This window comes from Pezoporus wallicus, unplaced genomic scaffold (assembly GCF_028554395.1).
Source record: "Pezoporus wallicus isolate ANWC-B61680 ecotype Strahan unplaced genomic scaffold, APGP_CSIRO_Pwel_v1 contig_4238, whole genome shotgun sequence".
In the NCBI taxonomy this organism is placed as follows: domain Eukaryota; kingdom Metazoa; phylum Chordata; class Aves; order Psittaciformes; family Psittacidae; genus Pezoporus; species Pezoporus wallicus.
This window is the reverse complement of record NW_026637932.1, coordinates 145043-270465: the sequence shown is the minus strand read 5'-3', so window position 1 is coordinate 270465 and position 125423 is coordinate 145043. Positions and strand designations below refer to the sequence as shown.

The window sequence follows — 125423 nt, the reverse complement described above, 5'->3', positions numbered from 1 at the left end:
TTGGCATCAAGTTCAATTTTATTCGGTGACTGTAACAGAGATCAACCTTGTTTGATCCCTCACTTTTACTTCAGGGAAATTAATTCCAAACGATGCAGCTGGATTGAAGAACTGAGAATTTAAATTTATCTTCTCTGCCGGGTGAAGGAGGATGCATATTTATAACATGAATAGCAAACTCTCTACATCCTGGCTTCCCATATTTTATTACTTGGTACCAGTAGCAAAACTGTGCTCTCAGCAACAACATTTCTAGAGGATTTTGTTTTGGTTTGTTTGTTTGGTTTTTTTTAACTCTCATATACAAGATTTAATAGTACAATCACAGACAAAGGATAATTCTCCTGCTTTTATAAATTATGTAATTGTTACCTTGAATTGTGTCGTGTCATAATTTTGTGAAAAAGAAATGCATATTCTATTCCCTGTAGTTTCTATCTGTTCTTCCTGGCTTGTCCAAAGAGTGTCCAGGCTCTTCAAGTACAGTTGTAGTACAGTTTTTTTTCTTTTTCTGTATATCAGGTATTGATACAGACCTCCTTTCTAAGTCTTTTTGAAAGGTACTAATGAAAAAAGACAACAATGAAAATTGACGACATTGATGTCACCTCATTCAGCCTGAAATATCAAGGCTGACTTGTTTAAGGCTTTGGACAACCTCTCCTACCAGAGAAATGTTTCTTCCTGTGGGCTGCATCAGTTTCCTCTGGGTTATCCTGATAGGCTCTTCCACTCAATCCCAGAGAGCCACCACCTTTGCTTGCCCATTAGATTGAGCAATATAGAGCAATAGAGTGTATATTCAGAGACTCCTATGTCAAGCTAAGTAACTCCCTGATTTTGCTTCTCTTTCATAAATGTTTTTTTCATTCATCCCCTGTGATTCGGAGAAAACTCAAGGAACAAACTTGCCAACAAAGTTTTCAAGTTGACAAGCAGGTATTCTTTATTGCGGCACCAGGAGACACGGGGGATAGCTCCTCCTAACGTGTGTCTCTCAATTGCCACACAAGCCTAGTCCCTGTTTAGACATACAATGAGCATCCTACTGTTACCTTTGTTACCTGCCCTACAAACACAGCTTCTGGAAATGTCCCAGAAATTTGCCTAGTAACAGGAAATAAGGAAACAACAGTCCTGCAGCTTAGGTGGGAACATAGAAAGAACTCAGAAAACACCTTCCTTCTCATCCATCTATACTTGTATGTTCTTTCCCACAATGACTCCCATGTTTGACAGGACAGTTATGCCTTGAGCATCTCCTGGACATGGCAGTTCTGCACTGGTCCCCTACCCACGGGTGGTGATAAACGAATCTGGCAGTTAGAGGGCATAATTCCTACAAGAAAGTTTAGCTGCCTGGAAACAGAAGAAAGCCATCACCCTGGTATGCGGTAAAAGTTGGTAGAAAAGATTGTGTTTACCACCAGCTCCTTCAGCATATTCCCTTTGCGTTCATCCTAAATTTGGCAATGCAACATTCTCTCCTGTCCTGACTCACCATAATAGTAACAACTTCAGAGACAAAGTTGTTACTACTGATTGGAATACTTTCTGCCACCTTCCCTCTCTTGGTAGATACATGGGGAAAAATGTATCGTTATTTTAAGGCCTTTTGACACTGGGCTTCTACAAGACATTCTGGCATTCTGAGCAGCTGACCCCAATCATCCTTTTTATTTCTGCTTACAGGGCAGAAGTTTTGGTCAGAACTACAAAACATTTAAAAAGTCTATGAAATTGATAGAACATTAAAATGACATGTTTCCAGGGTGTCTTTTTATTACTGTGCTCTGTCAGCTATGGCCATGCCCACTGTGTTATAGAACTGTTCAACAGATCTGCCTGGATGATGATGATGCTTTTTCAAAAAGCACTTTGGATTTAGAATAATAACCACAATCTGCTACAAGACAAATGTTGATGAAAAGAGGATGCCAGCAACAGAAAATGTGACAGAGCTGGAATTTCTAACAGCAAAGCTGTGTGCAGCAGTGTTATTCACACTTCGAAATGCAATCTCTCTCAGATAACACTGCCTTCTGATACGCAATATGGGCCTGATCCAAAGCCTATTTAAGCCAGTGGACTGATTCCCAATGACTTTAATGGGCTTTGGATTACACCCTAATTGCACTAATGCTCCCTTTACTAAAGCCCTTAGTTATAATGAAGCTCAAAAATGCTGTGTTTGTTTTTCCCTCATTTCCAGGTGTTAATATTTTCTCTCTTTCCATCTAAGTAAAGCCTCAATTATAAGACAGGAGAGGAAAAAGCCCAAATCTTTCACCCACTGCAGTGATCTGCTGTACCTAGATAGCTAATGCTCAGTGCTGAGTCACAGTGAACAAGATGATGATCACCATGTAAAGGCAGTTAATAAAAGCAAAAGCTCAGTGGCATTTCAAGCCTGATTTGGCAATAAATGTCTCCATGCATGAACAGCCCACTCTAGTGAGAGAACTGATAGTACCTGTGAAATGGGAAACTATGGGACCAGAGTTCAGCAGGAGGGAAGGTCTTAAAAGAATCAGTGAGGCAATTTCTCTTTTGCAGTAAAAACATAAAGAAAACAACTCATAGTTCATAGGGACATTGACAGTTTCTTTTCTCTAAAGAACTTTTCTCTAAAAAGTACAAACATCAAAAAACCTGCCCAGGTATTCCTTTTTTCAGCAGGCCTTGCAAATGCTAGAGTAAACTGACATTCCCCTCTCTGGTGGGCAGCTCCCACGGGGAAATGACTATCCTTTTGCTATAAACAAAAAGTAGATACAATGTCCTGTGCCTATTCCCATGATGTATAGCAGAATTTTTGACAAAATGCCAACATTTACATCAGTAAATTCTCATCTTATTTGACAACTAAAAATCATCTTCCCACTAGTCCCTGGCTGCCTTAGCTTCTTTAGTAAGATGGGATAATCCTGTGACAGCTACTTGCTAACTAAATGTATTGACAGAAACTGCCCATAAATTAATTAACCACTTAAGCAAATTAAACAGATGGAAAACAGGGAATCAGCTATGAGGGAGGGATAGATGGACAGTGAGACACACACACATGCACACTGCTGAATATAGCATTCCCTTGCTCTCCCTATAGTCAACATCTTTTTAAACAGAGACTATAGAGGAGCCTAAGTTTTGTTCTTTCAACAAATGCTGTGGTCCAGCTGAAATGAATGGACAGAATCAAGTGAAAATGAATGGACTGTAACTAAGAATGTTATAGATTTAACAGCAAACTAAAAATTAGAGGAAAAGTATAGGTCCAGGAATATTGAAAACTGAAAAATATTCCATTTACTTTTTTCTTTCAGATAAGAAAAAGAAACCAATTCTTTTACCCCAAGCAAAATATTCTGTCCAGCCCCTTACAGTTTATTTAATCCATTTTCATTTTAGTCTGTTTCAAATTAAAAATTAATTTAAAAATAAAGATGCTGAAAGGTTTACTTGAAAATGTCAAAGGGAAAGCTTTTGTCATTTCCAAAATGGAAATTTTCAGTTTCAAAAGGCATCAATCATAGAATAGAATCATAAAAATAGGGCTGGAAAGGACCTTAAGATCATCTAGTTCCAACCCCCCTGCCATGAGCAGGGACACCTCACACTAAACCACGTCGCCTAAGGCTCTGTCCAACCTGGCCTTGAGCACCACCAGGGATGGAGCATTCACAACCTCCCTGGGCAAAAAGCCCAGGTCAAAGTAAAATGTTTCCTTTTCTTTTTTTTTTTTCCTGAAAATACTTCCATAAGTCAGCCTGGATTTGCAAGTAGATTCTATCCTCCCGCTCAAGAAAGGTATTGAGTTTAGGTTGGTTGGGTGGGCACTTTTTTAGCAAATTAATTATTCACAACGTTTGGTTTTTTTTCCCAACTCCGTATTTGATTCCATGTGTGTGATTTTTGGTGTAGAAAATGATATTTTACTTCAGTAAAAAATACACTATCACAAGATAGAAAACTTGAGCTGAAAAAGACAATAGGTGAGGTTGGCTAACAAAATGATTTGAATATTAATGTACAAGCAGAAAATATCTTACTTATACTGACAGAAAACTAAATCTGCAGCAAGTTTGAATTTTTATCTCTCAGTAGTTCAAAAGGTATGTGTATCCTGAGCCCTGTTTGCACCCCATAGATTATATACCATTTTAATATGTCTGTGCACAAAAGAAAAACAGAAGTTCCAGAATCTGGAAAATATTGGAAAAATAAATAATAATAAAGAATCTCCTTAAAGTACTTTTAATTAATCAAAATTCACTTCAAATTAAAAAATTTCATGAAGATTTATATCTTCAAAATCTTTATGGGACAAAAAATAGCAGTAAAGCATGTTTCTGCATGACTGTGAATACTGATGTCATTTTGTTATTGATGGAAGATTCCATATCTGATTCTAAGTCCTATATAGTATTTTGGGAGTTCTACTTACCTAAACTATGCACATCTCAGTGAAATGTTCTTCAGGCTGTAAAATTTCTCATATAACTCACCTTGATCCCTTAAATTCATATTATTTATCTATGTGTGCATACCACACCCTTTACAGCCCTAATACTTCAAACATTAAGACAACCATGCAGCATTTATTCATTTTAGCTGTCTCTCTAGTATATGATAGAGGACAGGAATTAAATTGTGAGCCTTCGCCTAAAAAAAGGCTTCAAGACAACCTAGAGTGCAATTTTTATTACAACCACAATAATTTTCAAATGTTTCCACCAAAAAAAGTTATTAAAACTAAGTTACCATGGAAATACTTGTTTACAGTCCTGGGTCTAAATATTCACTGCTTTAGTTGTCTTCTGCTTCGCCTATACTTTATCGTCGGGTTTTTTCTGACAGCCATTTTCTTGCTTTCCCTCCCATGACCTACAGCATTTCATTGTCACTTGTGCTTATATAAAATGCACCAGTGGTGTCATTTTTGCAGCCAGGTATGGCTCCTGGGTGGATAATTTACACAAGTTACTCATTTGCCTCTGCTTGGCCTGCCAGCTTTTCTCTTTAAATGCTGTTGTATCAGTGGAAGCTATGGCGAATAATCAAAGGCTTTCTGGTTTACAGATAACTGATATCACAAAACTACTATTTGATTTTGAAAGCCTAAATGTATTTAGCTTAGTTAACATTGATAAGCTGTATTTCCAGTAACACTGAAATGAGTAAAGGGCCCAAGGTGAATCATACACTGTTAGTATGTGTTTTGTTTGATCTTGTTCATAGGTGTATTAGTTTCTTCTGAAGTTTGAGTGTAATTTATTTGTCAGGTTGAATGGCCAGAGAGGAAGTTGTTCATTGACCTGAAGAAGTGTATGGTGTCTTCATGACGATGAAGAACATAAAAGTGTATCCTTCTTGGGAAATATTAGAGTTGATAGGGAGTGTTTGAAGAAGAATGTGTCAAAGAGACTGACAGCAACATGGACAAAAGGAGGAAGGGAAATAGAAGATGAGAGGCTGAATTTGTTCTCTTTGGGATGTCACATTTAGGAATTTTAACAAAGAAAAGGTCGTTATCTGGGCAGCATAACTTCCTTAACCCTGCTTTTATCTCTTCTTGTCCTTTTACGTAACTTAAAAAATGGGTCTTTCACACAGAACGGTGGAGGAAGTGGAGAAAACGTGATGGACGCAGGAGAAAATCCCACTGGCACACATCTTTTCAGTGCTTCTCATGTGCAGGATTTGGCAATATCTTTCTTGCACACTAGGTTCAGTGCTCTTTGGAGGCTGGCTGTCTCCCTCTCCCTCTTAAGTTGGAAACTATTTGTTTTAATCTTTAAATGTTCTCCCTTTTTTTGCTAGTTGTTGCACTTGTCAAGAACTCTGTTAATTCTTTCCACAATGTCTTTGATCTGAGTCTACTCCTTTGCTAATCCATCTCTAATCAAAGAGAAATTCCACCCTTCATTCATAATCCAATTGTAATACTATACATTCAGCCAAATATTTACTATATTGTATGAAGTCCATACAGGTTTGCTGTTTGTTTTTTTTTCCATGTATGGGGTTATTAGATTGTACATCTCAGCAGTGCAAGCTGTGAAAGGCAAATAAGCGCTGAAGTTACCTAATATTCTTTTGGCATTTGATTTATTATTTCTCTTCTTGGCCTCATTCTTAACCCTACCCACCTTAAACCTTTAGATTTGTTAATCTAGTCTAACCCAAACCCTCACCTCTTGCCTCACTTGAGTCTGGTGAATCTCTTCTGGCTTAGTACAAAGGAAACAACTCACATCAGAGAGACAAAGGATAGGGTCTTTCCTGTAGTGGGGATTTTGGCCATTGGAATAATAAAAAAAAAGGTAATAAGTTAAGGAGTTATGGGGCAAAGAGCAGGTCTGCAAAGAAAAGCTTCAGAGCAGTAATGATGAACTGTATATTAGACTCAGATTCTATTAAATTTCACAACCCACTTTTCCAGTCCTTGATTAGCTGTGGGTCAGTTCTGTAATTTTGTCAACCTGCTATTCATCTCTACAACAAAACAGTGTTTTTTCCCTGTGACTGTTATGATTAGGCCATTTTTATGGATCAAAGTATGCAATTGTAAAAAAATCCATGATTGTAACAGTAAGCTTTAATGCAAAAGTAATAATGTTATATACGTGATGAGCTGCCCGGCTCAACACAGAAGAAAAGGCCCAGTGAATGTAAGAGACAAGGGACTTACCTTCATCAAAGCAAGAGATGAATGAAGGGTCTCCTCTACATACAGCTCCAGTAGGTTGGTTGGTTTAGCAAAATAGTGGTTTTTGCTTAACTCAGACTTTCTACAATGGTCTATGTTGACAGATACCAGGTGTAAAAGACACATGAAGGAATGTAAAGTGTGTACTCACACGAGTATGCACTTCTGAATTTGTGAATTTTGCTGGGCTTAAGGACTGTAAAACCCAAGAGAATGTGATTCAAAAGAAAAGCTGTTTCCTTTACAGCTTTCATTTGCAAATATTTAATAACAACTATCTAGTAAATATTTACTAAAGAAAATAACAAGGAAAAGTCTTCTCTGAAGTTTTCGGTGGCAAATTTAGAGACTACTAAACTATTAAAATGTGAAACAAGGGGATTTCAGCCTTGATTTAAATGCAAATCTCAACCCAGTCTTAACTGGGGAGTCATTAGCAAAATCTGCTATAAAAGAAACCATTCAGTGTATTTACAGTGCTCAGTTTTCCTGTCATCCTTCCTCCATCAGTGTACCATTTACCAGGAAGGAGCGCTTTCTTCTTGATAAGGCACTGAATAAAAGATGAGACTGGCCAAAATCCTATCCTATCATTTATACAGGTTTTATGTGAAACTTTCCTGTTTCTCCTGATATCTTTTTAACTGTTATATATGTCTGATAGCATAATTCATGCTGGCAAGTATGCAGTGTTTATAGCTACTGTGTACCTTTAGAATTGCCAATATTTATGCAAACAGTAATACACTTTTTTTGTGTGTGTGTGTGAAACGCAAGCTGGTTTTGCTACAGCATGCTAGCAGTTCAGAAATGCTCATGAGAGTCAGAGGCTTACCTCTTTCTTTTGTCTGAGGTTTTGGCTACAGATTGTCTCAGGGCAGTATTTCAATGGTTTGCTGAATATTTAAATTCAGCTCCACAGTGGTGAGGAATCCAGGAATTTTAGTTTCTGCTCCAGGTAAACAAGATGTGTGAGAATTCCCCTGACTTTCAGAATTGCACTTAGAGATGGTTTTCTCTCATCTTAGCTGATCAATGAAGTGCAAACTCTTCTGATTGTCTGCAAGTTTCCATTTATAAAATGGTCCATCATACCACTTCTGGGGGTCTTGACTATTTGCTACAGGTCAGTCCAGTTGTAAATCCAGCTTGCATGAAGGCAAGATTTTAAACATAGATTTTTCCGTTTAATGCTCAATCAATTTCATATGACAGTCTAATGGACTCTACTATAGTTTTTAGTGGATATAGAGGAGCAGCTTCAAGGACTGTTCATGAAAGAAAAAAGAATACTTTAATGTTAGGAGAGAAAGGGACTTGATCAGCAAGCTACACGTTCCAGCCCTGATCTGATGTACACGAATGCTCAAAGGTCTTCCATGAAAGTGGTTTTATGGCTTAATTATCTCTTATAAGGAGCTAAATATGACATCAAAGCAGGATGGTCCCAGGAAGACAGGTGTAAGTACTTAACCTTGCTCTCAGTTTAATTCCTGGGATTCAGCTCTCATGGGCACAGAAATACCATTCATTGAAAACATGGAGATGAGGTAACTCAGCCTCTTTGTCTGCTGAGTTGAGGTTTGAATCAGAGTTAAGTTTTCAGAAGAAACACCAGTATTAGTATCTATCTGTCATATAATACATATATATATGCATATATGTAAAGGAAAGAGAATGAAAGGGGTGTGTCGTTATTTCAGTGTTATTGAGAATAGCTGTCAGTACAGTTAAATAGAATAGTTAAATAAGGTAAACATTTGTGTTCCTCACACATTGCCTGCACTGGAATGCAGATTTTGGCTTCTTTTATAGTTAGGTTCATTATTTGAACATATTTATTCATTTTTAATCAGTGTACTTCATTTTAATATAGCTTTGTACTTTCCCCCTATGCCAACACTTTATACTTTATTTAAAAGTGAATGATAGAAGTGAATATCTGATTATGGAAACCCACTGCAAAACACTGCCTGCCTACTCATTGTAAAAACAAATCAAACATCCAAACATGATTTTTAATACAAGTTTAAGATCAAAGGACGAAGTGGCTGTGTTCTTTGGAAAACAGCAAAGAATCCTTATTTTAATGTGTTTGAATAGGGTGGGTGGGACTAGCAAATTACATTACAGTCCCTGGGTAATGCAACAAGAAAAATAAGCAATAAAATGCAGCTTATTTGAACTCACTGCTACAGTGAATAGTTGAGTTTGCTTTAAAAATCTCTGTCCTTTTCACTGTACTGTCATTAAAGACAAAAATTGCTTGACACCTGCTCACATCTTATGACCTTTGTTTTTTATACAAGGATGCTCTTTCTCTGATGCCAACCTTAGTTTTTGCAAGGGACCAACACACAGCTCTGTTTTAGCTATATCATATTTAAGCTGTTGTATGCAGGAGACTGCCTATACAGTGAGTAAGCAGATAATAGGTACTAGTTTCCTAAGGGCCCCTGAATTGATTTAGGGTGTGGATTTTGATCTGTAGAACTCCAGCGAGTTTGAAATATCTCTAGTGGGATGCATGATCCACCACAGCCATTGCTGTGTCAGTAGCAGTGCACCATCTGCTTCCCCAGAAGTTTCTAGTGGGCTAGGCTTCAGAAGACCAGCCTGAGGAAGGTGAAGTACCCACAGGATCAAAAATAGCCTCAGTTGTTAATCTTGTTAACATGCAAGCAGGAAATCTGGAGAAAGGACAGAAGGTAGGGTAATGTCTTCAGAGAGATAAACATATCAGGGGTTAGACTCATGATAGGAAAGGAAATCATGTTGCTGTAGGCAGAGTTCTGCTGGGAGATGGAAGTAAATCACTGAATTATTCCTGATGGTTGCTTGTGCTAAGACCCAAGGCTCTTTATGCATTGTAGAGACAATAGATCCAAATAATCGCCAAATAGATCTAAATAATCTGTTGGGTTGAGGGGGGAGGAGGTGGGTGGAAAGGAAAGAAAGGCATGTCAGAGTTTCATGGCATTCCTATAGCTTTTAGTGAAAATATTAAAACTTATTGATCATATAAAATTTCACCCACATATGCAAGATAAAAATATGCTGCAAAAACACTGGGCCATAAAAATAAATAAATAAATAGAAGTCAGTAAAACTGCACTTGATAAAAAATGAACTAAAGCCAGAAAAATCTAACTTGACTCAGATCCAAAGTACTTCTTTTCTTTGGATTTGGCTCCTAATTGAAGATGAAAATAGATGCTAGAAATGTCAATTAAACACATTTTTCAATCTGTTTTTTATAATCTCTATCTCTTTATACATGGACAGACTTCTGCTTTTCAAATCATTGCTAGTCCTTATTTTTATTTAGTTAGGGAAGGTATTATGTTTATTCCATGGATCATGACTCAGTGTGTATGTGGTTAGTATGTTCCTATAAGCCTGTTTCTCATGTCATTTCCAAGCATTTAATAATTTCACTTAAAATAAGGGACTTTGTAATTATTATCTGTATTTCCACAATTGCTAGTACAAATTATTACTACCTCTGCTTTATAAATACAGATTATAGAGTTAGACCATGTAACATCTGCTATTCAGGCTCGTAAGAAGAGGAAAACCTGAGAAAGTTATACCTGAGAGAATTCAAAAATTTCATTTACTTTTCCACTGTTTATTCTGTTTATTTCCAGTTCTCTTGTACTAAACAATATGACTTGAATAGTCTGGTTTATAGTTTACTTTCCTGTTATATGTGTCTTGTGAGAAAGTTTTCCCAGAATTTTCTCAGGAATCTTTACACCAAAACCTTCAAATATTTATACAAATTGCTCTTTTTTTTTTTGGTGTTTTTGTTGGAGTTTTTTTTCTGGTGTTAAGACTCCTGCAAAATGTCAGTCAGGAACTATATTTGATCTTTTTATTCACCTACCTACCATTGGTAGAATGGTTTGAAAGGTTTGCTGTGCAACATTTTTACAATCTGGCAGCTGGTTGTGTAAAGACACGTCTGAATTTGGCACTTACCTGCCATTAGATGAGAACCATGTATGGTCTGGGGTGCCAAAGGGAAGGGAGGAGAGGCTGCAGCTCCTTCCTTCCATCACTCCTGTGGGCAAAATGTATTGCAGAGCCATGCAGAGATCCACTACAATATGTTGTAGCTCTGGGAAAAATTGGCCTGGACCCTCAGACTATTATTTTCAACTTGACTATTCACAGCTGGAATAGCTGTGGGTTTGTTATTTGTAAAACATCCATGAATTTCACCACAGGCCTTTCTAGCAATACTGAAGCATCTGTGAATCAAACTGCTCCCCAGCTGTTCATTCACTACCTGCCGACTCCTCCAGCACTGCAGCCCTATTAATGGTTACACCGCACTCCTGGTGAGCTCCTGCCACAAGGCTCCACTCTTACTGCAGCTACAGACGTGAATTCCCAATAAGACGAGGGGTGTTATTTCTTTCTGTAAAAAGTTCTTGCCAATGGTTGGAGCCCTTGCCAATGTTTACTGTCAGCTATTGATATTTAGATTTCAACTATGTTTTGGTCTAGTCTTTGCAAACCAGTCAGAAACACTCAAAGTGATTTTCTACCTAAGGGAAAAAAAGAAGAAAAAAAAAGTATTTCCATTAGGAAGGGAAAAAATGAACAGAGGCTGTGGAGAATATACTGAATATCCAACGAATGTTGTTCAGAGCTTATCTTCAAAAGAACAAATCAGCTCAGAAGTCCTTAATAAATGGCCTTATCAATAAACCTCAGAAACTGTAATTTCTTTTTACAATAAGGATGTATTTAAGGTTTTATTTAAAAGCTTTTCGTGATAGCTAAATCATCGTAATCAGCTACTTGTTTTTAAGAAACACATCACACTTGCAGATTGGTGAAAAATGTTTGAACCTTTATTTAGTTGGTTCTTTGTTAGATGAGGGCACTGGAAAAAGAGATCAGAAACTAACCAGTGTCTGCACACTTGGAGAGAATTTCTTGGCTTTTCAAGAATACATAGTGTTATTTTTAAGCTGCTAACACATGATGTCTGAAGACTGTGATGCTCAGCTAGGAATTCAGAGGCTTAGGAGCTTTCCCAGGTTTCATCTGAGTCCAAATCTTATTGCAAAATGTCCATGGTTTTTTTATGCTTCATACAGAAAAACACAGGGAAGTTTTTTTATTTTAGAAAGCTTAAACAGAGTTAGTCTGTGCAGTGGATCAGGAAAATTATGGTCTTCTATGGGATGGAGAAGTTCTAGTGCTTCCATACATGGAAGCAGAAACTGACAATTATATGATGAGAACTGCTGTGCCTGAAATATAATGGGTTCTTTAAGGGAAGTTTTACATTTGACCATGATGCAGTCATGATTGTCTTTATTCTCAAGAGATCTGCAGATCTTTTTCAAGGAAGAAGCTCACACCCTATATACTAATTCATAATTTAAGCTATTTTAGACTTCTCAGGTGGCAGGGAAAGTGTAAAAGCAATTAGTTGATTGAAAGAAGGGAGAACTGGGAGAACTGCTTTTTTTTTTTTTTTTTAAATCTTGATTTCTAGCAAGATAATTTTGTCATGGGAGGTAGCAGCATCCCTTTGCTTTTCATTTGCCTACCTGAGCAGGAGGGGATGCTGAGATGATTATATCTATATATATATATCTTGTCTGATAGAGCCTTTGAAGAGAGCCATCTAGCTCTACTGACATGCACCCTCTGGCAGATGTGGTTGCCTGGAATCTGAAGCAAAATGGGATTAATACATGCCCAAACACTTCACAGGGACTTACTTACCTGGGAAATATCTTTTAGTTCTGTTTTACAGAGAAACTGAGCCACTGATATGAAGCATTATAATTCCCTGTACTAAGGTGTGAGACTTTTTTTGTTTGTATGATACCAAATCATAGCTCTGTTTTAGCTCTGTTTTACAGAGAAACTGAGCCACTGATATGAAGTGTTATAATTCCTTGTACTGAGGTGTGAGACTTTTTTTGTTTGTATGATACCAAATCTATTATTATTATCATGACAAAGACAATTTTTGCTAATGTTTATTCTGGGGGCATAAATTCATAAAAATACTGTGCCAATCATTTTATTTTGGGCAGTAGTCTTCAAGTTCTTATTTAGGGAACTCCATACAGTTTTCTTATGTTATATTAAATGTGTTCTTTACTTCTTGAGATACATCCCCAGGTGCTTTCTCTATGAACATTTGAAAGCTTCAGGAAGTACCATTGCTCATTAAAAAAGGAAAATCCTGTGCATCACTCTTTTGGAACTCTGTTCCCAGTGATAACATACAACCCAAGAAGAGATTTCAGTACTTAAAATTCAGAAAGAAAGAACTGACCAGCTGTGCAAAATCTGCCATGGTTTGCTTTCAGTTTCAATTTACAAAACAACAACAAACGACCTCATTCAATGCTTAACATTTTATTCTAGTTTTGCTGTAATCTGTCTTTGGTATTAGGATACTTAGTTCGACCATATCATCTAACAGTGAAGTAGATCTATTTATTTACTTTGAAGTGGTCATCTATTTCCTTTTCTTTTGCATTCTTCAGGTCTACGTTCTGACCTTCCACAGCTAAAGGTGCTGGAAGGTTTAGGTTACTTTCTCTGAGAATGTTTCTATACCAGTTTTTGTATCAGAGGCAATACAGAGAATTCAAATCACTTTTATTTCAAAGGTTTTTAGCAAGCTGAAATATTACAGACATATGACAACACTTGGCATTAATGTATTTTTTTCTCCCTCTGTAATATTTCTACCGTACTGACGTAAATGAAAATATACTGTGAACAAGGGAAGATATTTTTTCTTCCCATTGTCTTGCAATGCACTTTGATGTATAGATTTACTAGAGAAAAGGAGAATGGAATAGCTAAGTGGTAGCCATGCAGATTTCATCCATGGCTGCCTGGCATTCCAGCTCTGATACTGCACATCCCAAACTGCATCCCAAACCCATCCACAAACTGCTGCTGGACCAGCACTGATTGCTGCAACAGTCCTCACATACACCAAAGGCTCAGCTAACAGTTATGACTATGCTCAGCTGCGTTTCTGCAGTTCTTGTCTTAAGATTATATCTTGAAAAGTTTTTTGGGTTTGGGTTTTTTTTTCAATGAATTAGCGAGCATTTCTATTCACTCAATTTAGAAGCTGAAGATTAAGAGGAACATCATAGTGCAGGTAATATTAGACAGAACCAATGGATATTAAGCCATTATTTGCACATTAGCAAGTTTTCCCTAGGTAGGTTTTATCATTTCAAGACATTTTGTTTTGTGGTGGTGTGTTGTTGTTTTTTTTTTTTCTCTAATCACCTCTAAAATTATGAACACTCAAAGAATAAAACATCCTGAATAGCAAAGCAGCTTGAAATATTCATAACTAAGAATGCAACTGGTAATACTCATAAACAAAGTTGTTTGGAGACCCCTTTATTAATTTTTAATTTATTTTCAGTCAATTCCTTATTACTTCCAAATTCCTGTAGGGGATTCTGTTAATTAGTCATGTGTAAAATATTCATTAAAAACAGCTTCCTATTTTCTTCTTTTATTGCAAATTTACATTTCTAATCTTATAACCAAAATAAATGCCATTGGGTAGAGAAACCACATTAATTTTGATCAACCCCTTGAATTAGAAACCCAGAGAAGAAAAGATATGGTAATAAAACCATAGTTACATTGTGATTCCAACTCGCTAGAAACAGGTACACATGTATCAAACTGCTGTCTCCTTGATATATAAACAACAGGATTTTTAGATAATTTTACAAATTGCTTTTAGGGAAGGAAAACAAACAAACAAACAAAACCAACAAGCAAAGAGAAAATCAGTCTTCACTGGTACTTACCATGGGCATTTACCATGCATTTGATAGGTCTAGGTATAGAAAAAAGATACTACTTTTGAAATCTGGCCCAAAAATTGAGGCAAAAATGGTTCCAAAGTAATTGACATTAAGTTTTTCTTCATTCTCACTTTTTATCTAATGATTAAATAGAGGAAATGTACTCCAGTGATTTAGTTGGATGACTGAGTCTCAGAGGTCTGAATTCAATTTTACTTCTGATATATAGTCACTTCCTGGCAACTCACTTAATCCCTCTGGACCTCAAGTTCTCTTCATGTAAACCCTGACTCATATTTCTGGCCTTGTGAATTCTTTGGTCTTTTCTCAACTTTAAATATGTGATGAGGCCAGTGGAAAGGATTTATTAATATTGGTAGAAATTAAACATGCACAAATGTTTCTCGGGTTAGAATCTTTGGATTGCCTATTCTAATGGGTAGGAAAAGAGGTATTTCTGGTTTTCTACTGTATCAGGAAATGTGGAACATCACCATGTTTTGGACCATAATCTTTTGATATTATGCTTATATTGTGTTATTCCATTTATGGTACAATATTGTGTCTCTTCTATGGAGGTAAGGCTAAAGCAGTGTTTCTTCTTTTTCTTATCTGTTTTGGTATTTATCAGCATAAGCATAGAGGGAAAGCTCTGACAAAACTTTAGGCATCCATAAAAGTTCTGTGTGCAGAATAGAAGCCAAGCTCATAGCCTGGCAAAGATCTCCCTAAAATCACAGGCTGTTCTTTTCTCTCAATAGGACACATCTCCCACTGATGTCAGGCATATGGTTAATTTGCCATATATTGCCAAAGTAAAGCCATCTTGGTTTCTTTCTCTTGTTTTCTGCATAACAGATACTCTATAATAAAATGTTTTTCATTTTCCTAGAGAAAAGGCACTGGAAAAGCAGGAGAAATACTCTGGATATGGTAGGTACTGCTGAGTAGCAATTTTTGAGAAATGGAATAATATTGGCCAAAACCACAGTTTTTAATCTTTTTGCACTAAATACAGAGAGGTTGATGTATTTCCTGCCAGGCAGAGGAGACTGTAAGAAGGAAAAACACATCATGTTAAAGGAATGGCAATACAAAATTTTGTATATTCAAAGGAAAAATCAAGACAACACTGGACCACGAAAAGTGGTGTTCCAGTTCCAGCAGATCTAGACTGGAACCAGAGCAAATGATTTCATATTGAGGCAAATTAACATAACTTTGCTCCTGCCAGTATTTCTGGTTTTGAAAGTTTTTTCCCCAAATAAAAATTATCCAGTTGCAAGAATGCAGGGCTGGTTCATAGTATTCATACAATGATCAGCATCTCATATGAGCTGTTATTTGCTCCTCTGGGGGTACCCTCAACAGCAGGAAGTTGACCAGCATGGGAAACAATCAGAACACAGCCCAGAAGGCTGTTTCTTACCTCATGAGAAGCATCTGAATGCCACCGCAGCAGTAACAATGTCAGGATACTACAGGAGGCACTGTTGAAACTTCTCCCTGCACAAGGGCAAATTAATTACTTCACTCTCCAAGTAGTAATGCACTTTGTTCTTCTCTAATTCCCAGCCTGGACATTATAGTGGAGGGTAAAGGATGAGACTATGTGGAATGGTGTGATTGGCAAGCAAAGCAGAGCTTTTGTGGGTCTGTTATGGAGAAGGAAAGCTCAGTTCCATCTCAGCTAGGGAAATCTACTTTTCATGTTAGATTTCCATTTCATGTACCACTTCTCCCTTTGTGATGTCATTACCAAAAAAATTCACTTGGACATCAAATGCGTAGTTTGTGGTATTCTAAATATAACTGGGACAATTTAGAATTGCTTTGAAACTTCTCTCTGGATTAGGAACCTTGTTGACCTGAATTCTCCCACTTAGTATCTGCAAGTCTGTCACGCTCCAGAAAGCCGTGAGAAAATGCAGGCGCTCTTACTTGGTAGTGTTTTGTACTCAGCTAAAGCAGGTACACATTACTATGCAATAAGCATAGCTTATGTCCCCCATATATTCATCCCAGGAGAAAAATTACTTTTCAATAGCTTTTTTATACATATTCTTCTCCTACTTTACTGCTTTCCTCCCATCACTATCTTTGTAGTCATTCAGTCATTTTCTAAATAACTCTTAAAAAAATGGATTTATAAATTGTGACTCACAACCTCTTCCATTCCTTGACATAAGAGGTCATAACTGCTGCTTCATCAAGACCCAGAATTCTCCTTGGACACATTTAATGTATATAACATCACCTCTACATTAGCTCTAAGGAAATAATTATATATCGCTGCTCCTAATTCCAGGAACAGATTTGATCAAGATCAAATTAATCACTGCCTTAAAATCATTAGAGATCATGTAGTACAGTGCTGGCTGAGCCTGAACCATGACTCAGCCAGATAATACTTTATCTGAAAACTAATCACCATCTACCATATCGTCATCTTGAGCCAGCAATTCATCTCCATTATCTCAGTGGCTCCTCTGATTGCAACTAGATCAAAACATCTTGCTGAAGTCCAGATTAATTTTACCTCATCCTTTTTTGCCCAATTTAGTATGTGGAAAAAGTCGATCAGTAGTGTTAGCCTGAGTTCAGTAAACCCAGACTGACTCCAATGAGATGCTTTCCACTCCATCAGTTCTCACAAATTAATTCCTCTGTGATCCTTTCAAGTTCTTCACCTGGAACAAAAGCCAAGTTAAAAGTTTACATGTCCTGGTCACTCATCCTTTCCTCACAATTTAAACGTAAGCACTAAATCTTGTTCAACATTTGTGTGGTGGAGCCTGGGGAGTCTGGTCTGCAGAATATGTCAGATGCCCCTGCTAATGTCCCTGCTAGTTCCTTGTCCCCAAGGAGCACAGCCCTTCAGATCCTGATTTCTTTGTATCTTTCTTAAGTATATGTTTACATTCTTTTTACTAAAGATCAGTTTTACATTTTGGTTTTTTGGATTTTGCTTCCAATATACCTTTACTCCTTATTTTTTCCTATTAAAAGTATGTAAAAATGTATTTACACAGGAATTTTGCCACGCCTAAGTCCTTGATGGTTGTTCCCCTTTCTGTTACTCAGAAATCTTCTTAGTCTTTTGTTTTTCTTTCCCCTGAACATGTTTGAAATTTCTGTCATTTTTTTAAATTTTTTTTTTGTTACTGCCACACACAGAAGTTCATTACATTTTAAAGCATCTTTGGACTCCTTCAGTTCTTGACTGTTAGCCTGTATTTCAGGTGCATTAGGGGCATTTTTAATCACATTCACTCTCTCTAAAGATATCTTATGCAAATTTGTGCTCAGTATATTTCTGTTTCTCTTCTGAAGAAAAAGGATTTTCATGTTTTAGTTGAAATTCTTCAGATACAAAATCCACTATACTAAAACATTAGATGATGAAAAGTGTAACTTCAAATCAGAGCAGTTTTAACAGGGAACTTCCATAGGTCTCAATGAAATAATTAAGGGAACCATGAAATTTATTATTCTCATGGCAAACTTACAAAGTGCATCTCTTTTGAGGTACGAATTTATACAGGAACTGAGATAATTTCCAAGTAGGTTTATATCTGATTGTTTTGCCCTGTTAATCCAGTCAAGACAGTACAGGAACAAGTTGGTAGGGTTAAGTGCAGAAAAGGCTGCTTTAAATCTCTGAATAGAGTTTGGTGAAGATTTTCTATTTCTAATGTTTCCCACATATTGCTGATTCCTCTTACCTACCTCTTTATTTATTATTGATTTCATGCTAGTGTACTAGGAGGATAATTGTGCTAGGAATTGTATACAAAATACATGTTAATTTTTTTCAAGTATATTGTGCTTATGCTGTAGGCTATAATTGTTTTGGAAGATTGCACTGAATTAGGCAGAGTACTTAGATTCAAAATGAGACAATATTGTGCCCTCTAGGACTCCCAAGATATATATTTAGATCCTGCCTTGACAATGGCTTCCTACATAACCTTGGCATGTCCTCTCATCTCTCTGTTCTTCAAGTTCCCAGCTACCCAGCCAAGGCAGAAATACCCCCCATCTTTCATCTTTTGGAGGTAGATTGTAGCATGCTTATGTGTTTTGCTTGATTTTTCTCCTGAACAGTCACCTTGATTTTAGTGTGATAATTCCAGTGCATGAAAACTTTGTCAAAGGCATTTTCTTTTTCTAACACTGGTGCTTATCAGCTGTTTAAGAGGTATATAAAGCTTTAACCAATATAATTTTAATGCTATATAAATTACGCTGTATTCAAGAAAAGACTAAACATTTTTCAAACTAGTACTTCCTAATAACAAAGCTGGAATTGAATGACATTATGCTCTGAAATTAAAACTATCTGATCATTTTCTTATACTTTGTACCAAAGGCATAAATTTTGATCTTTTCCCCCATAACCTTAATTCCCTTCATTTAGCCCATAAGGTCACTGCCCAGTTGTTTTCTTTCAAAAGTGTATTTCTCTGTTATGAGAAGATATGTCATTTTTATCTGAAGTGCTTAATATACCTTATTGTAAAAACTTTCCCCAAAGAATCAATTTTCAGCCCTAAAGGTTATTTCACTTTAGTGTGCAATATACCACAATTTCTGCTGTGTTTGATCCATTTGAGCTGTGGAGTTGGTAAGATTATACATGGTTTATACTGCATAGATTTTTAATGTTTCACACATTAGGTTTTAAAAATTGCCTTCATATTCCCTATATTGATTTTTGTGGGCCCCAGCGTACAACACCCGCTGAGTGGCTTTGCCAAAGTCTCCTGATGAAAGGATGATATAGGAATCCTCAGCAGGGGCAAAGACAACCATGGATTAAAAAAGAATAGCATTCATTTGACCATTTTTTTTTAGTCTCATTGTAGGTTTTTTTTTTCTCTCTTTTTTTTTTTCTTTTTATGATGGCGTGCACAGTGTAACTGCCTAAGGGCATGCTTATTATAGACTGTATTTTAAAGCTGATTAAAAATAAATTCTCCATGTCTGTCTGAAACTTATTCCACAGAGAATCTTGTTTCATATTGGACGAGTAAAAGGATCTGTTGCTTAGTTAACTAGGTTCACCTTTTACCTCAGCACACATTTAAAAATCTCATATCGAATTTCCATTACACTTCATTTATTATCCAGTCTTCCTACTTTCATCAGAGAAAGCATTATAATGACTGTGACTTTGAGAAGTTTTATAACTAATGTGTGTGCTTGTGTGTATATATTTATACATATTATTATATTTTATTTATACTCTATATAAAAATTAGGCTATCAAGTCTGAAAGAAAAATCTTGGTATCATAATAAGCAGACTTGTCTTTGCAATCATTCTGCAGCACACAGGACTTGGCAAATCATCAGATGGCAGGCTGAAGAGGTAAAGCACAGAATCTGCAAATTCTGGCCATGCACGTGGGAATAGGTTCCGGGCTTTCCAAGAATTGTGGTGAAAATGAAACTTGGCAGGATCCATGCAGAAATTCATTTCATCTGTTTTCATTTTGCACTGTCTGTCATCTAGTTTTTGATCACTAAATGAAAAGGAGAAATGAAATTCTGCCATATGCATTCTATAAATTTCAATTTAGCTATCAGGTGTCACACCTGCCACAATTTTACTTTTGCTGTGTTTCAGACAACAGACATAATCATTTGTTTGTGTTACTGACGTTGGTTTGGGAAAGTTTATTTATGGTAGTATTTGCAGTAAATCTGCTCATTTCCATCCATTGCTGTATAAACCTACCACTTGAAATAGAGACAGTTATGTCAGCTTGTATAGGAAACATATTGTATAATGTTAATTATACGGTAATATTTATACTCTCTGCTTCTCTAGTGAAATGCTCTGAAAGTGACTGCTGTGATGTTTTGAACAAAGTCACATTATACGTTTCAGGCCCAGTTTCTCCTAGAACAGGGAGGCATCATTTACAGTTTACATTTCTCGTTTGTCTCTCCCCACCAAGAATGCTTTGCCCTGCAAGGGCTGCCCACCACCTCCCCATGGGACTCTTTGTCCCTGATCATAAAGTGTTCTTTTGGGTGTCGAGGATGGGATGTTGGATGCGTGACCATTCAGAAATTTCCTGTTGCATTTGCTTTGGCCATGAAACGGTTGCTATGGACTGCCCCTCATCACCTACCCTTGGGTGCCAGAGCCCCACCACAGCTTTGGGATTTGGTCCTCAAGACATTGCACACACCCACCCCACACCCACAAAGCCTCAATGCACCTGCATGGTAACAAGTCACTCACTTTTCACTTAATGCCTCCAGAACTAACTGTTCATACTCTCAGGAGGAGAACATTGTGCTGGTTAAATTTATGCTGTTAGTAGGCAGAAGGATTAATGGTAGCCAATTATCTCTCCATGATCTGTCAAATGTATTTATGGTGGCATTTATTCACCGGTTGTGGATTTTTTTCTGGAAAAAATATAAAAATAAACTTTAAAAAATCATAAATAAATGAATCTTGTCAAGTATCAGGAGAATGGTAGAAGTGGGTCAAATCTTGTTGGAAAATGCTGATTGGGTGGCAATGAATTTTTACTTGGTTCCATTTCAATTTCTCTGAATTGTTTATGTCAAGAAAAGATGGATAGAAATTTAAATAAAAAGTGAAACAGAAGTTAAAATTATTTTCTCTAATTCAATTTCTTCATTTTTCAGAATTTTAAACTGAAAGGATTGTTCTATGAAGATTTTTTAAAAGTAGACCTTTTCAGGCACTTCATGCTTTCTTGTTTTGACTCAGGCTTTTTGGAACTTTTTCAAGCTTTTTGGAATTGCTGGAAAATCAGAAAAGCTTCATGTGGTTATACACAGAGTAGAAATATAACCCTGTTAATTTACCTTTTTTATTTCCTTTTTTCATATGCTTTTGTTTAAAGATGAAATCTTTGAGCCGTAATGTGAGAGCAGGTATGCAACAGGAAATGCAAGCATAATCTATTAAATATTATGCCAATAATAAAACACAAGTCATATAACAGTCATGTTAATGAAAAAGCATGATGCCATACATTTTGCTATATACTTGAGTTTTGTTAGTTTGGATTACAGGATCACGAAGTCTTTGTTTTTTTTTGTTTGGGATGGTTTTGTTGAGGTTTTTTTTTGCGGGGGGGGAGGGAAGTAAGAGGGAAGATTAACAAAAGAATTCCAGTTCATCTTTAATTTACACCTTAGTCTTTAATGACACTTCATTGCAGGCTTTTATACTTGCCGTTGCATAGGTAAGGACTTTACAGGCTTTCCATTAATTACAGTAATTTTGAAAAGTTCTGATTCATGCTTTGATAAATTTTGGTCTGGGGTTTGAGAAAAATATAATTCACTTTGAGGAAATAAGGGAGAGCATTCATAGGGTGAAAGTGAACATCTGTAGAGTGACTTAGTGGATAAATGATTTTTGAAACTAACCCATCTGAGTTATAATGAGAAAGCAGCTGTGGGGGAAGTTGTCATATTGCATACCAATAAGCATTGTGCAGATGGGCCAGCAGTCTCCTTGCACACATACACTCATACACTCTGTCATATCCATCCAAAGGTGAGTGTATCACTCAGTACGTGATTCATAAATTTGTTAGCTTCTTGGAGCAGGAAATTTGGAAAAATATCATCATATCAGTGCTAACAGTTATTTGGCAATTAAACTGAAACAACAGTTAGCCTAAGGTAGAATTTTGTTTTCTTTCTTTCTCTTTGATTTTCTGGTATTTCACAAGCTTATGTATAATACATTTTATTGTAATTTCTTTCATGCAACAATGGCAATCCTCTGTACTTCAATGATATTCAGTTGCTGCCAGCCCCAGCTCTTGCTGTGGTACACCTCTGTTGCCTCAAGAGTTCAGCTAGTGATGGTAGTGCCGGTGCCCATTGCTTGGCATATTCCAGCTCACCTTATGAATCAGACTTTTTTGTGTGCCTTTCATAGGAAATCCACTGAAGTGTAAAAATATACAGTGTCTTATACCTGCATTTCTAAGGAAGCTGAAGTACCATATACTTATTAATAAAACTGTTGAGAGTCAAGTATATCAGAGCATGTATCTCCTGGTTTTTTAGAAACTGACAGATTTGATCAATTAAATTCCAATGCTCTATTCATAGCTCAGGTTTTTTATGGTACAAAGATTTGCATTCCAATTAGCGCCTGCAAAGAAAGTTTTTGTGTTAACCTGATCAGTAATATTTCCCCCTCCTCAGTGTCTATCTTATCCCATTGAGACTGCAGCGATGTGTCAGGAAGAGCATCTCTGTTACCTTCTGATTGAACAAAATTCTCTTAGGCTTCCTTTGAAATCTTGAGGGCTTGTCACTTGAGGTGTTATTTTTTTAAGCATGAACAAATCTTGTCAGCCAAAGTGAGAAATCAGCTGTATTTTATCAGCACTTTGGGATCAAACTTCACATTCAGTATTCAGCACTGGGTGCTGTATGTGAGACAAAACTAGAGGTTACCGTCTGCTTTAGACAGAACACCTCTGGTGGCAGGGGTATCAGTTTATTACTGTTTGCAGATGATACTTTAAAAAAAAACAACTCAGATGATACTTCCATTTGTGTGATATATCAAGTGCTTAATACCTTGCAACACTTATTTATGTAGGAGCATTATGTTGAATTAAGTACAGCTTCTTTGGCTTAAAGTGCCTTGAATCCGTATGCAACTTTTAAAAGAGAATTAATTGGCATCATAGGTCTTTTGTAATTAATCCTCCTTAAGGCTGAGGTAATGCTGCTTTGCAGCAGGTCTATCACTTACCCAGTTACACACTGATTGCTGCACTCCCTAGTCTTCCATCTGGACATCTGTAGAGCTCTGGGACTTAAAGAGCTGCATTCTCAATCCCATCTGGAGAAGTCTCACAAAGGCAGACATCTACAAGATGCTGTTGCAGTAAATAATGGTAATTCCTGCTCCTACACCCCATGCCAAGTCAAAGGAAAAATGTTCTGTGATAGTGACTGAAGACAGTTACCATAAAGGGGGAAAAAAAATGTAATTTCTGAGTTTGTTCTGTGGAGCTTGTAAAAGCCAGGGATGGAAGCTGGTTCCCAAGACTGACCTGTGTGTCACTGCTGTAGTGCAGAGCGAGTATCGGAACTGAAAAGCTGTGTAGTATCCACAAATCAGAATGTATAGCTATCAGCATTGGTAGGCTACTGTTTGAACTAGGAATGCTTCTTAAGAAATGTTAATCACTTTTAGAACAGTCTGTGTACTGTGGGTGCAACATGAGATGAGTGGCAGTCATAAAGAAGAAGCTTGGTTTAGCATGTTTATTTCAAGACAGGTTCTATCTGTAGAATTGTCCTTCTAACCATGTCGTCTTCTATTTCTGAGACGTTCTTCTGTTTATTCTATTTCTTCTTATTTCTCACCCAGTGAAAGCAGTAGATTTGCATAATACCTGTAGGGAACATCCAAACCACCCGGTACATTCCTTGCTTGTTGCTGCTGCTTTTCAAGCTTTTCCTTCTTTGGTATTGTAGGCAACAAGCATATCCCACTGCTTAAATTCTGGGGAGAAAAAGGGTTTCCCATGGATATTCTGTCCCTTCAAATGAACACTAATCAGCTTAGTAGGACTATCACCTTCTCCAGCATAAAATTCTTCAGTGCTGCCTTTCCTCCCAAGATTGTATCCTAGCAGGCATTCACAGCTCGCCAAGTAAAACAGCAATGTTGCACTTTTTGAAAGCAGAGAAATGCCTCCAAGGGGAAAATAAACACAAAACAAACAAACCCAAACCACACACTGCTTTTTACTTCATCCTCCAGATTTCCTTCTCCTGAAACCCAAATGCTACTCCTCCAAGCTACAAAGCCAAATCCATCTGACTGTATGAACGCCAATACAAGATATTATCCTTTTTATACTGAAGACTGCTGTAAGTGAGCAATGTGTCTTCCAGGCTGCTCTCACGGCAGTTTAGAAATGGAGCTGGCAAAACACAGCTGAGTTATGGGAGAAGCATCATGGCAGTTTAACAGCGAGTCTCAGGCCTCCTTCCAATTCTAGGAGGCATCTCATAAAGCACAGTTAGAAAAATCACAGAGCTGACATGCAAAAGTTTGCACTGGGTTCCTTGCCAAAATTGCCAACTATGAAGTCAAACAAACAGAATCTGTAAATGAAATGGTTAACATGGGAATTTCTGTAAATCGGCTTTAGGAAGTGGCGTGGAAGCCCTTGCTTCCTAGAACTGACCTCTTTTCCTCATTTTAAAATCCCATGTAGACAAGCCTAATATGCTAATAAAATATCAAGATACCTTGAAGTTTAGAAGACTTGATTTTTATCCAGAATAGCTTAAATCAGCTTCTTTGGCCTTTCATACCTTACATCAGAGAGCAAGAAATATTAAACATTTCTTATTTCATGCAGCATCTTGAGCACACATAAATATATATTTTTAAGACATGCTTAAAACATCTCTTTCTTATGATGTAGACCAGTGTGAGAACCCTGAGGAAAGAATAAATTACAAACTTGCATAACAACCACGTGTCAGTTTAAAAACCATGCAATAGCTCGGCATGAAGGGAAGAGTTAAGGGATTATATGTGGAAGCAGTAACTCTCAAATTTGTATTATTCTAGGTTTAAGTCCCACCATTATCATTATTTTTAATGGTGTTTTTATATACTGTTGAATAATAGTTTGTCCACATCCTGGCTTTTATCAAAAGAACTGCTTGTGCAGCACTTGTGCTGGCAATAATGTCTAATACAGTTATGGTCACTTAATTAAACAATTTGGAAGTTTACTTTAGATGACATTTAAAATTGAAGTTTCAAGTACTTTATTCTATCATGTTCTCTCTCGGTATTGTTCAGTAAAATGCTGTATTCAAGGAAATCCATGAAATTACAATTCAAAAGCTGTGATAAGAATGGATTAGTTCTGTACCATTTTTAGCTCTCATTACAATTTTTGTTGCAAGACTAAGTCTACAGATTGAGTATGAAGTATATCAGGCTTTAAATTCAGCGATAAGTCATTGTTAGGACAGAGAATTTTGTGATAACACAGGCAGAAGATTAATCCACTCTGATGACAGCCTTGCAAGTCTATGAAGAACAGAACACAGAACAAGATTTATCCATCGCATTGACAAGGACGGTAAGGAGAATGGGAAATGGAACAAAATGAGTCCATTTGCATGACAACCCAAGACTATAATCATATGGTTCCACTCAAATTCTACAGTAATGGACTATAAAGAAAAAAGCATAAACAAGGCACATAATTTAAACTATATTGTACTCATCAACCTTTTCCAGTGTCTGTAGAAAACATAATCAGGGAAGAAAAATTAATTTCAGTCTGGTAAATTACACTTTAAATGCAGAGGGGATACAACAGAATTGTTCAAGCAAAGTTATTCATGTGGCTTTCATAAGTTTGAATAAATTCATTCTGTTCTGTATTCACAAAGATGAGACTATCAAACTAGATCCTCAGCCTGAATAAAGCAGCACAGTTCCTCTGACTCCAGTGAGCTCAAAATCTTCTCAAAATCTCCAAGGAAACTCTCTTCTTGATAGGGAGGCTTTGAAAATACTGAAATAAAAGATAATTTGAGATACCTAGGGGAGAATTTTAAAGAATGGAGATTGCCAAACAGTGTGAAAGATGGAATAGGAAACGTACATGTGCATCTTCCACATCCCTGCAGTTCCCTGAAACTCGCTGGAAAAGTGTGGAACTTCTCACATACATCCATTTGTGTGCCCAGATGTTTCTAGGATCATGGCTGTAAGGCTGTAGGGAAGGGATTTGTGAGCTGGAGTCTGACATACCATCATTTGAATTAAAGCAACAGTGATTTGTGCTAGGATTATAAGATATATACTATATCATCCATATACTATAAATCTATAGTTGTTTTATCCTTTAAGCAATTAAAACAATGCGAGCTAAGGCATAGCATCAAGTAAATATGATGTCATTATTGGAAAGCTCTTAGAAGCTTTGTCTAAAGGTCAAAATCAGAATTACATTACTTAGTCATGAACCTTTGCACTTTCTCATCTGAACAATGGAATCTCATTTTAATTTCCTTTCACTTTAAATACAGGCATTTCTGTGAAGGAAGTTGCATATGAATATCTGCACGTCTCCTTTCTTGCAGCCTTATGAAAAAGAGCTATATCATATGATATAATCAACACTCACTATGCCACATACATATAGCACCAGTTATTTTAAAAATATTTTAAAAAGTTAATCTGAAAACATCTGAATTAGTAAGTGAAGACTTTAGTGTACCAGTTGAAGCAGTACATGAATAAACTCTTTGTGTTTCAGTTCCTTTAAAGAACAAGTCCTACAGCCATGCATAAGCAAGATTTCCACTAATTTTAGCTTGCTAGCAGGAATTTACTTGGGAAGTGCCTGCAATACCTAGGTGTTCAAACACTTAACTACATATGACTGAGGCAAATACGTATTTCTTGCTCCTTTTTGAGCATTGCAGACTATATTCCATTCTGGTTTCATCATTATAATGTGCAGAACAGACCTTAAAACAATTTAGGCTAATCACCAAAAGGCCAATGTTCCTGTGAGTGTGTGTGTGAGAACTTTGAGATTGTGTTCATCTGGAACTTAATGTGGAGTGTAGATGTGAATTTACTGAGGCAGCCAAAGAAGCTCTTGTCCTTATATGCTCACTTAACATAGTATCAATTCTACTTAAAAATAATAATGAATAAAAGATGGAAGCAATCAAATTAAGCTCCTCAACAGACACCTCCATTCTACATCTTCTTAGCATACAGAAGTCAGATCAATTTACTCTCTGCTTGTGCAAAGCTTCTCATGCATTGTGTCACAGTATTGCAAATTCCCTGCCTCATTCACAGGCTTTGCTTCTCTGTTTTCTCTTCCTAGAATCTTTTTGGATCTCAGAGATAACCTTGATCTAGGTTAGCGCTGCTGTGCAATGTGTAACAGAAGTGGTAACAGACTGGATGGCTTCTTAACCGCTATTATAAAATACCTCATCCTTTTATGATCTTGATTTATGACATATCTCATGATGTTTTAGAAACACACAAGGTAATGTTTAAAAAGAAGCTGTGCCTCATGTAACCAGTGCAATCTCTGCTGTATGGGTGAAGGAGACTCTTCTTGAAACGGCTAAGGTCAGCAGGGCCCTGCAAAGTTCACTTACCTTCCTGGGGCTTCATCTGGGTATGTAGCTGCAGAGGAGAGCAGGGATGTTGTGGCTGGCAGCCTCTTAGCAGGAGTTGCAAATGGCTCAATTGACCAACACCAGGTAACACCTGTACAACTAAACCTGTTGGGAGTCCATAATCCCCTGCCAGATGGGACTGAACCAGAATGCCAGGATACATGCAACAGCCAATCCACAAGCCAAAACAGTTGGAAGTATGGGATTGGTCAGGAGCCAGTGCAGATGGCAATGGAGGGCTGGTCAGGACTGCAAGTCTTTGCTTGGCATTGGATGGGTGCTGATACAGATGGAGAATGGGATGTGTCAAAAATGCAGTTCTCTCTACTTGTCTTTATAGAATCTATGCATGAGAAAGGGAGACGTCTTCCAAAATATACTCTTAGCTTCTGGGACTCAGTCCCCTCTCTAGAGGTATCCCCTCTACACCTGAAATTAGAGATTTGACTAGAAACATTCAGCTTAAATTTTGTTTGAAGGAATTATTTGTATACAGGAATAAAATGTGGATTTTTTTTTTGATGCATTTGCACTAATAAATCTTTAGTACTCAATTGTTTGCAGAAAGTGAACAAGGACTAGTCACGAATGCTGTCAAAATGGAATTTGCTTTTAACTTCAAATGAATATTCATGAATAATTTCCTCTACTATTTGCTCACCACTCATATTTAATGATATGGGAAATGGGATGAATAACAAGGTGCTGAAATTTGCTGACAATACACAATTATTTAAGTTAATATAAAACATGGAGCAAAGTAAGGAATTTCAGGAGGAGTTAATAAAACTAGAGTGACTGAATAACAGGATACCAGATGAAGTTCAATGCAGACAAGTACAAGATAATAAACATTGGAAGAAATATTGATGGGGTATGAATTAGCTCTGACCTCTCTGGGTTAGGATAGACATACTGTCCAACAGCAGTGAGGAAGGAAAAATGCCCATGCATCACAGAGTGATGATACAGTTGTTTTTAATGCCAGTGTTTTGTTTTGACTTACAGCACTCTTGGCAGTTCATAGGATGAACTTTCCACTCTAAGTCCTAAATGGTTGTCCAATATTTTCCTCTTCTGAGTATTATTTTGTCCCTCATCACAGTCCTCAAGCATTTTTCCTTCTGAAAGGGTTCTCAGATAGGAAATTCACAAATTCCTGAGGTGTCACCTTAAGAAAAGAGGAAGGAATGCAGCGGAGGCAATGGGGAGTGGTGAGGAAGAAAGAGGTCGAAGGGCTAAGAGGGCTCTGGATATGGCAAGACAGTGAGAAGTGGGGCAAAGCACAAAAGCAGCATAGGGGCGGTGCTTTTAGGAGCTGTTAACCAGGACGTTCATAACTGTGAGGGAGTAAGAGTATGGAAAAGAGCATCTTCTATTACAGCATTGCATACCTCATCTGACCCCAGTGCTCTCCATCCCTGTGGCCACATTTAGATGGTCACACCTCCTCTTCCACTCCCTTTTGGCCTGCCTCTCTGCGAGATATAAACCCACAGCAGCTGGAGCTTCCTGGGAAGTGTATGACCAAATCCTGAGATCCTCACTTAGGATCTAATCATTCCTCAACAGACATGGAACTTAATTCAATAAGGGCACAAACCTTATAATCTGACCATTTTACAGCCTCTTACCCAAGGTAAAATCTAGGATGGTTTTGTGGCATACTGGCCTGCTGGAATATTGCCTGGAGTGTTGCGAGGGTAAAAATCTAGACAGGTTAGGACAGTGACTTGCCACTACTTCAAGTCAAAGAGTTTATGATAGATGAACAAGGAGTGTCAGAACTCCTCTCCCATGTGAGTTAAACAGAGTTAGTTTTTGTCTTCTAAGAGCTTGTCTGGTTATCTGACAGTTAGCATATTAGCACTGCAATGTAAGAGCCCTTCTCTTCTAATGCTCTAGTATAAAATGAGTGTGGATTAAAACAACTGATAATCTGGCATTTCATTGGTGTAATTATTCATGAGTTTCACTCTATCCTGCAGAGATGTGACTACCATTACAAGTACCATAACATGAGCAGTCCCAGGAGAACATAAACAAAATTGGAAATGGAATTACTTTATTCCTTTTAGCTGTGAGGACCTTTATACTCAGCCTGTACATCTCTTCTGTGTTATAGCAGATGTGGAAACAGAGCGCAATTTCAGGGCAGCTAATCTGGCTTTCAGAAACATTGCATTCACTTTAAATTCCCTCATTTCATGACTTCATCCAAGGTAAAGCAAAGAGCAGAAAGAAACTAGCTCTGAGCACTGAAATGTGCAATTTCTTTCAGATGGACATAGCTACGCAGATTTAGTAGGATGTGTGCATGCATATGTTTACGTGTGATTGTGTGTTTATTGCTTCAGAATTGCCTAGAGTTACATCATCCCAGGAGATATATTCAGCCCTGTATGTTCAGATGGAATATGATGTTTGCACATAAAATGATAAGCATTCATGAAGCACTCAGACAGGAAGGTGAGGTGAGGCAGTTATAAAACAGATGCTAACAATACTTTTGAGCTAGAGTCCTCTGAGGTAGGCTGCTGTATGGTAGACTAGTCTGTGTTCAGAAAATGTTTTCCCTGGATTTTTTTTATTTGAAAATAATTGTAACCAACCATGTAAATTCATTATTTTGAGCTGACATTTAAGTACATTTTCAATTGCATCCAGACTTTATTGACTAGAAAAAAAACAACCCTGTAATTGCTCTAGTGACTAGGATAAATGAAATATTTCTGAAGTAGTATAAAGACCATCTAAATTCCTGAAGTGATAGGATTTGGTATGGAATCCATAAATGGATTTAATATTAAAAAAAAATAGAAAGCATCAGAGAAAAAGCTTTATCCAAGACATTTGTGCATCCTCAGTCTGTTTTATATCCCATTTTCCTTTTGGCAGCAAAGCTGGTGGTTCAAATGAAGAGTCATTTATCAAAAAAAGCAAAGGCTGAAAGGGAAGGTCATGATCATCTTATTATTATTCATATCAAATATATATAAGCCCAATTCAGTAACTGATACATATATGTGCTTATGTGATAGAGATAAATTAAGTGTATGCATGTGCATGCGGCTGTTCTGCATGCACAAAATGGATTATGTTGAGCACAATGTTGATGGGTTAGATACCAGAGTCTGAGGGTGCTGAATATATGTGGTACCCAGTGACAAGGAAACTGAAGATCTATGAACCCTACAGGAGCACTCAGGGTCTCTCAGTCTGATGCACACTCTTACCACCCCCTCTCAGTATGATCCATAGTGGTCTGAAAGTGGGGTCTGCAACCTCTGGCAGATAGATTTATAAGATGACAATCAGATGACATCCTTTGGCTCTTCTTAAGTATCTACTGGCATACTTACCTGCTAATTTGAGAAAGAAATACAGATCCTTACATACCACACTTGTTTTTCCCTGGTGTAATATAAAACTACAAATGTAGACAGAATCTTTGGCATATATCCAGCTAGCAGTCCAATTTTGATCACACCAAAGGAATAAATGTCTTTCATAGAGTTGGTCATGTTTATGTTAATTTAAAACAAGCACACCTAATACTAGCACTGTTCAGTTTTACTTCCTTTGTTGGTACTATAGGCAGTTTCCAGAATTAAAGCAGTTTTTTTATATTTATCTTTTGAGAGCTACCTGAGACTGAGCTCTAGGAAATGTTAACTTTCTTCCCTCATCAGCTGTGGGTGTTAGTTTTGCAGCATTGTCTGCACAATCAGGATCCCAATTACCTTTAAGCCACTGTGAATAAATGCATTTCTTCATGATAAAAGCTTGGAAAATATCCGGTAATTTCTGAGAACAGGCTGATGTCTATCAGTTCACCACCAAAAAAAAAAAAAAAAAAAGCACAAAAAACCAACAACCTTGAGAATTCTACACTCACAGTGCAATAAGATGTTGTAATCACAGTGATCGGTAATCAAAAAATGTGTGGTTTGAAGTCAAGCATGTTAGCCTGTGTATATTCATGTCCTCTTAACTCGGTCTTGCAAAGATAAATGAGCCTATTTATAAAACAAACAACACATTTAAGTCTAGAATTGAGGCTTTTGCTTCCCACATTTAAGAATGGAAAAGCTGTCTTTTGGAGTGTTTCCATAAACCATTTATTTTTAATGCTTCTTTATTTTGAGGCAAGCAGGGGTGGATTCTGCAGTACTGACATTCCACATTCTTGCACCATTTGACTTAGTTTAGACTATTCTCCAGTCTTCCAGGAATATGCATGTTTGTGCATGTCCCTTCTCCCTGCCTGTAAAGACAGACATCCTTCAGTTTTGTGACACCTCAATATTTTATTCTCAGTGTATTTTGAAAATTTTGACAGTACAAATTTGAAAGTGTCTGCTTTCTTATGTGTTCATCTGCTCATCTCCACTTGTTTAACTCTTTATCCCTGTGTGCCAATAGATATTATCAGTAAATCCTCCTGGTTTAATCTCTAAAATGTCTCAGAAATCTCCCCTTTCTTCTTCATTCTCCCCCTAAAATATTTGTCAAGTCCATCCTTCTCCACATCCATGCCTACTACGACCTTGCTGTCTTCAGCCTCTAAATGACACTCACATTAGCCAGTTTTTAAAGTAGTCTAATGCAAAAGTAATCCACTGCTCCCAGTATTGAGATCTCATTAAGATATTCCTAAATCCCTCTTCTTCCCTGTCTCCCTATTGCCTTCTAAATCTGATCGAAGCTCCTTTTATCACCCAGTTCCTCTTAACCTAACCTTCCTTCTTCTGTCCTTGCTCTGTTCTTTGACATCTTTCTTCTTTATGCACTCCCTCCTCACAATGTAAACCATTTCCCAATTAGACCTATGGACTGCCTTTGACGTTGTCCATTATGCCTGTGAGTGGAGTAAGTAGTTTAACAATGTTATTCCAGATGGAAACTATTCTGATGTGATTTGCATATTTCTCTTGATAAGTTTGGATCATTGACTACTAAAAAGCAAGTTGTCATGTGTTTTTCTAGCAGAAAGGAAAGGAGGCATTTGTCTCCTTATAGTGAGATTATGGCTTTTTTCTGAGTCATCCACAACTTCTCTGTAGCCCTTGAATCAGAAAAGGAATTAAAGTTTTAACTATAAATTTACTATCACTATGGTTCATGAAATTGCTGTCTAACCAGTCTATCCAAACAGCCCTTGCAAGAAGCTGTTGTCTAAATGAAATAGAAATGTATATCTCTGACTTTTAGAAAATATATTTAAAGCTCTTAAGACCTGAATTTTAGCTTGTAACTTCTCTCTCTCTTCACTTACTCATTGTTAAACACATCTTAGCTTGATTTTGGGGAGTAAAAAGACAAAGGGCAATAAGATATAGTTTCTGCATTATAGGTTTCCAAACCCAGCCCTTACTTAGATGAAATTAGCAGCAGGATCTGTAAGTTAGTACAGACAAGCAAAGCTTACAGTTTAACGTGTCAGCATGAAGGACAGGACATTCAGATCAGAGCTCCACTCAATCCATCTGATTTTCTGTTCCTCTGAGTCTCTGTGCATCAGATTACGGGAAAACTTAACAAAACAATCTAACTCCTAGTCCCTTCCTCTCTTCCCCTTTAAGTCCTACCCCCTCAAAAAAATCAAACAAGAGAACAGTCTTCCTACACCTGGACCCTTTGTTCATTATTCTGTGGTTCAACAAAATTAACATCCGGTTACTGGAGTTTCCTCTCTCTTTGACAAGGTGCTACAGAAGTATTTTGTGCCAGCCAGACACCTACGTGCTATTTCTACATGCCTCGAAACACCCTGGCCCAAGTAGAGTTTAACTCATTGAACTCCAGCCAGCAGGAAGCTGGAAAGTGATGGTGAGCAAATAGTTCCTAAGAACTTTAGAAAAAATGTTGCCACTTCTACAGGTAATTCTTAAAAGCAAGCTGATGCTTTCTTGTCAGTTCCCTGCCAAAGTTCCAACCCCAGAACTTTCTTGTCAGACATGAAATATTTTGTCACACTGATTTTCCATAGCCTCACATACATTTTATTTAGTTTAGAGAGATCCTCCACTCATCCAGCAGCATGCTTTTTTGTGCATGTCCCTTGGCTTCCATCTATAAAGACAGGCATATCTCAATGCTCCAGTTTTACAGAGCTTCAGCATGTAAGTCATCATCTCTGGGAAGCTGGGTAATGACAGTATCCACATCAACTATAACAGGATTAGAGAAAATGATGCCATGTCCACGCATAATGTAAGTACATGCTGAGGTCTCATCAATTAGGGTACTATAATGAGGACAGAACTGCTCTCACGTTTAACACAGAAACATGCTAAACCTATATTGAATATGTCCTATTACACAACACCCTGTTTCAGTCCTACGAACTTCTAGAAACTTTGGCTTCATCAGCTCCTGAGATTCCTGGCCGTACAGTTCCTTCCTGCCTCTTTCCTCCCTGCCTATACGTCTTTGTTTTTCTCACAAAGCAGAGTTCAGTGGATTTCCTGTACCTCCCTCACCAACCATTATCCTTAAGGCAGCATTGCTTGGCTGCAGTAAGGACCTATCTCAAAACTGAAGAAAGCGGTAGAAAGAACAATTGCAGTCAGTCAAGACTGTCTCAAAAAGAAAACAACAGAAAAAAAAAACAGGTCTTGGGGCTCACATATATTCAGCTCACCAGGAAAAGGTGGAAGGAAGCTTGTAGACCATTAACTTCAAGCTCGTAAACCCTGAGGTAGTTACTAATATCCTCCACCTCTTCCTCACTCTCCCTGATCTGCTCCACCATTCTTCTGCTACTCCTTTATTACTTCTGCAACCAGGCTTCAGCTCACCCCTTCCAGCTTCATCCTCCCTCTGTCCTAGGCACTACTCCAGGCACAAGGTCCTTTAGCCCACTCAGCCCTGAATCTTCTCTGATATCCCTTGCAAGACCCAGGCTTCTGCTTCTCTTTTACTTTCTCATTTATTCCCTTAATTTATTCCCTACTTGCCAGAAGACTCAGTCCTAAGCCCCTCCTGACCCTTCCTGTCCTGCCTGTGAGTCTCAGGAGCTTTTGGAAACGTGAAGCTTGGGAAAAAGGGCAGTGTCAGGGCTGAGCCCACAACAGCACGTCGCTTTCCTGATAGGCATGTGTACATATTTTGCACATGTTCATACATTTTAAGGAAGGGAATTTTTTCTGTGACACAGGGGCTCTGCACCAGGCACTGCACAGCAAACAGCATCACCAATGAAACTGCTTCCATTCCTAGGTAGGTGAAATCTCCTTCCCTGGGGAGCGAGTGGCAGGTGGGAAGGGAGTGGGGTCTGGCAAGGAGAAAGGATGTGTTGGAGGTGGTGGAAAACTGCTGGATACATGGGACTGAAACTCCCTTTAGCTCTGATCAGGGCTGCTACTAGATTCAGTAATTACATGGTTAGGATCATTCCAAACCCAAATCCCACAAATACCAGCCTTTATCTCACTGTGGGTTTTGTTCTGTAAAAAACAGAAACATTGTGGGGTTCTGTGGGCTTGTGGTGTGTTTATTATTTTTTTTTTCCCCCTCTCCATCTGCTTGGGAGAGGTTTAGATTTCACAAGTTATGAACAGTAAAATGTCAACAGAATCACACAGGTTTTTGTTTTAATCTCTGGAAAATGGTTTCCTCTCTCAAAAATAGAGGGAAAAGATGAAACTTGGTGATAACTAAATCAATATGGATTACATATAATTGTAAAAAAAAAAAAATAGTGTGTAAGTTTTAGTCTTTTGCATATTTTGAGACATTTTAATTCGTCCAAGAAAACAGTGCCTCAGTGAGATTTCCTGAAGCAAGGAGACCTGTAGTTGTAACAGTAGGCTATCGACAATGATATTTGGGTAGGGAAAAACAAGACTTCATCCAAAAGGATCTTTGTGTTCTGCAACTTCCATGGTGTTCTACTAACGATTTATGAATTAAAAATTAAAAAACTTACTTTCCCTTCTGAGTTAGCTGCTTCATTTTTAACCTGTTACAGGGTGTGTATAATTATAATAGTTTCCTTAAAGGGAGAGATTCCTTTTTTCTTTGTGTGGAAAACCATACGTATTCATGCTGTGGGAAAGTAGATATACCCTTTAGGAGTCATCCTATGTATGGAAAAAAGAAGACAAAACTGTCATAACATAGAAACAGTATGTTAAGAGATTAGCTTTAAATAGTCTGGATAAGTTTTTAAACCCTAATATCATAATGCTGTAAATAGTATGACATGTCATTTTAATGTCTCAGACCATGCATATGTGTTAGCTACACAGGTATGGAAGTGCTTATAAAAATAAAAATTCCCATTAGGAGAACTCTGGTATTTTTACTTGATATGTATAGGGCAGCTTGGATTACACTCAATACGTAATTCAGAGTACAAATAAATGTCTCTGCTTTACTGAGTACTAAGAGAGCATTGAAAGGTTTTCAAATGTTTTCCCCAAATCACTGAATAACTTCGATGTTGTTTACCAATTTTATACTGGTTGAGTACATACACAGTATCTTAATCTACAGTGTCTGCTGTTTCTAGCCCTTGGATAGTTTTACCAGAGAAGTCCCTATAATTGGTGGCCCTTGCCCCATCCTGTGATATAATGGGTCCATGATGATAAGTTTACTGGAATACACCAATTTTGTGGTCATGACTCTGATTTTCCTTTGTTCCAGTTCTGATTTCCAGTCTGCTGGACTATGGCTATACTTCTGCAAGCTGCAACATGACATGCCACAAAGATGCCAGGTGTGAAGTTCAGGGTGGGACAACAGGTTGCTATTGCTCCCAGGGATATACAGGAAATGGCATAACATTCTGCTACGGTAAACAGATTTTACCTATATGCATCTTTGTTATGTTTTTGCTTGAAAAACTTACTCAAGAGCTCATTAGCTCAAAGATTAAATCTTATGTCTCAACACCTTACACTAACATGTTCTCAAAGCCAAAAACTTTGTTTCTGAAAAATTCTACAACTTACTCTCAGTCTAATATTTTAATATAGCATACGATGCATCTCAGTTGAGTATAATATGTTTTCCAGCTTTTCTTTCCCATGGGAGATGCTCATGTATTTTCTCTGATTCAGCTTCAGCAATTTCCCTTGTGACTCAGGATTTCTGAAGCATAGAGTTGACATGACTGCCACATTACAGCCCTCTCATCTCATCCACACATACACAACACTAGACCACTCTTCCCAGCAGCTGATCACGATCAAAAACACAGCTCCTGGGCCACTCTAGAGGACTGTGAACATTTTTGTGCCACAGAGACATGCCTGCATATGAGGCAAACGTTAATTTTTCCACTACATCTGAAGAAAAGGACGATATCCCTGCCTGTATTTTTGAGTTGTCCTCCACTATGAGTAGCTCTAGTACCTATTTCTTCTATTAGATAGCTATGCCCAGCTGAAAGCAGGCTGAATTCGTATGAATCTTCTAAATTTTAAGTGTCCTGATAAATAGTTATAAATATTAAGCATCCTTTTGATCAGGTTTTTTGTTTCACGCATCTTGGGAAATTTAGCAGTAACAGAGGCACTTCAGTTAAGTATTTGCATAGGTAAGTGGCCCACGTTTAGTTTGGATTTTTATAGCTCACTTGCTATGGTGTACTTGGAATTTTGCTTGTTTTAAGAAAATTTAGAAAGCAAAGACATTTTCCCTAAGAAAGCTGCCTACCCTTTTATAAGCTGGAAATGTTTAGAGAGAAATAAAGGTGGCTAAAATAATAAAGAGTAAGGAATTAAAAAGAAAAAAGAAAAAAAGAAAAATTTTGTTTGGAAGAGACCTCTGGAGGTCATCTGGTTCAGCTTCCCACTCAGAGCAGGTCCAGCTTAGAGAAGGTTACTCAGGGACCTGTCCAGTGAGATTTGAGTATCATAAAGAATGAAAACTACATACATCTCTGGGCCCCCATTCTAGTATCTAGCATGGTAGACACGTGACTAGGTAGCCTAGGCAAAATAAGTGTGATGACTACTATATTTTTGAAAACTTTTTTCAATATCTAGTTGTGGTTTCTCTTATTGTAGCTTGTAACTTTTGCCTCTTATGTACATTTCAAACAATAGTTTAGCTTCATGTCCCCTCTAAACCCCCATAGCCTCCCATTAGGTGGCTGTAGAAAACAATAATTTCCCTCTTGCCTTGTCTTCTTAAGCCTGAAAAAACACTGTTGCCTGAGCCTCTTCTTTGCATCACTTGTCATGTATTCACTAAACATATTTCTTAAATTTAATGCTGGCCTTGCCCTAAATATAGGTCAATCATTATTTGTCTATCGAGCTGGTCAGAGAGAAATAAGAAGAAATGGCCTTCACTACACTAGTATTGTATTTGCACTAATTCAGTTTTACTACCATGAGTAAGCTGGTTGATTTGAAAGCTAAATGTACATTATGTTTGCAGAGTCAGGGGCCTATGCTTGTGAATAATGCAGAGAAAGAATTAAAACAAGTCAATTTTTAGCAATGCTCCCTGAAACAGATCAAACCAGGATTTATTTATCTGCCATGATGCAGTATCCTCTATGTTGTGTGTACTTTTCTAGAAAGTTATGATTATGAATCATTAATTATATTTACAGTAAGATACCTGTTGTTCTTCATTGACATCACTGATGTTCTTAAATCCATCCATTATATATGTACCTAGTATAGTGCTATTAAATCCATTTGTGTAAGGGTAGATTTATCTTACCTTCCATGTTCTTTTTCCTCATACAGTATATTTTTCTTACATTCTCTTTTGCCTGTATTGTTTTTAGGGAAATCTACATTCAAACTTCATAAAAACTTTTATAGAGCATGTAAAGAAAACTCAGTAGAGTGAAATATACATTTGCAGATCTTGTCAATCAATTAATTGTTTATTAAGAATTATACTGTTTGGAGACTCAATCTTTAAAATGAAATTTGCAATGTCAGCCCAGGCAAAACAGCTACTAGATGTATTAGTGGTGCTTTGCAGTTGAGCAGCAATGGTTTGAAGCAAGCCTTACATCAGGAGAATGTTTTCTTTGGTAAAATACTTCAACAACCCACCAAAGTCACTTACCCTCTAGCCAAACAACAAAGCTTGTATCAGAACTATGTGGCTGTTGCCCCTGAAAGAAAGGCAACATTTCTCTGGAGCAGCATGTTCCATGGTGCATTGTTAATATTGCGCAGTCGTTCTTTAATAGCATAAACAAGAAACCTGGATTTTAATTGGGTAGGTTCTAAAAAAGATTAGAAATACAGGCCAAACTCTATCATAAATAGTATAAAGCTACCTTCAAAGGAGATCATCAATTAGTTGCTAATACAGTAATTTTCTAGCAAATATATATAATACTTTGTGTTTACATATTTGCCCTTTTAGTGATTTAGATAAGTTGTGAGAGTCATAATTACTGTCAACAGCATTAGTAATTTTGCATAGCACAGAACCAACTTCATTGTGCTTATCCTGGTGTACCATTAAAGCAGAACTGTTGTTTCGAGGGTTTATTCTGGAACAAGCAATTTAAATTCTTTCTCCTTGTAAAAATGTTGGAGAACAAAAAAATTCTAGTTCTTGTGTTAGTCCACTTAAGCCTGTAGCTGGAAAACTGTCCCTTTTTATTTATAGGTACTCCCAATGTTTTTAAAAGGTTTACGTTTTTTTCTCTACTTTCACTTGCTTGTAACACCTCTTAAATACTTGTAAAAGTTATTTCTTTCCCAGCTCTGTCTTTTCAATGTGATGCACTTAGACATTTTCCCTTGAGTTTACTGTGTTGCAAAAGGCAATAATGCCCTGTTACATTTATTTCCTAGCACCATTATTGGTGAATCATGAATCACTGATGTCAGCATACCTTAGGAATCGGGTTTGTTAGTTTTTACTTTGCTCCCTTTGCCAGCTGGCTAAGTGACTGTAGAGAGCTCAAGATTATTGGATTTGCTGTGTATAGATAAAGACATATAGATATGAATTTAATTTCCTGGTGTCAAAGTCATGGCTTTTAAAATAATTATCCTCTTACAATCTTTCCCACAAGATTTCAACCACCATAAATTAGGTCATATTTTGGACTTTCCAAAGGCAAACTTTGGCCAGACTAACAATAAACTAATCCTCTTCATAATCTCATTGTCTTCAGTAAGAGTATGTGCAGGAATGCACATAGTCAGGAGAATAACTGATTGTAGGATCTGGCCTCTTTTGTATATTGGAGTTATAACTTACGTAGCAATAAATTCCTTCCGTACAATATCTTCCAGAAATCAATAAATGAGTCACTTTGTCAAGCTTTAAACCTCTGAAGTACAAAATACTGCGCCATTCTTCTTACTACTTCTTTGGTATTAATATTCCTTGCTTAGGTAGTATTAGATGAGAGAGAGCAACCTCTGAAAATATAATTATTTGCCTCTTAGGATTCCATTCTTGGGCAGATGTGTGTTCTGAATGTAATGCATGGGGCTTTAGGTTCATGTTATCATACACCTAATTGAAGTAGCACAGCTAGAGCTTTCGGCATGAAAGTAAAAAATATCCAGATAAGACTGATTTATAGACAAGTTAACTTTCTTTTGTGCAAAAATGCCATGGAATTTGTGCAGATAAATAGCATGCATTTACCTCTTTTGTAAATCCATCTCTTTATATAAAGAGTTGGCCATATAGATTAGGTGTTGCTCATAATTCCAGCTTTCTTCCAAAAGAAAATGAAATGAAACAAAAAAAAAATTCAAATCCTTTAGAGAAGATTGGGGTGGAAGTGAAACTTCATAGAAGCCAATATTTTATTTTTAAAACAGAGGGAAAAATTATTTGGCATTATTGATGCTTTCCTAAGCAGCTCTGCTGTTTCAGTACTGGCTGTTTCTTGATTGCTGACTGCCAATTTGCTGCTTTGCTGGCACACTGCAGGAAATTAAAGTAAACAGTGTGATCACAGTGTTTACTTTAACTTTGTAAAATACGGAAGAAAAATGAAGCAGTGTTGTTTGTTCCAGGAGGGTAGGCAGGCAAGCAGGAAAAGTCTGAACACAATATCCCTCCCAGATATCCCCACACAATATTCCCTTGTAAATGTCACTTGCAAATTATACTACAAAATTAATCAGTCTTACTTGCAAAATAGTTACAGCTCTTCCAGAAATAGTGAGCAAGGATGTAGGCTATCAAAGAAACTGTATACTGAAGCAAGGCACTGACTCTTTCTGAAGTGCAGTGTAAGAGGATTTATCATTTTCCAGAGGCAAAAAATACATCAGTTCAAAGTGGTATTTTATATCAAAATACAGAATCCCTGTTAGAACACAGGTCAATTTGTGTAAACTCAGCTGAATCAAATTGAAAGTCTACTCAATATCTGAACACAAGCATATTTTCTTGTTTTACTGAGGGTCATGCGACCAACTCTCTGGCTTTTGACAGCTGTAAAAAGGAGCTTTCCTGTGATACATCAGCTCTTTGCTCTAAGGTGATGTCACTGTGTCCCACCATCAACTTTCATTGCAGTCACTGAATTTGTTTTGATTCACTGATGTCACCATTGCCATTCTAGAACCCCCAATGGGTGTGTAGTTTTGTGGGAATTTTTACCTCTTAAATTAACAATACCCTGTAAAACCACTGTGTATAATCATTTCATTCTATCCATAAATGTCCTTCAATAGAAAGTAATCTAACCAAAATGCTGGTTCACCGGAAGAGAATTTTTTTTATTACCAGCAGGCATAAATCACTGGATGTCACTTCTGTGTTTACCAAATAGTTTGAAATCACTGATATGGAAGATCCAGTCCACACGCTTCCTAAATCCATTTCACTGCTCTCAGTTACCACAAGCTATGAAAAGGCAAATTGCAGCTGCTCTAGCATAGCACAGCAGGAGAAAGATTTGTCTTAGCCAAACATAAATAACAGGGCTCCACACAGTGGGTGACAGCTTGGAAAACCTGGGATGTGCTATGCAGGAGGCCAAAGCAGACCACTGATTCCCAGCCCTTTTTATATACTCCTCATAACCTCTAGGCTCATCTCTCACTCTTCCTTACACTTTTTCCTCTTCCCTCCTTATCCTGTCTCTCAGTCTCTCCTGCTTTGCCTCCAAATTCTGCTGGATCTATTACACATTTTTAGGGTGGAGCATGGTAAATCTAAAGTGTGGGCTGTGTGAAAGGGCTGAAGTCATCTTTGAATTCAGAATTCCTGCTCTAGGTTTAGGTGTCTGGCTTTCTGCTGATCCCAAGAAGCATTAGGAGGCACTGTCCTGTTTGTTGCATATGTAGATATTATATTTAATTAAGCCCACACCTTCAGGGTTCCTCTACAGGGAACAGAAAGTTTCCTTCCCTTCCATCTCTTCATCAGTCTGTATCATCTTCAGTGTAGCTGAATGTCTTTCACCTTTTCTTGAAGTGCAGAGAGTGACAGCTGAGCTGTGAGATGTTACCCAAGTGAGGTATCTTGATCTCACATTTTGGACTGTACCTGTAGGCAGATCATGAAATTGAAAAGCCTGAAGAAATTATTGAGGAGGATTTGATACCCTGGTTCATAACAGTCCACTTGCCTGGGAAAGCATGGGTGTTAATGTTAACGTAGCAGGTTCCTGGCTGTTTGTGGACCTACGGCTATATGTATGGCCTTTTTTCATGCAAGGTGCTACAATTTTCTGTGAATTGGGTAAGGTTTTACTGGTTATAATTTATGTAGACTGCTGGGGACTAACCAGCAGTTGCATGGTTGCCTTCTAGTTGCAAAAGACAGAGCTATGAGAAAAAACAAAGAAAAGAGGAAAAACAGAAAAGCATCTTTCTTCTTCTCTGTGGTTTTTGTTTATATTTTCTTGAAATGGAACTTTGAGCATGACTGAAATGCAGTAATGCATTTTTTGAATGGGCCAGGAAGAAGCCAAAACTTCCTCTTGTTACATCTTTAATAGTATCCAGTCTCTCTTTTAAATTAGTCCTGTTTGTATCTAGAAAGGATTTAAAGATGGGTGTAGATGATGTGGTAGAAAAGAGTTATTTGTCTCTCTCAAAAATGTACCCAAACTTTCAAGCTGATCAGCTGTACATGGATGGTTTCTTGCTTGTTTAAGTCAAAATGTGTTTTAACCCATGCCAAATAATTCTAATTTCCTTTCTTGAGAAAATACTCTTTTCATCTTGCTTTATGGTACTAAGAATCAATCAATATGTTACATGTTTAGAGTCTGTGGAAAAATTCATTTAAGGAGCTTTAAACTTGTTATTTCAGAGTCTGCTTACTTTGTGTTTACCAGAGACATGACTCACTTCCTGTATCTCTAGCATCTGAAGCAGTCCAGATAGGTCCGGCAGTAACAAAACATTCTTCTCACTTGTTGGTTTGAAGTAAAAGGATGAAAGATATTTCCAGAACATGTATGCTCATACATGTTTATTAAATGTACGCACATGTGTGTGCGGGGACATATGTATGAGTAGGTACGTGGATAAAAACCAACCTTTTCCATGCAAAAAATGTAAAGCAATCTCAAAATCATCAGTTTTACTCATTCTGTGGTTGTATAGTTTAAGTTAGCTTTTATTAAGACTGGGATTTATGGGAAAGAAGTTGCTTCCATAAATTCCTCTTCCTTGAGATATCTTCTGCACCTAGGTTTGTGTATGATAGAACCCACTACAGCCATCAGATTCTGCAGCTGCCTTTGGGGCTATAAAGTTAGTGTTACCCACTTAACAAGGAAAGAATCATAAGGAATTGCACACAGAAGAGATGATGATGTCATTTCCACACATCTACATTAATTTGCATATAATATCCTAGCAGTCTGGCATATTCATTTTACTTCTCTCTCTGTCCAATAATTCACATAGTTCAATAGTGACAAAGTGTTCTGTTTTTTGTTTGTTTTTGCTGTTTTATTTGTTTGTTTTCCTCTTGCAGAATAAACTGGCCAGGAGTGGTGAAGTTGTCTGTAACCTCATTTGAAATGTGTAATTTATCTAGGATGATATGTAGGTGCACAATTTTTCTGTGTATGACTGTGAAAAATTGCCGACTGAGCTGTTGGCAGACAGAATATCAAACCCAGCTCAGCCCTGTTTGTATGAAAAGGTTTAAGAAGGTAATTGACACTTTGGGCCTCTATTTGCCAAAGAAAGAGATAATGACTTCCCCAAGAAGATTAGAATCTAACCAAACATTGTGCTCTAAATATAGAGCACAAAGCCAGGTGATGTTTGCGAAAATGCTGCTTGGCTGCAGGAGGAGGGGGGGCCTGAAGGACTGCAATTTTGCACTGTATATTTTTAAGGTACACAGATTTAATTTAGAGATTATGGCTCGAAAATGAAATTTACAGTATGTGTGTTTTTCAACGATAAGAAATTGATTTTGTGACCTTGGTACACACTAATTGAAATATCTGGCACTGTGTTTTGCTGAGGTTAAAGGAAGCTATATATGCCTGGAACCACATTCTTCTTTCACCTTGAACTGCACAGCTAATCGCAACCACAATCACTAGCAGGAAGGAAGCTGCTATTTCGCTGTGGTACAAGGAAGTTGAATAATCTCTGTTCATTGTCTAATGGATAGGTTGTTTTGTGTTTACTTCAGGTTAAGTTTAAAAGATTCACATTAACTTCAAATGGAGACTTCTGGTGGAATTAACAATTAAGAAGCACCAAGGCTTGGAGCTCTATTCTGTGCCCTCTGCCACTGCGCCAGGTGATGGTACGGGGAAAAGGCTCTCTGGCTGTGCACTTCTTCATGCTGTTCCAGCAGCAGGGAGAAGAGAGCAGCACATGGGCTGCTCTGCCCTTGGACTGTTACTCCTGTACATCCTCCTGCTTGAAAGGCCAGTTGCAGCATTTAGAAACAGTAGCTATGCCCCAAGGGACTCCACAGGTGGGTTGCTGATTTAATGAGTCTTCTTTATTTAACTGGTTTTCTGTCTTAGCTTAGACTAGTACAACTGTGACAGTCTAAAGTTGTCTATAAACTAGTGTGTCAGGGTGTCCCACTATTTCACTTATTATTTAATGTTACACATTTGTTAGGTTGGTACAGGATCATGTTTGTCAAAAAGGAAAATTAAAGCTCCTGAAAAGCATTGACAATAAATGGTTATTTGTTCAAAAACAGCCAAGTCAACCTTTGTTTATGTTAGTAGGCTTCATGTAATGGTGTTGCAATAAAGAAAAATAGCTCTTCAGGATATGCATTGGCTTTTATGTTTTATTTGTAATGAAAGCTATGCACATAGGCGGCAATCTACATAAGTTACAGTGAAGGAGAATATAAGCATAGATGGTGACTTGCATGTTTATATATTTAATATTTATTTGTGGCAAAGTGTCTGAATTTAATTTTTAAAGAATGTGAAATTAGGCTGAGGTATTGCAGTTCTCATTCCCAGAAATCTTCTCAAAGGAAAGCTAAGAGAAAAGCTGAATTCATCCTACCACAGGAGAACACTGTCTATATCTCCTGCCCCAGCTGCAAAGAGCAGCTGTAGATCTGTTCCCACAACTCTTGTCATATTTGATTCCAGGCTGGGAGAGAGTCCAGTGATCCTCACTGCCTTCTTCATGTTGTAATCGGTTTTGGGTAACCCCAAAGTCCAAATGGGCTGAGATCAGCACAGCCCCATCTCACAGTTTGCATCAGCAGCGTCATGAAAGAGAGGGAGTTTTGCAATGGTGATCTCTGCAGCACATGAAAGTCTTCATCACTGATCTCTGTAGCACGTGAAAGTCTTCATCACTGATCTCTGTAACATCAGAGGCCCCAAAAAACACCAGAGAAACTCTTCAGGATATTGGCATGAACTGAAAGGGAAATTCAGCTAAGCTCTGCAGGTCTAAATAGGAGGTCTGAGCCTTTCTTTAGTTCTTTGTGGTGGTGGGAAAGGAGTAGGTGGAAAATTGCATTGCAGCAGAGTCTTTGCCTTACATATGTGTTGAATAAATCATTTTGGTAGGTAGTGTTGATCCTGAGGAAGCTCTTCCTTTTCAAAATCAGCCTGTAACTAGCTCAGAAAGGAGATCAGTGGAAGCTGGAGCTACTCAGACAAACAGGTTTGGGCCCTCTGTACCTATCCAGAATGTTTCATTATTTGAAGTTGTGATGAAGCATGCAGAAATTCATAAATGTGACCCACTGTGCAACATAAAAGTATCAATATTTCTATGCTATTGTGTAAGGGATATCTGGTGCATACAGAAAGAATTTCATCTCCCTAACTACCACAGAGAAAATGGGAAAGGCAAATAGCCTTCAGAAGTGTATTGACTTGAAAGCAAAGATGAGAAGTTTCTAAAACTTAACAGTGTTTCATCTAGGCCAATCAAAATAGAAACTATGCTGCATAGCAGTTGTAAACAATGGAAAGATGTGATTTAGCTTCTTTTTTAGGGTTGTCATGCAAATCTTGGTACACTGATTCCACAAAGCTTTGATCATACTCAGCTCCATGTTTAAAATCCAGGAAGTTCTTAGTAAAGCTGTTGCTTCAGGGGTACATCACACCGCAGAAGCTAGATATTCAGTCCAAGGTGTGTCAGGACACAGTGGTGGGCTACAGAAGTGCTGAGCTCCGTTTGTATCATTTTGCTCAGGATGTCTGAGGCTTAGATGGATGTTAGAGGAGAGGCTGAGATAATATTTGCACAGCTGTGGGAGCAAAGAAAAGAACTGTTAAGTGAACTTTGTGTTCATCCTCTAGAATAAACAGGTAGTATGCTAATACCACCAAATGCTTCTTGTTGGAGGGGAGAGATGTGCTAAAAGGCCTCTGGGCTGTAGTCGCTGTTTTCAAAGAAAGCTATTGCAGCTTTTATTAGCTGTAAAGTGCTCTTGAATTATTACTCAAGTTTTGGCCTTAGACTGATGAACATTCAGAAAACTTTTAACCTGACAATGGCATATTACCCTCAGGGCATGCCACGCAGAAAGTAGCATTCAAGTTTCAGCTTGACACTCAAACTAGTAAGGGGTCTGTGCTGCAATACGGACATATGTTTTTGAGTGCTGGAACAGAAATCCAAGTGCAGGGCTATTGCTTTTTTTCACTGGCAGTGTGGTAAAAATAGCCTCTTGATATACCTTCTGCCTCTGTTCTTGTTGCAGTAAGCAATGGTAAGGGCACAGATAAGTACAGTAATGTATTTTATTATAGTTTCCTGCAGAAGGGGTGTTGCTGATGACTTTCCTCTGGCAGGGGGGTGACTTGCAATTGACTCTTGCAAGCCACAATGGCTGTAGGACACAAAGTCACAGTTAGGGGTGGATTTTCCAAAGAAATATGTGTTGAGCACTTTTGAACTGTCTGGCTCTATCCTAGGTGCCTAAAGGAGGACTGTGTTGTTTCAAAAGAATAATCCCAGTTGTGGGTGCTGAGCAATTGAAAATCTGTCCCTGAACTGCCTTTTTTTTTTCTATCATCTGTTGGCAGTTTGGGCTTTTGATTGATTTATTACTTTGTTTTTAACTGCAAAGACCCTTTATTCAGGAGGGGAACTATGTGAATGAGCTGGAGCTGCTGGTGGTAGCAGCTCCTTGCCATCAGAGTTTCAGTAATTAAATAAGTAGATAATATCCTCCTTATTGAGAAGATTTAGAAAATCATAAGGACTTTGCATTATTACAGTGTTTAACATCCGCAAATGGAAAAAAAAAACATAATGGCAATTTTCATTAGCTGCAATGCATGTGGAGAGCTCTTTTTCTTTCTTTGAACAGCCAAACACTAAACAATTCCTAAATCCCTCCTTGTTACTTATGTTTTCTTCGTGGTGGTTAAAAACCCCATAAAGCAGAAACTGAAGACTTGCTATTAAAATACTTGCTGACAGCTCCATTCAAAACATCCTTTCAAATACTGCTATCACATCATGATTCATCTGCTATTCTGATACAGTTGCTTTAACAACAAGTACCTTCCTTCTTGGTTAGGGCTCATCTCTTTTCATCACAAAATTCTTCCTTTAGACACTTTATTGAATCTCTGCTGTAAACAAGTCTTTCCCTGGTGTGATAGTGTTTGTGTTACAGAACACATGTAACCCCCTAAAAGCACAAGAAACCCTAACCTTTTATCATCTCATTACCTGGAATATATATATATGGGTGCAAGCACTCAGTGCAATTAGCATAACAAGTCAGGGTTTCTGGTTCAGCATAGTGACCCTACATCCCTCTGTACCCAACGAGTATATGCTGCCCTGTTGTTGTAGCACCATGCTTCCATGAGCTAACTCTGCCAGGGCAGCTCTTTGTCTGGTGTACAGCAGCACAGCTCTATCAATTACAGCAGACTTATGTAGCTCCCACCAGCTGAAGACCAAGCTCAGGAACATCCTGGGGATTAAGTGGTCCCCAGTGAAGCAGGGTGAATTTCACTCTTGAAGCTTGAAGTTAGAATTATTTACAGCCACTTTAACAGGACAACAGCTGCTCTTTACCTGGAGATGAGCCAACAGCACTGAAAAATTTTGGATCTGAATTGCAGATGGATGAATTTCAATTTGATTCAAGTAGCTGGACTGCATGATTCTGTACTGTAAGCTTTCAAAGTCAGAGCTTGAGAGAAAGATCATTAATTTGGAAGCTGATACTCTGAAAGACTTTTATGAAGCAATATATTTTCATAGCAGACTCGGATCAATTTAATAGTAATCAAGGGCCATGTGCTACGTGTTCACAGACAGAAAATGTAGAGAATCCAGCCAGAGCCAGACACTTAACATTCAGAGCATTAAGACTAGCACTGAGGATATTGCCTCTGTGGAAAACAGTATGGTTCGGAATTAAAGCATTGTGAAGTTTTGAGATAACCAGATACAAGGATGCCTCTGGATTCCTCCCAGAAACAACAAGCTCAACATAACTTTTCCAGGCAAATTTGGGATTGACTTCTGTACAAATTTTGATGGAAGAAAAGGTCCCTGCAAATATCCCACAGAAAAAGTGTGTTAAATTCTTGAGACAAAAGAAAAAATTATAATAGTACCCATTGAAACTACTTTTTAACATATTTGAAAGGCATTCTCCAAATCCAAAGTAACTACAGCAGTTTTCATCAAATGAGATGTAGACCTAGAGATTTTTCCCTTGCCAGTCCTAAGAATTTTATGAGTTGTAACATTGCCTTAAAAAATAAAGCATCCACACACTACTGTTTTATGTCATGCAAGTAAAAGCATTGTACAAAACCAAAATTTATATTTACTTGGATAGGGCCACAACTAAACTCCTCTTGGAATCTCTAACCTCACTCCCTTAGTATTCTCTTTCAGGATACTTATAGGAAAAAATAGTGGCCATTGGCAATTATAGATATTTCAAAAGGCTGATTCATTTCATCTCTTACGGCAGTCATTGACAGACTCTGCTCTGTGCCATGCTGTGTCTGAAACCAGATCCACAGCCATTCAGGATTTGTACTTGGAGCCAGATATGATTTTCACTTCTTTGCTGAAATCGTCCTCTGTCATGACTTGAAGCAACAGAAAGGCACCTCTGTGTGCATTAATTACACACTCTCAGGTTGATTTTTCTCCAGGTTTCCATATCAATCTTTACTAGCCAGGAAAGAAACTAGGGAATAATGAAATCTTTCATGGGTGGCTTTATTTTAGTGGATGTGTTAAGATTTTCTGTGTGTCATGGCTTAACCCCAGCTGGAAACTAAGCACCATGCAGCTGCCCCCCCCCCTTCCACACATCTGCCCCCACCCCCCCACCCCTCCTGGTGGGATGGGGGAGAAAATCAGAAAAGTAAAATTGAGAAAACTCATAAGTTGATATGAGGACAATCTAATAGATTGTCTAATAGGTAAAGCAAAATCTGTGCATGCAAGCAAAGCAAAACAAGGGATTTATTCACCACTTCCCGTAGACAGGCAGGTGTTCAGCCATCTCCAGGAAAACAGGGTTTCATCACTCATAATGGTTACTTGGGAAGATGCCATAACTCTGAATGTCCTCCCTTTCTTTCTTATTCCCCCAGCTTTATATGCTGAGCAGGATGTTGTATGGTATGGAAAACCCTTAGGTCAGTTAGGATCACCTGTCATGCTGTGTCCCTTCCCAATTCCTTGTGCACTTCCAGCCTACTCACTGACGGGGTGAACTGAGAATCACAGAATCAGCCAGGTTGGAAAAGACCTTTTAAGATCATCAAGTCCAACCATTACCCCAGGACTGCCAAGACTACCACTAAACCAAATTGCTGAAGGCCTCATCTACATGGTTTTTGAACACTTCCAGGGATAATGATTTCACTATTTCCTTGGGAAGCCTGCTCCAATACCTGATTACCCTCTCTGCGAAGGAGAAGCAGAAAAGACCTTGACTTTGTGTAAGCACTGCTCAGTGATAACTAAAACATCCCTTTATTATCAATAGTGTTTCCAGCACAAATCCAAAACATCATCCATACCAAATACTATGAAGAAAATTAATACTATCCCAGCCAAACCAGCAGACTGTCAGAGTGACATTGCAGTGTGATCATTCTCTGTACCTTTTGAACTCAGTTGTCTTACACTAGATTAAAAAAAAACAAATAAACCGAAAGTTTTTAAAAAACTGAAAGTTTTGCATAAATAACCTAATACAAAAAGTTATACTGTAAATTCACATATATTGAAGAATCCACATGAAAAATTAACCTTACTTGGGACTGAGCTATTGAAATAATTTGACCTTGAGTTTGCATTTCCCTAGCCATCAAAGGCAAGCAAACCTAAGAGGTAGGGTAGTAGGAAGACAGGTCTCAACAGTTACAGGTCTTGTGGAATGTTTTGTTCACTGCAAGTACCCAGATGAATTTTTATGTGAGATATGCCTATCTATTTTCCTTGGCTTTGTTTTGACTAATACAGTGTTATCTTCAGAGGCAAAATTTTGTTTGAACTGAAGAGTTTTTAGACCTGCAGTCTACATTTTTCTACATGTCGGGCAATAACGTAGTAGGAAAAGATTCTTTATAAATACACACAGGTATATAGACCATACTGTCTATGTACATTTAAAAGGCATTGAAACAATCTGAATTCCTTTAATCTATGTAAAAGGTCCCAAACTTTAATTCACAAAACTTATACCCTTACCCGATTCATCAAACAAATGTGTTCCATAAAAGGATGAGAAAAAAATAAAAATATTCTGTAGTTAAGCACGCCATACATATTTTCACTAAACTAGATTAGGACAATGGAATACTTTCACAGTTTTTTTCCATAGCATACAGAGCATAGTGCTTGGGAAAAATGGGAAAAAAAAATCTTTTTTTTTTTTTTTTTTCGCATAGTGTGGGATCTATTAAGCAACTACAGCAAATAGCTAGATAATTTATTTTTGCTTTTACGCCTCTAAGCAGATTCTGTTTGGATGGGTTGCTCTTGGAGAGTGAAATTCCTGAGCAAGCTTATTACCTTTGTGTCAGCTTTTACTACTTTGGTTCTCTTCATTTTAATAGTATAAGTAAACGTATATAAAGAAAATAGTGAGATTTTTACCGCTGATTTCTCCTCAGAAAAGTGACATAATACGGTGATGTAAAGAAAGATGACTCTGTATTACATTGCTATATGTTACTCTGTAGCATGCAACCAAGCAAAATCTTAGAAAATCCCAAACACTGAAATTTTTTGAGACTAGAAAATGAGAATTAAGCCTTTACTGGGATCTTTTGGGAAAATGTTATAATTAATAATTATCTCGTAGCTGCTTGTTGTTATTTCTCTGTGCCAGCCTTTGACAGACCAGATGTAAACTGCTTTTGGCTGGTCTGTCAGTGGGCTCCCATTATTATCATTTGGGACATAAAACCCTCCCTCACATATTTGTATAGGTAAATCTGGTCACTGACTCTTCCCAATCCCATCTTCTCTGATTTCCCTCTCTCTATAGAGCGAAATATATCTATAATTTCTCTATCCTGATTGGTGTTAGCAACATCTACTAATTTAGTATCATCTGTGAATTTGATTCTCAGGCTGTTCATCTCTTTTTCCAGAGCATTAATAAGTATGTAAAATAAAACTGGGCTTAACACCAATTCCTGTGGCAACCCAACTGGATACCTCTTCACAGCTCAGCACAGTGCTGTTTGTCATGACTCATTATCCTCTGTTTACATTTCTTCAGCCAGTTTTCGATCCACATGACAGCACTCTTATCCAAGACATTATAAATTATTTTTCTAATAAGATTTTGTGAGCCACTGTATCAAATGCGATACTACAGCCCAGAAATATTGCAGTCACTCTGTTCCTTCCATACGCTAACCCTGAAAATAGTGAAGAAGCAATTACATTTGTCTGGCATGACCTGTTCTTTGAAAATACAAACTATTTATTGGTCATGGTTCCCCTGTGGTTCCAAGTGATTTTTACGCTTATAATGTTTATTCCATTATTTGAGAAGAGATTGAGAGTAATCATACTAGAAGATAACTGCAGGTTCTCTCTCCCACTCTTCCCCTTATTCTTGGAAGACTTTCAGCAGTTGCTGAGATTCACACCTACAGTTTTAAGGCAAAGAAAACAGCATATCCCAAAGGCATACCCTTCAGCAATGGGGAGTCACATGTGAGGCATACTACCAGAGCACAAGGAATGGCAGAGATAGTACTAGCTATAATGTAGGTGATAAAGTCTGAGAGACAGGACAGAAAGGCAAGGAGTGGCTGTTAGGAGGGGGAGGAGGACTGCTATGGTGGTCTCAACAGAAGAAAGGAGCAGGAGAATTCAAAAAAAGTCTCAAAACTAGGATTCTATTTGACAGGGGAATTCTGGAGCTGTCTGCTCTAGGGAAGGATCCCTGCACTGTCATTCATTCAGTAATTTTGCCTGGTGCTGTTCAAACAATGAGACATGCCTTGCTTTCCTTCGTTAACTCTTGTGCTGCTGTTTGCACCACATGCCACTTGGGGCATCGGAAAACAAAATAATAAACCAGTTTCTCTGAGTGAATTCAGATAGTTTTGTGCACAATGCAGTTTCTATCTGTAGCCCATGTCTTGTCATGCCATCTGGGCCCTGTTGATTACTGGGGATAGGAGCTTTTGCTCTCATAATGCCATGTTCGGGGTTTGTCCCTTACTCAGAACAGAAATCATAGAATCATAGAATAGTTAGGGTTGGAAAGGACCTTAAGATCATCTAGTTCCAATCCCCCTGCCATGGGCAGGGACACCTCACACTAAACCATCTCACCCAAGGCTTCGTCCAACCTGGCCTTGAACACTGCCAGGGATGGAGCATTCATAACCTCCCTGGGCAACCCATTCCAGTGCCTCAACACCCCTACAATAAAGAACTTCTTCCTTATATCCAATCTAAACTTCCCCTGTTTAAGTTTGAACCCATTACCCCTTGTCCTGTCACTACAGTCCCTAATGAAGAGTCCCTCCTCAGCATCCCTATAGACCCCCTGAGGTCTCCATGCAGCCTTCTCCAGGATGAACAGCCCCAACTTCCTCAGCCTGTCTTCATACAGGAGGTGCTCCAGTCCCCTGATCATCCTCATGGCCCTTCTCTGGACTTGTTCCAACAGTTCCATGTCCTTTTTATGTTGAGGTCACCAGAACTGCACACAATACTCCAGGTGAGGTCTCATGAGAGCAGAGTAGAGGGCAGGATCACCTCCTTCGACCTGCTGGTCATGCTCCTTTTGATGCAGCCCAGGATACAGTTGGCTTTCTGGGCTGCATGCGCACACTGCCGGCTCATGTTCATTTTCTCATAAACCAACACCCCCAAGTCCTTCACTGCAGGGCTGCTCTGAATCTCTTCTCTGCCCAACCTGTAGCTGTGCTTGGGATTGCTCCAACCCAGGTGTAGGAGGACCTTGCACTTGGCATGGTTAAACTTCATGAGGTTGGCATCAGCCCACCTCACAAGCGTGTCGAGGTCCCTCTGGATGGCCTTCCTTCCCTCCAGCGTATCAACCGAACCACAGAGCTTGATGTCATCAGCAAACTTGCTGAGGGTGCACTTAATCCCACTGGCCATGTCAGATACATGGACAGACCTCGCACTGGCAGTACTGAGAGCTATTCTTGCCATAGAACAGCAGGATCACACTAAAGATCAAATGCTTTTTGTGGAGGGATTACATTTCCTGCCAAATACATGACATGGTTCAGTTTCAAGTACATACAGAATAAATCTGTGACAAGACAGACATTTAACAGTGGCTTAGTATCCAGGACTGTCATGGCAGACAGCTCTCAGCATCTGATCTAGCAAGATCTTCTGGTCAATATCTGCATGACCTTGGAATCCACCTCTCTCAAAGAATTTTTAGGGATGGTGTCTAATGAAGTTTTAGTACAAATTTATATACATACCTCATAAGTATAGATTTGTACAGTTAAATTATATTGGGAAATGACCCCTGAGAAATGACTCCAAAAGAAACTAGTTTTCCTTTCTGCCAGCTCTTGTCACTGCTCTGGAAATTCTCACTGTCTTTGTGTCACTTACTCACGCTTATCCTTGGAGTTTAAAATGCATCATCAAAGAGATAACCAGTTTCATTTTGTGTATCACTATGAATTATCCTGTGAAAACAATGCTACTGAAAATGATGGCTGACTTGTGAGAAATGTGTGAACACTTTGAACATATTACAAAAATTTTAGTCTAGCTCCTGGAAAAAAAACCTAACATGAACCTGTGGGGCAGGTGTGGGACTGGGGGGTGTTTCTCCTGTTTCTTGCAGTGCTGAGTGCCTGCTCTGAGAGCTCCCAAAAGCCACACTTTCTGTGCTGGTGACAATCAGAGGCAGATGCTGCCACTTCCACCCTGGAAACTAACTTCTAACGAACTTAATGCCCTGCCCATACTACTCACTTAGGAAAGTATGGATAATGGTGTAATGAGTTTTTTTGCTTATACAACTATGCAAGGAAAAAAACATAAGGAAGTTTTAAACCAGATATGACAGCCTTGAAGATTTTGCACCACCTTCCTCCTCTGGAATTAAAAAATGTTTAAAGCAGACTAACTTGGGATATGTCAGCATGACTATATGATCCCAGGATCCAACCCATACTTCAAGATTGTACCAACTGGAATAATGCTCTCATGAATAAAATAATGCAGGATAAAGTGTTTTTTATGAATCCTTTTCTGAGCAGATTAGCTATGTACATCTTGTAACACAGGCTGGCTGTGGAATATCAAGCATGGCAAGAGACCTGTTAGAAAATGAATTGCATTATTCAGCCAAAGCAATATCAGAAATATCCTGGAGTCTACACTATCTTAATGTTGATTTAAAATCATATATTTATATTACCTTTTTATGTCTAGTAAAGCAGTGTGATGGAGCCTTTCTTTTGCCAAACTTGTATTATCCCATTTCTCTGAGTTAGGTAAACTGTAATGTGTCTGCTTTACAGATGGGTAAACTTAGCATAAAAAGAGGGAAGCCATTGTTTTCAGTCAAGAATGCCTAAATGTAAGCACTTTCATCTATATTGGCCATTCATAGTGGCAGTGGCTCTGAAAATTAGCCTTTTTCCATTCATTTATATGACAGATTATTTTACTTTAAACAATTCTTGGATAAAATACATTAGGAATCCCTAGGGCAGGAACTCGAAATCAGGACTCCCGCATGAAGACATTACCTGCCTGGGTGGAGAGATGTGCTCACAGGTTTGGGGTGATTGAATTGCTTTTGCCAACTGGAGCAGCTTCAGTAGGAGGGATGGAGCGTATTTCTGCTGAAGTCCTGTCTGCAGCTGGGTGATTAGGGTGCTTTTCAGGACCAAGGGAGAGCGGGTTTGTTTAGGACTGCATTTAAACTCCTGCTTGCTAAACCACTGCTTATGAAGAAGACATCACCACTATTTTGTTCTCTTTCTCCTTTTCTTCTTCCCATATTTGAATAAGAGTGACTGCAGCTGCACTAAGCACAGTGCAGGTCCCCATATGTGTATTAGGCATATTATGTTTATAGGATCCCATCACCTTATCAGAATTCCCAGTGGAATTCAGGCACTGCTAAAAAATAGAGACTGGGCCTCTTACTGCTGGCTGAATCAAGGTAGCCCCAGGAATAACAAGGAGCATAACACAGGTATTTCTCAAAATCCTTTTGTTGGTGCCAAAATCCTTTTGTCAAGTTGTGACTAAAGAAGTAGCCACAGAGCAAGGAGTTAGAGAACTCCAGTCAGTAGCTAGTCTTTTCCAGCTGGCATTTTGATAAATGTTTTATATATTATAGTACAGTATAAATTATAGGCATATAAATTACAGCTAGTAGCACGGGATATTGGACCTGCTAGGGGGTTTAGCCTGCATGTATGGCATAGCCAACATACTGTTTCCATCATTTTAATAACCTTTATAGAGCAGGTGGCTGATGCAGTTAATGCTGCTATCATTTTTCTTTCCTTGTGTGATTTGCTGTGATGACAGTTCCATCATTTCATTTTGAGTATTTAAGGCTATTAGGAAGCATTTTTAGGCAATCGTCTGGTATAGGTATTTTCAAGCATGCCTAAAGCATATAGGGAGTCACTGCCTTTCACACCGCATATTTCTAAGTATATGACATGTTCTGTGTTAATCTGTAGAAAAACTATGGACAAGATCACCAGCTGTGATAAGCTACCTAGTTTAATTTAGATGGAGTTACAGCTTTCTGTTCCAGATGGGGTTCAAGGCCAACATCTTACAGTTGCAAAGATTTCAAAGATGTGAAACATTTCTAAGATCATTGGAATATATATTTTGCATTTCAAAGATAAAATACAGAAACCAGTATGTCATCAAACCATTTAATTTTCTTCCAAGTTTGAGAGTAAATTGACAAGAGATCAGCAATTGGCAGGAGAACAAATGAAACATATTGAAAGAGCCAATTTGCTAGTATCGAGGGCGGCAGATGTGTCAGTTTTGCATCTGCTCAAGCAAAGTACTTGTTGCTGTTTTATTCCCCTCCTCCTTTTAAAAAATATTTAATTATCCAAAGGTTAAATTATTAGATAATTGAATAATCATTTATAAGTGACCAAGGAGCACTCTATTCATAGAAGAGCCCCTTTCTTCACTGTGCTGTAATTCCAGCAGTTTCAGTTAATTTGTGGAAGTTTCTGATTTTTTTTCCCAGAACTCATCACACCCGACACACACCAGATTTCAATTGCAGCTGAGTAGTTTCCTGGGCCCCAGTGCTCCAGATACCAATTTACTACCTTTGTCTTGAACTAGCTGTTAAAAGGGAAGGAAGTGGAAACAACATTGAGATTTCCAATGATGGTCTGTTTCAGGATATAGGCATGCATCATGGCAGAGAGCAGGAGGCAAAAAAGCAGGCAAGGGTAAGTGCTTCCATGTTTTAAATGTAGACAGCAAGGTGGGACCCTTACCTATTTACTTTCTCTGTGAAACAAGTAAACAGGCAGGCATGAGCTTAGGCTGTCAATAGGTGACATTCAGAGATGTAAGTCTGAAGCATGGCAGCAGCTGTTGTCTGAAGAAAAATGTGCAGAGAATGAAATGAGTAATTCTCTGCCCTTGACTTTCTCACTATTTGCTAGTTTCTGTTCTCTTTATTGTTGGTTTATCATCTATTGAGTTCTTATATTTTTTAAAACACATCAACAAATTTAGGTAGCACAGTTCTGTAACTTCTAATATTTCATTAATTTTCAAGAGATCTGGTATGTGGTATGCACAGGGTGTGGATGCAAAGGTGGATAAACAAAGAATTTCAGCAGTGAAGTAGTAGGATCACTGGGTTTGTAGAAGCTTTATTGCCAAGTTATATATCTATGAATCAGATTTCATGTATGCGTGGGCCCTGCAAACCAGGAAACTGGAAATGGGGAAACTACGTGATTTTTCTTTTATTATTTAAAATAGATGTTTTCCATTGCCAGGAGTTTGATACTTTGTGTATGTGTTGTCTTGTATAAGCTTTAAGTATTAGAGTTGTCAATGTGACTTCAGGAGTTAAAGCTTCAAGTGAGAAAAACAATCCACTCCAGCCCCAAACACCAAAATGTTGTAGAATTATTCGTTTCATGTACTTCAGGAATTTCTAAAGCACTGACCGCTGTAGCCTTGAGGTGCCCATTAAAAGTATGCTTAAAAGTAAGAAGCTATTCTGCTCAAAATAGATTATCACAGGCCTCACTTTTGGCCACAATTTTTATCTTAAATTCCATGTTAGAATTTTTTTTCCACAGGAAAAGAAACTTTGCTTTAAGGAAGGATTTGGCCTACTTGAGAGAGATGCCTCAGTTTCTGCAAGAAAGGCATCCACTGACTGAGCTGAAACACCTCCCCTCTGTCTCCAGACCACCTTCAATACTCAGCAATGGAAACGACAGCACAGGGCTCAGAAACAGGGATGTGCAGTGTGCAATGTCTCTGTGATATCAACAGAGTATTCAAGGTTAAATCTCCCAATCACTTGAATCCATGACAGAATTTCCTTTTTAGCTCTGCTTGTTAGTGAGGAGACTAAGGTACCCTTCCAACTATGCAACTTATTCTTGCACCATCCTTCACTCAAACAAAAAACATTCTGGAGAACACTGCTTAAACGGAAGTTTCACATTGTTTCATTTCTTAAGATTCATCATTTGGTTTAAGCTTACCCAAACAAGACCAAGGTGCCATATTGAGCACCTTGAGTGAGTTCACATTGCTATCAAAGGACATGAGACCTTTAGGAATTTGAGTATATTTTGTTTAAATTAAAACAGACAAGGTAGAAGAAAGGATTTTTGTAGATGACGAACTGAGACAAAGGCAAGTTAAGTGATTCCCCAGGCTTCTACGCGCAGTCTATAGCAAAGTCAATAAATGAAAATGAAACCTGTAAGTCTTTCAAGGGTACATCCAGATCACCACCTCCAGTTCCGGAGGTGGCTTCAGGAGCATACATGGAGGTGGAAAATTAGGAGACTACCGTGTAAAGGAAAGAGCAGGACCTGCCTTCCAGGAGAAGAAAAAGCAACACAGAGCTGGAATAAAAGTGGCAGAATCCACCTTTTGTATTTGGGAATTACTGGGTGGGGGGAATGTTTACACTTGCCTACTTTGCCTCTTGTTATTGGGAGCTGCCTCTTGCTGAGTAGCCACCAAAGATGAAATTTCCTGTTAGCTGGTGACTGATTGTGCTGTTCGTATTATCATCACAACAGCATCCCTCAGCAGAAATTGGTGTGCTAGCACCCTGCTGACATAAAAGATGTGGACAGTATCTGTCAAGCAGTCCATTGGAGAGTCCACAGCCCTTCCCTGTGCTTAGTGTAGATGGGACGTGTTCAATAGCAGCTGCAAATGTTGAATAATTAAATTGTGTCTACAGCACTTCATATAATTATTGCCCAAGTGATAATACAGTGAGATAAGCCTAGTGTCGACAAGCAGACTTTTCCACCTTCAGAGTCTGGTTAACAGGCTTGCTGTTTTGAAATGCAAGAAAAGTCCATTCTGACAGGAAGGATTTAAATAGAAAATTAAATGGGTTTACATATTGCTCTGCATGACAGATTTTTTGCTAGCTTTCGACGTCTGCATGATCTAACTGAGCATGTGGAAGTAAGATATACATTTCTGAGCGCTATAATAGTTGCAGTTGTTGTGGGGAAGTGTTAAATATAAGCAGCTAGTCCTAAATGCTATTTTAGTCCACTAAATATTCTGTGGGTTAATAATACTAGAAGAACAGGGATGGTCAAAATAATTTTTGGGTATCTTCTCAATTGACTATCTGTTCAGAGGGAATTTACTTGCTGGTGGTCTTTTCTTTCTCAAGAAAACAAATGTAGACAAAAGATGACTCCACAGTTGTGTCTTGACTAGAAATAAGTGCAGCTAGAAAATAACTAGAAAAAACTCCATGTGTTCTTTCCATCTCTTTTTAATAAAGTGCAATTAGTACACCCCTTGCCTCTTTCTGTTAGATGATTGTAGGCAGTGTTATTGTGATTGAACATAAACTGCTACTGCAGCTGTTCTTTTAAATATACAGTTGAAAACAACAGCTCTGGTATGGTGACAGAAAACATCAAAGCAACAAAACACACTATTTTATCTGATGGGGGTAACAATATCTCAGCTAATATAATGGCTGTCAACCCTGCCCATTGTATAGATAAGGAAGCTGATGATGTCTGCATGCTCTTTGTTGGTACGCCAAGTTGCAATTATCCTATGACAGAGCCCTTCTGGGCTATGATTGATGAAATATTTTGAGGGGGAAAGCCCTTCAATAAGTGGATTTCATTGGATTTGATGATGACATCGTTTGCACGATGGCTGGCAAAAACATTTTAAGTAAAACTAGGAAAATGTGGCCTTATTTTATCTGCCTTGGATGTCCTTGCCACATTCATTTATTTGTATTGTATGTTGGATGTAAACAAGTCTAATTCTGAAGTTCTTGTGTTGACCTTTTTTGGCACCGAGATCAAAGTACTGTCTGCAATAAAGATGAGAAGACTTTAAAGACTTCAGTGGCTTGTCGGAGTAGGGTATGTTTAAATGTAAAACAACACAACAGTGCAGCCTTTCGTTAAAACAGACACCAAATGAAGTTCTAAAGAAATTTGTTGCTCCACAAACAACCTATCGTTATCTTTCAGTTTAATGGCCTAAAAGTTGACCAGTTTAGAAGACAATTTTTCCTCCTTTCCTGGGCCTTAACTCACAGGGTGACTGCCACTTGTCTCTAACAGATGTAACATGGATGTTATGACATTCATTTCCTCTTAACTGGTTTCCTTAGTGGATTTGGGAACTGGTAAAATCCTCCTGAATAACAGTCATCTCTCTGTAAAATGTCAGCCTTACCAAAGCACATAATTACCTTTTTTGCAACAGAGTGTGCTGCTGTCCTATCCCAACCATGCCATTTTCTCTGGCTTCAGTTATCCCCTATCCCAGATCTGTCAGTGCATCTCTGGAGGAGACTCTGAAGGTTGACATTATGGTACCTGATCTGAAGCAAGGGAGCTGCAATAAGAATTTAAGCTGTAATCCAGTTATTTTCATATTTAACAGTTTGACGACTTGAAAATAAATGTCTTCTAAACACTACTTTTTTGTATAGCCTGTATTTAGATTTGAGAGGTAAACCTACTCCACTTGACTGAATAAACTAAAGGTTTAATGCTTACTGTAACATTAAGTTTGCAACAAATTTAAGCATAGAGAACCTTTCCCAACACATTGTTCTGAGATCTTCAGTATCTTGACTAAGCTGGGACTTTTGGAGGAAAACTAAGGATATCCTATAGAACTGCCTGTGCTGGTACATCCAGAGACAGGCGCAGAGGACAAAAGGCAATGACTTCTTTTAATGAGCAAAACATTTGATACATGATGTAATAGTTTTCCTGGTTTAAAAAATAAAATAAGAGTCTTCGCTGCTGCTTTTGAATAAAACAGTTCCTTGTCCAACAGTTGCAAAACAGAAGCTTGCAGTATATCTTCATTTATCTAATAAATGGCCCAACTTTCAGGGATACTTAACATGCTGTAGAAATCTACCCAATGCTTCTGCAAGTTCAGTCTACTTGATAATCAAGATGTTTATCTTGATTATGTTTGCTTGAGCTTAGATTTAGGCACTTACTTTGAGAGATTTATTCCAATAAATGAAGGGAAGCTACTTTTTTTTTGGTTTTTTTTAGTGATTTGCTAGGGAAACAAGTTTTTAGCATTTCCCACTGAGAACTTTGCAGCTGAGTAATGTTTAGAAAAATAACAGTGAAGGCTTCTGCAGTGCCTCCCTCTCTGACAGTTACCCAGCATGGCAGTCTGTGGAAATCTGTTATGTTTTACATGCATTTATTCAGTACTTTATGAAAATCCTCCTTTTCTGTGGATTCTGCCTTCTTAGTATGTAAATTATACCCCTCACTTTAATCAGTGGCAGCAGTGTTTTCTGTGTTTTGTAATTGGGACTTTGTCTCCAAGTGTCGTCTGAGCAGACACAACACCGTGCTGCATAAAACAAGTGAGGCAATAGCAAGCAGTGTGGCTGTGCAGCACAGTGCTATATCCAGGCTAATGGAGTCTGTATTTAAAGGGCTAATTAGCCTGGTTAGAGGGTGGCACTAAGGCAGCCTCACTGCTTGCATTATGACCTGCCTCTGAGCATCATGTGGCCCTCTGTTGTGGTGTACAGGCATACCTCCATTTGCCAAAAAGATGCAAAGCATTTATACAACATATCTACACCCTTCTGCCTGTCAGCACTCCCAGGCATAAAATGCACATAATAGCACTTTATGTGGCAGGTTGTGTTACAGTAGGCAAACTTGAAAGTGTTTGCAGTTCTGACTTGTGCCACATTTCAGTGTTATTTCCTGTTATAAGTGTTACTTCTGTCCAAACTGTAGATATGTTTTTAATGGAACTTATATTTTTGCCTACTAAGTGTGTTTTTTATCTTTGGGATAATAAAGTCTAAGCTCCTGTATCTAAGAATAAATAACCTTGCTAGAAAATTACAGTTATGTAGACAACACTGATTATGAATAAACAGAATATTTCAACCTAGTATGTAATAACTATTTAAGAGCAAAGTTATTGGTGTAGTCAGCAAGGGAAAAATCAATTTAGAGTGAATTAGGATGCTATATGCTCCCCTCACAATCAAAATTCGTTAGGGGACTGGAGTAAGTTAACTCATTCTGCCATTAGACACAGAACTAAAGTTTTCCAGATTGTATGCCTTAGAAATAAAGGTCCAGAAAGAACTATCAAGACTATTTGGCATGAGGAGACCATAGGCTCCATCTCTTCAAAGCTCTAGGGTTCAGGAGGGAGAGATTGAAGAGGCCTTTAGAGCAGTCTGGTTTTTGGAAGAGGTTGCTCCAAAAAGGAGAAGGGCTATATATGTTTCAAATGAGCAAATTCTACTAAAATGATACTTGGCTATTATATGGGAAAATGACTGATTACCAAAAACCTGCAAGCCTTTAACTAAGCCTGAGCAGTACCATAGACCTAACTTCTCCTAAGCTTTGTAACCTCTAATTTCATTTGCAGCATTACATTTAGCTTTAATTCACATCAGATGCCAAAAAAAATTACGGGGGGGGGGGGGGGGGGGGGAGGGGGGGGGGGGTGGGGGGGGGGGGGGGGAGGCAGGCAGACACCAAACACTGTGTGTTTTTATAGTGCCTTTTGTTATCAAAAATGAGACTTTGGGATCAGTCTCTGAGATATCACTGTCAGTAGTTAAGGCATTTTCACCATGGAGTTAAATACTTACAGCATTGACAGTAGCTGGAAATACTTCAGTGGTTATTGTTGAAGTCATTAGTCTAGCTGAAGTAATGCTGGCATGTTTTCCCTCTGGGTAGAATTCCTCAGTCTAATTGTCTCCTCCTTGCCAGACCATATTTGATATCTTCGAGTTTGGAGACTGGATGTTTTCCAGTAATTAATGGTTTTTCTCAGTTATAGATTGAAATTATTTCCTTCTGTGAATTAGTCTATTATCCAGTAGTGAAGCTATTGAATTCCAGAGCATTTAAATGGGATAACTTACAATAGGGCTAATACAGAAAACATACTGTCACAAAGCCACATGAAAGCTATGTAGGAGATGTTTAGTTCACATGTAATTTTTTTTTTACAAGAATGAAACTGTATTGACTTTAAAAATAGAAATAAATAAATACATTATTATTTGCTGTTGGTATTATCTTCTAATGACCTAACCTTAATATTAATTTAGAGCAATACAAGTCCATGCACTCACAGACTTGCATTGTCACCTCACCTAACCTCCTGAATAGTACTGACAATCAAATTTCATCAAACTACTCTTGTCTTGAGTACTATAACTTGGGTTTGACAAAAGTACATGATGAACTCAATGTCTCTGATGCCCAGACTAGACTCCTTAAAGTACTTTGTCCACTCAGAGCATAATTAGCCTGTGGTTTCAGAAATCAATGAATACTGTTGCACAATGGGAAATAATAGCCTCTGTAGTCACTGTTTTATGGCCTTCTGTGTTATTTGAGCTATTACTTCTCTCAAAGAAATTTTACCACATCTTTTATTGTATTCTGCTTTTTAAGTCCAAAGTGGAACATAATACAGATCTCAAGGGTAAAAGCAAGAAATGTTTTTAATACTGTTTCAGATATCTTACAGCAAATTATTTTTCAAAGGACAAAATTTACTGAAGATAATGTAGTACTTCCTAATGTACCATCTATTTTTAAGTAGCAGATTCAAAACCATGAAGAGAGACTTCTAGTTAAATACTGAGCCTTGTTGTCCTTTCTACATATGGACCTGTCCTTGTTGCCCAAATAAAGGCTTCCTACTAAAGCTCTTAAATCATGTTATAACATGATTTAGCAAAAACCTTTTTGGTAGAATTCAGTTTTATTTTTTCCATCCAAAATGCTGCTAAAACGGTAAATGTAAACTGACAGAATTTATCTCCCCAGGGCCAAGAAGGCAGTCTGGAAATGTGAGATGTAAGAATTCATGTTCATCCTGACATCCAGTCTTGCGTTTCACTTGCCATTAGATGGGACATTGTTGAAGAAGCCAGAGAGATTATGACCTCCAAGTGATGACCCTTGTGAAACTGGATGTAGGAGACATCCATCTAGTAGCTTTTGGGAATTAGATATGGATGGAGTAATCCTGATATGGTTATATTGTCTTTCTTTGGATGAATGGAACATCTGTTGCATGTAGTTCAATGAATCGCAAGATTTGGTGCATGTAGTGTACAATCTCTGCAGCTACTAGGGAACTATTTCCGAAAACTGTTTACAGATTCTAATGTAATATGCAAAAGAAAGTTTGAATTTAGACAAATACCAGAATGTGTCACGATGAGCTTATGTATTTTGATTCAGAAAGTTGTGCAGTTTTCAGAAATTAATGTTGGAAATAACGAGAACCAGGTGCATTGGGAATTAAACAACTTTGAGTCTTATTTCCCAACTATTCTATGTAATATGTTATTATACAGTGCCTACTAGAGTACTAGGGGGGATGTGTATATGCAGCATAAATTGTGGCATTTATATAAATGGAGGAAAGGGTTAAACAATGTAATTGAGATACATCTACTTTTATGCCAGCATTACAGTAAATAGAAAATGCAATGGGAAGTCTGTGAGGAATTACAATATCTGTTTTTTTTGTTTGTTTTTTTTTTGCTTGTTTGTTTTTTGTTGGGGGTGTGTGGGGGTTGGGTTTTTTGTGTGTGTGAGGTTTGGGTGGTTTTGAGGGGGGATTTTTTTTTTTTTTTTTTTTTTTTTTTTTTGTTTTTAGGTACAGTTCTATTTTCAGTGCTGAAACAAAACTTCTACTTGGACTGCCCATTCAGCTCTGCAGGGGCATAGTTATCTAGCGGGAAATTCCTCTCGGTAAAGGACAGATGTGCTGCTCACTTTCATTTAAGCAAAAATATTCTGATCGTGCATGTACTGTTTTACTTTTCAGTTTGAGTTCCAGTGAAAACAAGCAAGTTAGCAACAAAAGTAAAAGCTGGATTGGTAATGATAATGTTAAATAACTGGGAAGTTTCTGAAACTTTCTGCTGGTTTCTCTGAATAAGGGGGACATTGAAACCTGCACACTGCAGGTAGTTCGAATCCAGCATGTTCTCATTCATATGCACTTCACCTTGTTTTCATTCCATGTGCTTGAAGGAAGGGAACCAAGACACTGATGATGTGTCTCAATTACACTCTCTCTAATCCTTGACTAGTAAACTTGACACAGGGTGTCTGCCAGGAAGTTGAGGCTGGGTAATTAGACCTGTGTGGGGTGAGGAAAGGAAGAGCAATGTGGTCTTCATCCTTGATTTCTGCTCTTGGCAGGTTTTGCATTGTTGCTTCTATAAAGCAAAGATATAGGTTAATGGGAGCCACTCCTTGGACATTAGTGAGTTTGAGGTCAGGCCCTGTTATGGAAATAGACTCTTCATGCACTTGAACCAAACATGAACATGTTGTTTCCTCATTTACTTGAGGGTGAACAGAACAGTCCTGTTATTTCAGAGCCTGCCACAAGAAGGAGTGACAGAGCAGGTCAGCTGGGGAAAAGCCTTCTTCAGAACCAGAGCCTACCTCTTAGTTCAAATACTCCCATCTGCCTACTCCAGGGAGAAATTAGTCAGTTGGATCTTAATTTCTAGATTCTACAGGTACAATATTAGTCACCCCAAACAAAATGGCAGTCAGTGATTCCCATCAACTTCAGTTAAATTACCTTTAACATACAACTATCTCAGTGCCTGGATAGTTAATCCATAAACCATTACAGAAATCCATGTACTTTCTCATTTGTATCCACCCTCACATGCCATCTATGTAATAAACTTACATGCCTCACACTGTCACTGGCATTAAATATTTGAAACTGCCTGTTGTGCACTGTGGAGGGCTCCCAGCGCAGACAATCCTTCACAAGTATCTAGGTGCTTCCAGCTCAGATTCCCAAGCATGGTGGAAACAGTGCTACTGCTGCCACGTGGTGTTCAGGACCCTAGGAACTTAGTCCTATGTGACTGAAGGAGAAGTTCATATCCTGACAGAAAACAGCACTACTTCTTCTTAGTGTTTCCTGCATGCTTCTAGTGAGTTCAGTAAAGCTCATCAGATAATGTTTAACTTAAAGTTTCTCTGCCTCATTCAAGTCATGCTGTCTCTCACTTACCCCTCTTTCACATCATCACACAACATGATGGAGCTGCAGTGGGTTTCATATATAAACTGTACAGTCATGATGCATTTCCCAGTTGTGTTTCCTGAATAAATATCCTTCTTGTTTTGTTTTGAAATTTGGGAAAGTGAGGCCTGGAATTTTTTTCTTCCCCATTTGCTAAGCTGTTTTCCTTCTGTCTTATCTCTTGCGTGGGACCAAAATGTTTAGATTTGAGTGGTAATGTCTCACTCGTTCACATCCTGTCAGATGGGAGCCTTGGGTTGTTTGAGTTCACAGTATGACTAACCATAAGCTGCATGTGACTCAAACTGAAAATGAGGTTATTGTTTATCCCCTCCTATTCAGTGCCAGTTTTCCAGAGATTGCATCTGGTTTCCAGTTTTCCAGAGATTTCATCTGGTTCTTGCTCCTCACCACCAAAGCCAGTCTGACAACCCCAGCAGACCATCTTCATCCCGGATTTCATCCATTTTACTGTCCCTGACATTACTCTGCTGCAGTCTCATTCCTTCTTTAGCTCTGTATTTTAGTAGGTCACCAAGCCAGGTGCTCAGCTGGTGAATTAATGCTGCCTTCCTGAGTGGAAGGCAAAAGGGGAGCCTGAAGTGCTGTGGGTGCAAGGAGATCATGGTCTGCTTCCCAAAGAGTGAGTGGCAGCTCCTAGTCCCTTGCATCTGAGCTGTAATGTGAGTTGTGCTCCTTACCTGTACTCCTGATGGGTACCCTGAGATGCTCACTGCATCAGCAGGGGATGCCGGACCGGCTCTGACTTGTGCCTATAATAGAAGGGGTGAATCTTCGTAACATTCACAGGTCTTCCCCTCATGACCTGGTTAGGGAAGGGGTGTCAGACAGACAATAAATAATTAATTTGGGGTTTGGACACCCAAACTGAAGCTCCCCAATTGCAGCTGCACAACTCAGAAGCTTTCTTGCTGAGTCTCTGATGGTCACTGCATCTTTCAGGTCTCCTCTGGGGCAAGCGATGGGGATGTTGCTACTGTCTGCAGTGCATTTAGATCCCTGCTCATCAGGAGGGGAGGTAGTGCTGGGGAAAAGGTGGGTCAGGGCCACTCAACAGCTATTTATTCCGACCTTTACATCTGTTTCACTGATTTGAGCACCCTGGTTTCTTTTTATTCTCAAATTCCTGCAGATACTTGTCTGGGTAAATGGTTTATTTCCAGTCAAGGACTAGCACTTTTAAAGATTCCCTCCTCCGCCCGCCCCCCCCCCCCCCTTATTCTTCACATATGAGTGATCACAAATTATAGACTTTCTTTTTTTGATACTTCACAAGTGTTGAAAAAGCAGGTTGTTCCGTGTGGCCAAACAAATGACAATTTCATCACTGACACTTACCCAATAATAAATGCTTTTCATGTTTAATTTTTAAAGTCTGAAAATACCATCGAGAGATGAAGGAAGCAGTTTAGATAATATATTAACCTTATCCATTCTCTGAAATTCAGCCTGATTCTGTTTTGAATACGTAGGAACATGCCTTTCTTTACGACTGTTCTGCCCCGTTTCTTAAACTAAGGGAACTTTTTGTTGTGAGGCCCTTTAGTTCAACCATACATGAAAGATCTGCTGATCTGAAATCATCTCTGCATATACACATAACCTGTGAAGAATGTGAGAGAATATATTAGTTTGCTGAATTAAGGAATTTTAGGAGTTCAGTTAGCTGCAGAGCCATCAAGTTCAAACCAGTTAAAACCTATTTCCAAGCTACAAAAACATTCTGAGAAGGCACTGCAAAAAGTTCTTGCAAGGAGGTAGAGAGTTATGAAATTTCAACAAGACAGTGCTTCCAGTGGTAAGATTTGCTATGCAGCAACTGCATGGTCCCCTGCCCTAGTGTAGGACAAAGATGAATCCAGCCCATTATACAAGCAATTCATATTTAAATGAGATTTCCAGCCCAGTTGTTCAGTCTCAAGTGGTTTTGCTAAGCATCTGCTTTCATGCTGATTTAGACCAAACTTGAACACCGAATCTGTGGAGAATCATAAACAAATTGTGTTAAACTACCATTAATGGAAACACATCACAAGAAAAGGAAAGCAAGGTTGTTAATGGTATCGCTGTTCTTAACTTGGGCTGTGATGTCTGTAGAGGCACAGTCCTGCAGCACTGAAGTAATGTATGTAAGATCACCCACTGTTCTGGGACCTCCAGACAAGCTAAACACAGCAGGGTGAGTAGCGCTGGAATTTGTTTTACAGGAAGCCTTTCATTTCCTTGCTTTTGAGGGGTTAAGTGAGGCACTTCAAGTACTGTTGTCCCATGAGGGCTACACTAGGGAAGGGTAGTTTTAGTTTCCCCCGGGGGCTCCATAGCAACTTTGGCAGTAGAGGCTGCTGTTGAAAGAGAACAGCCGGATGCAATGAATCAATGTATTCCCCAGCCACTCTGGCTGCATTTCCTTCCTATGCAATGCTGTCCACTTTTCAGACTGCTGTGTCCAATACTGGTCCCCAGGCCTGTGCTGCCACTGCTGCTCTTGACAGATGGGTATGCCCCAGAGGCCTCCAACCTTGGTTTTCAAAAGGCCTGGACTGGGACAATATTAATTGTTGATGCTTTTATTGCTTCTTTTTATGTCACCTGGGGAATGCAGTGAATAGAATGTGAATGTATTGTTGTATACAGTAACAGTTTCAATATGAGCTGCTTGTGGTCCTTAGTAACATCAAGTGTTCATTAAACTTATGAAAATCTCACTATCATGTGCATGCTTGTTCAGGTATGGCTTTGGGAAAGCTCAGGATATCAAACTCAAGCTCTGATCAGGAGTTCTTAATTCCTTAAAATCCTTTAATGTCAAGGTGTCAAAAGACTTCACCTGCAAAAGCCAGATTTCTGCTGCCCTGGGAAATCTGTTGCATCTCTGGTGAGCCTGGCTGGTTATCCAGGTCAGAACCCACAAAGCACCTTGGCCACAGCACAAATTACCCTGTATGGGAAGCTAGGACTGGGGCTCCTGACAAAGCGGAGGAACAAGAGCCTTGAGTGCTCTGCCTGTAGCAAGGCCCCAGTAGAAAGCCTTGGGAGATGCAGGTCTGTCTAGCCATGGGCCTTCCCACCATAGGTGCTAGTTTTCCAATCAGGTCACTGTATTAAAATAATTCAGTGCCAGAGAGGCCAGAATAAGTTACCAATACAAAATTTCACTTCTAAAAAATCTTGTTTCCTATGGGTTGGTGAGGACTGAAAATACACAAATAATTCTGTTTGAGTGAGTTCAGCTTTGTTTGTTCATTACTTGAATGAAGGGTTAAACAGTTCATTTCAAATTTTACAAAAAGGGAAAAAACAAAAGTTGCACGAATGTGAATTAATGACAAGTTTCACCCCAAACCTAACTCTTCATTTTATATGTCATCCTATCATCAAAAAGTCTGTCAGGGAGATGCGCTCAGTGTAATGGAAATCCTTCAAAGCTGCTGCAGTAAGACTTTCCATCATGACATTTTTCATGTAAAATATGTAAACAGTATTACAAAAATATTATATTTAAAATTGGTAATTCAAAGCATTTTCTCATGCTTGTCACAATAATAAATTATATCATGTTGTAGCTGTATTGCCCTGACATTTTCCTACTGTAGGTTATAATTTTATAACCATGTTGTATTAAAGCAGGATACATGACACGGAGGAACCTTAGAATGTACATGGGCTGTGATAGAAGAAACCACCTCTATTTTATTTTTTTTTCCTAAAATCAGATTCTTTTAGCTTCCAACTGCATCATGGCCTTAAAATCCACAGATCATTCTTCCTTTTTCTGTTCATGTGTTTTAATGCTTTTAAATTAATTGAATATTCCTCATACAAGAACGTATTATATCACCACTAAAGAAAATTAATACACATTTTACCTAATGAACAATGTTACCTAATGTAAAAGAGTGATTGTTTAGACACTAGATCCAGTTTATAGCTCTGTGTGACAGGGAAAGACTTCCATCAGTGCCCAAGCTTCTCAGTAGGGCCACTCAATCCTTAAACCAATAGTGTTCTTTTAATGAACACAAGCAATTTTAATACAGAATTACCATCCTGATTTAAAATTCAGTTTGAAAGGGATATATTGGCTTTTCAGATTTTTTTTTTTTTTTTTCCTTTTGAAGATCCTTACATGTTTTTGAGAGACAGGTAGAGATATGATTGCATGCAGCTAGTACCCAATTCCATCTAACCATAATTACATTTATGCACATTAAAATACATAGTAACTACATTTTTAAGGTGAAAAGGGAGAACTGGTTTTATTTTACACCTGTATCATGCAAGTACCCTACCAATATTCAGGTACACATAAATGTATGTGCACATACATGCTTATACGTATACATATGTATACATACAGTACACATATGTATTCCTGTATCCACACATCTATGGATTATTTAACCCAAATTTCCTAGGAAAATATTTATAAATTTCCTTACAGTGTGATTTCTTTTATTTAATGATGAGATTTAGAACAATTCAAATATCACAGAAGGGCCGTGTAAAAATGATAAAAAAAACCACACCCAAAACTCCTCAAACCCCCAAAAATCAAAAAAAAACCCCACCCCAGCAACAAAACCCCCCACAACCTGCTCCTTACCTCCTCAACTGTCATTTCTCAAGACATCATGGCTATTCAAGAAATGTCTTCTGTATCAGAGAAACTTGAATGCAGCATTACCATTTAGCCACAATAATTAACCATGTGATTTGGCCAATCTTGTCTCTAAAAGTCTCCAATTTTTTCATTAGTTACTGAAAAAAAAAAAAAAAGTCTTTACAGGAACTAAGTGTTCAGTTGGTATCTGTGCCAAGAATGACTGCATGTGCCATAATTGAATTAGGTAGCAACAAAGCAGGTGGATGACATGCTCATTGTCATTTAAAGTATCCTCTTAGCATAGACAGAAAATTTTAAAAAATTAAAAAAATATATATATATTTTATATATAAGGGCCTCACAAAAAATATATATATTTCCATCTATAAATCCTGCTATTTTTTCCTGACATCATTTAAATCACAAATTCAGTAATATTATAAATAATGGAAAATTTGGAAAACTATTTTAAGTCCCTGAGCTTCATATTGAACTGCTATCTGAAGAAAAAGTTTAAGTTGTTTATACAGAGAACTAGAAGATATTTTGCCATCATTGTTGATCTTGTGAAGTATTTTGTGTGAAATTAGGTGGATTGAACAGATCTACTTAAACTATATATGAAAACCCTTTTTTTTCTTGAAAACTTCTTCCTTACTTCCGTTTCTCATTAACCCAGTAGTTTTTTGTAGTGAGCACCACCCTGGGCCTAATTACATCAGTGACTTTTATGCCATTAATTTAAAATGGAAGCAGGATGTGGTCCAGTAAATTATGCCCCAACATGGTCTGCTCAGTATTGTGTTAGACCATGGGAATAGTGAAAAGAAAGGTACTTATGAATTTAACTCTTAATATTAATTCTTGTGTTTGCAATGTAAGGTACTGTTAGTCTTTGATGTTCTGAAGCTTTCTCAAATTATCTGAAAGGCGCTTTCAACAGGTAAGCCTCTTAAGGCAATACAGTTACTATTAATCCCCTTAGACATACTGAACATTGAGGAAAACTGCCAATAATACAGTAAAGTTAACTAAGCATAATTGTAAAAAATGTATTGATGACCACTGCATGACTCATTTTAATATTGCTTATAAAATCGTTGGACTACCTGAAAAAGGGTAATACTGGTGGAATTTGAGGACTATAGTTAAGCTCCTAGAAAACAAATTAAAAAGGAAAGTTCTTACACGTAGCTTTTCTCTCTTTAGCTTTGTCATTTCTCTGTTGTGAATTAGGTCCTGCAGTTATCAGTGTCCTTCAACTTCTTATCTTCCATGACTACTATCCAATGAGCTTTCCAAAGTCAACTCACATTGTTTCCTAGGATCTAATACTTTCCCAAGACCAGGTTTACTTGGCAACTAAAATAGGAGAGTCCGTTTTTTTTTTTTTTTTTTGTTCTGAAATGCCAGGGTTTGGGAGCAAACTGGGATTGCAAAAGAGCTAAACAGACACATGCAAATGATATTCAAAGAAGTGGACCTTGTTATCAAGATTTGAAAAATATCCTGGGGCCTGGACTCTGCAATACCACATGCCAAACTGAATTTTTCATATTCTAATGCTTTGCTTTTGAACTTGGATCAACATCACATTTTTTTCCTCCCTGTCATAATTCCACTTACACTAATTTGGTTTTACTTTGGCATTCTTTAATAACCAAATCATACACCATTTCTGCTGTATTCTCATGAATATCAAAGATGTAGAATATTGTTGGTGTGTGTTTGCAAGGTGCTTTTATACTTGGATTCCTCAATAATTTACATTCAGTTTTAGTTATAATGACCATAATCCATTTGATACTGTTGACCCAAACTCCCCTGAGGAAAGCTGCAGTTCTGAATTGGTATTTGCCTTTCTGAGTCAAATGAATAGTGTTCAAAATTACATCAGACTTCAAATCTGAATAATGTCCTGTTCTAGGGTTATACAGGGGGTGTAATTAAGTTATCTTGCAGAAATGTATCCCTGCATTATTTTACATTGTTGTACCATGTGCACCATGCTCTTGGTGTACTTTAATCTGTTCTAGCTTACGTGACACTTTATTTACCTGTACCTTATCTCGTCAGAACCTTAGGAGAACACTGGCCATCAGAAAGCAGAAGCACCTTTCTAAAACTCATCCTTAGGTGTCTTTTCTGAAATCATATGTCTTCTCCCTGTCATGCTCAAGAAGACTCAAGTCAGTCAGTAGGACAAACTTGGTTAGTTTATTGTCTAGGACTGCTATGCAATACCTCAGAAGGTCTTCAAAAACAGGCCAAACCCCCCCTAACAGTTTAGCTATACTGATCCTGTTTTGGTGTTAGGGAATAAAATGAGTGACTTTTTGATATCCTTTTGAGCTTTGTTTTCTATGATTTTAAATTCCCAGCTGCATCCTCAGTGTGGCTTTCTATCTGCAGATTTTTGGATAGCAAAAGAATGTTACAAAATACAACCATGGCAAAACATATACTTGTCTCAGTCCTTTATCCCAAGTGAATATCCAATTAAACCATTCACTTCAGTATCCTGCTGGTTTTCTCATCTGTTGACTCACAGAATGAGGGCAGAAGAGTGCTTCTGAACACCTGATTACATCCTTGCCAATGGGAAAACTGTATAGACAGACACCAAGAGTGCCAGCTCAGCATTAATAACTTATATAAATAAAATACCAGAGTCCACATTAAGTTTACTCTTTACTGTTTTCTTCAATTGGCAAATTTAAATATATTTCTCCATAATTTATGTCTTGACAGATGATAATGAATGTGAAAATGCTACCCAGCCTTGTGGAGAGCATGCCAATTGCACAAACACAGTGGGAAGTTATTTCTGCATGTGTATGCCTGGTTTCAAATCCAGCAATGGTCAACAAACTTTTGTACCTAATGATGGAACCTCCTGTGTGGGTAAGTTATTAATGTCTGCCAGCTTGCTTTACACTGTCACTCTTGTTGCCTCTGTTAATTATAGAAATCTAGCAAAATGCTTTTAGATTTGTGAAGTTCGGGGCCTGAATATAAAATTCCCTCAACTTGGACTGTTACAAACTTAATATTTCAGTGCGGCCCCACAGTTCTCACTGCTTTCAGTAACACTTCAATCTTGAATCTGCTTGCAATATTTTTGTGCCACAGTTTTAGACAATGAAGTTAAGGTAACACAGAAATCCCCAATCTACCTATTTATGCCACTGTTTCACTAATGTGTGAGAAAAGTGGTCATGTTCTTAAAACAAAGCAGTGACAAAGTATTCTGCATTTAGGTAGCTCTGGACCAAAAAAGTCCCCTATACAAGTAACCTACTATGCTCCAAAACTATGCTTTTTCTTTTGGGGGCTTTGGTTGAGATATTTTTGGTAATTTTTCAAGTCTGATCAAAAGCAATGTGCAAGATCAGTAGTAAACCTACCTCCTGTGCCATCCATCAGCCTCTGTTTCTGTAGCAGTTGGGTGGAAGCTGTTCAAGATTACAGGGGAGGAAAAGTTCTCTGGAAAAATGTTATTTCTGAACAGCTATGCAACCCTTTAGGATTTCCTTTGGATGGAAGAACTGTAACTGTTTCTCTTCTTTCAAACTCCTGGTAATTTTCTCTATATGTTGCAACAGTCCTCAGGGAATCAGAAAATGAGAAGTAAATCTATTGCCCTTTACACCTTTATGCTGACTATGTCTCATTCTGTATACGTCTCCTGTGAGCTTGTGAGTGCTGACAACCTCTCTTCTTACTGCTCTTAATATCAGCAGAATGGCTGCATATTAAGCCAGAAAGTGATCTAATCAACATTTCTTGCCCATTGCTCACAGCCATCTAAAATAGCTCCGCTTTACCCAGCTGCCATGAATCGTTCTTAAATTAGCTGGGATTGAGACTGTTAGCATATTAAGCTGTAAATATTCTTGCTGTTTCTGGTCCAGGCTTTGATTTTTATGTTATGACATTTTCTCAGCTTCAGAAGTTTTGTCTTCAAAGTTCTTCCTCTGACTGTTCTTGTGTCACTTTAGCTTTTCATCATTAGCTTGCCTTTTTTTTCCTATTGCCCTCTTTACTGGGCAGACTGATCATTTTTTATCCTCTACTGGGGGTTAGTTTACCACTTCTCCTTTTTGTAAGTTCGTATGGGAAGAGGTGAGAGCTTCCAAAACTCACGCTGAAATAAAAAAATTACCTTAGGCACCTTTTCTCATTATACAAGTGTACCGATGACTTTGGCAAGTAGTGAGTCCTAAAGACAGCCTTTTGATCCACAATTAATTTTCTACTCTATTTGTCAGGGAAACCATAATAGGATATTTTGTACCCAATGGATCTGCTGCTGGTGGTGGCAGATATGACTTGCTCACAAGCAGCTGTCAGCAGTGTATTCAGGATGTACTACACACCCCTAAAGCAAACACTGAAGTTGTCATTGTAAATACAGTGCAAATTATCCTGCACAATTAGGAGGACAGAGCTACCAAGTATCCACTCAAGTTTATAGGCACCAAAGTATTTTCAAATTCTGCAAAGTCTTAAGTTTTCTCTTTAGTATATAGGTATAATGCATATGGCAGCACCTTTGAAAACGCAGTAGTTGAATTTTGGAGAGTATGCCATTATGTTTATGTGTTTATGCAATCAAACCTATCTGGACTTCCCAGAGGTGCAAGTGTGGTACATCACTGTGTATGCGTGAGTGCTCTTCAAAGTCCAGATGAATACATATGTGCGTTTCTCCCCTCTTTGGATACTATACTAAACCAAATACAAAGTGATTATAATTCTCAGGATAGTGGACCAGAGGAAAACTTGGTATAGTGGATTTGGGAAATGTCAGTTCACCCTTAACCCAATCCCTCTGTTGGGGGTCAGCAGTATTTCATCTATGTTAGGCGGTAGAATTGGTGAGGAGATGGCAACGAAATGCAGATAGAGGAGGAACTGGAGGGTAGTAAGAGAGAGAGAAGAAAAGAGAAGGAGAAAGGAAATGGAGAAGAAAAAAAGAGGAATGCAGAGATGTAATGTTTCTGAAGATTGTATTTTTCTGTTCTCCAGCATATGAGTTATTAAAATCTATTTACAGTATAAAAGCCATGCTTTTCCCTCAGACTTCACATTTTATTGAATGTTCAGCTGCAGCTGAAAAGGTGAAATATAAACCTACTTTTTTCACCCTGGTCAACACAGTAAAAACATTAAAATGGCTATCTGTAAAATAAAAGTGACATCTGTGCTACTCTGCCTTTTCCAGGAACACGCTATTAGTTTTACTCAGGTATTTTGAGAACACTGGGAAGGCACCATTTCTACATGACATCCTTTTCTGTGTCAGGAGAGATGTACAGTGGATGGGATATGCTATGCGGCTAACTTTTCTTTTGCCTGTGCTATTCGTAGGCTTTTTCATTTCTGCTTTGTGTGTGCTGCTGACTTCCACAGTATGGAGGCATGGGGAGGGAACATCTAGTCCTTTGCAATTGGACTTTTCAATCACTTGCAAGCTACTAATAAGCAGAAGGTATAATGTAGACATCAAGCTGTCTTGACTGACTGGTGAAGAATCAAAGCGATGTAGGTACAATCTAGTAATTGGCAAGACTGAACATAATAACTGTTCTCAGTACTTTTAATTTAATTGGAATTTCCTTGCCTGCTGCAGTAAATGAGGAGTGACAAAGCACAGAAATAAAATAGAAGGTTCTAAATCTATTTTCACACTAGCCTAAGTGGTGTTGGTGATATTATTTTTCTGATTGGAGCTATTATAAAAGCTTCAAAGTTCAGCTCCAGGGTTTGTTTTGAATATTTACTAAAAGGCCAGGGTTTTGCAGAGCTACGGCAAATGCTCTTCTGTTTAAAAAGCTGCTGTTCTTCAGCCTTTGCTCAGGAATGTTTTCAGCAAAGACTGCTCAGTCAAGCCTTGGCAGCCCAGCCCCACTGCTGTAGTAGATCAAGGAAGACGGTTTGAGATCCTTGCCCCAGAGCTCCAGCAAAATTGGATCGCTGAAAGCACTGACAAGCTGCTGTCCATGTGTGGTCCAACAATTGCATATTTGGTTAAAAAGGCATAACTACAAAATATAAAGAAACAAAAACTTACAGCCTCTGCATTTCAAAGCAGGAACTTAAAAGCAGCATTTTTGCAACTGTCACAAATTGTTGGCTGCCCCTGACAATCTCATTGATTTAAAAGGGATGTGAAGCTGATTAGTACCTTGCAAGATCAGGCATATTTCCTTTTAATTTTGTCATCCAGGAGATTTATTTTTTTTTCTCCAGGAAATAGTAAATTATATAGGCATGATATGGACTCATTCCATATGTACAGCTCAACTGCAGAGTCCATTTGTGTATACTCAACAACGTGTCTCTGTCAGACCATCCTGTTGCCAGAAATGTGCAAGCTGTGGTACTTAAGTTTCTGCTGTTGTTTTGAATGATCCTGACTTCTCATTAAAATCTCTATTATGTTTAATATCTGACATAATTACAAGAGGAAGAGTAATCCGTATGACTGCCCAATAATGACAAATAAACGATTTACTAAACTAAAGACTCATGAAAAGTGAAATATCACAATGATTCTGAAATATTTGCACCAGTAAATCACATGGAAACTTGAATACTTAGCTGTGGTAGTCTAGAAAGTATTCAAGCATTTATTTATGTATTTATTTATAAATCATTATCAGTTTTAGCAAAGCCTCTTGTCATTTGCTGGTGTTTTAGCACTGCACTACACACTGAATATCTTGCTAAGATGTACATGTCCTTCTCTGTGTAGCTGACAAGGCCAAGGAAATCTTTGGTATAAGGCTGATGCGTGTTCTTGTTATACAAACTGATATTGTAGTGGTTTTCACCCTTGCTGCTTCAATTCATTCAAAGTTTGTCTGTCTTACAGAGAGTCACACAACAGGGCACTGACAGTCACCCACTTGTTTCAAAAAGAGCTTTATAATTTACTGATGTGAGAGGTTATTTAAATGCCAAGAGTAAGAACTTTAGCCTTATGTCTTTAAATGACAGCATTTAATTATGAGGTAGACTATGTAACACTATACCAAGCTTTTTCCCTCCCTCTTCATCACTTTTGCCAGATTCATTGATGTATAATGTGGTTAGCTCCATGACTGCATGAATACTGAGGTCACAGAAACCATATGAACACAGATAATGTAAAACTCAGTTCATTAAAGAGAAATATTTTCAGTTTGGGGCATTAAATATGGAAACAAACTATTGCCCTAATGCAGATAATTATAATTTAACCTCATACCTTAAATATCGGTGCTTGCACCAGTCCATTCAAACACACTGCTTCCACAGCAGCTATCCGTGAAAGGCTGAGGTGGATTTGCTGGGAAAGGCAAATACACCCACAGCCCCACCTTGCCTTCCCATCTGTACCTTCCCCATCTGAACCTCAGGCTTAAAATGCAGCATTTCACGTGAAAATCATACTCACTGCTCAGTGAGGAGGATGGGGTGGGATCTCAATCATCTACTAGAACCCCAGCAGTTATGAGCAGAAGAAAGAGAGCTGGCTAATGAACGTTTTTCTGTTTTTCTACTATTTCTGTTTATCTAGCAACCTTATTTCACATACATGGTTGCTCATTTTTGTTCTACTCTTTTTTTAAAACCACCAACAGTCTTGTGTAAAAATAAGAGTGCAAAAATAGTTCCTATATGCTAATAGTGCATTTCCAGCCCTCTATATCTGCTTTCTGTTTGTCCTTAACATCCATCTGGCTACACAAAAGTCTTCTATCAATTCACGTAGCTGTTCTCCCCCACTAATCGGTTAATCAGTTCTTTTTCACAAATTTATTTCCTAAATTCAGTGTCATGCCAGTTCTTCAGTTCTCTCTGATTCATCCATTCCCCTCTCTACCTTTATTTTCTTTCAATTCAGTTCTCAGGCTGTTCCTTTAAAGCTGCTCATGTATCATTTCTTCATTTTTCTACTCTTTTCATACCTGTTCCAAAGCTGTTCACTTTTTTCTCCTTTCCAGCACAGCACTTCACAGTCCATTACTTCATTCATCAGAAATATTTGGGTTTTTTCCCAGTTTACTTTCTCCATTGAGTTATTTGATATTTATCCTTGGCCAACCAAATAATGCAAAATAATCCCTACTTCAGCCAAAGAGTTAGTACACAGCTCTCTATAATTGATCAATTCATGGATTCCCTTACTGGAATTCATCAGTTTTACTCTTGGACTGTGCCCCACCCGGTTACTGAACCTGTCTACCTAATGGCAAATTATTTAGAAGTACAGAAGACATTTTAGGCAAATGTAATTTAAATGTGAATTAAAAAATATCCCACATGCCAAGCACTTTAAAGGGCACAGAGCTTAAATCTTGGATTAGCAAATGGATGAAGTGATCTTTTGTAGCATCTTTTTAAAGCTGTAACTTAAAAGAAAAGGCTGCAGTTTTATTTCTCTTTTCTAACTGAATCATAAGGCTGAGAAAATCTATTTAGTCTAATCTCTGGAAAATGGTTTTCTGATGATTTGCATCATGCCGAGCATTTTGTTATGATAGAATTAATATGGTTTTAAAAGTTTTATGGTTTTAAATTCATGGTTTTAAAACATGAACAATGCACTATTATATAGTAATAAAAGTGGTGGCATAAAAATATGATCAATTATGATTTATCCTTTTAATCCCTAAATATTATAATTGGCAGGTATTTTGCCGTTAAGTTTGCCTTTTCAGTTTCTGCTTTTTTTATTCCATGAAATTTTATTATGAAACTGCTTGCAGCATGCAGGGCTATTATCAACAAAGCAGCAAGGTGTTAGTCTGTAAATACTTAATGAAAAATTCAATTTCTCACGATATTTGCAGATGTAGATGAGTGCAGCAATGAAGGAACTGTTGCCTGTGGAGATCATGCAAAATGTGAAAACGTGGATGGAGGGTTTAACTGCTCCTGTAAGGAAGGTTATCAACCATCCACGGGAAAATTGCAGTTTAAGCCAAATGATGGCACTTCCTGCCAAGGTACATGATATTATCAAGGTTTATGTGTTATTAGAGAGCTACATCTTCTGAGAAACCCACCAGTGCCTCTTTATCTTCAGCTAGATTAATCAGCAATACATGAAAAAGAGGCAAGGCAGTGACATCTACATTTCCTGAGAATAGAATCATTTTGTAAATGTATTGTTGCTAAACAGTGTGATGAAATCCATTTGAAATAGTGGTTGTCAGATGTCTCCTTCTCTCCATCATTTCAAGCTGTCTCTTAACTTTACCTGTAGAAGTCCCAAGGAAAGGGGCCTAAGTCTCTACCTGAGTAAAACAAAAGCTGAGAGTCTGTCCAGTGGTGTAACTTTGGCCAAGATCAAGTCCCAGTAGTTGCAGTTTGAGAACAAAGTGCTGTGTCTTAATGTGCATAAATTCAGAATGCTGGTGGTGTGAGGAATGACAAGAGCTCTTAAAATAAGTATACATTGAATATTGATTAAACTGCAGTATATAATTAGTTTCTGTTTAATTTCTACAGAAAATCTGAAGGCCAAGTGTGAGTTATACAAAGACTGTATAAGTGAACGTATTAACAGAACTTTAGCTGGGGTAAGTAGCATTGGTTTATAGATTAATTTCTAAATCCTTTAATTGTTTCTGTTTGAAACTGTTATTTCAATTATAATAGTTCTTAAGGAGCTTTTAACAAATGCTTGAAGCATACAATTGAACTTAAGTATGTTTACAGAAGTGTTTTTAATAATTTCAAATTATTTGAACTGGGTTATATGTTCAAATCATGATAATAACTTGCTGGGAATCTGTGTGTTCTGTTTCCAGCAAAGTGAGTCATGATGCATGACAAATTCAGAAGTGTGATGATCACTCAACTGTTTCTGTAATTTCTGAAGTTACGCACTGCAGCATTTACTGATGTGCAATTATTTGCTTGTTCAGAGTGAAAGGCAGCAAGATAGCTTACAAAAGTAATGTCAACAAGTGACAAAATAGAAAATGGAGCAATAACAACCTGGTATGCTAATATATTTACTGCCAAAGCATAGTATGTAAAGTGGTGCAGAATTTATAGATTCAGGGACTCTGGACTCAAGATTTCTTTTTCACCAGAAACAGAGATTCCTGAAGCAAATTCAAAAAAAAAAAACAAACCCAAAACATTAATGGAATCACTGTTCATTAGTCTACATTTATAGTATTGTCTAATTTAAAAAGATAAATGAAACATAAGAATAAATAAATCAAATTGTATATGTTGGGATGTTATATTAAGCAGTTTGCCAAAGTTAAAAAATTCAGAAAGATATTTATTGAAAGGCTTTTATTAACCTAGTGTAAGATGGTCATTGTGTTAACATGCTTTCTGTGTTAACCTGTAATGTAATGTATTATATTAAATGTAATATATGCTTACCACCTTTACATATGAAGGCATGGTAAATGCCACAGCAGGATTTAGGATTTTGGGGTTTTATTTTTTGTTTTTAAAATACATAGTCAAATTAAAGTAGTAAGTTAAAATACCTCAATTTTGCATAAAAACTGTGTCAGATTTTAGCCTAGATTTTTAGCCTGTGTTCTAGTTTGATTCAGCTGCAGTCAAAGACAAAGCAAGCCCCATAAAAGCTGTTCAGCAGCAGAGTCTACAGATCTTACAAAATCAGGTGTTGGGTTCAGGGTTTCTTTGATGTTTTTCTTTGGGGGGGGGGGGGGAGGAATTTTAATCTCATTAAATTTCAGTATCATGAAATAAGAATTCTTTTCTTGTTCATCTGTGAGATGGAAATTTGCAAGTTTAATCATCTCACCTTCTTCAGACTGTTGCTTTTTAAACCAATTGTTTTATATAAGTGCATTAAGCAGTTCATAAACTGAAGCATTGATGGTGAAATAGGCAGTACAGTTTGATTTAACTACATGCTTTATAATCTGCGTTTAAAAAAAAAAAAAGAAAACCCTACCAAATATACTATTTCTCTGCTCCCACATTTTCAACTAAAAATTTAACAGAAGAGAGTCAATGGAATAATCAAATCACTGATATTTAATGACTTTTGCAGAACATTTACCAGCTAATTTTGGAGAATTAGGATAAATAAAAAAGAGCTGCAGTAGTCGGAAAAAAAGTTTAATGATAGCATATGGCTTATTTTTATAGTAGCTGTTTATTAAGATTATAGCAGACATGTATAACCTATTGATTTAAATGGTGTCTCTTTTTATGCACAAGCATCTTAAAAGCCAGTATGTTAATTCACAGAAATCAGCCATTTGCACTGGGTTTACTTTCACTTGCAGAAATGTGACTTCATTTGTTTCATTAAGATGCGAGTTCTTGTATTTTTCAGATTAGTCATTTGAAAACACCCCTGGAGATGCTGCAAGAAATTAATAAAAATACTTTGGGACCACTTTTACCTGTAGATGTGATTTCATATGTTGAAGCACTATCTTATTCATCATTAAATACCAGGCATTACTCTGTTTCTGACAATGAAACACTTCGTAATACAACCATTAATGTGAGTAGATCAAGCCTTAAAATTAGATGAGGGGGATGTGTGTCTTATTTTACAAATAGCATATGACTCCTGCACTTAAACATATAATTTTATGTTTATATAACGTGCAGGTTTTGGTTAGTACTGTGAACAATTTTTTACAAAAAGACAAGATTACAGTCTGGGAAGCTCTTCCTGTAGATGACCAAAGACGGAGCCTGACTAAGCTGCTGCATACTGCAGAACAAGCAATGCTTCTCATGTCACAGAACTTCAAAAAGACAACACAGCTAGATGCTAATGCAAGTGACATAGGTAAGATAAAGAAAATTAATCTAAGATATACTTTAGGTGTGGATTACACTGAGGAGTTTTTCAGCACGATTATGAAGATTAGAAATGGTGTTATGTGAAAGACACAGGTGTTAATTTGTATGAGTTTCATAACTAACACCTGACTTTCAGTGTAGGTATCATAATTTTCAATGACGGAACATGTGAGCCTACAGCCCAGAAAAAACTTGAGAAGCTGTAGAAAATTGTCCTTTCAGATTCTCTTTCAATCTCTCATTCTAGTCACACCGTAACAATGAATCTGCATTCATCTTACATGTACAAAATTATCCTATGCATCTAGTATGCATTAAAAAAAAACCCTACCAGTGGAATGAAACTTAGATTTGCCGTATACAGATTTTTTCTTCTTTTTGGCTCAGTGAAGGTATTGTAAATGATCATGGAATCGGGATTGTGGTTGGTGAGTCCGATCTGGAGTGGCTTTATTTTCAGAAGAATTTCCATTTCAAGAGGAATATCTGAGGAGAACCAGTTAGGCTAAACTGCACGTTTTGCTTTCCTACCTTTCTCCATGTGTGCTAGTGCCTTCACAACAACTGCTGATTTTCCTGTATTAATAATTGTTCTATCATTCCTTCAGTGGGAGCAGAGTAAGGTTAATACCAGCTGCTTTTGAAAATCCTGATAAAGCATTGTTTATGACTTTGGCAATGGTCACATCTTCATTTCTCTGAATGTACCCAAACTGCATGTGACCTGATTTCTTATTTTAGATTCAGTACAGTCATTCAGTACCTCTTACCAGTTTGCCAATTTGTAAGATGACATGATAAGGCAGAGTCTTCCTTTGATCCCGAGGCAGGTCAAACCACCTGTTCTTCTTTCACTTTTCTGAAAGTAAATTAGCAAGAGTGATGAAAAATGAGAGATTTTGTTCTATTACATAAACTCTTTAGAAGCAGATTTATGTCAGTCCAGAGTGCGTCTGGGCCTGCAGCAGATACAAAGCGATGCCACTAGCTGGCTGTAAATCCCCGGTTCCCCCACCACCCTGACAGAAAGGAGAGGGTCTCCTGGCTACAGAGCTGAGGCCATGAAGGTCTTGAAGAGAGGATTCATGTGCAGCCTCCAGTAGCAGTGTAGATGCTAGTCAGACCAAGCTGAGAAAAAAAGCTTATCATCAAGAGAATCTTGAGGAATTTCCATGTTGAAAGGTGGATGATTTTTTTGTCTTGCTCTTGTTCTAAAATGAGAAACTAGATGAGCTCTTTTCCAAATTGGACCCAAACACTGCAATCTTTTGTTACGGTTTTTCAGCATCAATGCATTTTCCACAGGACTTAAATGTGCCCCACACATCTATTCTGGGGCAACACCTACAGTATTATCCCTCTCTCTCCACTGCTTGCAATCTCTTGAACTCCAAGCTTTTCAAAACTCCAGCTACAGAAAACTTTCTTACATCCTGACGAACGTTTTCTGACAGCTGGTCTATTGAATAGCTCATATTATTTTTGTGTGCTGTGCTATAAGCAATGCAGATGGTATAGCTTAGTGATATTCCTCCATCAGTCAAGTTTTAGATTTGTTTGCTGTTTTGTTTTTTAAAAGAGTCCTGATTGACTTTTTTTGTTCCCTTCCTGGGTGATTGAAACTCAGCACTATAATGAACCAAATAAAGAGCTCAATGTCCTCTAATGTAGTTTGTGTCCTGAGGGGTGATGCTTGTTTGTTAGTTTTTTGACAAGACACATCATTATTTCATGGTGCAATGTGCATTTGGTAGCATGGACAGATAACTATAAAAAATATACTTTTCAAAAATTGGCTTTTGTCAAATGTTACTATTCAGTAGAGAATTTTATGCTTTGCTTTTTATAATTGTGATTTGTGGTCCCTTTTAGAAATGCATTTTTAATAAAGCAATAGCTCTTCTTAGAGTAACCTACATTGTTCTTTTCAGTTCCTAATTTAATGCAAGGTGAATAAAAGACAATATTTTTCATGGAAAGAGTAAAAAGTATGAGAGCAAAATGTATGCAGGAAAATAATAAAACATAGGGGTTTAAGCAAACATATTAATAGCATTTTTCTTGAAATATTTGGTGCAATGATATACTCTTAAAAGTCACGTTAATTATGCAATTCAATAGCACATTTATTAACCCAACTATAAATTATGGTACACTGTAATGGATCTCTGACTTGTGCAGTATTTTTCTTCTTTTTCAGTACTCAAGGTTTTTGCTTTTGATTCACATCACATGAAACACATTCACCCTCATGCATACACGGGGGGAGATTATATAAAGATCTCTCCAAAGAAGAGAGAGGAATCTCATCCTAATGGTAAGAAACAAAGGTTAGAGAGTAGGTGGGCTATTAAACACCTTGGCTAGACTTGTACCCACTAGTAAATAACCAAATATGCAGTTTACTAAGACTGAGCTTCAGCCCTGCTAACTACAGAGAAGTCAAGGTGTTTCTATCATCATCTCTCCTACGCCTTTACTGTCTCAAGGCTGGTGTTTCTAACGTTTCCAGTATACAGTGAGCTTTAACACTGGATATTGTTGCCAGAGACCTGAGCTTTATCCTTTTCTTAGCCATAGATCTGCTGTGAGTTCATACTGGCCCCATCAACTAGTTTTCTTACTTCTCCTCCAAAAAATTTGTGTACCTTTTCTATTTAAAGAGTAGTTCACTAGGGCAAGAATACATTTTCTTCAGTACCGAACCAGTAAGGCAAGGAAATTGGCTTGGACCTCATAGTGCTACAGAAATGGTTTGCAACTAATGTCATCACTGAAAATAAATAAATGTGTTTAAACAGTTCTAGAATTAAACTACCTGACCTAATAAACATAGAAAATATTTTTTAAATCCTAATCTTCCAGTTTATCTGAATCTCACCACCTGTCAGTACCCCAAAAAGTGATTTGCTTTGGTACCAGGAAGAAAAATCATGACTTCTTTTTTTTGTGTATCAGCACTGCATCCTAAAATCCCATTTGCTTTTTTTTTCCCTGTGTGCCTTCCATTCTGGGTCCACTGCAATGGAAGTCAAAGTAAGCCAGGTAATTCAGAGAAGCCCAGTATTTACCTCAGGTCTGAGCCATTTTAGTTTGAGACCTGATACCACATATGTAGCCAACTTTAAAACAGCAGCAAGCATGTATTACTCTAGAAAAAAGTATACATGTGTATATCTAATTAGAATTCCCAGTGTGAGCACACAAAGATATTTCTAATGGCAGTTACATTGTTTTAAATAAAGCTATATTTCATTGTCTCTAAAACCTTTTCATAAGTATTCCACAAAGATTCCATCTGTTTTGCATATTTTATGCAAGAGTAGTAATAATGTCTATTGTTTATTGTTTCCTTAATGTCTTCAATATTGTTCTTCAATAAAAACCCCACAAACCACTGAACATGGTCTATTTGATTGATAGGCACCGTTGCAGTTGTCTTTCTGCGGTATAGCAATATTGGTTCTTTGCTTTCATCGCCTAAAAACCTCTCCTCAAAAGATACTTCAGAGCAGAGACAGACCGTAAGCTCATCAGTTATAGCTGTGGCAATTAGCTCAAATCCACCTACACTCTATGAGCTTGAGAAAATAACATTTACCTTAAAGTATGCAAAGGTAAGGGGCTTTTTTATTATCAACATCAAATAAAACAAAATAATAGTTAATCATTTTATGTGATGTAACCATACCTGCAGTGTACGATATATTGAGACATAATTCTGTTGTTTGCTGATGTTTGTCATTTATTTCTTTAGTTAGATGAATTCCAAATGTGACATCATAAGTGCAATAAACTAAATATGATACAACAGAAAATAGCTATGGGACTAAAGCAAGGGCAACAACGCCAGCTTTGCTGGGTTATAGTATGAATAAAATGTAAATGCCTGAAACAGAGAATATTACAGGGTCTTGAATATTCTGTATTTAGGTGGGGTTTCTGAAAGTTTATCACATGGTTAAGAATGCATATTAAAAAATACGAACATATGCTTCAAAGTTACTGCGAAAAGTTATCTTGGAGGTAGGAGAATATACCAGAACCTATAGTATTTCAACTTTGTTATTTCTGAAATCTGAACACATTTGTTTAAAACTAATAATTTTAGTTCCATAGTGTGTATAGATTTTACTGAATTTACTTGTGCATGAAGAATCACCTTGCATTGCACAAAGAATTATCAGAAACTTAGAAAGTGTGTAAAGACGTTGACGGTAGGACAAGGTGTTAACCTTGGTTATGCAGCTTTTAAATTTGTTATTTGTCTTCTATATAAATTTGCATATATTTATACAACTTATTAGTACAGTGGGGACCTTATCTTTGACAAGTTAGTAAGCACTAACTGTAATAAATAATACTAATGGTCCTATTCAGCGCTGTCATCACACCTGATATAGCAGGTATGATATGACCCTGGCTTTATCTCAGATCACTTTGTAAAATGCACGGAATAAGTCTCAGTTTCAAACTGCTCATTTGGAAGGGACTGTGAGCAGGACAAGCAATGTGGCTGTAACCTTGGGGTTTAGTCCATGTTCAGCAGGTGCAGGTGTATGTATGTAACAATGATTTCGGTAGGTAAAAATTCCAACACCTTTGCAAGTGCCAGAAGGGTTCAGTAATCTGATTAGACTACATTTTTGGTAGGGTGTTAGCTTTGTGGATAAGATGCTTCCCTCTCTAGCCATGTTTTGATTGCTTGGAATAGGACTTGCAGAATGTCATTTTTGTTTCCCAGCCTTCCAAAGGTGCAAGCAGTATGTAATGAATTGCACTGGCTAACGTAAGAAAGGTCTCTTGATAGGAAATATCCTGCCTTTTGCCATCAGTAAAACATCTTGTTTCTGTTCCAGACTCCGGATAAAGATATTAAATGTGCATTTTGGAACTACTCAGCAGACACAATGAATGGCAACTGGGCTACAGAAGGCTGTGAGCTGACACATTCCAACTCCACTCATATCTCATGCAAATGTAATCATCTGACTCATTTTGCTGTTTTGATGTCCTCAGGTGGCTCTGTTGTAAGTGCTATTTTAATTTAGTGTTTTACCTCATACTTTCTCTTATCCTCATTCCTTATGTTTTTATTTCAGTGCAACTTATGTACTTTTCCCCTTTTAGGTTGTCTCTTGATTTTGTTCAGCAAACACACAATTTATTGTGCACAGAGCAAACAAAATTCCTCCCATATGTGTTTGATTTCCCTTTTGTCCTTTCTGCAGTATTACAGAGCAGTGATGCAGCAAAGTATCTTGTTCCAAATACACAGTCTGTTGTGCTTATTTTTGGTGCATTGCTTTTAATTTTAAATCCCATTTTAAGACTGCTGTGGGATTTAACTGGCATTCACTGGTGGTCAGTAACCATATGGCCCTGAATTTCTCTCTCACAAAACTTTGCCACCCATTTGTCTAACCTTGGCATCTAAAAATCTGCTTTAAGTTCTTTCCTGAGAATTTTCAACAGCATAAATCAGTGTGAAGTTTATGACTATTAAACATAGGCACTCATGACAATCACAAAATCGTGAGAATGACCACTCAGTATATCCCTTTGTTTCCAGGGCCTGTGTGGGGATCTGTGGGAGCTCAGGTCCTGCCTCAGGAGGCAGCTTTACATGGTATCAGAACTGACAGCAAGCAGAATATTAGCATGAATATACTGTATTGAGACAGTTCTCTCACACTGTGAATTTCACGCTGACAGAGGCTGTTTCCTGGTTGCTAAATAGCATCCTAAATCTTCAGTTTATATTTAAAACCTTTGCAGGTACTTATACATTTGTTTTCAAAAAGAAGTTTGGGAGGAGAATAATCTCTGGTTCTTTATTTAGAAAAAAAATTACTTAGATACATTTTATGGTCAGCTGAATAGTACCCTTATGCTGATGCGCAGTCATGTACTTCAAGAGGTTCTTTGTGCAAATACCAAGCAGCAAATGTAACTGTATTCCTGTACAGAAAATATTCACATCTAATATTAAAATAGCCTGTGTTTCTTTGGAGAATGTTCATGTTACGTATCTGGGATAGCATTTGTTTGAAGTGATTGTTATTTCAGAGTCTTGTTTTGATCATGTTGCAAATGCAGTGAGGGTTATTCAGTTTTGCTTATCTAAGTCACTGCTGTGATAAGTCCTTTTATATTAGAAAATGTTCATGTCATATTAATATATGTCCTACTGCCAGTGTATTTGTTATTCACGAAAATGATCTGATTTTTTAAAGCATATTAGTAGATACTGATGTTAATAAAAAAGTTTTGTTAAGAAATATCAGAAAATGCAAGAGCAGAAATATATGCAGCTCATTACTAATTTCTCCATGAATTATGTCTTACAAAAAAACAATACTTTTTATACTATCCAAAGTGTAAGTTTGCAGTGAAACTCTACAAACAGTTTTGATTAATACTTTGTAGAAAAGACGAAAAAAAATGTATAATAGAATGAGGTCTTTCTTGAGAAGGTACAAAGCTGTTCTTTTAAATATTATATTATAATTTTCCCCCAGGGTGTTACAAATTATAACATTCTTACAAGAATCACTCAGCTAGGAATAATTATTTCGTTGATTTGCCTCTCCATGTGCATTTTTACATTCTGGTTCTTCAGTGAAATTCAAAGCACTAGAACGACAATTCACAAAAACCTCTGCTGCAGCCTTTTCCTGGCGGAACTTATTTTTCTGATTGGAATCAATATGAACAATAATAAGGTGGGTAGTTTTCACTCATATCTTGATTTTGTGTTGTAAAGTAAATGTACTGTATAAGACATGATTTTCCATCTACTTCCAATATTTCCCAGTATCAGTATGAATATTCCAGTGACATTGGTTTCCCAGTCTAGTAACAGAAAATACAAAATGATCATTTAAAGAAGTAGGGTCTTCATCTGAACTGGTGCGTATTGACATTGCTCTATGGCTTTCATTTAAGCTTTTTCATCTTATCAAAGACTGTGGTCTTGATATGCTTATCATTTTCACTTTTCTCATCTATTTGGACACTGTACAAAGCCATGCTGGTGACTTTCTGGGTGACAATTTTCCCTAAAAGCCAGGCCATCTGTAGTGCCAAGCTAGCATTTAAGATACAGCAGTGTTGGCTGGAGGACCCATTTTCTTTATGCATGTGAGGTCTTGACTTCTCCCTGTTGTTTTTCATACAAGAAGGGCTGTTGATTTTTGCATCTCAGAATAGTTTTAGGAAATTAAATTATGCATAAATTATCAAAATAATCTTACTGTAAGTAGTCGAATAGAATTTAAAGTTACTTGAAAAACTGCAAACTGCTATCCATGAGATGACATTCCAGTACCAACCGATCAAGAAATATCATTTTACAAACATTTTGTAGTAACAAAAGTAATTTTGGAAATAATTCCTTGTGATGCCTAATTACACTGTTATCAAAACTGTAAAAATGAACTTCATCTAGATCAGGAAATCATACAGACTGCTCCGATGTAACTATGGTATCAACCTTGTCAAGTTGTTTATATAGTTTTTCTGGGAAGAAGTGCACTAGAAGTTGAATGCAGTCTCTTTATCTTACCAGTTGCTACAGAAAACAGTAATGAACAAGTGAGCTCATGGGTGTAGGCCAAGTTCTTGTCAATCAGTACTACACGTGGGCTGCTGGACCACCACTTTAGAGTTCACTACGTTGCTGTGCATATGCTGTTTTATTAACAGACATATTAATAGAATTATGACTCTTGCTTTCTCTGATTGAATTTCTAGCTCTTCTGTTCAATTACTGCCGGATTACTCCATTATTTCCTTCTAGCTGCTTTTGCATGGATGTGCATTGAAGGTATTCACCTCTACCTTATAGTGGTGGGAGTCATCTACAACAAGGGTTTCTTGCATAAGAATTTCTATGTCTTTGGCTACGTCAGTCCAGCTGTGGTTGTTGGAATCTCTGCCGCACTAGGATACAAGTACTATGGCACCACAGAAGTGTAAGTCACTGTTTCTGTGTCCAAATCAACATACTTAAGGATGCAATAGTCACAATAGCACATTTCAAGGCATTTTCTGCTGCTTACTTTTCAGATGTTGGCTCAGCACGAAGAACAACTTTATATGGAGTTTTATAGGACCAGCATGTCTAATAATTCTTGTAAGTATAATTTTCATTTTTATTGTAGTACATAAAACTGATAATAAAAGGTGTTTGATAATCACCCACCCATTGCCAGCATAGCTGTGAGTGCTAATTATAGGGCAAAATTGGCTAATTTAGACCTTTTTATAGTGTTTTTAAATTATTTATATGCTGTATGTCTAAATACTTTACTAGCCTGAAAAATTAATATTTGACCAAAAAAAGCTCAATATAAGATAAGAGCTTCTTTTCTTGCTTGCTTGCATTCTTCTATCCTGATGGTTTCAGAAATTCTGTGAAGCATTTCTCTTTTTTGAGAAGTATCATCTCTGTATGTCATTGGCATCTCAGCATGGCTCAGCAGGAGATGTACACAGACACTATCCTAGCAGACAGATAATCTGTTTTTTCAAATGTTGTGTGACTTAATCTCTTATCAGGGATGGGTCATCTTTGTAAGATTAGACTGTCATCTTTGTGGCTTTATCACTTGCTTGTACCCTGTCATCATCAAAGTTATTTTAAACTAAATTGCGACGTCAGAGAAAAGAACCCACTATTTCACATGGGCAGACAAGTCAAGTATTGATAGCCCTATTTCAGCTGTGAAAAGGGCCTTTTTAATTCTTACTGGAAGTGGCTTCAAACCTGCAAATTTGGCAGGTATTATATGTTCAATTCTGAAACAAGACATTTTTGGTGCCTCAGGAGCATTTCTGAGTGCTATAAAGTTTAACAAACCATTCCAGCTGTAATGGGGCATTATTGTGTATGACTGAGTTGACAGTGATCTGGCGATAGCTGGAACTAACATAGTGAGAAGGTACAATGGTGAGGACTTGTGGCATCTGTGGTCAAGTCAGTTATAACCATACACCGGGTTTTATTTGGTTTATTTATTTGGTGATAAATGTGAAGATTTTTAAAAAAGAACTGGCAATGCCTAATGCACACAAGACAATAGTAAAACAGTTTTATTTCAAAGTATTTGCAATTTCAAAGCTGAATAAAGTATCAGGTATAATTCTGATCAAATTTCACCCCAAATTCCTACTGTAGTCTGGGGATGGGCTGGGAGCAACCTGCCAGATGCAACTGCAGGGTGATTCCTCCCCATCTCACCCTCCTGGTGAGCACGGCAGACTTTGAGAGAGCCAAGGCACTGTAACATCCCTTGGATCTGTGCTTCTGCTGTCAGATTGCCCTGATGGACAGCAGGTTACTACAGTAAAACAAATTCATGGGGAGAGACCATCCTTTACTAGGAAATTCTTACAGTTCTTAGGTTTAAATTGTCAGTTTCCTATTTCCACTCTGGACCTTATCTCTTTCTTCCATGAAGGCAGCAAGGATGGGATTTTTTTGTTATTGCTATCATTCCTGTTCCTCATCTGCCTTCAGGTGAAGATTTATGGGCAGTGATGTATCACTGCACTGTTAGCACAGGAAAGCTGCATTATCAAAATATACAAAATGCCCCAAATTTATGCATCTGTAACCTCTTTTTCAGCTCCAACTGAGCTGTGCTTAATTCCAAGCACAGTACAGAGTCAGAGCAGGTCTTCAGTGGCTTTCGTATAAGTCTAGATGGCAGCGGAGGCAAATCCTGCAAAGCATGGATGTGCATAAGGCCTGTAGCCTCATTTTGCTCTGAGGCCTATAGCTATTCTTTTGGCACGCCAGATCTTCCAGCACTCCCTGCAAATATAAAGGAGGTAATAGAGGTTGATACAGGCCCTATGTGCCAGTGCAGTCCACCTGTGGGTAAGGATAGAAGCCAGACAGCTTCTTTTGTTTTCTCCCACTCCTTTGCCTAAGTGAAGCCACACAAAGGAGCTGTAGCTGGACAGCAAGGGGCCTGGTGGTTGTCTTGTTTTTTTTGTATGTTATGGAATGGTTTTGTGATAACTTGTTTTCACAGTATTCGGATACCTTTGTTATTGTCTCTTCATAATCATGTTACTAGACCTGGGAGGAAAGGCAACCCACTTTCAGCAAGCTGCGTTGTCTGCTGTGGATTTTTTTTTTTTAAAAACATTTGGACAGCTTATTTTGATAATGTCATAATAAATTGAAGCCTGAACTGCAAGAAGGATGTTTTCAAAGAGAGCAGGGAGCTAGGTAATTGGCTTACACTCTGTCCAGGTTAGTGTCTAAGGAAAATATGGAAAACCTTAGGAAAATAGGGACATGTCAGAGATGAAGTTGGTGTCAGATGTCTGCTTTGTGGAAGGCACATTGGTGGCAGTAATTCAGTTTCCATTGTCCAGTCTTCCTATTAATCATGCTGCATGGGCACCACAATAATATTAAACTTTTTTTCCAAAGTAGTGCCACTCAGGAAGTCTTTTTAATTACAGAAGCCAAACTTTTTCCAAGATTTCCATTCTGCCCACAGCTAATTAAGGGGGGGAGGGAAAGGAGGTAATTAAGGACTCTGAAAAGGAAATGTTATTTTTGTTCTGGGATAACCAGATAGGTTACTGCAACCCTCGTATAGAAAGTTGCAAAATCTGGCAGCTTCAAGCTTACCTTTAATCCTGAGCTTCATCTACTAATTTTGAGTTTGCAGGCTTTCTAAGATAGCCTGGAGAGTTTGCATACCAAATCTCTAAAACGTCACTCACCACAAATATGATTCTTGCACAGAGACCTTAAAATTGATAGGACAAATGCCCATGTACACAAATGGTGCTTTCAGTTGCTGAGAGTGGGGACTCAGGAGATTCGTGCTTTAGATTATACTGTAATATGGCTTTGAGACAATATGTGAATGATATAGAACAAGAGCAGTTCTGTACCAGCAGATTTTCTGTCTCATGGTACATTATTTCAAACACATCCCTGAACATTAAAACTACAGTAATAGTGAACCATAGGGAGCTCAAGTGTTTATCAGGAGTACAAACTAAGTTCTCTTCGTTGCCTAAGCAGAAACAGTACTTCTGAAAGTATTTGTTTATTAATATTAATGTTTTATTAGAATTCTTAAGTGAAAGTTATGGCCATATCCCATCTAAATATTACTATTATTAGATTGGTGACTTTACATGAAAAGGAGTGGGTCAGGAGCTCCTTAGATGCAGTTAGCAAAGAAAGGGCATTTTGAACCTTTGTAAAACAAGCTGCGAGCTGAAGATAATTTCTAGAACTTATTTCTTCCTCCTAATACTTGTAATCTTTTGAACCACAAACATTTTACCTAAAACTATGCATTAGATTAGATCAAAGCATACAAGTATGGAGAAATTATTTATAACAAGTTTTTAAAATTTTTAATAGACAAGTGATTTGTTTAGCACAAGTTTTAAGAGACATTCACACACACCACAACCCATGCCTGATTGAGGCAAATGCAAATATAAGCTTCAGAAATAAAAGGTATGAAAAAAAATATCCATAGAATATGTTCTTTTCTTTTGTAATAAACTTACAGTAACCATCTCCATGTAATATGAAATACTCATTTGCCTGCAGGGCAATATAGCTGCAGTTTTGATAAGCATGAAATGTCAGCCAATAACAAACTCCTTCCCGTTGTGCAGGACTTCTATACGGCTTTCCACACCTCTGATATGACAGCTTGCTCTGTGTTGAGTGGGAGCCACTCTGGATTTTATCTCTCTATAAGAAATTTATTCTACATACTGGCATTTTTGGAAACTTTATCTTTTAGATTCCATGGAAAGATGATAAATCCCTCCACTTGTATCTATTGTGAGGGACAGCTTTATATATTAGTTGACCAGCTGGCAGTAGAAAGTACATTGTTTGGAAGGGTTGGGCAAAGACTATTAATGCTGCATTCATGAAAGTCTGCAAGCTAGTAAAAGGAAAATTTAGAAGAGAATCACTGATAATCCAAGTGCAGCTATAGGCAACCTTTCTAATATACCTTTCTCCTAAACATTTCTTCCATTAAATCTGTTCAGTTGAGCTTTGTGGAGCAAATTCAGAACCACCCATGATAACATGATGTCGTGGTTTAAACCCAGTCAGGTAATTCGTTCGCTCACTTCCCCCCCTTTTCTTGCCCTCCCCCTGCTCTCGGAGGGACGGAGAGGAGAATCGAAAAGAATGCAACTCCCACCGGTTGAGATAAGAACAGTTTAGTAACTAAGGTATAACACAGATCACTACTGCTACCACCAATGATAATAATGATAAAGGAAATAACAAGGGAAGAGAATACAACACCTCAGCACCAGCTGACCGATAACTCGCCCCCCAAGCCCGACCAAGCTCCGACCGATACCTCCTCCAACCCTGCCGTCTCCCAGCCCTTCCGGCTAACTCCCAGTTACATCCTGGGCATGACGTGCTGTGGTATGGAATACCTCTTTGGACAGTTTGGGTCAGGTGTCCTGTCTCTGCTTCCTCCCGGCTTCCCCTCCTCCCTGGCAGAGCATGAGGCTCACAAAGTCCTTGGCCAAACCAAAACATCCTTGTTATCAGCTCTGTTCCCGAGCTGAAAGTCAAAACATTGCACTGCACCAGCTACCAAGAAGGAGAAAAAAAATGACTGCTACTGCTGAACCCAGGACATTATCCACCCCTTATTCCATACCATTCACGTCATGCTCAGTTCCCACATTTTCAATATACCATCACTCTTATCTTAGTGCACTCTTATCTTAGTGCATGGACCAGTCCCTATAAAGCTGCTGAGTCCATCTGGTCCATGATGTCAGGCTCCATCTCTTGTAACAGTCTTCCAGAGCAGGAGAGACTGTGTGCAGTGTTCACACTTGTGAATAACCTGGGCAATAGTGTCCATTGCTAAGTCCACCCCTCGATCATGAGTCCATCTCTGTGTTGCATCCCTGTTCTGATGACCTGAAGTGCCATGGGCCCACCAGGCTTAAAATAATTCACTGTCCCCTTCAGCAGTTTCTGCAGCTTGTTGCTGGGGACTCCATACAGCTGCCTTCCATCTCCGATGCTTCCAAAGCACTGGAGGGGCCCAGTGGACTAGATACTTGCCCATACTGTCACACACACCCTGCCACTCATGACTGTCCTTCCCTGGGGAAAACCTCTTGGTCCCCCTATATTGTCGTCTAACCCCAGACAAGACCCAAACCTGACTCTGCTTAACTTCTGAGATCAGACAAAATGGTTGTGGGTAGAACACAGTCTGTGTGTGTGCCAACATGCTGATCCCCATCACAATCAGCAGGCAGGTCCCAAGGATGCCCAAAGGCCATTCAAAACCTTCAGAACTCTCAGTTGATGCTGCTGTACTTGTCACTGGTGCTGGTGTAGCTGCTGTGCTTGCCGGCTCTCCCACCGCCAGCTTCTCTTTTTCTGAGTCCAGCTCTTCCTCCTCTGCCTTGCTGGGAAATGCTGCGTGGTCTCCTGCATCCTCCTGGGGCTCGGCGGGCGGCTTCCGGGGAATGCTCTCGGCCGTCGCAGGGCTCGGCTCCTCCGCGGGGCTCGGCTCCTCCGCCGCCTTTCTCCCGCTGCTCGGCAGCCGCCTCCTTCTGCTCCTCGACCGCCCCGACCTCCTCCACCAGCAGCCGTCCCCTCGCGGCCTCCGGCCCTGCTCCCGCCGCCGCTTGGTGCCCGGGGCCGCTCTCCCGGGCCGGTTCGGCTGCCGCCGGCTCCCGGGGCCGCTCCCCCTCGGCTCCCCGCAGCCTCACGAAGATGGAGAGTAGGGTGAGGACCAGGACGGTGAAGAGCAGCCGGACGGCCAGGTACAAGTCCACGGCCACGTCCGTCCCGCCCTGCTGCTGGAGCCCGCCCGTATTACAAGCCATTGCCATAAAGCACATTGAGACAAGAACCTTAGCCCAGGCCCCACACTTGATAAACACTATCACAGCAAATACCGGCTCTACGTAAGTTACAACATTCTGAAGCTGTGAGATCAAGAGAAACAACTCTGAGAGCCAATAAATCGTCATTGTGATGAGTGACTATTAATCTGGTCAGATCTGTCGTTATCTCAACCCTTCGTGCCCCACGTTGGGTGCCAAAAAGAACTGTCGTGGTTTAAACCCAGTCAGGTAATTCGTTCGCTCACTTCCCCCCTTTTCTTGCCCTCCCCCTGCTCTCGGAGGGACGGAGAGGAGAATCGAAAAGAATGCAACTCCCACGGGTTGAGATAAGAACAGTTTAGTAACTAAGGTATAACACAGATCACTACTGCTACCACCAATGATAATAATGATAAAGGAAATAACAAGGGAAGAGAATACAACACCTCAGCACCAGCTGACCGATAACTCCCCCCCCAAGCCCGACCAAGCTCCGACCGATACCTCCTCCAACCCTGCCGTCTCCCAGCCCTTCCGGCTAACTCCCAGTTACATCCTGGGCATGACGTGCTGTGGTATGGAATACCTCTTTGGTCAGTTTGGGTCAGGTGTCCTGTCTCTGCTTCCTCCTGGCTTCCCCTCCTCCCTGGCAGAGCATGAGGCTCACAAAGTCCTTGGCCAAACCAAAACATCCTTGTTATCAGCTCTGTTCCCGAGCTGAAAGTCAAAACACTGCACTGCACCAGCTACCAAGAAGGAGAAAAAAAATGACTGCTACTGCTGAACCCAGGACACATGAATATGACCTTGGCAGTGTTGTCTTGATTCATGCAAGTTGGACTTGTACCCACTGTCATTGCCATAATAAATTGGCATACCTCTTTAAGAACGAGGACTCAGAAGTGTGACATGTAACGTTAACAGGTGCAATTTGCCATTTAATGGTAAAAATCCATCAGTATCATTTGTTGAGATCACCTCTGTAATAACAAAACCCAGACTTGCTCTTTGAGGTCAGATTATTTCCAAAATTGAACATCATTCAAATAGCCCTCTCTGTGTCTTTTACCTAAACATCCTAGTGCTGTGCAGAGAGGAGGTGGCTCCTGTACGCCCTTGCTTGGTTTAGTCCTCTTATGTGTGTTTTCAGGGACCTAGAAGGTGTCTGACTTGGCTTCAAGCTCCAGTTTCTTGAAACAACTGGTAATTGCAGTGTTTGCAGCTACAAAAATGGCTTATAAATGGACCCTGTAATTTTCAGGGCATTCTTGTAAACTTGACTTGGAACCTATAAGCCAATAGTTCTTGGGAGAGGTGTCTTCAGAAAAACCAAGTTCTTTTTATTAAGCATTCCTGTATGTAATAAATGTAATGAATAATCAACTGTAAAGCAAAAATATTCTAAGAATTGCAATGATTGATTAACTCTTCTGTTTTAAACTTCCCATGTATAAATGAATGGGTAAATGAATAAAATATACAGATTGCAGTTGCAAAATACAAAAAAGAGACATATGAGTGATGAAAGCAGGCTAACAGTAGAGTAATGCTTCCCATTAAGGAACTGCCTGCATATTCATTAGAGCTAGTCGATTACTTAAAAAATACATTCATCAGATAATTTATTTGATGAATTTTACCATTATTTGTCAAATAATTTATTCAACAAAAAAGGTAAAATTAATGGAATAGTGCATTCATCAAATCTTATTGGACAGCTCTAATACTCAGTTCTGTACATTTAGGTTGATTCAGGATTAGTAATACTGCTGTAATCAATGCAGAAAAATTTTGTGGCAAATCCATTACTCTGCTTCTTTCTCATATACTCACATATTTCTTGTACTTAATCTAGGCCATTCAAACTGAACATCTCCCTTGTAGAAAAGTAAATATTCAAAGAGTTTAAACTTTTACGTTTTTGCAGATTCCAACATTGAGCATGATCTGATAGTCCATTGTTCCCACTTGAAATAAAAAAGGGGAGGGGGAACAGGCAAAAATCCCAACCAAGCAGCCCCTCTAAGGTCAGTTACACAACTCTGACATAATCAAGAGCACTGCCTCCTCGGGCTTCTTCACGTTATTATTCCTGTTATTCATTGAGCAGCTCATGTTTGTTACTCTTGACATTTCTTGACATTCTAAGGACTGATAATGAAAAAGTTGTTCGACTTCTGACTTCCATTACAACAAAACATATATATGTTTTGGAAAATTCTGTGGGTTTTTTTTCCAAAGGGTTATTTGTGATAAATGCTTAGTTAAGTTTCATAGATAGATGAGAAAAGCATACTCTGTACCATTTACTGTATATTTTTCAAAAAGTAGTTGGTTTAAAGATTTTTTTATATCCACTCTTGTTCCTCAGTCTGCCTTTTCTGTGGAAATAAAATTCCTACAGGGACTAGCAACTGCTTTATTATTCTTTATGAAAAAAAATAGTCCCCTTTTCATTAGCCCCTCTGTGGCTTCAGTGAAAGGTGTCTCCATGGCATTTCTTACGCCATTGTGGATAAAGTGGAGATAATTAATTATATAGTGGTATTAAATACTGAGTGTGCAGCTTTGGTCAAAACAGATTAGTTCAAACGACAACGGTGTTCAGCAAGAGCAATAAATGCTGTGCTAAATAATCATTGAGTCAGAAAGTAGTTGCCCCTGGAAAGGACGAGCTTTAAACTCCAAGCCACAGCTTCCATACTGCCATACCCAGCGGATGGAGCTTCTCAGCAACACCAGGGCTTTTATGTGAAATTAAGGTCCCTCCTTTGCACTTTTCCTTCTTCCCTTCCTCTGTCATTAAAGCCCCTGTTCTAAAGTCCCTGGAAATACTTGGGAAAAGAGTCTGTAGCCATTATGAAAATTACTTGCTCTTATGTTCATAGAATCATAGAATAGTTAGGGTTGGAAAGGACCTTAAGATAATCTAGTTCCAACCCAATATGATGTTATATATAACAACATAACAATATGATGTTATATAGGAACGCATTCATCACATAAAGCTCAAAGATCCTAGAAAGATGTTCTGTAAAAAAGTTTTTTTTGAGTTTTTTAAAGCAACTTAGTGAGTAATATGATAAGAAAACACGTCAAAAAGTTCTTCCTCAGATTCACTGAAAGGACATTAGATTGAAAACTCAAGCATGTCCCCTATCAAGAGTGAAACAAGTGGAAACAGCAGAGGGGGTACAAGTGGAGGGTGAGGGCAAGGGGAGAAGTACTAACAGGTGCCAGTTCACTGTGCAGTTTTCCTTAAGCATCCCATAACTTAGTGTAGGTTAATGCCCCAGGCATCCTTCTTTTCTAGTAAGATTTCATATTTGAAAAATCATGGCAGTCAGATGAAGTTCCCGATGACTGGAAAAGGGAACATATAACCATCATTTTCAAGAAGGGGAAAATGGATGACCTGAGGAATTACAGACCAGTCAGTCTCACATCCATGCCTGGCAATATCTTGGAGCAGATTCTCCTGGAAGGCATGCTAAGGCACATGAAAAACAACAAGGTGCTTGGTGACAGCCAGCATGGCTTCACTAAGGGAAAATCCTGCCTGACCAACCTGGTGGCCTTCTATGACAGGGATACAGAACTGATGGAAAGGGGTAGAGCAGTTGACATCATCTACCTGGACTTGTGTAAAGCGTTCGACGCTGTTCCACATGACATCCTTGTCCCTGAATTGGAGAGACATCAATTTGATAGGTGGACCACTCTGTGGATAAAGAACTGGCTGGATGGCCTCACACAACGACTTGTGGTCAACTGCTCAATGTCTGGCTGGAGACCAGTAACTAGTGGTGTCTCTCAGGGATCAGTGTTGGGACCTATCCTGTTCAATATCTTTGTCGGTGACATGGACAGTGGGATTGAGCGCACCCTCAGCAAGTTTGCCGATGACACCAAGCTGTGTGGTTCAGTTGATACAATAGAGGGAAGGAATGCCATCCAGAGGGACCTTGACACACTTGTGAGGTGGGCTGATGCCAACCTCATGAAGTTTAACCATGCCAAGTGCAAGGTCCTGCACCTGGGTCGGAGCAATCCCAGGCACAGCTACAGGTTGGGCAAAGAAGAGATTCAGAGCAGCCCTGCAGTGGAGGACTTGGGGGTGTTGGTTAATGAGAAATGTAACATGAGCCGGCAGTGTGCGCTCGCAGTCCAGAAAGCCAACCATATCCTGGGCTGCATCAAGAGGACCGTGACCAGCAGGTCGAAGGAGGTGATTCTGCCCCTTTACTCTGCTCTCGTGAGACCTCACATGGGGGACTGTGTGCAGTTCTGGTGACATCAACATAAAAAAGCCATGGAATTGTTGGAACAAGTCCAGATGAGGGCCACAAGTATGATCAGGGGACTGGAGCACCTCCCGTATGAAGACAGGCTGAGAAAGTTGGGGCTGTTCAGCCTGAAGAAGAGAAGGCTGCGTGGAGACCTCATAGCAGCCTTCCAGTATCTGAAGGGGGCCTATAGGGATGCTGGGGAGGGACTCTTCACTAGGGACTGTAGTGATAGGACAAGGGGTAACGGGTTGAAACTTAAACAGTGTAGATTGGATATAAGGAAGAAGTTCTTCACTGTGAGGGTGGTGAGGCACTGGAATGGGTTGCCCAGGGAGGTTATGAATGCTCCCTCCCTGGCGGTGTTCAAGGCCAGGTTAGACAGAGCTTTGGGTGGCATGGTTTAGTGTGGGGTGTCCCTGCCCATGGCAGGGGGGGGTTGGAACTAGATGATCTTAAGGTCCTTTCCAACCCTAACTATTCTGTGATTCTGTGATTTCTATAAACTGTTCCTCCTACTTTAATGTTTCCATATATATTATGCCTCAATGGATTTTTTTTTTTCCCAAGAAAAAAAGCACAACTGTCTAAATCAGTTTAGGTTTTGTTTGGCTTTTTAGTTGCTTAATATTCTCTTGCTGGTTCTTTACCCTGCTTTGCTATAAGTACAATTACTATAAAAACTTATGCTTACCCTAAATTGTTTATTAAAAGGACCACCATAAGTTTGCTTTAGATAGTTAACATAGACTGAAGTATTTTGGACCTTCTTAGTAATTACACAATGACTACATCCACAGTACACATTTTCTCACTCATATCACATATTCTTCCACTATTCCACTGTCCTTTTGATTCATTGCTTGCAGGCATTTAGAGAAGCAATTTAAATTTACAGTAGTAATTGCATATGAATACTCTGGAAATCTCACTTGGTCATTGAAAGAGTTTTTGTGGCTTTGAGTAAAATGGGATTTTGAGACTACATCCACAGCAGAATTGTGACTATTTCTAAAAAGCCCAAGAACCAAACCTTTTATAGTGTTTGGCAAACTTTGGCAAACTGTGGAAGGCATAGACAGCTTTCTTCCAACTAGTCACACCTCCAAAATGGCAAATATAGCCTGTTGTCAGACTTGACATCTCAGTCGTGATCATGATGGTATCTCACCCATTCACTGAAGCTAGCTGTGTTAAAAGAGAATATAAAACTCCTTTGCCACATAAAAATACTCCTGCAGGATTCTGCATAAGGCTTCAGATGCAGCCTAAGAGTTTTGCATTTATGCAAAGAAACCATTGAAGAGGTATAACATGGAGTCTGAAGTTTTTTATGCACCTGGAATCAATTCATTAAAGAGCCTGATTTATGTCATGACCATCTTACAAGTAAATGCACCTTCTAAAAAGGTTCTTGGAAAAGGCAAAGAGTAAATAAAGTGATTAATTACACTGTGAGCGAGATAGAACCTGTTCCTACCACTGGATCTAGTTATGGCTGAGGTCAGATACAGCTCTACTGGCTCATCCCTGCTGCCCTTGGCTGCAGAACTGAGGTTAAATAAAAAGACTGAGGTCAGCATGTGTTTAGCTTTGTAATCCAATGAGAAACATTAAATCTGAAGTCTGAGAGTCGGATTACTCTGTTGAAAAATATGGAAACTCCATGTATTTATATATTTATTTACAGCTTGCTGTAAGTGTTCTAAAAATATAAAGAAAACATATGAGTCTAAATCTACAGCTTAAGGTATGTAAAATAACAACTTGAAAGTATCCATATATAAAGAGCAACCCTATGTGATAATCGTGTATTTCCTGAGACAGAGTTTGACATTAACTCATTTAGCTATGTTTTACCTTCTAAAACAAGTGAAATCATTAAAATCTTAGAATCATAAAACTCTAATCCTGCATTAATGAAAGTATTTCCAAAAATATAGCCTAAAGGGAGGTTGTTAATGGTTTTGTTACAGTTCCTACTCCTAGGTAAGGCTGCTGTTGTATACCTAAAGTATTGGAGAAGATGTATTCACTGGGGACATGATAATGAGATAAATCAGTCAGGAGACAAACCCAGACTGTTTGACTGCCAGCTTGTGTCCAATTTGATGCAATTAATATGGCATACATTTTCATTTTGAAGCTTAAACTGTTGTATTGTTAATAGCTTAATTCTGTTCTCCCCTGAATGAAATAACGATGACCCACTGAATGTTGGCATTTTACCCAGCCATTAACCATACAGACAGAAAGACAGAAATGGATTGCTCTCTGTGGCAGAATTCAGAGCATCACAAGCTCATTAATTCAAACACTCATAATGAGGGTCATTGTAAAGACTGATACAGATACAGCTGCTCTGAACTTCAGACATTTTTTGAAAGAACCAAATTCAATATGATATATGTAAAAAATTCAAGTATATGCCTAAGAGAGCAGCGGGAGAAATTTTCTCATTCTTTTTTGAGAGATCTGACATCAGCATATAGATGGTTTCATCAATTATTGAGACAGAGACTAAGAAAGGAAAAGGGAATGATTTGGGGGTTTCGTTTTTGAAGTTTGAATATAAAGTGCTCAGACTGAATCAGAGCTAGTATGTGTGAATCTTTAGAATTAGCTGCCTCTTTCTCATACCTTCTCTTCTTTGTAACTATAGAGAGCCTCAAAAGGCTGGTATTTAAAGTGGTTTAATAACTTTTGAAAGGCTGGAGTGTATCTTTTATACAAAGATATCATGTATGAAACTACCAATTCCTTTTTCATTATATAAATACATGTGTATTGGAAACAGCCTCAAAACCGCAGCGTCATATTAAACAATTACTCCTCTGTTTAAAAAAAGAACTGTCTTCACGTAGTCCTGGATAAGGAATGGGGAGATGAGGGAGATCCAGGTCTCCTTGCTCCAGTGAATATTTAATTATCATATGCCATGGAATAAATCCAGCAGGGCTGACAGAGCAATAGCAATGAATAGCTGGTACAGAGGTTGGAGAAACTAAGGGTCATAGCTTAGTCTGAATATTAAGTATAACAGAAAATTATTCCCATGCCTCCAACATCCTGGATAAATGCCCTGTCTGTGGGGATTTTCATTGTTCAGGTATGTCCTTTCTGGTTTTAATCAGAAAAGCTGTCCTAGTCAGGAAGCCTTTCCAGGTGAAAGTATAGTCTAAAACAGTAAATGTCTTTTAGTGCTAATGAGCTGACATTTTTCAAAAAAAAAAATGTTGGACAAAATTTTCTTGAATGCCTTGTCCTGATCTGTTTCATTTTACCTGATGTCCAGGTGCTAAGTGAGCTACTGCCACGAAAGATGGGCCATTTCCCTCTGAGCTTTCAAACGCTCTTTTGTCTTACTTAAAAAAGGAAGGGGGAGAGGAAGGAAAAAAAGATTTCTTAGTTGCCAAATTTGACAGCTGTCAGCTACCTTGATGGAGCAGAATTAAAATACATCACTTCACTCACTATCTTACCATTTAATTGTAATTAATTATGAAAGAAACTACAACTCTTCAACATGAGTGCAAATATTTTTATTTGCAGGCAGATGTTTTGCATGTTTTATTAAATTTTGTGTATTTCATACCATTCAGTGCTCAACTAAAAATAGCTATCATTCTGTAACTACACAGAGAGATTTTTGTGTGGTGTGAAGCACTAACATCGTATTTACTTAAGGATAGAACATTATGTTACTCTTCCAGTATGTAAAATACGGACATTTAACAGTGAAATGAAGAACCTATTTTAAATATAGCAGTTGCTAAGCAATGTGCTATTAGCAAAACTCCAACAGCTTGAAACATTTAGCATTTTAGGACCTACGTGCTCATTTTTACATTATTAGTTTGCGAAATACAGTTAGCAATCAACAGAGACGTTTGTAATTTGCTTAGACACTAGATAAGAATGTTTCTCAGTGATCTTCTGGATCCCAATCTTGGGGGAAAGAACCAAGTAGTCATAGAATTGTTTGGGTTGGAAGGACCTTAAGGATCAAGTTCCAACCCCCTGCCATGGGCAGGGACATCTTCCACTAGACCAGGTTGCTCTAAGCCCCATCCAACCTAGCCTTGAACACCTCCAGGGTTGGGACAGCCACAGCTTCTCTGGGAAACCTGTACCAGTGTCTCACCACCCTCACAGTGAAGAACATCTTCCTAATAGCTAATTTACATCTACCCTCTTCCAGTTTAAAGCTAGTACCCCTTGTTCTATCCTTACATGCCCTTGTAAAAAGTCCCTCTCCGGATTTCCTGTAGGCACCTTTTAGGTACTGGAAGGCTTCTGTCAGATCTCCCAGGAGCTTTCTCTTCTTGAGGTTGAATAACCTCAACTCCCTCAGCCTGTCTCATAGAAGATGTGCCTCAGCCCTCTGATCTTCAGCTACTCTGGACTCACTTGAGCAAAGCCACATCCCTCTTGTCTTGAGGGCCCCAGAGCTGAATGCAGTACTGCAAGGGAGACTCATCAGAGCAGAGTAGAGGGGGAGAATCACCTTCTTTGCGTGCTTGATGCAACCAAGGATATAGTTGTCTTTCTGGTCTGCAGGTGCACATTGCTTTGGTCACTTTGAGCTTTTCATTAGCCAATGGCCTAAAGTCCTTATCCACAGGGCTCCTCTAAATCCATTCTCCACCTAGCCTGTACATGTGCTTGGGATTGTCCTGGCCCACATGCAGGACCTTACACATGGCCCTGTTGAACTTCACATGAAGTTTGCACAGGTCCACCTCTCAAATCTGCACAGGTCCCTCTGAATGGCATCCCCTCCCTCCAGCATGTTGACCACACCACACAGGTTGGTGGCAAACTTGCTGAGGGTGCACTCAATCCCACTGTCCCTGGTGCTGATAAAGATGTTAAAACAGTGCTGGTCCCAATACTGACCCCTGAGGAATGCAACTTGTCACTGGTCTCCACTTGGACACAGCCAACTCTTTGGGTGCAACCATCCAGACAGTTCCTTAATCATCAATCTGTCCATCTTTAAAATCCACGTCTCTCCAATTTAGAGACAAGAATGTCACATGGGACAATGTCAAATACTCTGCACAAGTCCAGATTGTCAGTTGCTCTTCCCTTATCCACCAATGCTGTAACCCTGTCATAGAAAGACACCAAATTTGTCAGGCATGATTTGCCCCTAGTGAAGCCATGTTGTCTGTCACCAATAAGTTCCTTATTTTCCATGTGCCTTAGCATAGTTTCCAGGATTGTCTGGACACCAAGGTGAGACTGACTGGCCTGTAGTTCGCCCAGGGTTTTCCTTCTTTCCACCTTTTAAAAATGGGAGCTCTGTTTCGCCTTTTACAGACAGTGTGAACTTCACCAGACTGCCACGACTTCTCAAATGTGATGGATAATGGGTTGGCCACTTCATCTGCCATTTTTCTCAGGACCCATGGATGCCTCTCATCAGGTCCCATGGACTTGTGCACCTCCAAGTTCCTTAGAGGTTCTTGAACCTCTTCTCCTACAGCAGGTGATGCTTCATTCTCCCAGTCCCTGCCTTTCCCTTCTGCAACTTGGGTGGTGTGACTGGAGCACTTGCCAGTGAAGACTGAGGAAAAAAGTCATTGACTACCTCAACCTTCTCCATATCCCAGGTAATCAGGTCTCCCATTTCTTTCTGGAAAGTGCCCAAGTTTTCTTCTGTCACCAACGTACCTATAGAAGTTTTTCTTGTTGCCCTGTCCAGATCTAATTCTACTAGGGCTTTAACTTCCTAACCTGATCCCTGGTAGCATTGAGACAGAGGGATGCAAATCTGCAAACAGACTTAGAGAACCATCCTATCTCTAAGTGCAGTTAAGTTAACACAGCACATGGCTTTTCCCGTCCTATCCTAAAATACATGTGATTAATTGAACAGAGCTCCCCAGTCTAATTCCATTGGCAAAACCTCCTTATTGTTGACAAGATGATAGGGAAAGCACCAGGAAACTTCTTGGCATTTTCAATTGCTCTTACTCTCCTGTGAATTTCTTTACAAGAGAAATTATCTGGACCAATGCTGTGGCTGTGGGTTAGATCTAACCATAGGACTTGTACCACTCTGGAGAGCTCTGAACTCTTCCTTGGGTGCCTGCTGTATCTTACCAGCACACATCACAGTTGTGAACATGGGAACTGTACCATGGAGATTGCCAAAACACAGCCACAGGAAAATTTCACTAACCTGCTCTAGACCGCAATGTGCATCCATTACACATGCAAGTGCTAATCTGCAGAGTGATATCCAGAGCAAGGTCCACTGTTGCCTGCAAATCCCTTGAGAATGCCACTCTCTGTGATCTGTAAAGCCTTGACAGGACTCTTTTTAACAGGAGTCCTGCAACTGGTTTAACAGAGCCAGAAGTCACTCCTAAATCCTAAATCCTTGTGACCCTTCACAAAGGTGATCTCCCCAAGAGAGATGTGCCACTTACCATCTTCCCTTTCAACTCAGTCACAGGTGTAGAATAAAACCTAGCTCATCCAGATTTGTGGCTCCTTGGAGATTACTCTGGGTTACACAGATACATAAATGTAGATGCCCCTATCTCGAGAATCCTGATTTCATGGGATCATAATAACTGCCCTTATTCAATGTCTATTTCACAGTTTTCTACCATTTGCTCATAAATATACCACAACATTTCCAGAATTTAAGAAAGCTAAAAACACTTTTACAAATATCTTTATGGAGAAATGATTCCCTGGAGATGTTATGAGTGGAGACTGTTCCTATATCAGCCCTTGTCTTTGATTAACCACTTAAAAAAGAAAAAAAAAGGGGGGGAATAGATTAATTATTAAAATTAGTCCTGTAGTGCACCTGAGCGTGCTGAGTGAAACCTGATTCCCACTGAATCTCAGGGGGAGGGAGGGCTGAGGATGCTCAGCACCTCACAAAATTGGGCTTGCAGGGAGAAAGTCGGAGGTTTCCTTTGTGAAATAGTAAGGACTGAGTGTGCTGTTTGCCCAGTAGAAGTTTGGGGTGGCTTGTTCAATAAAATAAGAGAAAAAAACGAATTCAGTTCTGGGCTTAGAATCAGTGCAATTCCCCTTTAGCCTATTAGACTTGCTGAGAAGCCCCTCTCAGGACTTGCAGCAGTTTCTCTGACTCCTCAGCCATGTAATAACACTGAAAACAAAGGCACAGGAACTTGCCATGTCACACTGTAATGTCATTATTCAGTTGATAAAACTGTGGCCCTGACACAACATTTCACGCTTTGGGTTTACCCAAAGCTGTGGAGTATCTCTGCTCATTATGCAGGTAACTTCTCCCCAAAGCCGGCATGTGGCAGCAGCAGTCCCCAGGCTGGCCCTTTCCAGGCCTGTGCAAAGCCCATCCTGAGCTTGTTTTCACAGTTGCCTGCACATATTGCTCCACTCCAACTTACTGCCTCTCTGGAGACAGCGTGCCTTATGTTTGCCATTTCATTCTCATTCACCTTGCTTGTCACCTTAAGGCAGCCTTAATTATAGCATCGTTGAAGGTTTATTCAACAAGATCTGAAGATTGTGCTTTAATTACAAAAATGAAAACACGCGATTACAACCAAAGGAAGTATAAAACAGTATTTGGCTATAAGTAGCAGCTGAAGCTTTTTTAGATGTTTCAGTGCCTCTCATCCAGAAGCCCCTCAGTCTGGCCCAGCTAGAAGATTAGGGGATCCAGGGTTCCTTGTGCCTATCTATATTTTGATGACTTTTACAGCCTACTAAGTCCATTTCTGCTCATTTGAAGTTCAGGTTTGGATACAAATTCAAATGTCTTAAGTGGCTGTTTCTTTATCTGGGAATTTTGGGTGATTTGATTTTCCATGCCATTTGTTGAAACATGTATGGCTCTTTGAGGATATTAGTTATATAAATGCCATTTCCCCTTACTTTAGTCCAACTTCTCAGTATTCCTACTCAGTTCAGCCATCCAGTGTGAATTTTTTACTTTACATTTCCCAGAAATAGCTGAGGCAAAGAACATGTAGAGTATCAGGTTGAAGCAAAATATGTTCAGCTTAGGATTCCTGTTGGATTCCCAGTTTTCTCTAAAGGCCACACTTGGCACATTATCATTAGCTAGTTTTTTGTCCTGGATTTACCCATGAGTTCATGTTACTGTTTTCCCTCAAATTTTGCTGCATTTCTGTGTCACTGAACAATTGCAATTACTTGTTGTTACCTGTATTGTCCCATAAGGACAAAATGCTGTTCCAGAGGTCTCTAACTTAGGTTAAAAATAAATAAAAACAAGCACACTATGTAGCCTAAAAGCTACTGTTTTGAGACACTGAACATTGTGTAAAGGCAGTCTGTGCACTTTGCTATAGATATTTTTTATTGATGGAGTGCTTCAAAATGGGGCAAAAAAACAACTTAAGGCTTTAATAAATCTTAGAAATGACTGGGTATTTCAGAAGTTAAGCTCACCCTCATTACCCTGTAACACTACCTCCTGCGAGGCTACCTGAGACGTATTGTACTATAATTGTGTTCTGGCAGCTAACTTCGAGAAGCCAGTGTTAACCTCTCCCATTCCCCTGGTACAGGTTATTCCCATTAGAATGGGCTGATGAATGAAAAGATTGTAGTTAATGGGTATTACTTTAATGCAGAGGCCCAAATCCTATTATTCTGTGCAACGCATAGAGTAAATAGTATTTGTGTAAAGGAGCCCCACTAGGACTAAGAGAAATAGAGTTTGCTGCCACAAGGCCCCATATCTGCCCCTCAGCCTCCCCCCATCCTTGCTCATGCTCAATCCCATGCTCAGGAGAGCATCTCCAGTTCTGCAGCTGGTTTATGTGGCCAAAAGATAAGGAGTTTTGGCCCATAAAACTTCTTACAGAACCTATTAATGCCAAAAAGAAGGCTCTCATTGACATTCGTGATTTTGATGACAGGCCACCAGAGAGGAAGTTTGGTCGTGTGGTTTGTGCTGTGATCTGGATAGCTCTTTTCTGTAGCTGTGTGTATTCTCCATGCTCATGGTACTCTGGTCACATTTCACCCTACCTTTTTCAGATTAGTAAATACATTAGGTAGGTTATGCAGATTACAGTGTGTGCACTAAATTGTTTGATATATTATTCACCAACAAATATAAGATAAAATCTAAGTCTGCATATAATTACCCACAACTGCTGACTGACTTATAATTAACTTTGAAAAATTGCTGGTTTAGGAGATATTATAGATTACAATTTTAAATATAAGGAGCTTCAGAATAGCTCTCACGATCAGTGCGAGTACAAGGTATTCAGTGGATTAATTCCCTAAACTGCTAATCAGCTCTATCTCCTGTCTTATCAAATTGTAAATACATTATGCTGTATTAAAGTATGAGCATGCAGCTAATTAAAGCAGAGCCTGCATTTAATATCACATACTCCCCCATTGACGCAACAAAAATATTCTGAGGACATACATAAGTGTTAACAAATGAAAATGATTCCTTTTAAAGTGATGCTGTGCTCCTACATCAGCCTTTTGTTTTCATTTCAGAGGGTTCAGGGTTGGTTTTTTTTAAAGAAGGAGGGAGGAAAACCACACAGTATTTCTGGAGAAACAAGTTGGGGAAGGCATTAATTCTATTCAGTCTACAGCTGGAAGCCCACAGGAACCAACCAAGGGATTACAACCAAGGATCTACAAATAGCATCTGGATGACATCCAGCTAAAATTTGGTTCATTTACTAACATTTTTAATAGAGTCTGATGTTAAACGCTGCAAAGCAGAGTAAGATTTCTTTTTTTTTTTTTTTTTAAGCAAGAAAGCAAAGCCATCCACACTGTTAAATGAATGCAGTATAAATTCAAATGAAAGATCAATGAAGCCTAGCTGGGCAAACAGAGGTTCAGAACTATAATTGAGCATCATTTGCAAAACTGTGGTTTTTAGTGGCTTTTTTCTATTTCAAACTGAAATAAAATAATGCCATTTCAAAGAAGGCAGGAAAAAAAAACTGAAATTATTCACCTATGAAACAAACATAAAATATAAGAGAGAATACACAGCAAGAAGCCTTTCAACCAAAGTTAGTTCTTAAAAAATTCTTTGTGTAAACCTCAAAGTTTTTTTGTGCCACTTGAAAGTTTTCACACCCCAAAGACCTCAGAACATATGATGTTATTCAGCAACAAAAGACATACATTTTGTCAAGCTCTACACAATACTGTGTAATAGAAAATCCATAGGGAGGAGGGGCTTTTTTGTTTTCTCAATTTCCCTTTTTCCTTTCCCTTTTCCTTTTCCCTTTTTCCTTTTCCCTTTTCCTTTTTTCCTTTTCCCTTTTTCCTTTCCTTTCCTTTCCTTTCTCCTTTTACTTTTTTTTTTCTTTTTTCTTTTTTCCTTTCCCTTCCTTTCTGCTTTCCTTTCCTTTCCTTTCTCCTTTTACTTTTTTCTTTTTTCCTTTCCCTTCCTTTCTGCTTTCTTTTCCTTTTTCCTTTCTTTTTTCCTTTCCTTTTTTTTTCCTTTCCTTTCCTTTCCTTTCCTTTCCTTTCCTTTCCTTTCCTTTCCTTTCCTTTCCTTTCCTTTCCTTTCCTTTCCTTTCCTTTCCTTTCCTTTCCTTTCCTTTCCTTTCCTTTCCTTTCCTTTTTCCTTTCCTTTTTCCTTTCCTTTCCTTTCCTTTCCATCATCTCTAGTTAAGGACAATAATCTCAGCAGAAAATCAAAGAGTTTTACCAATAATATCAATAAACATTTGCAGACCATTTGTAGTGATACTGTTGAGATAAGGTGGCATTACAGCCTTGTTTGATCAGTGTTTATTACAGGGCTTATATTTTCTTCATAGAAGTGGAACAGAAGAGTGTCTCCTCCCAGCACTGGATTCTATAGGTTTCAAATATACAGAAACTTCATCTGATTTGTTTCATTTCATAGAAACATAGAATAGTTAGTTAGGAAAGGACCTTAAGATCATCAAGTTCCAACCCCCCTGCCATGGGCAGGGACACTTCGCACTAAACCATGTCAAGCAAGGCTCTGTCCAACCCGGCTCTGAACACCGCCAGGGATGGAGAATTCACAACTTCCCTGTGCAACCCATTCCAGTGCCCAGGAATTTCAATGTGTAATAGTTCCTGAAATTCAAAAGCATCCTGTTTTGAACTAAAAGTTCATTTCTTCACTCACCGCAGGTTAATTTGTTGGCTTTCGGAGTGATTATTTATAAAGTATTTCGGCACACTGCAATGTTAAAGCCAGAAGTTAGTTGCTATGAAAACATAAGGTAAGTTTGCTGATTAATATAAATTCTATCTTCTCTAAGTAAATACAGCCAGAGATGAGAGTAAGCTTTGAAAAATAACAGTTTAATCTTCTGGAGGATTTGTAGAAAAAGAAAGATCATTTCTTTTTCTGTTAAAAGGTATATTTTGCAATCTTTATTCCCACAGAGCAGTACCTTGTACAGTAACTCTGGGATTGTGTGAGAGGTGTACAAGGAATACAAGTGGCCCTTATCAAACAGAGGGTAAAGACATATGGCAAGGTTAAAGAAGTAATTGTCCTTTTTTTTCTTAATTACTTTCCACAGCCTCTATGCAAGCCAAAAAAGATTTCAAACCTTATGCCTGAATTGGGATAAAAATATTTGCCTTGAATTAACAAGTAATTTAGTGAAAAGACAATCAAACCATTCATGTTGTTTGTAAAAAGTCCACAGTAAGACATTGTACTTCTGTGGTGCTAGGGGGTATGGCAGGATTCTCTCCAGGATTTTTACTTTGCATGCTGCTATGATTTTTCCATCAGCTCAGTCTCTTTAAAACTGATTTACAAGGACCTTGAAGACCGTTTGTGCAGGAAAAGCTGAAGTGTACTACAGGGAACATTGAAAACAACTTACTGTTTGTGTTGCTTAGGAACACTCCTGCAGTTTCAATGCATTGCACTAGATTTATAGTTAGGATTTAGCAATTGTTTGATTGATTACTTTTTCGTATTCTTCACCCTTTGTAGCTTCATGTGGTGACCTGGTTTTAACGAAGTTGAAAATTATTCATTTTCAGATGAACAATGCTAAAAATGTCTGTTGTTCAATGGAAGTCCTGCAAGGACTGGTCTGAGAGTGTATAAGAAAGAAATCAGTGGCTTCATTTCCAAGACAACATGCTGTAATTTGCTCAAGTCTGTGAGCAAAAACAATTTTTTTTTAAGAGAAAGAATGAAAGAAAGTAAGTCTAGTTTTACAGCTGGCACCGTCTTCTGCAGTGAACCTGAGAGGCAGCCTGGTAACCTTTTGATGTCATGCACATGTACTGACCTAAGAGCATACTGTACAATTTTCTGGGTTATTTTTTGAGGAAGATGAGGAGGAGGAGGAAAAAGGGGGGAATGCTTCATAACAGACATATGTTTTTCCTTGGGGTATTACACTAACAATAGATTTAAATCGAATCATATGGTGCTGCAGTACACCAGAGAAAACGTATCTGAAGATTAAAGAAGCCAGTGTTTTAGGGCCCTCCAGTTCTACTCTGCTCTTCAGCAGTGATTATGCGAGCTTACTCGTGCCACGATGCTACAGCACACCCCAAAGAACAGCCTGTGTATTTGCATTTCTCAGGACTTTGCAGATGTGAAAAAATTGCCTAGGCAGCATTTACCTTCCAAAGAGGTAAAAGAAGGAAAATAGCGCTTGCGCACATGTTGTTCACAATGCTTCCTTCCTGTCTAGATCCTGTGCCCGAGGTGCTCTTGCTCTCCTGTTCCTCCTTGGGGCTACGTGGATCTTTGGAGTCCTCCATGTTGTCCAGGGATCCGTAGTTACAGCATATCTTTTTACAATCTTCAATGCATTCCAGGGGATGTTCATTTTCATATTTCTTTGTGTGTTATCTAGGAAGGTAAGTGTCCCATTCTTTGTGGGAGGCCACTCAGACAGTCTCGTGTACCTACAGATGCAGCTCCCCAGTCCTGAAGTGGAGTTGTGGTACAACAAGGAAATCCTTGTGCCATTAATGGGGGAGAGGAGAGAAAATGTGAAATTCTCCTACACTTTCAGTGGAGACAAATCTCTGATTAACTTTTACCTTCTCACATATTTCTCCCCAGTTTTAAAACCAATATATGAAATTTGAAAAAAAGTGTTTTGGTTTTCTTTTTTAATTATAAAACTGGTTATAGTGTCATTAACCCAGTGAAATAATGCAGTGTGTGCAAAAGCACTCACTTCCAGCCTTTCCAGTGAACAGCAGGATTCACCCACGCTATTCTGTGATAACACTTCCTCCATTCTGTCCTAAGGCCAAAACCAACCCTACCTTAAGACATCTAGTGAAAGGAGCAGTACAAAATTATTTGAAAGACATATAGAAGTATTAATAAATATATAATAATAAACAATTAATCCCATATTTTAATGCAACATTTTTATTTCAGATTCAGGAAGAATATTATAGGTTGTTCAAAAACGTTCCTTGCTGTTTCGGCTGCTTGAGATAAACGGAAGAAAAATATGCACGAGCATTTCAGTGGAAGAAGGAAGCAAGCTAGATGATGTTGTTATGGATATTATGGAAAGAATGTGTTATTGTGAAAGTACGAAATGATACAGTGAGCAGGCATATCTCTTAATTGAATTACTGACTGGTTTTGTACATATGTGTGCATTAATGCAAAGCATTTATATTATGCTGAATACAAACGGTATACAAACCAAACTCAATTATTGCAAAATAAATATTAATGAAGGCTGGGGGAAAAAAAGCAAATTTCTGAAGAATATCAAGATTTTTCATGACTTTCAGGTTTTGTTTCTCATATTAGAAATATCTGCAGTTTTTGAAAACAAGATACCAAAATCTAACTGGCACAGCAGATTTTATGAATTGCCTTGTTAGTGAAACATGTTCACTGTATTTTTTTGTAACAATGAGCTTCTTACATTTAAGTTGTATGTGGTCATCTGCAGGGAATGGGTTCCATTAAAGAATCAATAGATAAAGATCAGCTTCAGGCCAGACTTTTGAAAACATTTCTTTTAATTTAAAGTAGATTAAAGAAAGAATTTGTTTAATATTATTCTCTTATCACTCTGAAATATATATTTGTATATTAATCAATTCTTTATTTTTATAACTTTTAAAGAACTGTTTAGATCTTAAGAGCTGAGGTCAGATCTGATACAAGAATGGTGGGACAGCCATTTTATAAGTGAAAGATTGTTTTGTGAATACTTTGAAAAAGATCTGGTTCTTGTTTTATTTAATTGCCAAAAAGACTGAGATCTGCTAAACTGGCACAATGATTTTGGAGGCTGTGGGAAGAAGATGCTTTCATAAGTTCGTCACTTGATATTTGGAATCCAGACCTTGTAGCATCAAATTAAAAGTGGTAGTAATCACCCATGCAGAAGAATGCAGATTTAAATTCAGTGGTGTGTGCCTCCATACCACATAAAATTGTAACTACAGCAGTTTATTCACAGAATCTTTGAGTCAAGCAGTTGTCTTCCTCTGAGGCTCCTGGTTTTGAAACACTTATCCTGTGTTTAACCTTGGGAGCATCCATAGATCTACTGAAATACAAACAGAGTAATTGAGGTGCAGGTTTTTCCAGATCAGGGCATAGATATGATGCATCAGCGGTTCCACCTTTCCCATCTGACTTACTTTAAAAGTATGCTTTAATTTCACCCTTTTAGCACCTAGCTTGTGTGTTTGAAGTGCTGAGCAATCCTCAATCCACATTGCCTTCTCAGGAAGTGTCTAGGATCTCAGATGAAGCCCAGTGTTTTTACCTGTGAGGCACTGTAAATATGTAGTTTTTAATAAATCCCACTGTTGTGTTGTCTGTTAAAATAAAGCATTACTCTGAGATTTATTTATATTAAAGGAAACCTTTTGTTGGCAATGGTCTAATTTGTTTGGTTGGTTTTTATCTTTTTCTCTACACACAAGGCTTTCACTCTATGCACTGCAGTGATATGCTTCATTAAGTATATTCCATGTCTCTGACAAAACTTTGGAAACCACAAGAAAAGCCCTTTTTCTTGGGGGAAAAAAAAAATCTGTTGGTCCTTTGAATGTAAAATATGTGAATAAACTCATGTTCTTAGCTTGCACATTTTGACATTTCCCTTTATTTAAATAAATACACTGGTGTAAGTTCTCATGGTTATAATTATTTGCCCTGAATTGTTTGCTGTATTATCTCCTTTGTTCTTGTGTATGTTCTTCCAGGTTTGGGAAGATACAGGTACATATTACTTAAAAGAGTATTTTTAGAAGGATAGCTACTAATACATCATTTTTAATCTCCTGCAGAAATGTAACTATACTAAATCTGACTGGACAAAGAAGCATCTCTACTAACTACATAATGATTTCAGCATGCTCAGTAAGATTGAAAACATTCCTGGAAAAGAAAATATATCATAAATTGTTTAAGTTACAATAGACATCTTAATGTAAGGACGTCCTTTATAGGAAAACTGGTTTTTCCAGTCTCTGGAGCAGATCTTCATTGAAACTGTTTTCTTTACATGCAAGGATGAGTTTTCGTCTTTTAATACAACACATAAGGAGCAGGAAAAGAAAACAACTTGTTTAGATTCATTGCCTTAAAGCCTGAAGGGTATTGTAATTGTCCTCCCTAATGCATGCAGAAATACTGACAAGAAATAAAAGGTTTTATTTGTCACAGTCCTTAATAACACAAGCCCCAACCCAGAGAGAGAGAGGAGGAGAGATAATGGGCATCAATTGGAAGAAGGGTTTCAGCAAGATATGAGAAAAAATCTTTTCACTGTGAGAAGAGTTAAGCATTGGAAATGGTTACCCACAGAGGTTGTGTGGTTGTGTTAAAATCTTTAGAGGTTTTTAAGATGATAGGGTAGAGCCCTTAGCAATCTGATCTCATACCTGACCCTGCTTTGAGCAGGGACTCTCTGAGGTCCTTTCCAGTCTGTGTTGTTCTATGAGTCTATGATATGAAATATCAAATCAGAAAAATTACAGTTGGCCATTAGTTATGATTTTGTTAAGCAAACTTGCACACAGGTGCCATGCATTAGCTGCATAAACTGTTTTTCCAAAAATAAATTTTATGTACTTGTTAGATCAACTGGTAAATAATTGGCTGGTTTGAAAAATAAGAACTTGTTCAGCATTTTTTCATATTACATGCTTTTGAGAAGTATGTGACATCTCCAGGTGGGGCCAACAAGAAGAAAGAAAACAAACAATGATTGACAAGACAGATAAAAAATAAAATGTTAAGGTTTCACTCTGAAAGCAAGTGCTTGCTGAAGAGAGAAATTGTTTCCATTAAACCAATCAAAGGGAAATTGTGTTCAGTGTTGCATTTCAAGGTGTGCTTCAGAATATAATAAATAAGGTCTGGATTAAGAAAGACTGGTTTATTCTGAAATAATTATTTCCTCAAAGAATTTGAAGTCTATTTCAAAAAACCCACAACATTTAGGAGTCAATTAGCATCACAACCTTTGGAAGGTTCAGTCTGTCAGAGCTGTAGAATGAAGCATGTAGGCATTGAAAATACCATCATTACTGTTAAAATGTATTTCAGACTTTCCTCCACTCTCCATTTGTCATAGTCCTTCAACTCAGAACACGGTGGTACCCTGAAGCCAGGAATCTGCAAACTTGTGCATCTTATTGACCAGCCATACAAAGCAATGTTGCACGTGGTGATGTTAGGCAGAATGAACAAGTATTTTTGGGTCTGGTTCCACCAGATGATACACCTCCAGCATCACTTTTCTCACCAATAGTACCACTTTTATATCTACCTTTTTTATCTTTGTCACAATAGTTCCTTAAAGCCCAGCTCAGAATCACACTCTTGCCAGATGCCAGTTAGTCACAGGAGAAGTCCTACCTCCCTCTTTGAAGCCTTTATAGAAGAGACAAAAAGGCAAAAATTTCACTTGGGAAGAAAGCTCAAACTTTATTTCCCTTGGGAAAAGAGCTAGTGGGAGGAGGGCTCCTGGCCAGCAACCTGTTCCAGCATGTGTTACTCCTTCCACTTTGCTCTTGTACATGCAGGGGACAAAGCATTACTGTGCTGTGATATTACAGAAGATGCTACCTCACTGAAGTCATCCCCCAAAGCTATTTTTATATAAAATTAAGCCTTTAAGATGTATGCAGACTTGAAAACAGCTGGTCATCAATGCATCAGTACTCCATTTAACCACAACCAAAATATCAAGTGCAAATGTGCTAAAGCATTTTCACAAGTTGCCTGGCTCCCTGCCAGCTCAGCCCTCATGGCCATTGCTGTGGGCAGCTTGTCCATATAGACTGCAGCTCCGTGAAGGACCGTACTGCCTTTTTCAGACTCTCTATCTCCATGACAACCCTCCTGAATAAACCCTATAGAGAACCAAGGTCCCTTGCAATATCCAGACATTGCCAGGAGTCAGATACATAGCCAGGCATAGGACCAAAAGATCCTAGAACTGATGCTTTGAAATAAGATGCAAAATGTGACTAACAGAAAGTACTATAATACCATCAACTTTACTATTACACAGCAAAACTGACAGCAGCAATCCTACTAGGTGAAAAGAACAGAAAGTATGAAATAAAAAAAAAAAACAACAAACAACAAAACCACAACAAAAAGTAGCAGTAAAACTGATTGCTGAGAATGTATTATTTTTTTTTCAAACTGGAACAAGAGAAAGCTTAAAAAGCAGATAGAAATTACCACGAAACATAAATATGGCTTTTGACTGATTCTGTTTATAACAAGACCTTACTTTTCTTAGAGACCTTATTTTTACATCTTCTCAAAGCAGGGTTGCACTTTTCCCAGAATTCCTTCTCCAGAGCTATCCCTTTAAATTTGGCAGAAGCTTTACTTCTAGAGATGTTTTACAGCTCTTTCTTTATTCTTGTCTTGCCAGTAAGTACTCAAATTTTATTATATTTACTCTTTTGGATTCCCAAGAAAGCATTTTTTCATCATGTTTCATAATGTAAGGGAACTCTTCTGTTTTCTGAAGCATAGCTTAATATTCTTGTTAAAACTAGCTCTAAGACTAACTTGTTAAAACTAGCTCTAAGACATTAATTTTCAGTGCAGTGCCAATAGGCACCTCCCTCTGATGTAAGCCTTTGTATTCTAACTATTTATATGAATGCTGCAGTCAGCTCTGAATCCACATAAACCTAACACCATTTAAATTAATTTTGTGAGACTTTTGCGAGACACTACTGAATAATTTAGTCAAATCCAAGTTGATTATAAACAGTTCTTTTCAATAACTAAATTTGAAATCTGGTTTTAAAAGGTAGTCCAGTATATCTTATAAAATGTGACTTGAAATTATGTCTCCAATATCCATAATCAGTTAAACTTTAATCTGGGTAGGGATGCTTTCCTCCTGTGTTTGGCCCACCATTATTGGGCCTAATGGATTGAGTTAAAGGCAGCGATATTCAAAATCCCACTCCTCTCACTTTTTGACTGTTTCTACACTAAACAGACTTCTGGCACCACCTTGGCTTCTGATGGGTTTCAGAAATAATTGTTGATGATACAGTAAATTTGTTTTCTATCCCTTGTGTTTAAATCCCAGTCTTACAAACACTCATGCATTTGCTCAGTTTTATGCACGACTAAGTCTTTGGCATTAATGAGACTGCTCATGTGCATAAAGTTAAGCATATGTGCAAGTGTTGTATGATCAGGGTCTTAGGGTGCCAATTTGCAGTAATAACAGATTTGCATAAACTCATGATCCCAGGCACTGGGTTTCCTGCTTATTATCAATAGTGAAATTCATTTAGCAGTTTTTCATTCACTGATGTTATGAACCACTTTCTTTTTTTTTAAAGTGAACTTAAAGTTGCTTTTCTTGCCAATCCTGAGTCATTTTTGATTTCACCTGTCTCCCTTAACATACTGGTGGTTTCCCTTCCTGTTGGCACACTTAGAAATGCCCATCATAACCATGTTAGTATCAGCTCATTTATGTTCACGATGAAAGATTGTGTCACACTTATTAAACTGAAAATATATTCCTTGCTGCATAAGAATGCTGCAGAAATATTATGTACAAATACCCAGCTAGGAGTTATCAAAGTCTTCTGCTCAAGTCATGGCATCTGTCATCAAGGGTTTAAGCCCTAAATGAAATCAGTAGCAGCTGTAACCCATTTAGATGCCAGCTAAGGAAGAGGAAGCTTGTTCACCTCTTCAGCAGGTGGGTTGCATGGAAGCAGAGAAAAGCAAGGTATATTCTTACTGAATTTATAGTGCAAATCCTAGTACAGGATAATCTTCCTTCTTATGCTCTACTCTGGTTTGTCTTTGTTACAATCAGCACTTAATGCCTGTAATTATCTCCTAAAGACTTTGGGGCTTGACTCCTCATTCTCAGACACAGTGATGCACACAGTGCCTCTCTAAATGGGTGGGGCAGAGCCCTATATCCACTCCCACCACCTCAGCAGACATTAATGAGGACATACCTATGCACAGACTCTCTCCTCTGTGGTGTACCTAGTACCCACAATCTACTGCCCAGCTGAGGATGGAGTGTAACGTTCAGCTTGGCAGTGAGTAAGGGATGTCAGTGCTGCACCAGGAAGGCAGAAAGAGAACTGTGATACAAAGGTTAAAATGGCAGTGCTTGGCCGGTAACAAAATGAAGGAGTGAGCATGTCCTAACTCAAATATGTAACATTTTCAAAGAGGGAGGAAGGAGGAAAGATTACATTCTGGGCCAAAATGCATAGCTGAGTGCTAACACCTAGAGAAACACATGCTTCTCTGTCTGAATAACAGAACTTCACAAAAAGGGAATAGTGATGCGGAAGGGGAGGTGATGACATTTAAAGGAGGGGACACAATAACAGATTTATGGATTATAGGGGAAATGAGAGACACAAGGGTGTCTGCCCTGGAGATAAACAGAAGTGAAAAAAAGATCAACTGAATCTTAAAGCAGCTCCTAATGATGTCCTATATGCTACCCTTTTAAGGAATGATTTGTATGTGATATTTCTAGGCTAAAAATATTACACACTAGTGAAATAGCATAATCCTGCAGAAACAGCAGGAAAAAACTTAACAACAAGAGAAGAAAAGGGAAAGATCCTCTGGTTCTGCTCAGCTTCCATGAAGCTTATGCTAGCCTGTGAGATCCGGTTGTACTGTCATATGGCTTGAATGGTCTTGTTTGGTCAGGTTTTTTCTCCTTTAAAGCGATTGCTTTCTTCAGAAAGACATTGTGTGCACAGAATACATATGCTGTAAGCTACAAATGAATAGCATCCTTCCAGATCTGACAACCTGTGCATGTGTCACAGAGATATTCTTCTCGTATGTGTTGTATGTCTGTGCCAAGAAGGACGAACAGAAATATACTCTGTACTTATGCATAGTGTACAGTAGTTACATAAAACCACGTTTTAACGTAAGCTGTCCTTTCAAATGATTCCTGTTATCTTAACTATTTGAATGACCAAAAAGTTAGATTGTTTCTACTCTGCACCATCTAATTCAATCCCATTCAGAAATGATCACGTTTCATGGCTATTTTAGACCTCCTCCCCCAGCTTAAAATTCAAGCAGTACTAATGGAGGATGTTAGAAGTGACAGTTGTACCATGTCTTTTCTGTGTACAAGAGCTGCTAGTGACGGGCTGAATATAATGACAGTGAAACAGTATCTTCTCCAGGTCTCTTACAGTGCCAGTGCAGGCTGACCTTTGTGGCTTTACCTGTCAGGTTCTGCAGATGAGTGTTATGAGCTGGTTGCCAAAACAAACATCCTGGGGAGTGCAGCCATGTTTCAAATCTCCCCTTTCTATAGGAAGGGAATTTGTAATGAAAGCATGCTCTGGATGTAGTTCTCAAGCATGCTGCATGCAGCAATGAAAAAATGTCTGCTTTCATGACAAAAACAGTGGTTGAGATGGGCTCTAGTTCAGATGCCAGATGAAATAAATTTACAGAAATAGCAGGGCTGATGACAAGTACAGAACTAGTGCATGGCTCCAGCTGTATGAGGAAGGGATCATCTGAGGCAGGAGGCCGGCACTGTGCCATCAGGGATGGTGGGAGGCAAACAAGACTCAGCCCAGGAGAACACACTGCCAGGCCTTTGGCCGGTGTGCAACAACAGAGGCTCCCAGGCAAAGCTGCGCTGGAAGTCTGAGATAAAGTGAAGGGGGTAAAGGGAAGTGATGTTGTTGGCATTAACATCTCTTGCTCTGTGTTACAGGAGAGCATGTTTCTGTGAAATGTACCACTGGCACATTTAAGAGTACAGGTTCCTGGGATTTCACAATGCTTCACTTTAGTGACCCTAAATTTCAAATTATAACTCCCACATCTGTCACTAATGCGGGCAGCAAAACTTTAGAGAGGTCTGAAAGCCATCTGGAGCCACAGAGAGCAAAATCCCTGGAGCCCAGACCAGGAGGAAGGTATTAACCCTCTTAGTGCTGGTGGAAAAGCAGGAAAGCCAGTTAATATTACTAAATGAATGAGTTTGTGTGTATCTCAAAGCCATACTGCAATTATCTGCTTTCCTTACCAGCTCAGGGCCCTTGAAAGCATAATTATAACAGAAGCACACAAAAAGGCTGTATTGTCTCTTTGCCCCTGCTTGCAGACAGGAGCAACCTGAGGGTATCATGCACAGGTCTGTCGGGGGGTGGAAGTGGCCGCAGGGAGCATCCCAGCGTATCCTGCCTTTTGAAAGGCAGGAACTCATTGTTCTTAAACAGCTCAGTTACCCTAACAGGGGTTGCTCTCAGAGGCTGCATCCGATTGTAGCTTCCTAGCTCTGGCTTGGTTCTTGCAGATGATATTCCTGTGACAGACAAGCCTGCTCCTCTGCCACTTGTTTAAATGAGTTCAAGAGTTCTCAGCTTCCTGACAACTCCCCCCCCCCCCCATTTGTTTTATACCAATCAGTTAATTTGCTAACATCACCCACCATATCTTCTGATCTTAGGCAAGCTGGCTGGGTTTACTGGTGCCTTTATCGCCACAGTAGAGCCACAAGTGAGGAATGCAGGTCAAAAGGGAAATAAGGAGGAACAGCTCTTTTGAAATGGGGAGGAACAAGGTCAGGGCTGCGGGGCAAACAGGAGAGGGTGGAAGCTCTGAAAAGGGATGTACTTTAAAAACAAACTCATGCTGCACTAATCCAACTGCTATTCAGCTTTATCCTGCTTTGCTTATACATTGCTAGAAACCCCTTTTTATCTTCCTTTGTTTCTTTTTTCTTTCTCTTTCTTATTTTGCCAGTTACAAAGTCTTCAGGACACAGCCCTATTTTTCTTATCTATTTTATAAAGTGCTCTGTGTATTTCACATGGCATACTTTTATTAATTTCTGATCAAGGAATGTTTCAAATGGAAACATTAGAACTGATCAGAAATGGGAATATTTTTTTACAAAAGGTTGCTGTTTGGAGACTGCTCTACCTTTTAGTCAGAATTTCTGTCCTAACCAACAACAGAGCTTTTTTTTTTGCTCTCTTCCAGTTACTTGAGATTTACAGGGGTGTGAATGAAAACAGACTGCAACTTTTGTCTTCATTACAAAAGGGCAGAGATTTAGAAGAAAAAGATTCACTGAGCAGTTTTATTAGAATAAAATGATCCTATTTGGCTTTGGCAGATTTGTGCTTGTTTATGTCTATGGAACGATCAGATATGCTCATCTTTGTTTTTTTCAATGATCTGCATGTCCTAGGTGAACAGGACAGTCTTTCTTTAACTCTCACAGTGTTCTTCCAGATCATGGTTGAGCAGAGGCATGACCATGAAGAAACTTGCTTTTACTTCTTCCAGCCATATACCAGTCAATAGAGAAATCCATTTGCTTTCTACCTAGCACTAAAGTAGAAAAAGAAAGTGTCTTTTGTGTGTGTGTGTTTGAGCACAGCAAAGCAAACAAAAGTTTAGAGTAAACTTTTTCAAATAACTCTTTTTCCTGGCAGAACTTTCGCTGCTTTCTGCTGGCTGAAGGGCATTGTAATTCATGCAATAATAGGGGAAAAGATCTGCTGGTAGAAACTATTTACTTTAAACTTCTGTTTGTTTTGCCTCCACTCTAGGAAAGAATGCAATATTTCTATGAAGCTTTGTTAATTTTTTTTTCCTCCCTTTGACTGACTTCAGCACTGGTGAAAGCACCCGATCAACAAACAGGAAAGAAAAGGGCTTTCATTCCCTGTAGGACTGAGATAGCATGAACTGCTGCACTGCAATCCCCTTTGTGAGCGAATGGCTGTTACCTGGTAATAACCCATGTACTTGGGCCAAAATTTTCAAACAAGTCTCCTAAGCTCAAACACTGGCACTGAATTCAATGGTGGAGTCACTAAACCACTTCAGACACTAATTTTAAAATAGAATAAGGTACATAAGTGCCAAACTATGGGTTTAATCGGTTCATTGCCATTTGTGGGAATGCTGCCACTTTGAAGAGCTGTGTTTCAGATCCAGTTACCAGACACACTGACCTGGGAGCTGGTCCCCACATGAGGACAGAGATCCCTGGGAGGTGAAAGCCCCATGGTTATTGCACCCATTCATGGTGCCTCATTGCTTTGCAGGCAGCAGAACATGAATTCCCACCCTAAAGCAGCTGGAAAGTGAGTTTCCAATAGTTTCCCTTGTCACCTGCTGTGGACTCTGTGAATGCCTGTGTGTGTGTGTGCTTTTCTTACTAAAAAAAGCTGAAGATGAGAACATGCAAAGGGTCATATGGATAATGTGCTCGAGCCAAAGTGTTATTTTTCAGGGCGGTGTGGTATCTGACATTTTGTACTACTTTCTCATATGTAAGGAAAAGGTTGAGAAAGGAGGAGAGTGGAGATAGTTTGTCCTCTCAATGCAGAGGTGATTCCTAGAAAGAAAACTGCTATCGTATGTGCTGGATCCAGTGTTTCTGGGAGATGTACCCTATATCCTGTTGCTTAATAACAGTGCAAGGGTTGCTTTTTCCACTCTTAATTCATATCCAGTGGCAATGGCAACACTGAACCACTTAAGTGCCTAGTAGCTGGGAGCAGTGGATCTGGGTAGGGCATGCTCCAGCTCCTGTAAGGGTTCAGATCTACATCTCTTACTTGTCAGGAACACTTGGCAGTTGCCTGCCCATAAGCTGGGATTCAGCAGAGTAGGGGCATGTTTTCCTGACAAATCTCAGCTACTAAAAAAAAAAAAACCCATGTGGCCAAGAGGAGCCTGAATGTCTTCCCCTTTGGAGGTGCTCTGAGCCAAGAAGTGGAAGTGCACTGAGCCAGGAGGAGGAAGCCTGTGCTCTGAGGGCTCCTTCCAAGACTTTCTTTTTTTACCCTTTTATATTGTTCAGCTGCTAGGGATGAGCAGGAAAGGAGCAGGAAGAGTGAGAAAACAGAAATAGCCCTGAGACTAGAGTCTAGAAGCCAAGGCACC

General features: G+C 38.5%; 1 protein-coding gene across 3 annotated transcripts; it reads left to right on the top strand.

Annotated features, from left to right (window-relative positions):
• Nucleotides 1–34270: 34270 nt before the first annotated feature.
• Nucleotides 34271–116091, top strand: ADGRL4 (adhesion G protein-coupled receptor L4). Of its 3 annotated transcripts, XM_057408304.1 has the most exons (17): nt 34271–34410; nt 34918–34979; nt 36411–36560; nt 73791–73943; nt 79883–80038; nt 80544–80614; nt 82372–82545; nt 82656–82839; nt 85054–85170; nt 86277–86470; nt 87713–87883; nt 89375–89578; nt 90609–90829; nt 90924–90990; nt 112163–112254; nt 113704–113872; nt 114408–116091. In XM_057408304.1, exons 2-17 carry the CDS (start codon nt 34958–34960, stop codon nt 114468–114470), a joined length of 2208 nt encoding a protein of 735 aa, XP_057264287.1. In that variant the 5' UTR covers nt 34271–34410; nt 34918–34957; the 3' UTR covers nt 114471–116091. The 3 variants fall into 3 exon arrangements, with proteins under 3 accessions (XP_057264287.1, XP_057264286.1, XP_057264288.1); XM_057408303.1 differs by lacking the exon at nt 34271–34410 and having other exon boundaries at nt 34417–34979; XM_057408305.1 differs by lacking the exons at nt 34271–34410; nt 79883–80038 and having other exon boundaries at nt 34417–34979.
• Nucleotides 116092–125423: the final 9332 nt, after the last annotated feature.

What these genes read in the sequence shown, in the direction of transcription:
- ADGRL4 (XM_057408304.1), top strand. Translation starts at nt 34,958, where the DNA reads ATGAAACTGCTTCCATTCCTAG. An exon ending in TTAACAGAACTTTAGCTGGG is followed by an intron (nt 80,615 to 82,371) that starts GTAAGTAGCATT and finishes TGTATTTTTCAG; the next exon opens with ATTAGTCATTTGAAAACACC. An exon ending in TGCTAATGCAAGTGACATAG is followed by an intron (nt 82,840 to 85,053) that starts GTAAGATAAAGA and finishes CTTCTTTTTCAG; the next exon opens with TACTCAAGGTTTTTGCTTTT.